General features: G+C 37.9%; 7 protein-coding genes, 1 long non-coding RNA gene and 1 pseudogene across 15 annotated transcripts in view, besides 5 other annotated features; 2 read left to right on the forward strand and 7 right to left on the reverse strand.

Moving 5' to 3' along the window:
• Nucleotides 1–918, forward strand: part of SPRR1B (small proline rich protein 1B) — a 1,698-nt gene extending 780 nt beyond the window's left edge. Inside the window, exon 2 of the mRNA NM_003125.3 lies at nucleotides 345–918. Coding sequence (NP_003116.2) covers nucleotides 364–633 — 270 coding nt within the window. The 5' untranslated portion in view covers nucleotides 345–363 and the 3' untranslated portion in view covers nucleotides 634–918. The remainder of the gene's footprint in view (nucleotides 1–344) is intronic.
• A 6,831-nt stretch (nucleotides 919–7,749) lies between these two features.
• On the reverse strand, nucleotides 7,750–9,138 carry SPRR2D (small proline rich protein 2D). 2 transcript variants are annotated; one of them, NM_006945.5, is made up of 2 exons: nucleotides 9,096–9,138; nucleotides 7,750–8,383 (listed from the first exon to the last, which is right to left on the reverse strand). In NM_006945.5, exon 2 carries the CDS (start codon nucleotides 8,362–8,364, stop codon nucleotides 8,146–8,148), a length of 219 nt encoding a protein of 72 aa, NP_008876.3. In that variant the 5' UTR covers nucleotides 8,365–8,383; nucleotides 9,096–9,138; the 3' UTR covers nucleotides 7,750–8,145. The 2 variants fall into 2 exon arrangements, with proteins under 2 accessions (NP_008876.3, NP_001369177.1); NM_001382248.1 differs by having other exon boundaries at nucleotides 9,090–9,138.
• A 14,999-nt stretch (nucleotides 9,139–24,137) lies between these two features.
• Nucleotides 24,138–25,530, reverse strand: SPRR2A (small proline rich protein 2A). The gene is made up of 2 exons (NM_005988.3): nucleotides 25,489–25,530; nucleotides 24,138–24,772 (listed from the first exon to the last, which is right to left on the reverse strand). Exon 2 carries the CDS (start codon nucleotides 24,751–24,753, stop codon nucleotides 24,535–24,537), a length of 219 nt encoding a protein of 72 aa, NP_005979.1. The 5' UTR covers nucleotides 24,754–24,772; nucleotides 25,489–25,530; the 3' UTR covers nucleotides 24,138–24,534.
• Nucleotides 25,531–38,243: 12,713 nt separating this feature from the next.
• Nucleotides 38,244–55,817, reverse strand: SPRR2B (small proline rich protein 2B). 3 transcript variants are annotated; one of them, XM_047428866.1, is made up of 2 exons: nucleotides 55,780–55,817; nucleotides 38,244–38,876 (listed from the first exon to the last, which is right to left on the reverse strand). In XM_047428866.1, the coding sequence occupies exon 2, from the start codon at nucleotides 38,855–38,857 to the stop codon at nucleotides 38,639–38,641; it is 219 nt and encodes a 72-aa protein (XP_047284822.1). In that variant the 5' UTR covers nucleotides 38,858–38,876; nucleotides 55,780–55,817; the 3' UTR covers nucleotides 38,244–38,638. The 3 variants fall into 3 exon arrangements, with proteins under 3 accessions (XP_047284822.1, NP_001375127.1, NP_001017418.1); NM_001388198.1 differs by lacking the exon at nucleotides 55,780–55,817 and adding an exon at nucleotides 39,587–39,629; NM_001017418.3 differs by lacking the exon at nucleotides 55,780–55,817 and adding an exon at nucleotides 39,583–39,629 and having other exon boundaries at nucleotides 38,246–38,876.
• Nucleotides 61,153–62,544, reverse strand: SPRR2E (small proline rich protein 2E). The gene is made up of 2 exons (NM_001024209.4): nucleotides 62,502–62,544; nucleotides 61,153–61,788 (listed from the first exon to the last, which is right to left on the reverse strand). Exon 2 carries the CDS (start codon nucleotides 61,767–61,769, stop codon nucleotides 61,551–61,553), a length of 219 nt encoding a protein of 72 aa, NP_001019380.2. The 5' UTR covers nucleotides 61,770–61,788; nucleotides 62,502–62,544; the 3' UTR covers nucleotides 61,153–61,550.
• Nucleotides 67,634–68,833: an enhancer, noted in NCBI's record as "MED14-independent group 3 enhancer chr1:153072092-153073291 (GRCh37/hg19 assembly coordinates)". NCBI's record gives its function as "activates an origin of replication core promoter dependent on BRD2, BRD4, P300/CBP and CDK7 cofactors, and independent of MED14, by STARR-seq in HCT116 cells {active_cell/tissue: HCT116}" and the evidence as "EXISTENCE:reporter gene assay evidence [ECO:0000049][PMID:35650434]".
• SPRR2F (small proline rich protein 2F) lies at nucleotides 80,139–87,486 on the reverse strand. Of its 2 annotated transcripts, none has more exons than NM_001382255.1 (2): nucleotides 87,371–87,486; nucleotides 80,139–80,770 (listed from the first exon to the last, which is right to left on the reverse strand). In NM_001382255.1, the coding sequence occupies exon 2, from the start codon at nucleotides 80,749–80,751 to the stop codon at nucleotides 80,533–80,535; it is 219 nt and encodes a 72-aa protein (NP_001369184.1). In that variant the 5' UTR covers nucleotides 80,752–80,770; nucleotides 87,371–87,486; the 3' UTR covers nucleotides 80,139–80,532. The 2 variants fall into 2 exon arrangements, with proteins under 2 accessions (NP_001369184.1, NP_001014450.1); NM_001014450.3 differs by lacking the exon at nucleotides 87,371–87,486 and adding an exon at nucleotides 81,492–81,534.
• Nucleotides 90,803–91,546: an enhancer, noted in NCBI's record as "OCT4-NANOG-H3K27ac hESC enhancer chr1:153095261-153096004 (GRCh37/hg19 assembly coordinates)". NCBI's record gives its function as "activates a minimal SCP1, AML or CMV promoter by ChIP-STARR-seq in naive and primed H9 embryonic stem cells {active_cell/tissue: H9 hESC(naive and primed)}" and the evidence as "EXISTENCE:reporter gene assay evidence [ECO:0000049][PMID:30033119]".
• Nucleotides 91,002–91,091: a silencer, noted in NCBI's record as "silent region_1337". NCBI's record gives its function as "represses an Ori minimal core promoter by ATAC-STARR-seq in GM12878 lymphoblastoid cells {active_cell/tissue: GM12878}" and the evidence as "EXISTENCE:reporter gene assay evidence [ECO:0000049][PMID:35858748]".
• Nucleotides 103,244–103,745: an enhancer, noted in NCBI's record as "NANOG hESC enhancer chr1:153107702-153108203 (GRCh37/hg19 assembly coordinates)". NCBI's record gives its function as "activates a minimal SCP1, AML or CMV promoter by ChIP-STARR-seq in primed H9 embryonic stem cells {active_cell/tissue: H9 hESC(primed)}" and the evidence as "EXISTENCE:reporter gene assay evidence [ECO:0000049][PMID:30033119]".
• On the reverse strand, nucleotides 108,134–109,550 carry SPRR2C (small proline rich protein 2C (pseudogene); annotated as a pseudogene). Its single transcript, NR_003062.2, has 2 exons — nucleotides 109,445–109,550; nucleotides 108,134–108,746 (listed from the first exon to the last, which is right to left on the reverse strand). The product of NR_003062.2 is annotated as a small proline rich protein 2C (pseudogene) (transcript).
• Nucleotides 108,183–109,382: an enhancer, noted in NCBI's record as "CDK7 strongly-dependent group 2 enhancer chr1:153112641-153113840 (GRCh37/hg19 assembly coordinates)". NCBI's record gives its function as "activates an origin of replication core promoter dependent on BRD2, BRD4, P300/CBP, MED14 and CDK7 cofactors, with strong dependence on CDK7, by STARR-seq in HCT116 cells {active_cell/tissue: HCT116}" and the evidence as "EXISTENCE:reporter gene assay evidence [ECO:0000049][PMID:35650434]".
• Nucleotides 109,551–117,599: 8,049 nt separating the features above from the next.
• SPRR2G (small proline rich protein 2G) overlaps nucleotides 117,600–144,179 on the reverse strand; it is a 53,697-nt gene continuing 27,117 nt past the window's right edge. The window contains exons 5-6 of one of the 3 annotated variants that reach the window (XM_017002177.2): nucleotides 132,363–132,462; nucleotides 117,600–118,149 (exon numbers count right to left, since the gene is read on the reverse strand). In XM_017002177.2, the coding sequence (XP_016857666.1) occupies nucleotides 117,907–118,128 (222 nt within the window). In that variant the 5' untranslated portion in view covers nucleotides 118,129–118,149; nucleotides 132,363–132,462 and the 3' untranslated portion in view covers nucleotides 117,600–117,906. Of the gene's footprint in view, nucleotides 118,150–118,869; nucleotides 118,909–131,689; nucleotides 131,714–132,362; nucleotides 132,463–144,179 lie in introns of those variants that run through there. The other 2 variants (XM_017002178.2, NM_001014291.4) reach the window with 2 other exon arrangements.
• The window catches only part of LOC101928009 (uncharacterized), a 17,159-nt gene continuing 15,515 nt past the window's right edge, over nucleotides 142,536–144,179 (forward strand). The window contains exons 1-2 of the long non-coding RNA NR_110685.1: nucleotides 142,536–142,663; nucleotides 144,131–144,179. The exon at nucleotides 144,131–144,179 is cut by the window's right edge and continues 479 nt beyond it. This is a non-coding gene — a long non-coding RNA (uncharacterized LOC101928009). The remainder of the gene's footprint in view (nucleotides 142,664–144,130) is intronic.

The following is a 144,179-nucleotide window of genomic DNA, read 5'->3' on the forward strand; positions in this document are numbered from 1 at the left end:
CATGCTATTTATCAGAAATGAGTGAGTAGATTTAATTTGTTAGGGTTTTTTTTTTCCAAAGAACCTCACATTTCCAATGGTCCAGTATTATGAGTCTCATATTCCTGCTAGAAGCCTGTTATTGTGCTGTGTAGGAAGAAAGAGAGCACCAGGAGAGGCCCTGCTCCAGTGGAGCAAGAGCAAATCATCTTTAGGTTCCTCTTCTTCAAAGGCTCAGAAATTAAATTAAGTATTCTTTGTGGTCAAGAAGGGGAAAGAACATAGCTTTTTAAGAGACCAGAAGTGGTATTCACCATGGCTTCTTCCCTATTATTCTCTGCTTAAATCATCTGTTCTGTGTCCAGGACCAGTCACTGTTGCAGCATGAGTTCCCAGCAGCAGAAGCAGCCTTGCACCCCACCCCCTCAGCTTCAGCAGCAGCAGGTGAAACAGCCTTGCCAGCCTCCACCTCAGGAACCATGCATCCCCAAAACCAAGGAGCCCTGCCACCCCAAGGTGCCTGAGCCCTGCCACCCCAAAGTGCCCGAGCCCTGCCAGCCCAAGGTTCCAGAGCCATGCCACCCCAAGGTGCCTGAGCCCTGCCCTTCAATAGTCACTCCAGCACCAGCCCAGCAGAAGACCAAGCAGAAGTAATGTGGTCCACAGCCATGCCCTTGAGGAGCCGGCCACCAGATGCTGAATCCCCTATCCCATTCTGCGTATGAGTCCCATTTGCCTTGCAATTAGCATTCTGTCTCCCCCAAAAAAGAATGTGCTATGAAGCTTTCTTTCCTACACACTCTGAGTCTCTGAATGAAGCTGAAGGTCTTAGTACCAGAGCTAGTTTTCAGCTGCTCAGAATTCATCTGAAGAGAGACTTAAGATGAAAGCAAATGATTCAGCTCCCTTATACCCCCATTAAATTCACTTTCAATTCCACTCTTGACTGTGTGTCATTGACTCTACAACTTCATTCCTTTCCCTCGTGAAGCGGGAGCTGTACACAGAGATGAGTTGGTGAAGAAGGGCTTTGTCCAGAAGGCATCTGATGCTCACATTAGGAGGGTGAAGGGCTGCCCCCACAAGCATTCCTGGGCTGCCTATGGGAGGTTGTGTAATGCCACCTAGAGGCTGTTGCTTTGGGCATCCAGGGCTGGAAAAGGGCTCTCCTCTTGCAACTCAGTGAGTCATGCTAGAGTTTAGTTAGCACTTGTCTAAGCTGACTCTGACTCACTAATCCTGATTGCCTTCTCTCCAAATCTGGCTTTTAGACTGCTAACTTACCAGCCAATTCCTGTTTATTTCAAGTAATGTTGTTCCTACATATGCTAACCTGCTCCTTCTCACTCATTTCTCTGATATCTACAACCTAGATTTCCAAACACCTCCAAAGATGCACAGACTCCGTTCTTTATCTCAGTTAGTCATTTCTAGTTTCTGAGTGCCAACTCTGGACCTGAAACAGAACAAAGGGGATTTAAGGTGCTTGCCAGGGGCATTTACAGTGCCCTGGAGGGATATACTTCACTCCCTACCCCACCCCTCATTCAAACACACATACACACATATACAACCACACACACAAGATCTGGAGTCCTCACAGAGTAATGCACAAAAGCTGATCCAGTTTGGAGACTGTTTCTTTCACATAGGTGGGAACCATGGAAGTGAGAACTGTAAAACCCACCCTCACCCCTCTCCCTGTAGTATCAACATGTTTCAAGTCAAATTAAACAAGATAGAGTTATCAACAGTGTATTCATATATATATGCATATATTTTTATATTGATGGAAAAATAGGTTGCTCTTGTATGTAACTGGGAGACAAAGCAAGTTGTTCTGCAGTAGCATAAAAGAGATTCTTTTTCTTAGGATGCAAAATGAAATAATAAAAAAATTACATGCCATTGGTATAACTCAAGAAATTGTGATATTTTTGATCACGGCATTTTTACTTGATTGCATTATTTAAAATTACAAAGCCTATATGAAAAATATTTGCCCTAAATGTTGTATTGCCCTAAGGGTTTTTTTGTTTAATTAGTAGGTAAAATCTACCATCATATCCAAATATAAGTGCCTCTAGCACCTAACCAATTAACCAAGCAGAAAAAAAAGTGTTGTAATCATGCGATTATTAGTCAGCATAGGTCAGCTGCTATAACAACACCCCCTATATTGTTGGGGCTCCATCAAGTAAAAGTTACTTTCCACTCATATAAAAGTCCAATATGGGTTTGTAAAGTCTTTGTTCCACATAGTCATGAAGACACACAGTCCTTCCTTCCTATGGTCTCACTATCTCTGAGTGCTGTGCTTTATGAATCCAAGCACAAGAACAGGGAAATAGACTGAATATAGAGAAGGTGTCCCTGCACTTATCCACTTGGAACAAGAAATGGCATGTATCCCCTCAGTTCTTATGGACTTGGCTAGAACTTGGTCACATAGCCCTGTCAACCTCACAAAGTTAAGAAATGTCGTTTACTGCTGTGCTTAGAAATAAGAGGAAGACAGAGATTTGGGTGAGCTCCTCAAGCTTCAGCCACAGAATAGCCTTCTTGTTCTCAAATATCCATCTGCTCCTTTGTCTCATAAGCAGAACACAATCCCGTAAGGAAAAAAAGCCTTATGGTCCCCATCAGCTCAAAATCTAGGATCTCTAGATGACATGAAATTCTCTCCATTACATTTTCCTATGGCTCCTTTTGTTCAGCAAATTATGAAACAAACAAATGGGCCATTTCTTCCTGTTACCCAGCATCCAATGGCAATGCAGGTACAGGAGAGCTAAATCAAAACTACCATGTTCAAAGGAAGATAATGGTGACACATGGCAGCCACTAGGCCTTAGTACTCTGAAATCCAACTGGGCAGGCATTGTGAAGCCACACTCTTCCCACTCCAATATACCAGAAGTGGTAGAAGTTCCTTTTAAGGTATTGATTCTGTTCTCTGAAAGGAACTCCTTTTAACTTTCCTATTCGTTGTTCTGCCACCCGTAGAATTGTCCTTTTCTTAGTACTATTCTCTATAATCAAACCTCAAGTGTGCATTGTGGATTGCGCCCTTCTTGGTTAGGTAAGCTTTGCAGCTCACTTTTCTTTTTTAAGTTTTTTATTTTTTTCTTTTCTATAATTTCAACTTTTATTTTAGATTCAGGAGTCGATATGGTTTGGTTCCGTGTCCCCATCCAAATCTCCTGTGGAATGATAATCCTCAATGTTGGAGGAGGGGCCTGGTGGGAGGAGATTGAATTATGGCAGCAGACTTTGCCCTTGCTGTTCTCATGATAGTGAGTGAGTTCTCACAAGATCTGGTTGTTTAAAAGTGTGTAGCACTTCCACCTTTGCTCTCTCTCCTGCTCTGCCATGTGAAGATGTGCCTGCTTCCTTTTTGCCTTCTGCCATAATCATAAGTTTCCAGAGGCCTTCCCAGACATGTTTCCTGTACAGCCTATGGAACTGTGAGTCATTGAAACCTGTTTTCTTTATAAATTACCCAGTCTCAGGTAGTTCTTTATAGTAATGCAAGAACGGACTAATACAAGGGTATACAATTGTAGGTTTGTTACATGGGTGTATTGTGTGATGCTGAGGCTTGGAATACAAATGAGTCCATTACCCAGATAGTGACCATAGTAACCAACAGGCAGTTTTTCAACCCTTAACCCCCTCTGTCTCTTCTCACTCTGTTACTCACCTGTGTCTATTGTTGCCATCTTTATGTCCATGAGTACCCAAGGTTCAGCTCCCATTTGTAAGTGAGAACATGTGGTATGTAGTTTTCTGTTCTCACATTAATTTGCTTAGGATAGCAGCCTCCAGCTCCATCCATGTTACTGCAAAGAATGTGATTTCATTCTTTTTTATGGCTATGTAGCATTCCATGGTGTATATGTACCACATTTTCTTTATCCAGTCCACTGTCGATGGGCACCTAGTTTGATTCCATGACTTTGCTATTGTGAATAGCACAGCAATGAACATACAAACGGATGTGTCTTTTTGGTAGAATAATCTATTTTCTTTTGTATATATACTCAGTAATGGGATTGCTGGGTGAAATGGTAGCTCCATTTTAAGTTCTTTGAGAAATCTCCAAATTGCTTTCCACGATGGCTGAACTAATTTACATTCCCATCAACTGTGTATAAATGTTCTGTTTTCTCCACAGCCTTGCCAGCAACTGCTGTTTTTTGACTTTTTAAATAATAGCCATTTTAACTGGTGAGAGAGGGTATCTCATTGCGGTTTTGATTTACATTTCTGTGGTGATTAGTGATGTTGAACATTTTTTCATGTTTTTTGGCCACTCCTATGTCTTCTTTTGAGAAGTGTCTGTTCATATCTTTTGCCCACTTTTCAATGTGATTATTTGGTTTTTGCTTGTTATGTTGTTTAAGTTCCTTTTAGATTCAGGATATTAGACCTTAGTCAGATGATTTACAGATATCTTCTCCCATTGAGTAAGTTGTCTGTTTGCTCTGTTGATAGTTCCTTTTGCTATGAAGAGGCTCTTTAGTTTAACTAAGTCCCACTTGTCAATTTTTACTTTTGTTGCTATTCTTGTTAAGAACTTGCTCATAAACTCTTTCCCAAGACCAATGTCCAGAATGGTGTTTCCTATGTTTTTTTCTAGGATTCTTATATTTGAGACATTATATTTAAATCTTTAATCCATCTTGAGTTAATTTTTGCAGGTGGTGAAAGATAGAGGTCCAGTTTCATTCTTCTGCACGTGGCTAGCCAGCTATCCCAGCAGCATTTATTTAATAGACAGCTCCTTACATGTTCGTCATTTTTGTTGACATTGTCAACAATTAGATGGCTGTAGGTGTACAGCTTTATTTCTGGGTTCTCTATACTGTTCCGTTGGTCTACGTGTCTGTTTTTGTATCAGTATCATGCTGTTTTGGTTACTGTAGCATTATAATATAGCTTAAAGGCAGGTAATGTGATGCCTCCAGCTTTGTTCTTTTTGTTTAGGATTGCTTTATCTATTTGAGCTCTCTTTTGGTTTTATATGAATTTTAGAATAGGTTTTTCTAATTCCGTGAGAAACTGCGTTCATAGTTTGAAAGGAATAGTGTTGAATCTGTAGATTGTTTTGGGCAGTATGGCAATTTAACAATGTACAAAATCAGTAGCATTTGTATACATCAATAAGGTTCAAGCTGAGAGTCAAATCAAAAATGGAATCCCATTTACAATAGCCACCGAAAAAAAAATAACTAGGAATACATATAATCAAGGAGGCGAAAGGGAGAATATACAACATCTCTACAGGGAGAACTATAAAGCACTTCTGAAAGAAATCATAGATAACACAAACAAATGAAAAATTCCATGTCTGTGGATTGGAAGAATCAGCTCACTTTCTAACCAAGTGTGGTTTAAGGCTCTTGGAAAGCTGTTTTGCTTCATTTCTTTTTGTTTTGTTTTAAGATCTAGCTTTTGATTACTTTGGGAATATGATTCCTCAAAAATTTAGTAGATTTCTAATCTATTTTCTTCTAGCCAGTTCTATATGCTAGTAACTATACCCACATTTCTTCATTTCCTTCGCAGATGAAATTCTTGTGCTTATTTATTCCTTCTTTTTTCCATGTCTGTCTTCCTCAACTGTGGCTTCTTTGACACTCTTTGGAAAAATAAACGTAGGTGGGATGACATTAAAACTTAATCTAATCTTAAGTGCAAACCTGAGTTTTAATGAACTTTTGTCTCTCAAAATTATTCTCGATTTTATCTCTTTCTATTTAAAAGTAATTGAGTTTCCCAACTCTGCAGATTTTTGGTTTCCCTCTATTCTCTTGCATTTATGTTTACAAAAGAGCCCATTTTCTTTGTTTTTAAAATACCTTTATTGACACAGAATTTACATACCATGAAATTCACCCTTTTGACGTGTACACTCAATAGTCCTTAGTAGGTTCACAGTTATACAATTATCACCACTAATTTCAGAATCTTTTAATCACTCCTCCAAACAACTCCATACTGACAAGTTGTTAATCCTCATTCCCCTGCCCCTAGACCCCTAGAAATCACTAGTCTACTTTCTGGTTCTATAAATTTGCCTATTCTGGACATTTCATATAAATAATATTATACAATATGTGGTCCTTTGTATCTGGCTTCTTTAACTTAGCATAATATTTTAAATACTGATTTTTGTTGTAGCGTGTATTAGTATTTCATTCCTTTTAATTGCCATATTTATGTCCATGAGTACCCAATGTTTAGCTTCCATTCATAAGTGAGAACATGTAGTATTTGGTTTTATGTTCTCACATTAATTTGTTTAGGATAATGGCCTCCAGCTTCATTCATGTTGCTGCAAAGGACATGATTTCTTTCTTTTTCATGGCTATGTAGCTTTCCATGATGTATATGTAATTGTATGTATTCAATTGTAACTTTTTAATTTACTTGTAACTTTGTACCCATTTAATTATTATTTAATCATAATTAAATTGTATTACTTGTATTGTATTATTATAATACAATTAATTGTATTATTTAATTATAAATAAAAATTATAATTCATTATATTTATTTAATTGTAACTTTATACCCGTTTAACTGTAACTTTGTACCCACTAACTAACCTCTCCCCATCCTTCCCTCCCTCCCCTACACACTCCCCAATCCCTGACAACCACTGTTCTACCCTCCACCTTCATGAAAGCAACTTTTTTAGCTCCAACATATGAAGGAGAACATACAATATTTGCCTTTCTGTGTCTTACTTATTTCATTTAACATAATGTTCTGTAGGTTCATCCATGTTGTCACAAATAAGATTTTATTCTTTTCATTGCTGAATAGTGTTCTACTGTGTATATAAACCATATTTTCCTTATCCATTCATCTGTTACTGAACACTTAGGTGGATTCCATTTCTTGGCTATTGTGCAAAGTGCTGTGATAAACAGGGGAGTGCAAATATCTTTTTGATATACTAATTTCGTCTCTTTTGGGTATACACCCTGTAGTGGGTTTGCAAGATCATATATTACTTCTATTTCTAACTTTTGAGGAAACTTCATACTGGTTTCCGCAATGGCTGTACAGGTGGTATTAGGTTTTCTGTTTCTGATTTTGTTGGCTTAGCATAATGGCCTCCAGTTTGATCCACTTTGCTACAAAAGACATGATCTAATTTTTTTATAGCTGTGTAGAATTCATGGCGTATATTTATCACATTTTTAAAATCCACTCTACTATTGATGGGCTTTTGGGTTGATTCTATGCCTTTGCTATAGTGAACACGGCTGCGATAAATATACACATGCATGTGTCTTTATGGTAGAATGATTTATATTCCTTTGGGTATATACCCAATAGTGAGACTGCTGGGTCAAATAATAGTTCTGTTTTAATGATGATGTACTGCTGCTAATAGACTACTATCAAATGAGTAGTAATGATATGTCAGAAATTGTGTCAACTGAATTCCTGATATTAATTCCATTTTATGCCTAAGATAAGTTAGTGATATAAATATTATTTTCCACATTTTAAAATGAAGAGATTAAAATTCTGATTGATTTGTTCTTCAAATCAATCAAACACTAATTAAGGAAAATAAAAGGGGTTTAAAATGATATAAAAATAATCATTGTTATGGCCCAAAATTCAGATAACAATAATTGTGAAATCCTGGTCCTGGGGATCAGAGAAAGGTAGAACAAAATCCAAATAATCATATAATATTACTAATAAAGCAGATTCTAAAAGAAACAAAAGATCCATTCACAAATATATATGCATAGATACTTTATTCAGGGAGTGAAAGATAAATGACAATTGCAAAGGTGGTAGAAGCTCATGACCAGGTGACAGACAGACACAGAACACATCAACAGAATTGTCTGATGGTTCCCAGGGAGAGAGCTGCTGCTCTTTCTTCCGAAGCTCTGGGAGCTGGCACAGCTGAGGACTTCCTTTTCTTAGCTCCACCTGGACAGTGGCAGTATGGCAGCCTCAGAAAGGGAATCTTTTGCTGTCACAGATCATCACAGGCAGGCCACAGGTTAAGGAGAAAGAAGCTCCCTGTGCATCCATGGAAGGCTTTGGTGAGAAGATGCAAGTGGAGCTGTGGAACGAGGTGAGCCAATTATCCTTATCCTCTCATGCTCCTGATGAATCCTGAAGCTGTTACTTGCTCTTGGGTGGACACTTTGGCTGGCAGGGTGGGGAAGGTGTCACAGGAGGATATTTCTGCTGGCACTGCTGAGGTGGGCAGGGCTGTGGACACTTTGGTGATGGGCAGGGCTCAGGGCACTTCGGGGGTGGACATGGCTCTGGGCACTTTGGCGTGGGGCACACAGGAGGTGGCTGGCAGGGCTGCTTGCACTGCTGCTGTTGATAAGACATCCTGCTGGAGTCTCAGGATCTGAAAGAAATGATACAACAGTGTTTGTGGGAAGGGACTCCTCCAGAGAGAGAAGCTAATGCTTATGTAATACCATGAAATATTATTTCCCCATCTCCAAGAAATTATTTAAACTCTTAACTGCCTTTTCAAGACTACTTCGTTTCTCCCTTCCACTTTAGCAAATTGCTTCATTGGCCCTGGGAAATCTTGTGTTTTCTCATACAATTTTTCCAAAGAAAATATCTCTGTAGTAATGAACCAAGCATGTTATTTCTGTGAAAATAACATCTTTAGGAAAGGCAGTGACAAGTTCAGATACCATGAGCAATCTCACAAGCCATTTCTCTTATCATTATCTGTAGTAAAGTCCCAGTGGGTTGACTTGAGCACAGAACAAAGGGCTGTTTGGGAAGGATTGCAGGCTCTTGGCACCTGTTAAGACACAAACCTTTGAAAAAGACACCAGGAAAACATGGGGAAAAAATACTTTGTTCTTTTTTCTTCTTCAATTCAAAGCTTTCCTATTAACTTCTCTGTCCGTATGGACACCTAACTGTATACAAGAAACAAGCTAAAATAGCATATCACTGTACTCTAAATCTAAATTTCCATCTACTAAGTAGAATCAAACCCATGGTTACAGAATTGTATCAACCAAACTTGCTGTTTTCAGATTAAATTCAATATTTCAGGTCACAAAGAACTGAGGAACTCAAGGACTCACACTCACCAGGTTCTCCAAAGCAGATCGGTGCTAGAGTACCAGGAGTTTAAGAGTTGTGCAGCAGGGAACCTCTTTATAGGACGTTCTGCCCCACCCAGTGGGAAGTGGAACTGCCTAAAACTGGGCTGGTCCAGCAATGTCCAAAGTAAAATGCAAATGTATCCATATCTGGCATGAGAGGCATTCTCAAACTAGGAAATATCCTGTTCTGGGATCTCCCCACTGGGTTAAGTGCTCATGAGTCACAGAGAACCTGCCTTAGATCTCAGTTTCAGTGACTTTCGTCAGAGAGATAATTGGAGGGATTCTCTAACCGGTTGTCAAGGGCTCTCTTTCTTGATTGGGAACAATGATCCCTTCCTATCTTACCTCCCCTGAGTCATAAAACTTCCTGTCCTGATCCACTCTAGCTGAATGCCATATTGTTGTACATGAACCCAACTCTACCTCTACTTTCCTCATACAGTTGGCCAATGTGCTAGAAGGAAGGAGAGACTTAACAAAGGCCTGAGCTAAGCTTTTTCTTTGCTAAGTTCCATGACAACAGGCATGTCACCTCTCCTCCCTGGGATTATAAACAGGGGACAATAATACTTACCTCTGGGTTTGCAGGCTGACCACATTGTGCTATCTGCTGACCCTGTTCAAGACTGAAATTTTCTTTGCCACCTTTTTCTCAGATAAAACCTCAGATTTTTACCTATATTCCTTTCCTCTTTGAAGCTGTCTTCTGCACCACATTTGTAGCTTCTGCACCACATTCGTAGAGGCACTTGCATCCCAGGACAGATTTGAGAGTGAGATCTAGTCTCCACAGCACGTTTGCTACTTGGTGCCATCAAGGATGTGTACTACAGCCTTTTTATTTATAAAAAGTAATGGAGAGAAGGAAACTAAAGTTACAAGTATTGACTCAAAATCTATGTATGGAACCATGCATATATGGTTCCCTGTGAACATCCTATAGAGAACAAGCTGCATAGACATTATCATATGTAAATAATTAGAAGTAGGTGTGCAGAGTGAGGAAGGTAAGAGCACTTAAAGTTTAACTCAAGGGGAAAATACAAACAAAGGGTAATCCAATATGTATTCTTCCTCTCTATTTCCAAACAGGTTTTAGATGTTTCTCAGTGTTTTTTAATTTGTTTGCATGTTCTTCCTTTGTCTTTTCCATAAACCTTCTAGTCCCACAAACTGCTAGATTATCAACTCATACCCAATGTATACCTGTCATCTGTCCATTTTGGTACATATTGTTCACTTAACACATATGTTGTCAATGCATTTAGTGATTGTCCTTTCACAACTTTTTTAAATGCTTCCTACAATCAGTGAGCCTTTCTAAGTACTGTATATTAAACATTTAAAGTGATGTTGCTACTGCTTCCTTATCTGGACCATTAATCGGGAAGCTTCCCAAGAACATGGTTTTATAAGTGAATAAGAAGAAAGGAGAATGAGGAAGAGGAAAGACTCAAAATCACTGGAGCAGTCACCAACTGTGCTCCAGGAAGGGCAGAGTGTTGAATCAAGCCAGCATCACATCCCTCAGTTAAGTAGGTTAGGTTCCCAGAACAGCTGTTGCTCCTGTCAGTAAGGAAGAGCTTTTAGCCAAGATCACCACTGGCCAGGACACTACAGAAATAGAGCCATCATGTCAGCACCCTGAGGCCAGGTGATTACAAATGGTGTTCTCACCAAATGCTTCCTATAGACTATTACACATGCCACGCACTTCACCAGCCAAAGTAAAAGTCCTTTACTCAATAAATCACCCACTACTCCCCAAGAGCCTCACATCACATCTAAAACATAAATCCATAGAGAAATGTCTAATTTCTGCCATGCAAAATTGAAGAATTCGCTGCCAAATGAGATCACTGTGTGAGATAACACAGTTTGGGTCACAACCTGAGACTCCCCTTCTTAGGACACCCCACTCAAACAGGCTGCTTATCACAGCAGTGCAGGCACCAGAGTGGCAGCAGACCTAGTGCCCCCAGCATCTCAGACAGGCTGACTTTACAAGTTGACGTGGAGAACTGGAAACTCAGAGTTCCTCACAGACCAGCTACATGAGGAATGGCCATAACATGAAGAGGGACAGCTAATAGTCACAGTTTCCCCAAGTTAGGACATCCAGGCCCTGAGACATAGAGCGAGGCATACTTCACACACACACACACACACACACACACACACACACACACCCCTCATGGGTCTTTATCATCTATCTTCATGTCTAAAGAGCTTAGCTTTATGTTCTTTAAGAGTCTGATAGCCTTAGGCTCATTCCTAATACTTCTACTTCCTGATTTTCTAGTAGATCATTAAGTATGAATTACTAGTACATAAAAATGACAGGAAAGAACAAAAAATTTATTTGGTCTAATATTTGATGCAACATTTTATCTCATATTTTACTATGATACATTCCACTAAACCAAATAGTGCTAGCAAATGAAGATTTAAAATTAAATATGTAAACAAATAAAGAAACAAGAATCATGGCAAAATATTCTTCTTATGCTCAGAGAAATGGTAACTGTAAGCCCCCATGCATATCTGCCTTCTGCTTTTATTTCTGAATGGAAGGCTTAGTCTCCATTGTCTTTCCATAATTCAATGTATCAGATAAAGATATAGTAGAATTCTGAAGATAATTAAGAAGGATGTTTTGAAAGATTACTTAATATTATTTAAAACATTAAATTTTACTAAAAACTTATGTAAAGGATGATAACATTTTCATTAACATGTATTTGTTAAAAGTTAGGAAATATGTAAAACAACATATTAAATGTGATTATATTTGGCTGGTATAATTACAGATGATGTTTATTTTCTTGTTTTACTTTTCAAAATATTCTCCGAATGTTACCTATTATTGAGTGAGGAATCCTAAAATTCTAATTTGAAAAGCTGACAAGAGACAACCCTGTCCATTGTCCAATTAGTGAGAAAACGGTCTTCCTTCTTTCCAGCATTTTTGGCCAGACACTAAAGGTGGGGCTGGATGTAAGTAGCAGTTGTTTTATTGTGATAGCTCTACATCTGATCACATCACTACTAAAATCTGTCTTGAAGAAAACCCCAATAATAATCCCCATCCTCATAGCATTCACACACACACACAGAAGCCACAGACACTCCATAGCCATATGTATCTATGAAACAGCTCACCAAAATTAGGAGATCATACTAGGTTAAAAAAATCGGAATGAGTTTGTCTACTATCCAGGAGCCACGTGGATAGAAAGCATAAATTGGCCATAATATGATGAAATTGGAAGAAATGGGCGATCAGTAGGACAGGTAGTAACTATAATAGAACATAGTGATAATAATAGTACCTACCACTAATTGTCATGAGAAAACAACTAAAGCAGAGACTGCATTTAAAGTACTTAGCACAGGCTACAGATAGTGCTCAAAATGCTAAAGTAACACATTGTTAACGAAAGAGATAGAGACAAGATATCGAGTTCGAGTTGTTTATGGTTGAGAAAGTTATTTGCTTCACCTTTAAGATCTTTTATATTATCTTATTGAAGTGTGTGCCAGAAGTTTTTAGGACAAAACAAATGCAAATATATGATTTAAATGAAGTGTGCAGAAACAATAAGATGGGATGATTTTGACACTTATCCTATGTGATGAAAATGAGAGTTAACCTAAGCAGAAATTTACAGCAAAGGACAGAAACCAGATGCTTTAATTGTTCCTTGATGTTTGGACTCTCTAAGACTTTCCTCTGAATTCAGTTAATATAAGAAAATAAATCTAAATACAAAAAATAGCAGTATGTGGATTTGTTCATGTGTAAAAACAAATAGCACTTATAAAGATTCAGCATTCTGTGTGAAAAAAATATACAATGTTACCTCCAATTTAGTTTGCTGTTACTGTAGTTAGCTGTTTAGGATAATAAAGAAATCACTCATTTAAATATCACATTCCTTCTGGTGGCAAATTACCTAAATTTTAGGCTAAATCATTATAAGAAACTGAATAGCTCATCAGTATTAACCTTCTCAAAGTGAATAGACCCTATATATTCTACTTTTATTTTCTCTATATGTTAGATCAGTATATTTAAGAGCATAATTTCAAGAGCTATTAGTAATATAAAGTAATCCCGTATGCTTAGTGTTAAAATGAGAATGAGAAGGATATGTGGTAAATAATGGAATGAATCAGACACCTCTTTTTGTAAGAATCTTTTCAAGACAGTGAATGTGCATAGGCCGTGGTTTCCCTCCAGAAAAGTTAAAAAGGAAAACGAAGAAACACGGACAAAATTGTGAAAACATTTGCAGAGAAAAAACTGTTTGAACTCTAACATATAAGACAAGAGACCTGAATTCTGCTGCAAGTGGGAGAAAGGCTAAATAAAATATAAACATTATGAGAAAAGTCGACACTAATTCACAATCTTAAAGAGATAAACATAATTTTGTTATATGAGTCAACAAAAGCACATTCAAAAATTGATCTAACAGATTTCAAAATATGTTGACAAAAAATAACCTGCATTCCAATGATTATAGCAGCTTTATTCATAATCTCCAAGATCTGTGATCTACCAAGATGCCCTTCAACAATTCAATTGATAAACTGTGGTGCATCACACCCAAGCAATGGAATACTATGCAGTGATAACATGGAATGACCTATCAAGACTCACGAAGACATGGCTGAATTTAAAATGCAAGCTGATAAGTAAAAAATAGTCAGTCTCAAAGGCTATATACTGTATGGTTCCATGTATACAAATTCTGAAAAATGCAAAATTACACATCCAAAAAGCACAAAAAACTTCCAGTTAAATTAATTCAATGACACCCACACTGAGACACTTTATAATTAAACTATCAAAAGAGATAATATCAAAAGCAGCAAGAGGCAAGTAAATCATCATATCTAAGGGATTATTAATAAATAGTTGACCAAATTCTTACCAAAAGCCTTTAGGATCAGGAGGCAGCAGGATGATATATTGAAAATAAAGAAAACCTAGAATTCTTTCAACCTAGAATTCTACAGCTGGCAAAATTATCCTTAAAAATGATGGCAAAATTATAACGTTTTTGGAAATCAAAACTTAAGGCAGTTCATTGCCCCTAGATTTTCTGTATGAGAAATGATAAAGAGAGCCTCTGAGGTTGAATAAAAATGCTGGAGAGAAATTTGAAACTGTATGAGAACACAAAAATCTCTGGTAAATGTACACAGATACATAAAAGCCAGCATTATTGTAATTTTAGCTTGTAACTCCACGTTTTATTTTCTACAAGATTTAAAATGCAAATGTGTACAAAATAATTGCAAATCTGTGTTAGTGAACACACAATGTATAAAGATATAATTTGTGAACTCAACATAAAAAGAGGATAGGATTGTGTGAGTCAACTTTTCTTTTTTTTATTTTTTATTAATTTTTTCATTTTTTGAGACAGAGCCTCACTCCATCACCCAGGCTGAAATGCTGTGGCATGATCTTGGCTCACTGCAACCCCCGCTTCCTGGTTTCAAGCGATTCTCGTGCCTCGGAAATTACAGGCAGACGCGTGCCACCACACCCAGCTAATTTTTGTATTTTTAGTAGAGACAGGGTTTCGGCATGTTGGCCAGCTGGGTATGAGTCAACTATTCTATGCTATTGCAGTTACATAGTGTTAATTCAAATTAAATTACTATAACTTTAAAATATTATACATAATCCCAATTGAAATCACATAATAATATTTTCAAGTACACACAAAAGAAAAAAGGCAATAAAATAGTTTTAGTAGAAAAAAATCATAAATCAGAAAGTGTTGAAAGACAAACAATATAGAGAAAAGAGTAAATGCAGAAAGAAGAACTCCCTTATCAGTAAGTACTTTAAATGTGATTGAATTAAACTCTCCCCAACCACACAAACTGGAGAATTGAATCAAAAAGAAAAAAAAAAGATTCAACTGTTTGCTGTTTAAAAGAGACTGACTTTAAAGCTAAAGACACAAAGGAGGTGAAAGTAATAGGAAAGAAAAAGATATTTCATGTAAATTGCCAAAAGAGACCAGACATGGCTACACTAACATTAGACATCATTAACTTTAAGTTGAGAACTGTTATAAAATACTACAAAGATAAAGAGATTTATTCACCAAGAAATTATAGGAGTTATAAACATACACTTACTGAACATCAGAACTCCAAAATATAAAAAGATACAGTGAGAGAAATTAAAAGAAGAAATTAATAGGTCTAAAACATGTTGAAAACTCGAATACTTCCCTCTCAAAAGTGGATAGAATGATAGAAGTTAAAAACAATAGAGGACTTAAATATATAAGCCAATTGGAACAAACAGACAAATATAGAATACTCCAACCAAAAGGAACAGGATACCCCTTACAGTTTTCTCAAGAGAACATGGAAGAACACTCTCCAGGATAGACCACATATTAGTCTAGAAAACAAGTTAATATATTTTAAAAGACTGAAATCATACAAAGTACTTTTCCAATCACAATAAAATGAAATTAAAAACTTATAGCCCAATTAAAACTGGAAATTTCACAAATTTGTAGAAATTAAACAACAAACTCTTAAATGACCAACAGGTCAAAAAAGAAATCACAAAGAAAATTAGAAATTGCTTGGGACTACTGACAACAAAACACATCAAACCAAAACTTATGGTTTTCAGCAAAAGCAGTGCTAACGGGGAAATTTACAGCCAGAACCACATTTTTTTTTTTGTTTTTTTGAGACAGAGTCTTTCTCTATCTCCCAGGCTGGAATGCAGTGGCGTGATCTTGGCTCACTGCAAGCTTTGCCTTCTGGGTTCACGCCATTCTCCTGCCGCAGCCTCCCGAGTAGCTGGGACTATAGGGGCCTGCCACTACGCCTGGCTAATTTTTTGTATTTTTAGCAGAGACGGGGTTTCACCATGTTAGCCAGGATGGTCTCAATTTCCTGACCTCGTGATCCACCCATCTCGGCCTCCCAAAGTGCTGGGATTACAGGCATGAGCCACCGTGCCTGGCCCACATACATTTTTAATGACAGAAAAATATCTCAGATCAATAACCTCATGTTACAGCTTAGGAAACTACAAAAATTAAAGTACACTAAACCCCAGAAAAGTAAATATAAGCCTAGAGTAGAGATACTAATAAAGTACAAGCAAACCATAGAGAAAAATCAATGAAATTAAGTTTTATTTCTTTGAAAAGGTCAATAAAATTGAAAAATCTTTAGACTAACTACAGGGAAAAAGTACGATATAACATTCAAATAGCTAAAATCTAAAAGAAAGTGAGGACGTTACTACTGATTTTACAAAAATAAAAAAATTTTAAGCAGAAACTATGAACAATTCTGTCAGCTTATCAGATAACCAGTTGAACAAACTCTTAGATATACACTATCCACCAAACCAAATCATGAAGAAATAGAAAATTTGAAAAGATATATAATAAGTAAAAAAAATTGAATCTTTAATCTAAAATCTCACAAGAAAGAAGTGTTGACCCAGAAGGATTTACTGGAGAAGTATATGCCAATCCTTTTCAAAATCTTTCAAAAAAGAAAGCTGAAAATAGGGACTACTTCCTGTCTTGTTCCATGAGGCACACGAATACCCGGATACAAAAGCCAGACAAAGACACTACAAGAAATGAAAACTACAGAACAATATTCCTCATGAATATTGATGCAAAAAAGCCTCAAAAACATTTAGCATACCAGATCATTCCTGTGGCCGTAGGTAAGATGGCCAACTGGATGCAGCCAGGTGGAACAGCTGCCACTAAGGGACCGAGATGGCAGGTGCACTTCTAACAGATATTCAGAGGGAAGGCACTGAGAGTGGATGAAGAGAAGATCCAGAAGCTAGGCTGAAAAGAGAGAAAGGTGGGAGCTCTACACAGGGACACTACACACCAAGATTGGTTCCTGGCCTCCAGTGACTCCAGGGGAACAGCTGAGTTGAACCGACAGGGAACAACCCACTCTCGCCATGGGCCTCTGGAATCCCGGCAGGGGGAGACCCCCTTAACCACCAGGGATGCTCCAGTTGGCAGGGAGAGCTGCTTAGGGAAGTGACAGAGGCAGCATGCCAGCTGATGTGGAGCCTAAAGGGTTTGGTAGGGGAGTGTCTGTAATGGAGCAGGGCCAGGGATGGCCATCTCCCTAGGCTCAACTTGCTTGCATAGGAGACTTCAGCCCCTGGGGAACTGTTGGACCTGAACTGTGCAGGGCAATCTTGCCCTTCAGATGGGGCCAGTCTGACCTGAGCACCCCCTGGTCAGCTGGTCTCTCCTGGGGTGCCAGCCTGGCTGTACCTGCTTGCAGGGCAAACTCGGGTGACCTTGGGACTCCATCATAGCCTCTGTGCTGGCAGATCACAGCTGACAAGTGGAGAACTCCAGCGGGGCAGCCACCCACAGTCACCTACCAGCCCATCTGCTCACTCCACACATTGCAGCTTCCCCTGGGCCCAGAGCAACACTCCATGTCACTTTGCTAGCATGTGTGTTCATGAATGGGTTTTGCTTTCCTCTCCTCACCAGTACATGTGAGTGTGTGCATCCTGCCCTGCCACTGCTGCAGTGAGAGTATGGTCAGCCCATTATCCCTGGCAATGACCATTGCAGTCACAGAGCCATGGCAAGCACAGAGCCAGGAAGCCCCACCCCTGCCAGTGCACCACCCATGCCAGTGTATACCCTTGTGCCAACACTGCCGTGGGAGTGAAACTAGGCACTGAAAACAGTGGAAACTCCTGCATCCCAAACAACCACCCCTGCCCATGGCACAGAGAGAAAGCACACAGACCTGCACCAGCCAGCACCCCATCCACACACCAACAACACTACAAGTGTCACCACACACACACAGTCACCAGCAGGGACCCTGTACCCTGCCAAGAAACATTGCCTCCACCACTGTGGTGAATGTCCCCACAGAGGCAAGTAGCCTAGCACCTGCAAGAACCCTGCTCCAGCCTAAAAGTATGCACCCTGCCATGCTGCCTCTGCTCCTGGCACATACAAACAAGAATGGACCCCGCTGCCACCACACTACAAAACACTTTGGCTGACACCACTCATCACAGTGTAGTGACCAGGGATCAGGGAGCACCTCAGCCTCCTAACCTGGGGGAGCCAAAGAACAAAGTCAAGCCTGATATAGTTCCCCCAGAGTTACAGCATGCAGTCCAGGAGTTGGGAGCTGAGTGTTGGGACCCCAAAATCTTTCACAAATGAAGCCAGTCATCTGAATTGACCTTACACCACAATCAAAACCTCAAGGTTATCAAATGAGATTAAAAAAATAAAACCCATCCAAACATCACCAACTTCAAAGATTGAAGGAATATAAGACACAAAGATAAGAAAGAAGCAACGCAAGAACTCTGAAAACTCAAAATGCCAGAGTGCCTTCTTTCCTCCAAATGACCACACGACCTCTCCAGCCAGGGCTCAGAACTGGGCTGAGATGGCCGAAATGCTAGAAATGGAATTCAAAATATGGATAGGAAGGAAGATCAATAAGATGCAGGAGTGTTCTGAAACCCAATCCAAGAAAGCTGAGAATCACCATAAACAACGCAGGAGCTGACAGACAAAATAGCCAGTATAGAAAAGAACATAACTGACCTGATAGAGCTAAGAAACACACTAGAAACTATACATTTTGTAGAGTGTTTCTCAGCTCTATCAGGTCGGTTATGTTCTAATGCAATCACGAGTATTAGTAATAGAGTAGACCAAGCAGAGAAAAGAATCCCAGAGTTTGAAGACTAACTTTTTGAAATAAGACAGTCAGCCAAGAATAGAGAAAAAAGAATTAAAAGAAATGAACAAAACCTAAAAAAATGGTATTTTCTAAAGAAACAAAATCTGTGACTCATTGGTGTCCCTGAAAGAGATAAGGAGAGTGTAACCAGCTTGAAAATATATTTCAGGATATCATCCATGAGAACTTCCCCAACCTAGCTAGACAGACAGACATAAAATTCAGAAAATGCAAAGAACCCTTGTAAGATACTACAGAAGAACATCATCCCCAAGATACATAATCATCAGATTTTTCAAGGTTGAATGAAAGAAAAAGTCTTAAAAGCAGCTAGAAAGAAAGGTCACGTCACCTACATAGGGAAACCCAGAAGACTAAGAGCAGACCTCTCTGCAGAAATCACACAAGCCAGAAGAGATTGGGAGCCAGTATTCAACACACTTAAAGAAAGGAAATTGCTACCTAGAATTTCAATTCTAGCCCAACTAAACTTCAAAAGTGAAGGAGAAATAAGATACTTTTCAGACAAGCAAATGCTGAAGGAATGTGTTACCATAAGACCTACCTTACTAGAGCTCCTGAAGGAAGAGCTAAATATAAAAAGGAAAGACTATTATCAGCCACTACAAAAACACACGTCAGTGCACAGAACAGTAACGCTATAAAGCAACCACATACATAAGTTTGCAAAATAACCAGCTAACTTCATGATGACAGGATCAAATCCACATATTTCATTAGACCATAATCAAGAAGATCTTTGAAACTAATGAGAATAAAGATACAACATACCAGAATCTCTGGAACACAGCTAAAGCAGTGTTAAGAGGGAAATTTATAGCACAAAATGCTCACATCAAAAAGTTAGAAAGGTCTCAATTTAACAACGTGACATCACAACTAAAAGAACTAGAGAATCAAGAGAAAACTAACCCCAAAGCAAGGAGAAAATAAGAAATACCTAAAATCAGAGCTGAACTGAAGGACACTGGGACATGAAAAATCATTCAAAAGATCAACAAATCCAGGAGGTGGGTTTTTTAAATTAATGAAATAAATAGACTGCTAACTAGACTAATAAAGAGGAAAAGAGAGAAAATCTAGGTAAACACATTTAGAAATGACAAAGGAGATATTACCACTGACCCCAGAGAAATACAAATAACCATAAGAGAATATTATGAACACCTCTATGCACATAAGCTAGAAAATCTAGAAGAAACAAATACGTTGTTGGACACATACACCCTCCCAAGCCTGAGCCAGAAAGAATTTGAATCCCTGAAAGGACCAGTAATGAGCTCCAATATTGAAACAGTAATAAATAGCCTACCAACAAAAATAAGCCCAGGACAAGACAAATGCACAGCTGAATTCGACCAGATATACAAACAAGAGCTAGTATCTGCTCTTGTTTTCTGCCAAACAAATATTCCTGCTAAAATTATTCCACAATATTGAGGAGGATGAACTCCTCCCCAACTCATTCTATGAGGCCAGCATTATCCTGATACCAAAACCTGACAGGGACACACACACACACACACACACACACACACACACACACACACACAAACCATCAGGTCAATATCCTTAATTAACATCAATGCAAAAATTCTCAACAAAATACTGGCAAACCAAATCCAGCAGCACATCAAAAAGCTTACCCACCACCATCAGGTTGGCTTTATCCCTGAGATGTAAGATTGGTTCAACAATAAACAAATCAATAAGTGCAATTCATCACATAAACAGAACTAAAGGCAAAAATCATATGATTGTCTCAATAGATGCAGAAAAGGCTATCCATAAAATTCAACATACTTTAATGTTAAAAACTCTCTATGAACTAGATACAAAAGAAACTTACCTCAAAATAATACAAGCCATCTATGAAAAACCCACAACCAATATCATACTGAATGGTGAAAAGCTGGAAGCATTGCCCTTGAATACCAAAACAAGACAATTATGCTCTCTTTCACCACTCTTATTCAATATAGTATGGGAAGTCCTGGACACAGCAATCAGGGAAGACAAAGAGAGAAAGGGCATCAAAATAGGAAGACAGAAAGTCAAACTACTGTGTTTACACACAACATGATTCTGTATCTAAAAAAACCCCCATAGTCTCAAAACAAAAGCTCTTTCAGCTGATAACTTCAGCAATGTTTCAGGATTCAAAATCAATGCACAAAAATTACTAGCACTCCTATACACCAACAAAAGACAAGCCAAGAGCCAATTAACAAACACAATCCCATTCACAATAGTGGCAAAAAGAATAAAATACCTAGGAATACAGCTAACCAGGGAGGTGAAAGATCTCTACATGGAAAGCTACGAAACATTGCTGAACAATATCAGAGATGACACAAATGTAGGGAGCACACTCCGTGCTCATAAATAGGAAGAATCAATATCATTAAGATGACCATATTGCCCAATTTACAGATTCAATGTGATTCCTATCAAACCACCAAAGACATTCTTCACAGAACTAGAAAAAAAACTATCCTAAAATTCATATAGAACCAAAACTGAGCCCAAATAGCCAAGGCAATCCCTAAGCAAAAAGAAAAAAACTAGAGGCATCACACTACCTGATTTCAAACTATACTACAAGTCTACAGTAACCAAAACAGCATGGCACTGGTACAAAAACAGACACACACTGATGCAACAGAATAGGGAAGCCAGAAATAAAGCATCACACCTGTAACTATCTGATCATCTAAAAAGGTGACAAAAACAAACAATGGGGAAAGGACTCCCTATTCAATAAATGGTGCTGGGATAACTGGCTAGCCATATGCAGAAGATTGAAACTGGATGCCTTCCTTACACCATATATAAAAATCAACTCAAGATGGATTAAAGACTAAAACGTAGAACCCATAACCATAAAAACTTTGAAAGACAACCTAGGCAATACCATTCTGGACATAGAGACAGGCAAAGATTTCATGAATAAGATGCCAAAAGCAATTGCAACAAAAACAAAAATTGGCAAGTAGGATCTAATTAAACTAAAGAGCTTCTACAAAGCAAAGGAAACCGTCAAAAGAGTAAACAGACAACCTATAGAATGGGAGAAAATTGTTGCAAACTATGCATATTATAAAGGTGTAATATCTAGCATCTATAAGGAATTTAAAGAAATCCACAAGAAAAAAAACAGCCCTATTAAAAAGTGGGAAAAGGACAGGAACAGACGCTTTAAAAAGAACACATATGTGTGGTACACAAGCATATTAAAAAAGCCCAATATCACTGATCATTACAGAAATGCAGATCAAAACCACAATGAGAGACAGTCTCACCCCAGTCAGATGGCTATTAAAAGGTCAAAAATAAAGGTGCTAGCAAGGTTGTATAGAAAAAGGAATGTTTATACACTGCTTGTAGGAATGTAAATTAGATCAACTATTGAAGAAAACAGTGTGGCAATTACTCAAAGAACTAAAAACAGAACCACCATTTCAACCAGCAATCCCATTACTTGGCATATACCCAAAGGATTATAAACCATTCTATATCATAAAGACACATGCGTGTGTTAAGTTCATTGCAGCACCATTCATAATAGTGAAGACATGGAATAAAACTAAGTGCCCATCAATGATAGACTAGATAAAGAAGATATGGTACATATACACCATGGAATACAGGTACATAGGTGGAGCTGGAGGCCATTATCCTTAGCAAACTAATGCAGGAACAGAAATTCAAATACTGCATGTTCTCACTTATAAGTGTGAGTTACATGATGAGAAAACATGGACACCTTAAAGAGAACAGCAGACACTGGCACCTACCACAGGGTATGGAGAAGGAGAGGATCAGGAAAAATAACTAATGGGTGCTACGATTAAACCCTGCGACATGAGCTTGCTTATATAACAAACCTGCACATGTGCCCCTGAACTTAAAATAAAAGATAAAAAAAGCTACGCTGAAGAGGGTGTAAAGAAAAAAGAAGCCTTGTGTACTCTTGGTGGGAATGTAAATTAGTACAATTGCTATGCAAAACAGTAAGAAGATTTCTCAAAAAACTAAAAGCAGAACTACTATTCAATCCAGCAATCCAGCTGCTGTGTATCTATCCAAAGGAAATCAGTACGCAAAAAGGATGCCTGAACTCCCACGGTTATTGCAGTACTGTTCACAACAGAAAAGATGTGTAAGCTAAGTGTCCATTAATGAATGAATGAATAAAGAAAATATGTATATACACACAATGAAATACTAGTCCATTGTAATAAAATGAATGAAATCCTGTCATTGGCAGCAACACAGATGGAACTGGAGGTCATTATGTTAAGTAAAATAAATCAAGCAGAGAAAGACAAATATTGCATGTTCTCACTCATATGTAGGAGCTACAAATGATGATCTATAAAGGTAGAGAGTAGAATGAGAGATACCAGAGGCAAGGAAGGGTGTTCAGGGGGATGGGGAATGAAGAAATACTGGTTAACGAGTAAAAACATATGGATACATAAAATGAGTAAGTTTTAATATTTGATAGCAGAGGAAGGTGACTACGGTATACAACAATGTACTGTGTTCTTCAAAATAGCTAGAATTAAAATGTTCCCAATAAAGAACAATGATAAATGCTGCAGGGGATGAATGCCCTAAATTTCCTGATATCCTGACTTGATCATTACACATTCTATTCATGTAAAAAATCACATGTATGCAGTAAATGTGTACAAGTATTATGAATCAATACAAATAACATTAGAGAGTCTTCTTATTTCCTATGTTAGTTACACCCAAGCCACTCTCTTGCTGGAACAAATATGGTAGTGGTTGTAGTGGGGAGTGATGATGATGAGGAGGAGGAGGAGGAGGATGGTGATGGTGAAAACAATGATAATATGTTGCTGCGAATACAACTCTATCAAATGACAGCTAATTACGTGTCAGGCATTGTGCCAACCAAATATCAGATAGTAATCAAATTTTATGCCTTAGACTAGTTTGTAATGTAAATGTTATTTTGCTCACTTTGCAGTAAAGAGAAGTTGTCAATTCAGAGAAGTTGAATAATATCCTCCTCAAATCAATCAAATGCTAATTAGGGAAAATAAAAGGGGTTTAAAATGATACAGAAATAATCTTTGGTATGACTCCAATTGTGAGATCCTGCTGTGAATCAAAGAAAGATTGAAATAAATCCAAAAGATTACATACTATTGCTAATAAAGCAGATTTGAAAATAAACAAAAGATCCATTCACAAATATATATGCATAGATACTTTATTCAGGGAGTGAAAGATAAGTGACAATTGCAAAGGTGGTAGAAGCTCGTGACCAGGTGACAGACAGACACAGAACACATCAACAGAATTCTCTGATGGTTCCCAGGGAGAGAGCTGCTGCTCTTTCTTCCGAAGCTCTGGGAGCTGGCACAGCCCAGGACTTCCTTTGCTCAGTCTCCACCTGGACAGTGGCAGTATGGCAGCCTCAGAAAAGAAACTTTTTGCTGTCAGGGATCATCATGGGCAGATTACTGGCTAAGGAGAAAGAAGCTCCCTGTGTATCCATGGTAGGCTTTGATGAGAAGATGAAGGTGGAGCTGTGGAACGAGGTGAGCCAAATATCCTTATCCTTTCTTGGTCCTGATGAATTCTGAAGCTGTTACTTGCTCTTCGGTGGATACTTTGACTGGCAGGGTGGGGAAGGTGTCACAGGAGGATATTTCTGCTGGCACTGCTGAGGTGGGCAGGGCTGTGGACACTTTGGTGGTGGGCAGGGCTCAGGGCACTTCGGGGGTGGACATGGCTCTGGGCACTTTGGCGTGGGGCACACAGGAGGTGGCTGGCAGGGCTGCTTGCACTGCTGCTGTTGATAAGACATCCTGCTGGAGTCTCAGGATCTGAAAGAAATGATACAACAGTGTTCGTGGGAAGGGAATCCTCCAGAGAGAGAAGCCAAAGCTTGTGTAATACCATGGCATATTATTTCTCCAATCTCCAAGAAATTATTTAAATTCTTAATTACCTTTTCAAGACTTTCTGGTTTCTCCCTTCCACTTTAACAAATTGCTTCATTGTCCCTAGGAAATCCTGTGTTTTCTCATACAATTTTTCCAAATAAATTATCTCTGTTATAAAGAATCAAGCATCTTATTTCCCTGAAAATAACCAATTCAAGAAAGGCAGTCACAAGTTCAGACACCCTGGGCAATCTAATATGCTATTCCTATCATCATTATCTGTTATAAAGTCCAAGTGGGCTGACTTGGGCATAGAGCAAAGGGCTGCTCAGGGAGAATTGTAGTCTTTCACACCTGCTAAGACACAAACCTTTGTAAAGGACACTAGAAAGACAGAGAATAAAGAAAAATACTTTGTTCTTTTTTCTTCTTCATATCAAAGGTTACCCCTTAACTTCTCTGTCCATATGGATACCTACCTGTATAACAAAAGAAAGCTAAAATAGCATATAATTGTGCTCTAATCTTAAATTTTCATCCACTAAGTAGCATCAAGTCAATTTTCATAGGATTGGATCCACCAAACTTGCCATATTCAGATTAAACTCAACATTTCAGGGCACAAAGAACAGAGGAACTCAAGGAAGCCGACTCACCAGGTTCTCCAAGGCAGATCAGTGCTCAGGTACCAGGGGTTTAAGAGTCGTGCAGCAGAGGATCTCTTTATAGAGCCTGCTACCCCACCCAGCAGGAAGTGAAACTACCCAAAACAATGCTGATCCAGTAATTTCTTAAGCCAGATGCAAATTTATCCATGACTGGCATGAGCAGGATACTCAAAATAGGAAATATCCTGTTCTGAAATCTCTCCTCTGGGTTAAGCTCTCCTGACTCACAGAAGCCATGCCTTGGATCTCAGTTTCAGTGACTTATGGCAAAGAGGGACTTGGGGGAATCTCTAACTGATGGTCAAGGGATCTCTTTCTTAATTGGGAACAAAGATATTTTCCTGTCTTACACCTTCCCTAAATCATAAAACTTCTGCCCTCATTCACTTTACCTGAATGCCTTATTGTTGTACATGAACTCAACTGTACCTCTACTTTCCTCATGCAATTTGCCAATGTGCTAGGAGGAAGGGGAGACCTAACAAAGGCCTGAGTTCTAGCTCAAGCCTTTTCTTTGCTCTGTTGTATGACCACAGGCAAGTCACTTCTCCTCCACGGAACTGTAAACAGGGAGAATAATACTTACCCCTGAGTTTGCAGGCATTGACCGCATTGTGCCACCTGATGACCCTGTTCGAGCTTGAAATTTTTTCTTCTACCTCTTTCTTTCTCTCATAAAACCCCAGATTTTACCTGTATTATCTTCCTCTTTAAAACTGTCTTCTCTAATCCATTTGTAGAGGCATTTGTCTCCCAGGATAGATTCCAAAGTGAGATCGAGTCTCCCTAGCACGTTTTCTACTTGCTGCCCTTAGGGATGTGTACTATAACTTTTTATTTATAAAAATGTACTCTTGGACACCACCTTAAGGAAGTAGAGAGAATGGAACCAAAGTTGCAAGCATTCACTCAAAATCTATGTATTGAAACTTGCCTATGTTCAATACATTTTACATACATTTTTAGTATAATTTGAATATTTTAAATATTACATAATCTCCCAAAACATTCTGTAGTGTCCTGTGAATATCCTATAGAGAACAAGCTGCATAGACTCATGTTATCATATGTAAATAATTAGAAGTAGGTTTGCAGAGTGCAGAAGTTCAGAGCACTTAAAGTCTGAAATCTAGAGGAAAATAAAAGCTAAGTGTAATCCAATATGTATTCTTGCTCTCTATTTCCAAACAGGTTTTAGGTGTTTGAAAGACAGTGTTTTAAAATTTGTTTGTATGTTCTTCCTTTGTTTTTTCCGTAGACCCTCTAGTCCCACAGTCTGCTGGATTATCAACTCACACCCCAATGTACACCTCTCATCTGTCCATTTTGGTACATATTGTTCACTTAACACATATGTTGTCAATGCATTTAGTGATTGTTCTTTCACATCTTTTTTAAGCTCTTTTACAATCATAAGGTTTTCTAAATATTGTATATTAAGCATTTAAAGTGATATTGCTAGAGCTTCCTTATCTGGACCATTAATCAGGAAGCTTTCCAAGAATGTGGTTTTGTAAGTAGATAAGAAGAAAGGGGAATGAGGAAGAGGAAAGACAAAATCATCAGAGCAGTCACCAGCTATGCTCCAGGAAGAACATGTGTTGAATGAACCCAGCATCACATCCCTCAGTTAAGCAGGTTAGGTACCCAGAACTGCTATTTCTCCTGTCAGTAAGGAAGGGCTTTTGGCTAAGATCATCACTGGCCAGGACACTACAGAAATAGAGCCAACATATCAGAACCTTGAGGCCAGGTGTTTACAAATGGTGTTCTCACCAAGTGTTTCCTATAGACTATTACACATGTCAAGCACTTCACTGGGCAAAGTAAAGGGCCTTTACTCAATAGGTCCCCTACTACTCCCCAACAGCCTCACATCACATCTAAAACACAAATCCTTAAAGAAATATCTGATTTGTGCCATGCAAAATTGAAGAATTTGCTGCCAGATGAGATCACTGTGTGAGATAACACAGTCTGAGTCACACCCTGCGACACCCCTTCTGAGAACACCGCATTCCAACAGGAGGCTTATCACACCAGTGCAGGCACTAGAATGGCAGCAGCCCTAGTGCCCCCCGCATCTCAGACAGGCTCACTTTACAAGTTGAGGTGGTGAACTTGAAACTCAGAGTTCCACACAGAGCAGCCACATGAGGAACGGCCACAATATGAAGAGGGGCAGCTAACAGTCACAGCTTCCCCAAGTTAGGACATCCAGGCCTTGATACATGGAGCGAGGCATACTTCACACATGCACACACACACACACATACACACGCACTCCATGGGTCTTTATTTATCTATCATCTATCTTCATGTCTAAAGAGCTTAGCTTTATGTTTCTTAACAGTCTGATAGCCTTAGATTCATTCCTATTATTTCTACTTCCTAATTTTGTAAGGGATCATTAAGTACGAATTATTAGTTCATAAAAATGACAGGAAAGAACAAAAACTTTTATTTGGTGTAATATTTGATTCAACATTTTATCTCACATTTTACTATGATACATTCTGCTATACAAAATAGTGCTGGCAAGTGAAGATTTAAAATAAAATATGAAAAAACAAAGAAACAGGAATTGTTGCAAAATATTCTTGATATGTTAAGAGAAATGGTAACTACCAGTCCCCATGCATATCTGCCTTCTGCTTTTATTTCTGAATAGCAGGCTTAGTCTCCATTGTCCTTCCATAATTCGATGAATTAGATAAACATATGGTAGAATTCTGAAAGTAATTAAGAAGAATGTTTTGGGAGATTATGTAATATTATTTAAAATATTCAAATTATACTAAAAAATGTATGTAAAGCATGATAACATTTTCATTAAAAGATGGGAAACATAAAACAACATACTAAATGTGATTATATATGGCTGGTATAATTACAGATGATGTTTATGTTCTTATTTAACTTTTCAAAGTATGCTTCAAATGTTACCTATTATTGAGTAAGGAATCTTAAAATTCTACTTTGAAAAGCTAACAAGAGACAAGCCTGTCCATTGCTCAGTTAGTGAGATAGTGGGTTTTTTGGGTTTTTTTTAAGCATTATTGGCTAGACACTAAAGGTGGGGCAGGATGTAAGTAGCAGTAGTTTTATTGTAATAGCTCTACATTTGATCACATCCCTTCTAAAATCTCTCTCGAAGAAAACTCCAATAATAATCCCCCTTCCTCAGAGTATTGACATATACACACAGATGTTTACAAATGGTGTTCTCTCCAAATGTGAGAATCGTAGTAACCACAGACACCCAATAGCTGTATGTGTCTGTGAAATCATTCACCAAAATTGGGAGATCATTCTAGGATAACAAAATCAGGAATGAGTTTGTCTACTATCCAAGAGCCAGGTGGATAGAAAGCATAAATTGGCCATAATATGATGAAATTGGAAGAGATGGATGATTAGCAGGACAGGTAGTAAGGATAGTAGAACGTGGTGATAATAATAGTAACTACCACTAAATTGTCATGAGAAAACAATTAAATCAGAGACTGCATATAAATACTTAGCACAGGCTACAGATAGTGCTCAAAATGCTAAAGTAACACATTGTTAATGAAAGAAATAGAGACAAAATATCAATTTCAAGTTGTTTATGGTTAAGAAAGATACTTGCTTTCTCTTTAAGATCTTTTATATTATCCTTATTTTAACTGTGTGCCAGAAGTTTTTAGGACAAAGCAAATGCAAATATATTATTTGAATGAAGTGGGCAGAAATAATAAGATGGGCTGATCCTGACGTTTATTCTTATGTGATAAAAATGAGAGTTAATCTAAGCAGAAATTTAGATCAGTTCCTAGTTGTTCGTACTCTCTAAGACTTTCCTCTGAATTCAGTTAATACAAGAAAATAAATCTAAATACAGTAAATAGCAATATGTGGATGTGTTCATTTGTAAAATATTAACATACATAGATATTTAGCATTCCATGTGAAAATATATATAATGTTACCTCCAATTTAGTTTACTGTTATGTGGTTAGCTGTTTAGGACATTAATAAAAAACACTCATTCAAATATCACATTTCTTCTGGTGGCAAATTACCTAAATTTTAGGCTAAATCCTTATAAGAAACTGAATAGCTCATTAGCACTAACCTTCCCAAAGTGAATAGACCTTATAGATTCTACTGTTATTTTCTCTATATGTTAGATCAGAATATTTAAGAGCATAATTTCAAGAGCTATTAGTAATGTAAAGTACTCCTGTTGCTTAATGTTAATGAGATTAAGAAGGACATATGGTAAATGATAGAATGAATCAGACACTTCTCCTCATAAGAATCTTTTCAAGATAGTGAATGTGCATAGGCTGTGGTTTCCTTCCAAAAAAAGTCAAAAAGGAAAATAAGGAAACACGAACAAAATTGTGAAAAATTTTGAAGAGGAAAAAAACTGTTTGAAATCTAATATGGGGAGAGCTGAAATTCTACTGTAAGTTAGAAATATATGAAATAAAACATAAACATTATTAGAACAATCAAAACTAACAGTCTTACAGAGATAAACACAATTTTACAATATGATCCAGCAAATTTTGATCTAGTACATTTCAAAATATTTCAACAAAAAATAACCTGCATTCAAATGATTGCAGCAGCTTTATTCATAAATTCCAAGAAGCGTGATCTACCAAGATGCCCTTCAATAAATGAATCGATAAACCACGGTGGATTATACCCATGCAGTGGAACACTATGCAGTGATAACATGGAATGATCTATCAAGAAATACAAAGATATGAATGAATTTTAAATGCAAACTGGTAAGTTTAAAAAAAGTCAGTCTCAAAGGCTACACACTGTTTCTAAAATGGTTCCATTTATATGATTTCTGTAAAATGCAAAATTACACATCCAAAAAGCACAACAAACTCCAAGTTCAATGAATTCAATGACACCCACACTGAGACACATTATAATTAAATTATCAAAAGAGAGAATCTTGAAAGCAGGAAGAAGGAAGTAAATCATCATATCTAAGGGATCCTTAATAAGTAGTTGACCAAATTCTTATCAGAAGTAGTTTTCTGAATAAGTAATTTTCAATATATCATCCTACTGCCTCCTGATCTCCAAGGCAGTGGAATTCTATGTTGATAGTGATTTCTTTCAACGCTGTAGAATTCTAGAAAGAAACCACTTTCAACCTAAAATTGTACAGCCGGCAAAATTTCCTTAAAAGTGAGGGCAAACTTATGACATTTCCAGAAATCAAAACTTGAGGCAGTTCATTGCTCCTAGATTTTCTGTATGAGAAATGATACAGAGAGCCTCTCAGGTTGAAATAAAAGGATGCTGGGCCAGGCGCGGTGGCTCACACCTGTAATCCCAGCACGTTGAGAGGTCGAGGTGGGCGGATCACAAGGTCAGGAGTTCGAGAGCAGCCTGACCAACATGGTGAAACCCCATCTGTACTAAAAATACAAAAATTAGCTGGGTGTGGTGGTGTGTGCCTATAATCCCAGCTACTTAGGAGGCTGAGGCAGGAGAATTGCTTGAACCCAGGAGGTGGAGGTTGCAGTGAGCCGAGATCGCACCACTGCACTCCAGCCTGGGCAACAGAGAGAGACACTGTCTCACAAAAAAAAAGGATGCTGGAGAGAAACTGTATGAAGATATAAAGGTATCTGATAGACATGCACAGGTACATAAAAGCCAGCATTATTGTAATTTTAGCTTGTAACTCCACTTTTTATTTTCTACAAGATTTAAAATGCAAATGTATACAATACAATTACAAATATATGTTAGTGAACATACAGTGTATAAAGATGTAATTTGTGAACTCAACATAAAAAGAAGATGGGGTGGTTGTATGAGTTAATTTTTCTATGCAGTTGGAATTGTTGGTGTTAATGCTAATTAGATTAGTATAACTTTAAGATATTATATACAGTCTTCACTGTAACCACAAAATAAATATTTTAGAATACACACGACAGAAAAAAGACAATTTAAAAAGTTTTACTATTAAAAAAAACTAAACACAAATCAGGCACTAATGAAAGATAACATAGAGAAAAGAGTAAATGCAAAAAGAGGACCTACCTCATGAGTTATTATTTTAACTGTAAGTGAATTAAACTTTCCCCAGCAACAGAAATTGAAAGCATGGATCTTAAATTAAAAAATTGATTCAACTATTTGCTGTTTACAAGAGACTAACTTTACAACTAAAGACACAAAGAGGTTGAAAGTAATGTATGGAAAAAGATATTTTATGTAAATAGTAGCCACAAGAGACCAGAGGTGGTTACAATAACATGAGACACAATTAAGTTGAGTACTGTTACATGAGACTATAAAGGACATATATATTGATAAAGAGATTTATTCACTCAGAAAACATAGAAGTTATAAACATACATTTCCTAACATCAGAACTCTAAAACATATGAAGATACATTGAGAGAAATTAAAAGAAATTGATAGTTCTATAATAAATATTGAAAACTTAAATACTTCACTTTCAAAAATGGCTAGAATAATAGAAGTTCAAAAAGAAAATAGATGACTTAAAAATATAAACCAATTAGTCCAAACAGAAAAATACACAACCCTGTACCCACCAACAGCAGGATATACCCTACAATTTTCTCAGGAGAACATGGAACACCCTCCAGGATAGACCACATATTAGGCTAGAAAATAAGTTAATATATTTTAAAAGACTAAAATCATACAAAGTACTTTTCCAATCACTTTGGAATAAGACTAAAAATCTATAACCAACTTAAAACTGGAAAATTCACACATTTGTGGAAACAAACAAACAAAAAAACACTCTTAAACAACCAACAGGTCAAATAAGAAATCACGGGAAAATTAGAAATAGCTTGAGACTACTGACAACAAAAACACATCATACCAAAACTTCAGGATTGCAGAAAAAGCAGTGCTAACAGGGAAATTTACAGCCATAACCACATATATTTTTAATTTAAAAAATTCTCAGATCAATAACTTCATGTTACACCTTAGGGAAATACAAAAAGAAAAGTAAACTAAACCCAAAAAAAGTAAATATGAGAGACTAGAATGGAGATAAATAAAATAAAAGACAAGAAAACAATAGAGAAAATCAGTAAAACCAACTTTTATTTCATTGAAAAGGCAACAAAACTGACAAATTGTTAGATTAACCACAGAAGAGAAAAATGATGTAACACTCAAATAGCTAAAATCTTAAAAGAAAGTGGGGAAGTTACTACTGATTTTACAGAAATGAAAAGAATTTTAAGGGAAAACATCGAAACAATTCTATGTCGGCTTATCAGATAACCCAGTTGAAATGAACAAATTCTTAGAAATATACTGTCTACCAAACCAAATCATAAAGAAATAGAAAATTTGAAGAGATGTATAAAAAGTAAGGAGATTGAATTATTAATCTAAAATCTCACAAGAAAGAAAAGTGTTGACCCAGAAGGATTTATTGGAGAAGTATATACCAATCCTTCTCAAACTCTATCAAAAAAGAAAACTTAAAATAGAGAATACTTCCTGCCTTATTCCATGAAGCCAGGATTACCCTGATAGAAAATCCAGACAAAGACACTGCAAGGAATGAAAACTACACACCAATATTCCTCATGAATATTGATGCAAAAAATGCTCAAAAACATTTAACATACCAGATAATTCCTGTGGCTCTGGGCAAGATGGCCAACTAGATGCAGCCAGGTAGAATAGCTGCCACTGAGGGACAGAGACGACTGGCCCACTTTTAACAGATTTTCAGAGGGGAGGCACTGAGAGTGAAGCAACCACAAAACAGAAAAAAGCAGGGATTGCAATCCCAATTTCAGACAAAGAGACTTTAAACCAACAAAAATCAATAAAGACCAAAAAAAGCATTACACAGTGGTAAAGGATTCAACAAGAATACCCAACTGTCTTAAATATAAATGCACCCAACACAGGAGCACTCACATTCATGAAGCAATTTCTCAGTGCCCTTCAAAGAGAATTAGACTCCCATACAGTAATAGTGGGAGACTTTAACACCCCACTGACAGTATTAGACAGATCATAGTGGCTGAAATTTAACACGTGTATTCAGGACTTGAAGTCAGCACAGAACCAAATGGACCTGATAGACATCTACAAAACTCTCTACCCAAAAACAGAGACTATACATTCTTCTTTTAGCCACATGGCACAAACTCTGAAATCAATCACATGGTGGGAAATAAAACACTCCTCAGCAAACACAAAAGAACTGAAATCATAACAACCAATCTCTCAGAAGACAGCACCATGAAATTTGAAATCACGACTGAGAAATTCACTCAAAACCATACAATTACATGGAAATTTAATAAGTTGCTCCTGAATGACTTTTGAGTAAATTATCAAATTAAGGCTGAAATCAAGAAGTTCATTGAAACTAATGAGAATGAACATACAACATACCAGAATCTGTGGACACAGCTAATGCAGTATTAAGAGGAAATTTATAGCACTAAATGCTCACATCAAAAAGTTAGAAAGATATCAATGTAACAACCTAACATCACAACTAAAAGAACGAGGAAACCAAGAAAAAACCAACCTCAAAGCAATCAGAAGACAAGAAATAACCAAAATCAGAGCTAAGCTAAAGGAGACTGAGATATAAAAAAAATCAAAATATCAACAAATCCAGGAATTACTTTTAAAAAATAATAAAACAAATTGACTGCTAACTAGACTATAAAGAAGAAAAGAGAAAATATTCAAATAAACACAGTTAGAAAAGACAAAAGGGATATTCACAAATGAATTCTACCTGATGTACAAATAAGAGCTGGTACCATTCCTGCTGAAACTATCCCAAAAAGTTGAAGAGGAGGACTTCTCCTAACTCATTCTATGAGGCCAGCATCATCTTGATACCAAAACCTTGCAGAGACACAAACACTAAAAAGTAAATTTCAGGCCAATATCCTCAATGAAAATCAATGCACAAATTCTCAGCAAAATACTGGCAAACCTAATCCAGCAGCACATCAAAAAGCCTATCCACCAGAATCAAGTTGGTTTTATCCCTGGGGTGCAAGAATGGTTAAACATACACAAATCAATAAATTTGATTCATCACATAAACAGAACTAAAGACAAAAATCACATGATTGTCTCAATAGATGCAGAAAAAGCTTTCCATACAATTCAACACTGCTTCATGTTAAAAACGCTCAGTAAACTAGATATTAACCAAATGAATATTCCTCAAAATAATAAGAGCCATCTGTAACAAATCCACAGCCAATATGATACTGAATAGGGAAAAGCTGGAAGCATTCCCCTTGAAAACTGGCACAATACAAGGATGCCCTCTCTCACTACTTCTATTCAACATACTATGGAAAGTCCTGGCCAGAGCAATCAAGAAAGATAAGGGTAGAAAGGCGACCAAAATAAGAAGCAGGAAGTCAAACTATCCCTGTTTGCACACGACATGATTCTATATCTAAAAAACCCTATAGTCTCGGAACGAAAGCTCTTTCAGCGGATAAACAACTTCAGCAATGTTTCAGGATTCAAAAACAACATACAAAAATCAGTCAATCAATCACTAGCACTCCTATATACCAGCAACAGCCAAGCCAACAGCCAAATCAGGAACACAATCCCATTCACGACAGTGGCAAAAAGAATAAAATACCTAGGAAAACAGCTAACCAGGGAGGTGAAAGATCTCTACACAGAGAACTACAAAGCTTGCTGAACATCAGAGATGACACTAATAAATGGAAAAACATTCCAAGCTCATGAACAGGAAGAATCAATACAGTTAAAATAGCCAAACTCCTCAAAGCAGTTAGCAATTTCAATGTGATTCCTCTCCTATCAAACTACCAATGACATTCTTCACAGAACCAAAAAAAAAAAACAACAATTATACAATTCTATGAAACCAAAAATTAGCTTCAATAGCCAAGGTAATCCTAAACAAAAAGAACAAAGCTGGAGTTATGATGCTACCTGACTGCAAACTATACTATAAGGCTGCAATAACCAAAATAGCATGGTACTAGTACAAAACAGACACAGAGACTAATGGAACAGAATAGGAAACCCAGAAATAAAGCAACACACCTGTAACTATCTGATCACTAAAAATGTGACAAAAACAAGCAATGTGGAAAGAACTCCCTATTCAATAAATGGTGCTGGGATAACTGTCTAGCCCTATGTATAAGACTGAAATTGGATGCCTTCCTTACACTATATACAAAAATCAACTCAAGATGAATTAAAGACTTAAACGTAGAGCGCTAGATTACAAATACCCTGGAAGACAACCTAGGCAATACCATTCTGGACATAGGGACAGGAAAATATTTTATGACAAAGACACCAAAAGTAATTGCAACAAAAGAAAAATTGATGAATAGGATAAACCAAAGAGCTTCTGCACAGCAAAGGAAACTATCAACAAAGTAAACAGACAACCTACAGAATGGGAGAAAAGTTTCGTAAAGCATGCATCTGATAAAGTTCTAATATTCAGCATCTATAAAGAATTTAAACAAATTTACAAGAAAAAAAAAACAGCCCCATTAAACAGTGGGCAAAGGACAGAAATAGACACATTTCACAGGAAACATACATGTAGCCAATAAGTATATGAAAAACAAGCTCAACATCACTGATCATTAGAGAAATGTAAATCAAAACCACAATGAGATACTAACTATTTCACACCAGTCATAATGGCTATTATTACAAAGTCAAAAAATAAAAAGTTCAGGAGAGGTTGCAGAGAAAAACGAATGCTTATACAGTGTTGGGGGAAGCGTCAATTAGATCAACCATTGTGGAAAACAGTGTGGCAATTACTCAAACAGCTAAAAACAGAACTACCATTCCGACCAGCAATCCCATTACTTGGTATATACCCAAAGGAATACAAACCATTCTGTGTCATAAAGATACATGCACATGTTATGTTCATTGCAGCACTATTCATAATAGCAGACATGGAATCAAACTAAGTGCCCATCAATGATAGACTAGATAAAGAAAATGTGATACATACACACCATGAAATACTATGCAGCCATAAAAAAAGTGATCAAGTCCTTTGCAGGAACATGGGTAGAGCTACAGGCCATTACCCTCAGAAAACTAATGCAGGAACAGAAAATCAAATACCACATGTTCTCACTTATAACTGGGAGCTAAATGCTGAGAAAACATGGACACATAGAGGGGAACAACAGACAATAGGGCCTATTGGAGGGTAAAGGTTTGGGGGACAGAGAGGATCAGGAGAAATAACTAATAGGTACTATGATTAATAACTGAGTGATGAAACAAGCTGTACAATAAACCCCGGTGACATGCATTAACCGATATAACAAACCTGCACATGTACCCCTGATTTTAAAATAAAAAATTTTTAAAAATAGCAGATACTGGACAGGATGCAAAGAAAAAAGAAGCCTATATACTTCTGGTGGGAATGTAAATTAGTACACCCGCAGTGGAAAACAATACAAAGATTTCTCCAAAAACTAAAAATAGAACTACCATTCAATCCTGCAATCCAACTACTGTGTATCTATCCAAAGGAAAAGAAATCAGTCCATCAAACGGATGCCTGAACTCCCATGGTTATTGCAGTACTATTCACAATAGCAAAGATATGTAACCTAAGTGTCCATTAACGAATAAATGGAAAAAGAAAATATTGTATAGACACACAATGAAATCCTATTTTGTTGTAAAAAAGAATAAAATCATGTCATGTGCAGCAACACGGATGGAACTGGAGGTCATTATGTTAAGTAAAATAAGTCAAGCAGGGGAAGACAAATACTGCATGTTCTCACTCATCTGTGGGAGCTACAAAAGTTGATCTATAAAGGTAGAGAGTAGAATGATAGTTACCAGAGGCAGGGAAAGATGTTCAGGGGGTGGAGAATGAAGAGATGCTAGTTAAATAGTACAAACATAGAGAGACGTAAAAGAGGTAACTTTAAATATTTGATAGCGGAGTACAGTGACTACAGTTTACAACAATGTATTGTATTTTTCAAAATAGCAAAAAGAGAGGAATTAAAATGTTCCCAGGAAAGAAAGAAATGATAAATGCTCAAGGTCATGGATTCCCTAAATTTCCTGATATCCTGACGTGATCATTACACATTTGATCCATGTAACAAAATATCACATGTACCCCAAAAATATGTACAAGTATTATGAATCAATTAAAAATAACAATAGGGAGTCTTCTTATTTCCTGTATTAGTTACATCCAAGCCACTCTCTTTCTGGAACAAATATCTTGGTGGTTGTAGCAGGGGGTGATGATGATTATGATGATGATGATGCTTCTGGGGGAAACGATGATATATTGCTGCTTCTTAGCAGCAAATTCAATAAAATGACTGCTATTATGTGTCAGGTATTGTGCCAACCAAATTTCAGATAGAAATTAGATTTTATGACTTAGATTATTTTATGATGTAAATATTGTTTGGTTCACATTGCAGTAAAAAGATAGACATTTGGAGAACTGGAATAATATGTTCTGCAAATCAATCAAACACTAAGAAAAATAAAAGGGGTATAAAATGATACAGAACTAATACTTGCTATGACCCAAAATTCATATAGCAACAATTGTAAGATCTTCCCTGAGGATCACAGAAAGATAGGAATAAATCTAAATGGTCATATCACATTGCTAATAAAGCAGATTTGAAAAGAAACAAAAGACCCATTCACAAATATATATGCATAGATACTTTATTCAGGGAGTGAAAGAAAAGTGACAATTGCACAGGTGGTAGAAGCTCATGCCCAGGTGAAAGACAGACACAGAACACATCAACAGAATTCTCTGATGGTTCCCAGGCACACAGCTGCAGCTCTTTCTGCTGAAGCTCTGGGAACTGACAAAGCCAAGGTTCCTTTGCTCAGTCTCCACCTGGACAGTGGCAGTATGGCAGCCTTAGAAAGGAAACCTTTTGCTATCAGGGAACATCATGGGCAGATCACAGGCTAAGGGGAAAGAAGCTCCCTATGAATCCATGATAAGCTTTGATGAGAAGATGAAGGTGGAGCTGTGGAACGAGGTGAGCCAATTATCCTTATCCTCTCATGCTCCTGATGAATCCTGAAGCTGTTACTTGCTCTTCGGTGGATACTTTGGCTGGCAGGGTGGGGAAGGTGTCACAGGAGGATATTTCTGCTGGCACTGCTGAGGTGGGCAGGGCTGTGGACACTTTGGTGGTGGGCAGGGCTCAGGGCACTTCGGGGGTGGACATGGCTCTGGGCACTTTGGCGTGGGGCACACAGGAGGTGGCTGGCAGGGCTGCTTGCACTGCTGCTGTTGATAAGACATCCTGCTGGAGTCTCAGGATCTGAAAGAAATGATACAACAGTGTTCGTGGGAAGGGAATCCTCCAGAGAGAGAAGCCAAAGCTTATGTAATACCATGGCATATTATTTCTCCAATCTCCAAAAATTTATTTAAACTCTTAGCTCTCTTTTCATGACTTCCTGTCTTCTCCTTTCCACTTTAGCAAGTGGCTTCATCAGCCCTAGGAATTCCTGCCTTTCCTCATACAATTTTTCCAAAGAAAACATCTCTGTAATAAAAAATCCAGCATGTTAATCCAAGAAATTAACATCTTCATGAAAGGCAGTCACAAGTTCAGACCCCCTGGGCAATCTCACAAGCTATTCCTATCATCATTATCTGTTGTAAAGTCCCAATGGCTTGACTTGGGCACAGAGCAAGGGCTGTTCAGGAAGAAGTGCTGGCTCTCACACCTGCTAAGACACAAACCTTTGAAAAGGATACCAGAAAAATATGGAAAAGAGAAAAATACTTTATCCTTTTCTTCCAACCAAAGCTTTCCTATTAACTTCTCTGTCCATATGAACATATAACTGTATATATTTTTTAAAGCTGTGTAAAACACTCTATCACATAGTCTAATCCTGTATTTCCATCCACTAAGTACCATCAAACCCATGATCATAGGTTTGAATACACCAAACTTGCTGGATTCAAATTAAATTCAACATTTCAGGGCAAAAAGAACAGAACTCAAGGAAGCAGACTAACCAGTTTCTCCAAAGCAGATCGGTGCTCGAGTACCAGGAGTTTAGGAGTTGGGCAGCAGAGAACCTCTTTATAGGGCCAGCTACCCCACCCAGCAGGAAGTGGAACTGCCTAAACTGAGCTGGTCCAGCAATGTCCCAACCAAAATGCAAATTTATCCATAACTGGCATGACAGGGATTCTCAAACTGGGAAACATCATGGAGGCCCTGCCTTAGATCTCAGTTTCAGTGACTTATGGCAAAGAGGGACTTGGGGGATTCTCTAACTGGTGGTCAAGGGCTCTCTTTCTTGATTGGGGGCAATGAATGCTTCCTGTCTTACACATTCCCTAAATCATAAAACTTCCTGCCCCGATCCACTTTAGCTGAATGCCATATTGTTGTACATGAACCCATCTCCACCCCTTCTTTCCTCGTACAATTTGCCAGTGTGCTAGAAGGACCTAACAAAGGCCTGAGTTCTGGCCACAGATTTTTTTGCTAAGTTGTATGCCAGGTCAACTCTCCTCTCTGGAATGGTAAACAGAGAAGCATCATATCTACCTCTGGTTTTGAAGGCAGTGACCACATTGTGCCATCTGTTGACCCTGTTCAAGCCTGAAATTTTCTACTTCACCTCTGTCTTTCTCTCACAGAACCCCAGATTTTACCTATATTCCTTTTCCCTTTGAAGTTGTCTTACACACCTCTTATAGAGGCACTTGTGTCCCAGGACAGACACCAGAGTGAGATCCAGTCTCCCCAGTATGTTTGCTACTGCTGCTATCAAGGATGTGTACTACAGCCTTTTTATTTATAGAAATGTACTTAGTCACCACATTAAGGAAATGGAGAGAAGGGAACCAAAGTTACAAGCATTCATTTTAAATCTATGTATTGAACCATGCCTATATCTTTCCCTGTGAACATCCTATAGAGAACAAAATGCATAGACTTACAGTATCTTATGTAAATAGAGAAGAGAAGGGGTCTTCTCAGAGTAGAGAAGGTCAGAGGACTTAAAGTCTGAAATCTAGGGGAAAATATCAACTCAGTGTGATCCTATATGTTTGCTTTCTCTACCTCTCTTTCCAAACAGGTTTTAGTCTTTGAAAGACAGTATTATTTTATTTGTTTGTATGTTCTTCCTTTGTCTTTTCCCAAAGCCCTCTAGCCCCACAACCTGCTAGATTATCAATTCACATCCCAATGTATACCTCTCATCTGTCCATTTTAGTACACATTGTTCACTCGATACGTATGTTGTCAATGTGAATGTCTTTCACATCTTTTTAAAACTCTTCCTGCAATCAATGGGGCTTACTAAGCATCATATATTAAACACTTAAAATACTGCTGCTGGAGCTTCCTTATCTGGGCCAATAATCAAGAACCTTTCCAAGAATGTGGTTTTATAATTGGAGAAGAAGAAGGACAAGGAAGATAAGAAAAAAAGAGGAAGAGGAGTGACTCAAATTCTTTGGAGCACTCACCAGCTACGCTCCAGATAGAGCAAGAGCGCTGAATCAACCCAGCATCACACCTCTCAGTTAAGCAAGTTAGGTTTCCAGATCTGCAATTGCTCCAGTCTCTAAGGAAGGGCTTTTGGCCAAGATCACCATGGCCAGACACTACAGAAATAGAACTATCATGTCAACACCTTGAGTCCAGGTGTTTACAAACAGTGTTCTCACCAAATGTGTCCACATGTCAAGTACAGTGGGTGCAGTAAAGGGATTTCACTCAATAGGTCCCCTACTCTTCCCCAGAGCCTCACATCACATCTACAACACAAATCCTTACAGAAATGTCTTTTTTCTGCCATGCAAAATTGGAGAATTGGCTGCTAAATGAGATCACTGTGTGAGATAATACAGTTTGGGTCATGCCCTGAGACTCCCCTTCTGAGAACACCCCACTCAAACAGGCTGTTTATCACAGCAGTGCAGGCACCAGAGCGGCAGCAGCCCTAGTGCCCCCAGCATCTCAGACAGGCTCACTTTACGAGTTGAGATGGTGAACTGGAAACTCAGAGTTCCTCACAGTTCAGCTACATGAAGAGTGGTCATAACATGAAGAGGAGCAGCTAACAGTCACACCTTCCCCAGGTTAGGACATCCAGGCCCTGAGACATAGAGCGAGGCATACTTCACACACACACACACACACACACACACACACACACACAACATGAGTCTTTATCTATCATCTATCTACATGTCTAAAGAGGTTAGCTTTATCTTCTTTAAGAGTCTGATAGCCTTAGGTTCATTCCTATTACTTCTACTCCATAATTTTCTAAGGGATCATTAAGTATGAATGATTAGTACTTAAAAATGACAGGAAAGAACAAATACTTTACTTTTTTGTGATTCACAAAGTATATTTGAATTTTATTAATTATATATTCACTCATTTGTGCGTGTGTGTGTTCATAATGCTATGAAATTTACATCACATATGTAGCTTTGGCTACTACTACAGTCAAGATAAATAACTGTTCCATTACCACAAGGCTCCTCTGCTCCCCACTTATAGCCACCCCTGCTTTCTCAAATACTTACCTCTAGTAAATATTACTCTTTTTTCTATCTCTATGATTTCATTATTTTAAGAATATTTTAGTGAATTTATACATCATGCAACCTTTTAATAATTGTTCTTTTTTTCATATAACAATTTCACGGAGATCCATTCACTTTGTCCACTTTTAATTTTGTGTAATATTTGATTCAACATTTTATCTCACATTTCAATACTATACATTCCACTAAACAAAATAGTGCTGGCAAATAAAGATTTAAAATTAAATATGAAAAAATAAAGAAACAAAATTATGGTAAAATATTCTTGATAAGCTCAGAGAAAGGGTAACTGCAATTCCCCATGCATATCTGTCTTCTGCTTTTATTTCTGAATGAAAGGCTAAGCATCCATTGTCCTTCCATGCTGAATCCAATAAATTACAGAACATTCATATGGTAGAATAGTGAAAATCATTAAGGTGGATGTTTTGGAAATTTGTTTAGTATAATTTAAAACACTGGAATTGTACTAAAAACATATAAAGCATGACATGATTCTCATCAACATTTATTAAAAGATAGGAAACATATGAAACAATATATTAAATGTGATTATATATGGCTGGTGAAATTACAGATGATACCTATTTTCTTGTTTTACTTTTCAAAGTATTCTCCAAATGTTACCTATTACTGAGTAAGGAATCTTAAAATTCTACTTTGAAAAGTTGACAAGAGACAAGCATGTCCATTGCTCAGTTAGTCAGATAATGGTCTTTTTTATTTTTTCAGCATTTTTGGGCAGACGCTAAAGGTGGAGCTGGATGGAAGCAGCAGTTGTTTTATTGTTATAGCTCTACATTTGATCACATCCCTTCTAAAATCTCTCTTGAAGAAAACCCTGATAATATTCCCCATCCTCATAGCACTGACATACATACACTGAAGCCACAGACATGCAATAACCATATGTATCTATAAAATAATTCACCAGGCCGGGAACGGTGGCTCATGCCTGAAATCCCAGCACTTCGGGAGACCAACGTGGGTTGATCACGAGGTCAGGAGTTCAAGACCAGCCTGGCCAAGATGGTGAAACCCAGTTCTACTAAAAATACAAAAATTAGCCAGGCGTGATTGCAGGGGCCTGTAATCCCAGCTACTCGGGAGGCTGAGGCACAGAATTGCTTTAACCCAGGAGGCGGAGGTTGCAGTGAGGTGGCGTCACACCTCTGCACTCCAGTTTTGGTGACAGAACAAGACTCTATCTCAAAAAAAATAAATAAATAAATTTCAAAAAATAAAAATAAAAAAAAACAGTTCACCAAAATTGGCAGATCATACTAGAGTAAAAAAAATCAGGAATGAGTTTGTCTACTATCTAAGAGCCAGACAGATAGAAATCATAACATTGGCCATAATATGATGAAATTGGAAGAAATGGATGATTAGTAACAGGTGATAAAGATAATAGAACAAAGTGATAATAATAGTACCTACTACTAAATTGTCATGAGAAAAAAATTAAATCAGAGACTGCATTTAAAGTATTTAGCACAGGCTACAGAGAGTACTCAAAATAGTAAAGAAACACATGGCTAATCAAAGAGATAGGGGCAAAATATTGAAGTCAAGTTGTTTATGGCTGAGAAAGACATTTGCTTCTCTTTAAGACCTTTTATATCACCATTATCTTAAGTGTGTGCCAGAAGTTTTTAGGACAAAGCAAATGCAAATGTATGATTTGAATGAAGTGTGCAGAAATAATAAGGTAGACTGATCTTGACATTTATTCTTATGTGATAAAAATGAGTTAACCTAAGCAGAAATTTAGAACAACGGATAATGTTTCTGTGTTATTTGGACTCTCTACAGCTTTCCTCTGAATTCAGATAATAAAAAAAAGTCTGAAAACAATAAATAGCAATATGTTGATTTGTTGATTTGAAAAATATTAACATGTATAGATATATGTATTCTATGTGAAAAATATATGTTTTATTCTTCTGAAAAAATATATAATGTTACCTCTAATTTAGTCTACTGTTACTGTGGTTAGCTGTTTAAGACAATTAAAAGATTGCTCATTTAAATATCACATTCCTTCTGCAGACAAATTACCTAAATTTTAGGCTAAATCCTTGTAAGCAACTGAATAGCTCATTAGCACTAATCTTTCCAAAGTGTATAAACCTTTTAAATTCTACTTTTATTTTCTCCATATGTTAGATCCAAATATTTAAGAGCAAAATTCAAGAGTTATTAGTAATATAAAGTACTCCTGTATGCTTAGTGTTAATGAGATTCAGAAGAATATATGGTAAATGATGGAATAATTCAGATACTTCTACTTGTAAGAATCTTTTCAAGATAGTGAATGTGCATAGGCTGTGGTCTTCCTCCAAAAAAGTCAAAAAGGAAAACAAAGAAACACAAACAAAATTGTGAAAACATTTGGAGAGAAAAGACTATTTGAACTCTTACATAGGATGAGAGTCCTGAAAATTCTACTGTAAGTTTGAGAAAGGTTAAATAAAGTATAAACACTAAGAAAAAAATCAAAACTAACTCACAATCTTAAAAGATAAACATAATTTTATGACACGATCCAGCTACAGCACATTCAAAAATTGATCTAGTACATTTTAAAATATGTCAACACAAAATAATGTGCATTCAAATAATTATAGCAGCTTTAGTCATAATATCCACTATCTGTGATCTACCAAGATGTCCTTCAATAATTAAATGGATAAACTGTGGTACATCACACCCATGCAATGGAATACCACACAATTATAACATGGAATGACCTATCAAGACTCACAAAGACATGGTTGAATTTGAAATGCAAACTGATAAGTTAGAAATGTCAGTCTTAAAGGCTGTAGGCCCATTTATATGATTTCCATAAGAGGCAAACTTATGCATCCAAAAATCGCAACAAACTCCAAGTTCGATGAGTTCAGTGACACCCACCATGACACACATTACAATCAAATTATCAAAAGAGAGAATCTTGAAAGCAGCAAGAGGGAAGTGAATGATCATATCTAAGAAATCCTTAAGAAGTAGTTGACCAAATGCTCATCAGAAACCTTGGAGATCAGGAGGTAGTGGGATGACGTATTTAAAGCCATAAAAGAACACACTTTCAACCTAGAATTCTATAGCTGGCAAAATTGTCCTTTAAAATGAGGGCAAAATTATGGCATTTCCAGAAATCAAAACTTGAGGCATTTCATTGTCTGTAGATTTTGTGTATGAGAAATGATAAAGAGAGACTCTCCGGTTGAAATAAAAGGATGCTGGAGAGAAACTATGTGAAGATACAAAAATCTCTGATAAATGTACACTGGTACATAAAAGCTGGCATTGTTGAAATTTTAGCTTGTAACTTCAATTTTTATTTTCTACAAGATTTAAAATGCAAATGAATGCAATATAATTACAAGTCTATGTTAGCAAACTCACGATGTATAGAGATGTAATTTGTGAACGCAAAAAAAAAAGGATAGAGTTGTATGAGTCAAATTTTCTTTTTTTTTCTTTTCTTTTTTTTTTTCGACACAGTCTCACTGCATCACCCAGGCTGGAATGCAGTGGCATGATCTTGGTTCACTGCAACCTCTGCCTCTGGGCTCAAGCTATTATCTTGCCTCAGCCTCCTTAGTAGTAGAAGTACAGGCATGTGCCACCACACCCAGCTAATTTTTGTATTTTTAATAGAGGCAGGGTTTCGCCATGTTGGCGAGGCTGGATATGAGTCAACTTTTTGATGCAATTGGAGTTAAACGGGTGTTAATTCAAATTAGATTACTATAACTTTAGGATATTATACATAATCCCCAATGAAAACACAAAAATGTTTTCGAGTATACACAAAAGATAAAGGCAATAAAATCATTTTACTACAAAAAAAATCTAATAAACATAAATCAGACAATATTGAAAAACAAACATTGTACAGAAAAGAGTAAATGCAGAAAGAAGACCTTTCTCATCAGTAATTACTTTAAATGTAAATGAATTAAATTCTCCCCAACAACACAAATTGGAAGAATGAATTAAAAAAAATAGTTCAACTATTTGTTGTTTACAATAGACGAACTTTACAGTTAAAGACACAAAGGAGGTGAAAGTAATAGGATAGAAAAAGATATTTCATGTAAATAGTAGCCAAAAGAGACCAGAGGTGGCTACACTAACATCAGACATAATTAACTTTAAGTTGAGAACTGTTATAAGAGACTACAAAAGACATGTATATATATTTCTTTTAAGGAGCTTACTTTCTGTTTTTTTATTATACTTTAAGTTTTAGGGTACATGTGCACAACGTGCAGGTTAGTTACATATGTATACATGTGCCATGTTGGTGTGCTGAACCCAGTAACCCGTCATTTAACATTAGGTATATCTCCAAATGCTATCCCTCCCCTCTACCCCCACCCCACAACCGGCCCCAGTGTGTGACGTTCCCCTTCCTGTGTCCATGTGTTCTCATTGTTCAATTCCCACCTATGAGTGAGAACATGCGGTGTTTGGTTTTTTGTTCTTGCGATAGTTTGCTGAGAATGATGGTTTCCAGCTTCATCCATGTCCCTACAAAGGACATGAACTCATCACTTTTTATGGCTGCATAGTATTCCATGGTGTATATGTGCCACATTTTCTTAATCCAGTCTATCATTGTTGGACATTTGGGCTGGTTCCAAGTCTTTGCTATTGTGAATAGTGCTGCAATAAACATATGTGTGCATTTGTCTTTATAGCAGCATGATTTATAATCCTTTGGGTATATACCCAGTAATGGGATGGCTGGTCAAATGGTATTTCTAGTTTTAGATCCCTGAGGAATCACCACACTGAATTCCACAATCGTTGAACTAGTTTACAGTCCCACCAACAGTGTAAAAGTGTTCCTATTTCTCCACATCCTCTCCAGCACCTGTTGTTTCCTGACTTTTCAATGATCACCATTCTAATTGGTGTGAGATGGTATCTCATTGTGGTTTTGATTTGCATTTCTCCGATGGCCAGTGATGGTGAGCATTTTTTCACGTGTCTTTTGGCTGCATAAATGTCTTCTTTTGAGAAGTGTCTGTTTATATCCTTCGCCCACTTTTTGATGGGGTTGTTTGTTTTTTTTTCTTCTAAATTGGTTTGAGTTCAGTGTGGATTCTGGATATTAGCCCTTTGTCAGATGAGTAGATTGCAAAAATTTTCTCCATTCTGTAGGTTGCCTATTCACTCTGATGGTAGATTCTTTTGCTGTGCAGAAGCTCTTTAGTTTAATTAGATACCATTTGTCAATTTTGGCTTTTGTTGACATTGCTTTTGGTGTTTTAGGCATGAAGTCCTTGCCCATGCCTATGTACTGAATGGTATTGCCTAGGTTTTCTACTAGAGTTTTTATGGTTTTAGGTCTAACATTTAAGTCTTTAATCCATCTTGAATTAATTTTTGTATAAGGTGTAAGGAAGGGATCCAGTTTCAGCTTTCTACATATGGTTAGCCAGTTTTCCCAGCACCATTTATTAAATAAGGAATCCTTTCCCCATTGCTTGTTTTTGTCAGGTTTGTCAAAGATCAGATGGTTGTAGATATGCAGCATTATTTCTGAGGGCTCTGTTCTGTTCCATTGGTCTATATCTCTGTTTTGGTACCAGTACCATGCTGTTTTGGTTACTGTAGCCTTGTAGTATAGTTTGAAGTCAGGTAGCATGATGCCTCCAGCTTTGTTCTTTTGGCTTAGGATTGACTTGGCAATGCGGGCTCTTTTTTGGTTCCATATGAACTTTAAAGTAGTTTTTTCCAATTCTGTGAAGAAAGTCGTTGGTAACTTGATGGGGATGGCATTGAATCTATAAATTACTTTGGGCAGTGTGGCCATTTTCACAATATTGATTCTTCCTATCCATGAGCATGGAATGTTCTTCCATTTATTTGTATCCTCTTTTATTTCATTGAGAAGTGGTTTGTAGTTCTCCTTGAAGAGGTCCTTCAAAGATGTGTGTATTGATAGAGATTTATTCACCAAGAAAACCTAGAAAATATAGAAAGCTATAAACCTACATTTACTAAACATCAAAACTACAAAATATGCGAAGATACAGTGAGAGAAATTAAAAGAAGTTCATAGGTCTATAATAAATGTTGAAAACTCAAATAATTCACTCTCAAAAATGGCTAGAATAATAAAAGTTTGAAAAAATAGAGGGCTTAAATATATAAGCCAATTGGACCAAATAGACAAATATAGAACACTCCACCCAACAGCAGCAGGATACACCTTACAGCTTTCTCAAGAGAACATGGAAGAACACTCTCCAGGATAAACCATATCCATTAGGCTACAGAACAAGTTAATATATTTTAAAAGGCTAAAATCATGCAATGAACTTTTCCAATCACAGTGGAATAAAACTAAAAACTTATAATCAAATTAAAATGGGAAATTTTACAAATTTGTGGAAATTAAACAACACACTCTTAAAAAGTCAAAAAGGAAAACAAAGAAACACAAAATTGTGAAAAAAATTTGTACAGTAAAGGCTGTTTGAACTGTAACATAGGATGAGAGTCCTGCAAATTCTACTGTAAGTTTGAGAAAGGTTAAATAAAATATAAACACTATAAAAAAATACAAACTAACTCACAATCTTAAAAGATAAACATAATTTTATGATACGATCCAGCAACACCACATTCAAAAATTGATCTAGTACATTTTAAAATATCTCGACAAAAAATAAGGTGCATTCAAATAATTATGGCAGCTTTAGTCATAACATCCACTATCTGTGATCTACCAACATGTCCTTCAATAATTGAATCGATAAACTGTGGTACACACTCATGCAATGGAATGCTGTGCAGTGATAACATGGAATGACCTGTCAAGACTCACAAAGACATGGTTGAATTTGAAATGCAAACTGATAAGTAAGAGAAGTCAGTCTCAAAGGCTGTAGGCCTATTTATATGATTTCTGTAAAAGGCAAACTTACACATTCAAAAAGCATAACAAACTCCAAGTTCAATGAATTCAAGACACCTACCGTGACACACCTTATAATCAAATTATCAAAAGAGAATCTCGAAAGCAGCAAGAGGGAAGTGAATCTTCATATCTAAGAAATCCTTAAGAATCCAATGAATTCAGTGACACCCAGCGTGACACAAATTATAATCAAATTATCAAAAGAGAGAATCTTGAAAGCAGCAAGAGGAAAATGAATCATGATATCTAAGAAATTCTTAAGAAGTAATTGACCAAATGCTCATCAGAAACCTTGGAGATCAAGAGGTAGTGGGATGACATACTTAAAGCCCTAAAATAAAACACTTTCAACCTAGAATCCTATAGCCAGCAAAATTGTCCTTTAAAATGAGGGCAAAATTATGGCATTTCCTGAAATCAAAACTTGAGGCAGTTCACTGCCTGTAGAGTTTCTGTATGAGAAACAACAAAGAGAGACTCTCAGGTTGAAATAAAAGGATGCTGGAGAAAAACTATGTGAAGATACAAAAATCTCTGATAAATGTACACTGGTATATAAAAGCCAGCATTATTGAAATTTTAGCTTGTAACTTCACTTTTTATTTTCTACAAGATTTAAAATGCAAATGAACACAATATAATTACAAATCTGTGTTGGCAAACACACAATATATAAAGATGTAATTTGTGAATTCAACATAAAAACAGGATAAGGTTGTATGAGTCAATTTTCCTTTTCTTTTCTTTTCTTTTTTTTTTTTTTTTTGACACAGACTCACTCCATCACCCAAGCTGGAATGCAGTGGCAGAATCTTGGCTCACTGCAACCTCCGCCTCTGGGCTCAAGCAATTATCTTGCCTTTTTAGTAGTGGAACTACAGGCATGTGCCACCACATCCAGCTAAGTTTTGTATTTTTAGTAGAGACAGTGCATCCTGCCCTGTCATTTCGCCATGTTGGGCAGGCTGGATATGAGTCAACTTTTTGATGCAATTGGGGTTAAACGGGTGTTAATTCAAATTAGATTTCTATAACTTTAGGATACTATACATAATCCCCGATGAAACCACAAAAATATTTTCAAGTATACACAAAAGATAAAAGGCAATAAAATAGCTTTACTACAGAAAATTAAATAAACATAAATCAGACGGTATTGAAACACAAACAGTGTACAGAAAATAGTAAATGCAGAAAGAAGACCTTCCTTATCAGTAATTACTTTAAATGCAAATGAATTAAATTCTCCCCAAAAACACAAATTGGAAGAAAGAATCAAAAAAATTTAAATATAGAACACTCCACCCAACTGCAGCAGGATACTCCTTACAGTTTTCTCAAGAGAACATGGAAGAACACTCTCCAGGATAGACAACATCCATTGGGTTACAGAACAATTTAATATATTTTAAAAGACTAAAATCATACAATGGACCTTTCCAATCACAAGGAAATAAAACTAAAATCTTATAATCAAATTAAAATGGCAAATTTTACAAATTTGTGGAAATTAAACAACGCACTCTTAAACAACCAACAAGTCAAATATGAAATCATAGGGAAAATTAGAAATCGCTTGAGACTACTCACAACAAAACACATCATACCAAACTTATGGGTTGCAGCAAAAAGCAGTGCTAACAGGGAAATTTATAGCCATAACCACATACATTTTTAATGAAAAAAAAAAGATCTCAGATAAATAACCTCATATTGCACTTGGGAAACTACAAAAAGTAAATTAAGCTAAACCCCCCAAAAAGAAAACATGAGCCTAGCATAGAGATACTAATAAAGGACAAGCAAACAGTAGAGAAAAATCAATAACATTGTTTTATTTCTTTGAAAAGTTCAACAAACTTCACAAATCTTTAGACAGAATAACTGCATGAATAAAAACGATGTAAGACTCAAATAGCTAAAATCTTAAAAGAAAGGAGGAACATTACACTGATTTTACAGAAATAAAAAAATTTGAAGAGAAAGCTATAAATAATTCTATGTCAGCTTATTGGATAACACAGTTGGAATGAACAAATTCTTAGAAATATACTGTCTACCAACTCGTGAAGAAATAGATAATTTGAATAGATGTATAATAAGTAAGGAAATTGAATCACTAATGTAAAATCTCACAAGAAAGAAAAATGTTGAACCAGAAGGATTTACTGGAGAAATGTAAAACAATCCTTCTCAAAATCTTTCAAAAAAGAAAGCTGAAAATAGGGACTACTTCCTGTCTTATTCCATGAGGCCCGCCAATACCCTGATACAAAAGCCAGACAAAGACAATACAACTAATGAAAACTACAGAACAATATTCCTCATGAATATGATGCACAAAAGACTCAAAAACATTTAGCATACCAGATCATTCCTGTGGCTCTGGGCAAGATGGCCAACTGGATGCAGCCAGGTGGAACAGCTGCCACTAAGGAACCGAGATTACAGGTGCACTTCTAACAGATATTCAGAGGGAAGGCACTGAGAGTGAACCAAGAGAAGACCCAGAAGTTAGGCTGAAAAGAGAGAAAGCTGGGAGCCCTGCACAGGGACACTACACACCAGAACTCGTTCCTGGCCTCCAGTGACTCCAGGGGAACAGCTGAGCTGAACCAGCAGGGAGGAACCCACTCCCGCCATGGGCCTCTGGAATTCCAGCAGGAGAAGACCCCCTCAACCACCAGGGACACTCCAGTTGGCAGGCAGAACTGCTTAGAGAGGTGACAGAGGCAGCATGCCAGCTGACGTGGAACCCAAGGGGTTTGGTAAGGGAGTGTCTGTAATGGAGCAGGGCTAGGGATGGCCATCTCTCTAGGCTCAACTTGCTCGCATAGGAGACTTTAACCCTTGGGGAGCTGTTGGACCTGAATTCTGCAGGGCAATCTTGCCTTTCAGATGGGGCCAGTCTGACCTGAGCACTCTCTGGTCAGCTGGTGTCTCCTGGGGTACCAGCCTGGATGCACTTCCTTGCAGAACAAACTCTGGTGACTTTGGGACCCACATTTTAGCCTTTGTGCTGGCAGATCACAGCTAACAAATGGAGAACTCCAGCGAGGCAGCTGCCCGTGGTCACCCACCAGCCCATCTGCTCGCTCCACAAACTACAGCTTCCCCTGGGCCCAGAGCAACACCCCATATCACTTTGCCAGCATGTGAGTGCATGAGTGGGTTTTGCTTTCCTCTCCCCACCAGTACATATGAGAGTGTGCATCCTGCCCTGTCACTGCTGCAGTGAGAGTACAGTCAGCTTCCTTCTCCCTGGTGATGGCCATTGCAGTCACATAGCCAGCCAGCCCCAACTTTCATGCCAATGTATACCCTTGTGCCAACACTGCCATGGGAGTGAAACTAGGCACTGGAAACAGTGGAAACTCCTGCACCCCAAACAAAAACCCCAAATTGTTGCACACAGAAAAAGCACACACACCTGCACCCATCAGCACCCTACCCACATACCAACAACACTACAAGTGTGACAACACACAGTCACCAGAAGGGACCTCCTATGCCCTCAAGCCACATTGCCTCTACCACTGTGGTGAATGTCCCCACAGAGGCAGGTACCCTAGCACCTGCAAGAACCCTGCCCCCAGCCCAATAGTATGCACCCTGCCATGCTGCCACTGCTCTTGACACATACAAACAAGAATGGACCCCACTGCCACCACACTGCAAAACACTTTGGCTGACACCACCCATCAGAGTGTAGTGAACAGGGGTCAGGGAGCACCTCAGCCTCCATAGCACAGTGGATTCCTAACCCGGGGGAGCCAAAGAACAAAGTCAAGCCTGACACACTTCCCTCAGAGTTATGGCATGCAGTCCAGGATTTGGGAGCTGAGTGTTGGGACCCTAAAATAGATGAAGCCAGTCATCTGAATTGATGTTATACCACAATCAAAACCTCAAGGTTATCAAATGAGATAAAGAAATTAAAACCCATCCAAATGTCAGCAACTTCAAAGATTGAAGGAATATAAGCACATGAAGATAAGAAAGAATCAGCACAAGAACTCTGACAACTCAAAAAGCCAAGGTGTCTTTGTTCCTCCAAACAACCACACAGCCTCTCTAGCAAGGGTTCTGTACTGAGCTAGGATGGCTGAAGTGGCAGAAATGGAATTTCAATATGGATAGGAAGGAAGATCACTGAGATGTAGGAGTATGTTGAAACCCAATCCAAGGAAGCTAAGAATCACAATAAAACAACACAGGAGCTGACTGACAAAATAGCCAGTAAAGAAAAGAACATAACTGACCTGAAAAAGCTGAAAAACACTACAAAATTCATTTTTTGTTATGTCATAATGCAATCACAAGCATTAACATCTGAATAGACCAGGCAGAGAAAAGAATCCCAGAGTTCAAACACTGAAATAAGACAGCCAGACAAGAAAAGATAGAAATGAATGAAAAGGAATGAATGAAGCCTCAGAAAAATATGGTATTTCATAAAGAAATCAAGTTAGTGATACATTGGTGTTGCTGAAAGAGAAGGGAAGTGTGTAACCAACTTGAAATGTATTTCCAGATATTATCATCCATGAGATCTTCCCCAGCCCAGCTAGAGAGGTAGACATTCAAATTCAGAAAATGCAGAGAACCCAAGTAAGATACTACAGAAGAACATCATCTGCAAGACACATAATCATCAGATTCTTCAAGGTCAAATGAAAGAATAAATGCTAAAGGCAGCTAGAGAGAAAGATCAGGTCACCTACATAGGGAAGCCATTTAGACTAAAAACAGACCTCTCAGCAGAAACCGTACAAGCAAGAAGAGATTGGGAGCCAATATACAACATTCTTAGAGAAAAGAAATACCAACCCAGAATTTCATATCTAGTCAAACTCAGCTTCATAAGTTAAAGAGAAAAAAGATCCTTTTCGGACAAGCAAAGGCTAAGGGAATTTGTTACCCCCAGACCTACCTTACTAGAGCTCCTAAATGGAGCACTAAATATAGAAAGGAAAAACAATTATCAGCAACTACAGAAACACACTTTAGTACACAGACCAGTGACACTATAAGGCAACCACATAAACAAGTTTTTAGAATAACCAGCTAATATCATGCCACAATCAAATCCACATGTATCAATACTAACCTTGAATGTAAATGGGCTATATGCCCCAATTAAAACGCAGAGTGGCAAACTGAAAAAAGAACAAAGACCCATTGGTATGCTGTCTTCAAGGGACCAATCTCACATACAATGACCCACATAGGCTCAAAGTAAAGGGATGGAGAAAAATCCACCAAACAAATGAAAAACAGAAAAAAGCAGGGGTTGCCATCCTAATTTCAGTCAAAAGAGACATTAAACCAGCAAACGTCCAAAAAAAGACCAAAAACAGCATTACATAATGGTAAAAGATTCAAAGCAACAAGACAACCTAACTATCTTAAATATATGTGGACCCAGCACAGGAGAACTCAGATTTATCAATCAAGTTCTTAGGGACCTTCAAAGAGATTTAGACTCCCCAGTAATTATAGTGGGAGACTGAAAAGTAAGATACAACAGAAGAACATCATCTGCAAGACACATAGTCATAAGATTCATCACAAGGACTGTATTAGACACATCATAGAGACAGAAAACTAACAGTGTTATTCACTACCAAAACTTAGCACTGGATCAAATGTACTTGCTAATAATCTACAACTGTTCACCTAAAAACAACAGAATATATATTCTTCTCATTGCCACATGGCTCATAGTCTAAAATCCATCACAAGATAGGAAATAAAATACTCCTAAGTAAATACAAAAGAACTGAAATAATAACAACCAATTTCTCAAACCACATTGGAATAACATTAGAAATTAAGACTAAAAAATTCACTCCAAAACATACAATTACTTAGAAATTCAGTAGCCTGCTTCTGAATATCTTTTGGATAAATAATCAAATTAAGGAAAAAAATCAAGAAGTTCTTAAGCTACAACATACCAGAATCTCTGGGACACAGCTAAGTCAGTGTTAAGAGGGAAATTTATAGCACTATAACACAAAGAAACCCCATCTCTACTAAAAATACAAAAAATTAGCCAAACGTGGTAGTGGGCACCTGTAGTCACAGCTACTCGAGAGGCTAAGGCAGGAGAATTGCTTGAAACAGGGAGGTGGAGGTTGCAGTGAGTCGAGATCACGCTACTGCAATCCAGCCTGGGCAACAGAGAGTGACTCCATCTCAAAAAGAAAAAAAAAATCTGGAAAGATCTCAATGCAAAAACATAACATCACAAATAAAAGAATTAGAGAACCAAGAGAAAACTAACTGCAAAGCAAGAAGATTATAAGAAATAACTGAAATCAGAGGCATACTGAAGGACATTGAGACACAAAAAACCATTCAAAAGATCAACAAATCCAGGAGGTGGTTCTTGAGAAAAATGATGAACTAAGTAGACTACTAGTTAGACTAATAAAGAAGAAAAAGATCCAAATAAACACAATTAGAAAAAACAAAGGGGATATTACCACTGACTCCACAGAAATACAAATAAACATCAGAGAATATTACAAACATCTCTATGTACATAAGCTAGAAAATATAGAAAAAACAAATGCATTCTTGGACACATACACCCTCCAAACCCTGAGCCAGGAAGAATTTGCATTTGTGAAAGGACCAATAATGAGCTCCAAAATTGAATCAGTAATAAATAGCCTACCAGCCGAAATAAGCCCAGGACAAAACAAATTCATAGCTGAATTCTACCAGATGTGCAAACAAGAGCTTATATCATTTCTGCTGGAACTATTCCAAAATATTGAGGAGGAACTCCTCCCTAACTCATTCTGTGAGGCCAGCATCATCCTGATAACAAAACCTGACACAGACCCAACAAAAAAAGAAAACTTCAGGCCAATATCCTTGATGAATGTCAATGCAAAAATCCTCAAAAAAATACTGGCAAACTGAATCCAGCAACACATCAAAAAGCTTATCTACCACAATCAAGTTGGCTTTACCCTTGGGATGCAAGGTTGGTTCAACATAGGCAAACCAAAAACTGTGATTCATTACGTAAACAGAACTAAAGACAAAAAATCACAAGATTATCTCAATAGATGGAGAAAAGGCTATCCATAAAATTCAACACCCTTTCATGTTAAAAACTCTCAAACTAGGTATTAAAGAAACAGACCACAAAATAATAACAGCCATCTATGACAGACCCACAGCCAACATCATACAGAATGAGAGACAAGAGACTGAGAAAAGAAATAAGACACAGAGACAAAGTATAGGGAAACAACAGTGAGCCCAGGAGACCGGCACTCAGCACACCAAGGACCTGCACCAGCACCAGTCTCTGAGTTCCCTCAGTTTTTATTTATTATTATTTTCATTATTTCAGCAAAAAGGAATGTAGTAGGAGAGCAGGGCGATAATAAGGAGAAGGTCAGCAAAAAACATGTGAGCAAAAGAATCTATGTCATAATTAAGTTCAAGGGAATGTACTATGCCTGGATGTGCATGTAGGCCAGATTTATGTTTCTCTCCACCCAAACATCTCAGTGGAGTAAAGAATAACAAGGCAGCATTGCTGCAAACATGTCTCATCTCCCACCATGGGGTGGTTTTTCTCTGATCTCAGAATTGAACAAATGTAAAATCGGGTTTTATACCGAGACATTCAGTTCCCAGGGGCAGGCAGGAGACAGCGGCCTTCCTCTATCTCAACTGCAAGAGGCTTTCCTCTTTTACTAATCCGCCTCAGCACAGACCCTTTATGGGTGTCAGGCTGGGGGACGGTCAGATGCTTCTCATCCCACTAGGCCATATTTCAGACTATCACATGGGGAGAAACCTTGGACAATACCCCGTTTTCAAGGGCAGAGGTCCCTGCAGCTTTCTGCAGTGCATTGTGCCCCTGGTTTACTGAGACTAGAGAATGGCAATGACTTTTACCAGGTATACTGCTTGTAAACATTTTGTTAACAAGGCACATCCTGCACAGCCCAAGATCCCTTAAACCTTGATTTCATACAACACATGTTTTTGTGAGCTCCAGGCTGGGGCAAAGTGGCTGGGGCAAAGTGGCTGGGGCAAAGCTACAAATTAACAACATCTCAGCAAAGCAATTGTTCAAAGTACAGGTCTTTTTCAAAATGGAATCCTTATGTCTTCCCTTTCTATATAGACACAGTAACAGTCTGATCTCTCTTTCTTTTCCCTACGCACAAGAGAAGAATGCCCTCTCTCACCACTCCTATTCAACATAGTATGGGAAGTCCTGGCCAGAGCAATCATGGAAGGTGAGGAAAGAAAGGGCATCGAAATAGGAAGAGGATAAGTCAAACTATTTCTGTTTATACACGACATGATACTATATCTAGAAAACCCTATGTTCAAAGACCAAAAGGGTTTTTCAGCTGATAAAAAACTTCAGCAAAACTTCAGGATTCAAAATCAATGTACAAAAATTACTAGTACTCCCGTACACCAACAACCAAGACAAGAGTCAAATTAGGAACACAATCCCATTCACAATTGCTACAAAAATAATAAAGTACCTAGGAATATAGCTAACCAGGGAGGTGAAAGATCTCTACAAGGAGAATTCTAAAACACTGCTCAAATAAATCAGTGGTAACACAAACAAATGGAAAAGCATTCCATACTCATGAATGGGAAGAATCAATATCCTTAAAAGGGCCATATTGGCTGTGCACAATGGCTCACACCTGTAATCCCAGTACTTTGGGAGACCGAGGCAGGCAGATCACGACGTCAGGAGATTGAGACCATCCTGGCTAACACAGTGAAACCCTATCTCTACTAAAAATACAAAAAATTAGCTGGGCCTGGTGGTGGACACCTATAGTCCCAGCTACTCAGGAGGCTGAGGCAGGAGAATGGCGTGAACCCAGGAGGCAGAGCTTGCAGTGAGCCAAGATTGGGCCACTGTACTCCAGCATGGGCAACAGAGTGAGACTCCATCTCAAAAAAAAAAAAGAAAACAAAACAAAACAAAAGAAAAAAGGCCATATTGTCCAATTTACAGATTCAATGTGACTCCTATCACACTACCAATGACATTCTTCACAGAACCAGAAAAAAATTTTTTTTAATTCATATGGAATCAAAAATCAGCCCAAATAGCCAAGGTAATTCTAAGCAAAAAGTACAAAGCTGGAGACATCATGCTACCCAACTATAAACTATACTGCAAGGCTACCATAAATGAAACAGCGTGATACTAGTGGAAAAACAGACACATACACTAATGAAACAGAATAGGGAACCCAGAAATAAGACAACACACCTGTATCTACCTGATCTTCTAAAAACTTTTTAAAAACAAGCATGGGAAAAGGACTTCCTGTTCAGTAAATGGTGCTAGGATAACTGACTAACATATGCAGAAGATTGAAACTGGATACCTTCTTTACATCATATACAAAAATCAACTCAAGATGAATTAAAGACTTAAATATAGAACCCAAATCTATAAAAACCCTGGAAGACAACCCAGGCGATACGTTTCTGAACATAGGAACTAGCAAAGATTTCATGACGAAGATGCCAAAAGCAATTGCAAAGAAAAGAAAATTGACAAATGAGATCTAATTAAACTAAAGAACTTCTGCATAGCAAAGGAAACTATCAAGAAAGTTAACAGACAACCTAAAGAATGGGAGAAAAATTTTGCAAGATACACATCTTATAAGGGTCTGATATCCAGCATCTATAAGGAATTTGAACAAATTTACAAGAAAAAAAACAGCGCCATTGAAAAGTGCATGAAAGACAGGAACAGACACTTTCAAAAAGAGACATACATGCCATATGAATAAAAGCTCAATGTCAAGGATCGTTGGAGAAATGCAAATCAAAACCACAATGAGATACAGTCTCACACCAGTCAGATGGCTATTATGAAAAGTAAAAAAAAAAAAAAAGAGGTGCTAGAGAGGTTGAAGACAAAAATAAATGCTTATACACTGTTGGTGGGAGTGTAAATCTATTCAAATATTGTGGAATACACTGTGGCAATTACTCAAAGAACTAAAATTAAATAACTACCATCAAAAGCAGCAATCCCATTACTTGGTATATACCCAAAGGAATGTAAACCATTCTACCATAAAGACATGTTAACGTGTTATGTTCATTGCAGCCCTATTCATAATAGCAAAGACATGGAACCAAACTAAGTGCCCACTGATGATAGACTAGATAAAGAAAAAGTGGTACATATACACCATGAAATACTATGCAGCCATAAGAAGAAATGAGACTGTGTCCTTTACAGGTACATGGATGGAGCTGGAGGCAATTATGCTTAGCAAACTAATGCAGAAACAGAAAACCAAATACGACATGTTCTTACTTAAAACAGCAAGTTAAATGATGAGAACACATGGACACATAGAAGGAGACAGCAGACCATGGGGCCTACCACAGGGTGGCAGTTATGGGGAAGGAAAAGATCACAAAAAATAACTAATGAGTACCAGAATTAATACCTGGGTGATGAAATAGCTGTATGATAAGCGCCTATGACACAAGTTTAAGTATATAACAAACCTGCATATGTACCCCTGAACTTAAAATAAAAACTTAAAAAAAGCAGATGCCAAAGAAGATGCAAAGAAAAATGTCTTATATGCTCTTGGTAAGGATGTAAATTAGAACAGCTGCTGTGGAAAACAGTAAGATTTATCCAAAAAACTAAAAATAGAATTATCATTCAATCCAGCAATCCAACTACAGTGTATCTATCCAAAGGAAAAGAAATCAGATTATGAAAGGGTTGCCTAAACTCCCATGGTTATTGCAGCACTATTCACAATAGCAAAGATGTATAACCTAAGCATCCATTAATGAATGAATGGACAAAGAAAAGATAGAATATACATGCAAAGAAATACTATTTCATTGTAATAAAAAGAATGAATTCCCATCATTGGAAGCAACATATATTCAAATGGAGGTCATTATGTTAAGTAAAATAAATCAAGCAGAGATAGACAAATATTGTGTGTTTTCACTCATATGTAGGAGCTGCAAAATTTGATCTATAAATGTAGAGAGTAGAATGATAGATACCAGAAGCAGGGAAGGGAGTTCAGGGGATGGAGAATGATAAAACACTGGCTAATGAGTACAAACATAGAGATATATAAAAGGAGTAAGTTTTAATATTTGATAGCAGAGTAGGGTGACTACAGTTTACAACAACATATTGTATTTTTCAAAATAGCTAGAAGAGAGGAATTAAAATGTTTCCAACAAAGACAGAAATGATAAATGCTCAAGGTGATGAATGCCCTAAATTTCCTAATATCCCGGCTTTATCATTACACATTTGATCCATGTAACAATATATCACACGTATCCCAAAAATGTGTATAAGTATTAGGAACCAATAAAAACAGAGTCTTCGATAGCATTAGGAGTTATACCTAATGCTAAATGACGAGTTAATGGGTGCAGCATACCAATATGGCACATGTATACATATGTAACAACCCTGCATATTGTGCACACGTACCCTAAAACTTAAAGTATAATAATAATAAAATTTAAAAAAAAACAGAGTCTTCTTATTTTTTATATTAGTTACATCCAAGCCACTCTATTGCTGGAACAAATATGGTAGTGGTTGTCATGGGGAGTGATGATGATGATGATGATGATGGTGGTGGTGGTGGTAATGGTGGAAACAATGATGATATGTTACTGCCAATAAACTTCTAAAATGACAGCTAATTATGTGTCAGGCATTGCGACAACAAAATTTCAGATAGTAATTAGATTTATCCCAAGACTAGTTTGTTAAGTAAATGTTATTTTGGTCGCTTTGCAATAAAGAGATTGACATTCACAGAAGTTGAATAATATGTTCCTCAAATCAATCAAACACTAATTAAGGAAAATAAAAGTGGTTTAAATAATACAGACATAATCTTTGATATGACCCAAATTTTAAGATTCTGACTGTGGTTGAAAGAAAGGTGGAAATAAACCCAAATGATTATATAATTTTACTAATAAAGCAGATTTGAAAAGAAACAAAAGATCCATTCACAAATACGTATGCAAAGATATTTTATTCAGGGAGTGAAAGAAAAGTGACAATTGCACAGGTGTTAGAAGCCCATGCCCAGGTGACAGACAGACACAGAAAACATCAACAGCATTTTTTGATGGTTCCCAGGGACAGAGCTGCTGGTCCTTCTTCCAAAGCTCTGGGAACTGACACTGCTGAGGACTTCCTTTCTCAGTCTCCACCTGGACAGTGGCAATATGGCAGCCTCAGAAAGGAAACCTTTTGCTATCAGGGATCATCATGGGCAGATCACTGGCTAAGAGGAAAGAAGCTAACTGTGTATCCATGGTAGGCTTTGATGAGAAGATGCAGGTGAAGCTGTGGAACAAGGTGAGCCAATTATCCTTATCCTTTCATGCTCCTGATGAATTCTGAAGCTGTTACTTGCTCTTGGGTGGACACTTTGGCTGGCAGGGTGGGGAAGGTGTCACAGGAGGACATTTTTGCTGGCACTGCTGAGGTGGGCAGGGCTGTGGACACTTTGGTGGTGGGCAGGGCTCAGGGCACTTCGGGGGTGGACATGGCTCTGGGCACTTTGGCGTGGGGCACACAGGAGGTGGCTGGCAGGGCTGCTTGCACTGCTGCTGTTGATAAGACATCCTGCTGGAGTCTCAGAATCTGAAAGAAATGATATGACAGTGTTCACAGGAATGGACTCCTCCAGAGAGAGAAGCCAAAGCTTATGTAATACCATGGCATATTATTTCTCCAATCTCCAAAAATTTATTTAAACTCTTAGCTCTCTTTTCATGACTTCCTGTCTTCTCCTTTCCACTTTAGCAAGTTGTTTCATCAGCCCTAGGAATTCCTGCCTTTCCTCATACAATTTTTCCAAAGAAAACATCTCTATAATAAAGAAGCAAGCATGTTATTCCATGAAAATGACATCTTCAGGAAAGGCAGTCACAAGTTCAGACCTCCTGGGCAATCTCACAAGCTATTCCTATCATCATTATCTGTTGTAAAGCACCAGTGGGTTGACTTGGGCACAGAGCAAGGGCTGTTCAGGAAGAAGTACTGGCTCTCACACCTGCTAAGACACAAACCTTTGAAAAGGATACCAGGAAAATATGGAAAAGAGAAAAATACTTCATCCCTTTCTTCAAACCAAAACTTTCCTATTAACTTCTCTGTCCATATGGACATATAATTGTACATTTTTTAAAAATCTGTGTAAAACACTGTATCATGTAATCTAATCCTGTAGTTCCATCAACTAAGTACCATCAAACCTATGATCACAGGTTTGGATCCACCAAACTTGCTGGATTCAGGTTAAATTCAACACTTCAGGGCACAAAGAACAGAGGAACTCAAGGAAGCAGACTCACCAGGTTCTCCAAAGCAGATCAGTGCTCAAGTACCAGGAGTTTAGGAGTTGTAGAGCAGAGAACCTCTTTATAGGGCCTGCTACCCCACCCAGCAGGAAGTGGAACTACCCAAAACTGGGCTGGCCCAGCAATGTCCCAACTAAAATGCAAATCTATCCATAACTGGCATGACAGGGATTCTCAAACTGGGAAATATCCTGTTCTGGGATCTTTCCACTGGATTAAGTGCCCTGACTCACTGAGGCCCTGCCTTAGATCTCAGTTTCAGTGACAGCAAAGAGGGACTTGGGGGATTCTCTAACTGGTGGTCAAGGGCTCTCTTTCTTGATTGGGGGCAATGAATGCTTCCTGTCTTACACATTCCCTAAATCATAAAACTTCCTGCCCTGATCCACTTTAGCTGAATGCCATATTGTTTGTACATGAACCCATCTCCACCTCTACTTTCCTTGTACAATTTGCCAATGTGCTAGAAGGAAGGAGAGACCTAACAAAGGCCTGAGTTCTGGCCCCAGATTTTTTTGCTAAGCTGTATGACCACAGCCAGGTCAACTCTCCTCCCTGGAACTGTAAACAGAAGAGCATCTTATTTACCTCTGGGTTTGGAGGCACTGACCACATTGTGCCATCTGTTGATCCTGTTCAAGCCTGAAATTTTCTGCTCCACCTCTTTCTCTTGCAGAAACCCAGATTTTACCTATATTCCTTTCCTCTTTGAGGGTTGTCTTCTACAACCCTCAAAGAGGCACTTGTGTCCCAAGATAGATACCAGAGTGAGATCCAGTCTCTCCAGTACATTTGCCACTGCTACCATCAAGGGAGTGTACTACAGGCTTTTCATTTGTAAAACTGTACTCTTATTCACCACATTAAGAAAATGGAGAAAAGGGAACCAAAGTTACAAGCATTCATTTTAAATCTATGTATTGAACCATGCCTGTATGTTTCCCTGTGAACATCATATAGAGAACAAGATGCATAGACTCACAGTATCTTATGTAAATAATTAGAAGTTTTCCAGAATAGAGGTCAGAGCACTTAAAGTCTGAAATCTAGGGGAAAATATAAACTCAGTGTGATCCTATGTGTTTGCTTTCTCTACCTCTCTTTCCAAACAGGTTTTAGTCTTTGAAAAATGGTATTTTTTAATTTGTTTGTATGTTCTTCCATTGTCTTTTCCAAAAGCTCTCTAGCCCCACAACCTGCTAGATTATCAACTCACACCCCAATGTATACCTCTCATCTGTTCATTTTAGTACACATTGTTCACTCGATACGTATGTTGTCAATGTGAATGTCTTTCACATCTTTTTAAAACTCTTCCTGCAATCAATGGGGCTTACTAAACATTGTATATTAAACATTTAAAACAGTGCTGCTGGAGCTTTCTTATCTGGGCTAATGATCAGGAAGCTTTCCAAGAATGTGATTTTATAATTGGAGAAGAAGAAGGAAGAGGAAGATAAGGAAAAAGAGGAAGAGGAGTGACTCAAATTCTTTGGAGCACTCACCAGCTATGCTCCAGATAGAGCAAGAACACTGAATCAACCCAGCATCACATCTCTCAGTTAAGCAGGTTAGGTTTCCAGATCTGCAATTGCTCCAGTCTTTAAGGAAGAGCTTTTGGCCAAGATCACTGTGGCCAGATGCTGCAGAAATACAACTATCATGTCAGCACCTTTGCGCCAGGTGTTTACAAATAGTGTTCTCACCAAATGCTTCCTATAGACTATTACACATGCCAAGCACAGTGGGTAAAGTAAACAGACTTCACTCAATAGGTCACCTACTCCTCCCCAGAGTCTCACATCACATCTACAACACAGATCCTTAGAGAAATGTCTGATTTCTAACATGCAAAATTGGAGAATTGGCTGCCAAATGAGATCACTGTGTGAGATAATACAGTTTGGGTCATGCCCTGAGACTCCCCTTCTGAGAACACCCCACTCAAACAGGCTGTTTATCACAGCAGTGCAGGCACCAGAGCAGCAGCAGCCCTAGTGCCCCCAGCATCTCAGACAGGCTCACTTTACAAGTTGAGGTGATGAACTTGAAGCTAAGAGTTCCTCACAGTCCAGGTACATGAAGAGCAGCCACAACATGAAGAGGGGCAGCTACTAGTCACAGCTTCCCCAAGTTATGACATCCAGGCCCTGAAACATAGAGTGAGGCATACTTCACACACACACATACACACACTCACACTCACATACCATGAGTCTTTATCTGTCATCTATCTACATGTCTAAAGAGGTTAGCTTTATCTTCTTTAAGAGTCTGATAGCCTTAGTTAGGTTCATTCCTATTACTTCTACTCCATAATTTTCTAGGGGATCATTAAGTATGAATTATTAGTACTTAAAAATGACAGGAAAGAACAGATACCTTTAACATTTTGCGATTCAGAAAGTATATTTGAATTTTATTAATTATATATTCACTCATGTGTGTTTGTGTTTATAATGCTATGAAATTTACATCACGTACGTAGCATTGGCTACTACTACAGTCAAGATACATAACTGTTCCATTACCACAAGGCTCCTCTGCTCCCCACTTATAGCCATAACCACCCCTCCTTTCCCAAATATTTACCTCTAGTAAATATTACTCTTTTATCCATCTCTATGATTTCATTATTTTAAGAATATTTGAGTGAATTTATACATCATGTAACCTTTTGAGAATTGCTCTTTTTTTCACATAACATAATTTCATAGAAGTCCATTCACTTTGTGCAAACACTTTTAATTTTGTCTAATGCTTGATTCAACATTTTATCTCACATTTTAATACTATACATTCCACTAAACAAAATAGTACTGGCAAATAAAGTTTTAAAATTAAATAGAAAAAAATTAAAAAACAGGAATTATGGTAAAATATTCTTGGTATGTTCAGAGATATGGTAACTGCAACTACCCATGCATATCTGCCTTCTGCTTTTATTTCTGAATGAAAGGCTAAGCCTAGCATTTGTCCTTCCTTGCTGAATCCGATAAATTACAGAACATACATAAGGTAGAATAGCGAAGATCATTAAGGTGGATGTTTTGGAAGATTATTTAATATAATTTAAAATATTCTAATTGTACTAAAACATACATAAAGCATGACAACATTTTTGTCAACATTTATTAAAAGATAGGAAACATATGAAACAATATATGAAATGTGATTTTATATGGCTGGTGAAATTACAGATGATGTTTATTTTCTTGTTTTACTTTTCAAAATATTCTCCAAATGTTACCTATTATTGAGGTAAGAATCTTAAAATTCTACTTTGAAAAACTGACAACAGACAAGCCTGTCCATTTTTCAATTAGTGAGATAATGGTCTTTTTTCTTTTCAGCATTTTTGGCCAGAGACCAAGGGTGGGGCTGGATGTAAGTAGCAGTTGCTTTATTGTTATAGCTCTACATTGGATCACATCGCTTCTAAAATCTCTCTTGAAGAAAACCCCGATAATATTCCCCATCCTCATAGCAGTGACATATGTACACAGAAGCCACAGACACCCAATATCCATATGTATCTATAAAACAGTTCACCAAAATTGGCAGATCTTCCTAGGGTAAAAAACAATCAGGAATGGGTTTGTCTACTATCCAAGACCCAGACAGATACAAATCATAAAATTGGCCATAATATGATGAAATTGGAAGTAATGGATGATGAGTAGACAGGTAATAAATATAATAGAACATAGTGATAACAATAGTACCTACCACTAAATTGTCATGAGAAAAAAAATTAAATCAGAGACTTCATATAAAGTACTTAGCACAGGCTACAGATAATACTCAAAATAGTAAAGAAACACATGGTTAATCAAAGAGATAGAGGCAAAACATCGATTTCAAGTTGTTTATGGTTAAGAAAGGTATCAGCTTTCTCTTTAAGATTGTTTATATAATCCTTGTTTTAAGTGTGTGCCAGAAGTTTTTAGGAAAAAGCAAATGCAAATGTATGATTTGAATGAAGTGTGCAGAAATAAGATAGACTGTTCTGCACTTTTGTTCTTATGTGTTACAAATGAGAGTTAACCTAAGCAGAAACTTAGAACAAAGGATACAAAAAAAGTTTTAATTTGTCCATGTTATTTGAACTGTCTACGGACTTCTTCTCAATTCAGTTAGTACAAGAAAAAATAAATCTAAAAACAATAAATAGCAGTATGTTGATTTATTGATTTGCAAAATATTAACATGTATAGATATTTTTATTCTGTGTGAAAATATATATAATGGTTTATTCTGTGTCAAAAAAATATATAATGTTACCTCCCATTTAGTCTACTGTTACTGTGGTTAGCTGTTTAGCACAATAAAAATATTGCTCATTTAAATATCACAAACTTCAGCTGGCAAACTACCTAAATTTTAGGCTAAATCCTTATAAAAAACTGAATACCTCATTAGCACTAATCTTTCCAAAGTGTATAAACCTTATAAATTCTACTTTTATTTTCTCCTTATGTTAGACCCGAATATTTAAGAGCAAAATTCAAGAGCTATTAGTAATATAAAGTACTCCTATATGCTTAGTGTTAATGAGATTAAGAAGGCTATGTGGTCAATGATGGAATGAATCAGACACTTCTCCTTGTAAGAATCTTTTGAAGAAAGTGAACGTGCATAGGCTGTGGTCTCCCTCAAAAAAAAAACTCAAAAGGAAAACAAAGAAACACAAATAAAATTGTGAAAAAATTTGGAGAGAAAAGACTGTCTGAACTCTAACATAGGATGAGAGACCTGAAAATTCTACTGTAAGTTTGAGAAAGGTTAAATAAAATATAAACACTATGAAAAAAATCCAAACTAACTTACAATCTTAAAAGATAAGCATAACTTTATGATATGATCCCGCAATAACACGTTCAAAAATTGATCTAGTACATTTTAAAATATCTTGACAAAAAATAATGTGCATTCTGTATACATATGTAACTAACCTGCACATTATGCATTTGTACCCTAAAACTTAAAGTATAATAATAATAATAATAAAATAAAAAATAATGTGCATTCAAATAATTATAGCAGCTTTAGTCATAAAATCCACTATCTGTGATCTACCAAGATATCCTTCAATAATTGAATCGATAAACTGTGGTACATCACACCCATGCAATGGAATGCTGCACAGTGATAACATGGAATGACGTGTCGAGACTCACAAAGACATGGTTGAATTTGAAATGCAAACTGATACGTAAGAAAAGTCAGTCTCAAAGGCTATAGGCCCATTTATATGATTTCTGTAAAAGACAAAATTACACATCCAAAAAGTGCAACAAACTCCGAGTTCAATGAATTCGGTGACACCCACCGTGACACACATTACAATCAAATTATCAAAAGAGAATCTTGAAAGCAGTAAGAGGGAAGTGAATCATCATATCGAAGAAATCCTTAAGAAGTAGGTGACCAAATGCTCATCAGAAACTTTAGAGATCAGCAGGTAGTGGGATGACATATTTAAAGCCCTAAAATAAAACACTTTCAACCTAGAATTCTACACACGGCAAAATTGTCCTTTAAAATGAAGGCAAAATTATGGCATTTCCAGAAATTAAAACTTGAGGCACTTCATTGGCCCTAGATTTTGTGTATGAAAAATTATAAAGAGAGACTCTCAGGTTGAATTTCAGGATGCTGGAGATAAACTATATGAAGATATAAAAATCTCTGATAAATGTACACTGGTACATAAAAGCCAGCATTATTGAAATTTTAGCTTGTAACTCCACTTTTTATTTTCTACAAGATTTAAAATGCAAATAAATACAATATAATTACAAGTCTGTGTTAGTGAACACACAATGTATAAAGACGTAATTTGTGACTCAACATAAAAACAGGATAGGTTTGTATGAGTCAACTTTTTTTTCTTTTTGACAATCTCAATGCATCACCCAGTGTGGAATGCAGTGGCATGATGTTGGCTCACTGCAACCTCCACCTCTGGGCTCAAGCAATTCTTTCCTCAGCCTCCTTAGTAGTGAAATTACAGGCATGCGCCACCACACCCAGGTAATTTTTGTATTTTTAGTAGAGACAGGGTTTCGCCATGTTGGCCAGGCTGGGTATGAGTCAACATTTCGATGCAATTGAAGTTAAACGAGTGTTAATTCAAGTAGATTACTATAACTTTAGGATATAATATATTATCCCCATTGAAACCACAATAATATTTTCAAGTATACACAAAAGATAAAAGGCAATAAAATAGTTTCACTACAAAAAAATCAAATAAACATAAATCAGACAGTATTGAAAAACAAACATTATACAGAAAAGACTAAATGCAGAAAGAAGACCTTCTTTATCAGTAATTACTTTAAATGTGAATGAATTAAATTCTTCCCAACAATACAAATTGGAAGAATGAATCAAAAAGAAAAAAATTCAACTATTTATTGTTTAAAAGAGACTAACTTTACAGCTAAAGACACAAAGAAGGTGAAAGTAATAGGATGGAAAAAGATACTTCATGTAAATGGTAGCCAAAAGAGACCAGAGGTGGCTACGCTAACATCAGACACAATTAACTTTAAGTTGAGAACTGTTATAAGACTCAACAAAAGACACATGTATTGATAGAGATTTGTTCACCAAGAAAATAGAGAAGTTATAAACATACATTTACTAAACATCAGAACTACAAAATATATGAAGATACAGTGAGAGAAATTAAAAGAAGTTGATAGGTCTATAATAAATGTTGAAAACTCAAATAATTCACTGTCAGTGAATATTTAGTGAATTCTCATTAGTGAATTCTCATGGCTAGAATAATAGAGGTTCGAAACAATAGAGGACTTAAATATATAAGCCAATCGGACCAAACAGACAAATATAGAACACTCTACCCAACAGCAGCAGGATACTCCTTACAGTTTCCTCAAGAGAACATGGAAGAACACTCTCCAGGATAGACCACATATTAGGCTACAAAACAAGTTAATATATTTTAAAAGACTAAAATCATGCAATGGACTTTTCCAATCACAAGGAAATAAAACTAAAAACATAATCAAATTAAAACAGCAAATTTCACAAATTTGTGGAAATTAAACAACACACTTAACCAACAAGTCAAATATGAAATCATAGGGAAAATTAGAAATCACTTGAGACTACTGACAACAAAACACATCATGCCAAAACTTATGGGTTGCAGCAAAAAGCAGTGCTAACAGGAAAATTTATAGCCATAACCACATACATTTTTAATGTAAAAAAAAATATCAGATCAATAATCTCATGTTACACTTAAGAAACTACAAAAAGTAAAGTAAGATGAACCCCAAAAAAGAAAATATGAGCCTAGCGTAGAGATACTAATAAAGGACAAGCAAACAGTAGAGAAAAATCAATAACATTAAGTTTTATTTCTTTGTAAAGATCAACAGACTTGACAAATCTTTAGACAGATTAACTACAGGAATAAAAAATGATGTAAGACTCAAATACCTAAATTCTTAAAAGAAAGGAGGAAGGCTACTACTGATTTTACAGAAATGAAAACAATTTGAAGAGGAAACTATAAATAATTCTATGTCAGCTTATTAAATAACCCAGTTAAAATGAACAAATTCTTAGAAATATACTGTATACCAAATCAAATCATGAAGAAATAGATAATTTGAATAGATATACAATAAGCAAGGTGATTGAATCACTAATCTAAAATCTCACTAGAAAGAAAGGTGTTGAACCAGAAAGATTTACTGGATAAATGTAAAAAAATCCTTCTCAAAATCTTCAAAAAAGAAAACTGAAAATAGAGACTACTTCCTGTCTTGTTCCATGAGGCCCGCCACTACCCTGATACAAAAACCAGACAAAGACCCTACAAGAAATGAAAACTACAGAACAATATTTCTCATGAATATTGAAGTAAAAAACACTCAAAAACATTTAACATCCCAGATAATTCCTTTGTCTCTGGGCAAGATGGCCAACTGGATGCAGCCAGGTGGAACAGCTGCCACTAAGGGACCGAGGTAACAAGTGCACTTCTAACAGATATTCAGAGGGAAGGCACTGAGAGTGAACCAAGGGAAGACCCAGAAATGAGGCTGAAAAGAGAGAAAGTTAGGAGCCCTGCACAGGGACACTATACACCAGGACTGGTTCCTGGCCTCCAGTGACTCCAGGGGAACAGCTGAGTTGAACCGACAGGGAACAACCCACTCTCGCCATGGGCCTCTGGAATCCCAGCAGGGGGAGACACCCTTAACCACCAGGGATGCTCCAGTTGGCAGGGAGAGCTGCTTAGGGAAGTGACAGGGGCAGCATGCCAGCTGATGTGGAGCCTAAAGGGTTTGGTAGGGGAGTGTCTGTAATGGAGCAGGGCCAGGGATGGCCATCTCCCTAGGCTCAACTTACTCACATAGCAGACTTTAGCCCTTGGGGAGCTGTTGGACCTGAACTCTGCATGGCAATCTTACCCTTCAGATGGGGACAGTCTGACCTGAGCACCTCCTGGTCAGCTGGTCTCTCCTGGGGTGCCAGCTTGGATGCACTTCCTTGCAGGGCAAACTCGGGCGACCTTGGGACCCACATTTTAGCGTCTGTGCTGGGAGAACACAACTAACAAATGGAGAACTCCAGTGGGGCAGCCACCCAGGGTCACCCACAAGCCCACCTGCTCACTCCTAACACTGCAGCCTCCCTGGGGCCCAGAGCAACACCCCATATCACTTTGCCAGCATGTGAGTGCATGAGTGGGTTTTGCTTTCCTCTTCTCATCAGTAGATGTGAGAGTGTGCATCCTGCCCTGTCACTGCTGCAGTGACAGTACAGTCAGTCCATTCTCCCTGGTGATAGCCATTGCAGTCACATAGCCAGCCAACCCCATCCCTGCCAATGCACCGCCCATGCCAGTGTATACCCCATGCCAACAATGGGAGTGAAACCAGGCAATGAAAACAATGGAAACTCCTGCACCCCAAACAACCACCCTTAACTGCAGCACACAGAAAAAAGACACAGACCCGCACCCACCAGCACCCTACCCATATACCAACAACACTACAAGTGTGACAGCACACACAGTAACCAGCAGGGACCCCCTACAGCCCCAAGCCACAATGCCTTCACCACTGTCGTGAACATCCCCACAGAGGCAGGTACCCTAGCACCTGCAAGAACCCTGCCCCCAGCCCAATAGTATGCACCCTGCCATGCTGACACTGCTCTTGACACATACAAACAAGAATGGACCCCACTGCCACCACACTGCAAAACACTTTGACTGACACCACCCATCAGAGTGTAGTGAACAGGGGTCAGGGAGCACCTCAGCCTCCATAGCACAGTGGATTCCTAACCTGGAGGAGCCAAAGAACAAAGTCAAGCCTGACACACTTCACTCAGAGTTATGGCATGCAGTCCAGGAATTGGGAGCTGAATGTTGGGACCCTAAAATCTTTCAGAGATGAAGCCAGTCATCTGAATTGACATTATACCACAATCAAAACCTCAAGGTTATCAAATGAGATAAAAGAAATTAAAACCCATCCAAATGTCAGCAACTTCAAAGATTGAAGGAATATAAGCACATGAAGATAAGAAAGAATCAGCACAAGAACTCTGACAACTCAAGAAGCCAGGGTGTCTTTGTTCCTCCAAACAACCACACAATCTCTCTAGCAAGGGTTTTGAACTGAGCCAGGATGGCTGAAGTGGCAGAAATGGAATTTCGATATGGATAGGAAGGAAGATCATTGATGTGGAAGACTATGTTGAAACCCAATCCAAGGAAGCTAAGAATCACAATAAAACGACGCAGGAGCTGACAGACAAAATAGCCAGTATAGAAAAGAACATAACCTACCAGATAGAGCTGAAAAACACTACAAAATTTATTATTTGTTATGTTCTAATGCAATCATGAGCATTAATTTCTGAATGGACCAAGCAGAGAAAAGAATCCCAGAGCTCAAACACTGACTTTCTGAAATAAGACAGTCAGACAAGAGAGAGAGAAACGAATGAAAAGAAATGAACAAAGCCTCAGATAAATATGGTATTTTGTAAAGAAATCAAATTAGTGGTTCATTGGTGTTGCTGAAAGAGATGGGAAGAGTGTAACCAACTTGAAAATGTGTTTCAAGATATCATCCGTGAGAACTTACCCAACCCAGCTAGAGAGGCAGACATTCAAATTCAGAAAATGCAGAGAACTCTAGTAAGATACTACAGAAGAACATCATCTGCAAGACAAATAATCATCAGATTCTTCAAGGTCAAATGAAAGAATAAATGCTAAAGGCAGCTAGAGAGAAAGGTCAAGTCACCTACATAGGGAAGCCCATCAGACTAACAGCAGACCTCTCAGCAGAACCTATATAGTCCAGAAGAGACTGGGAGCCAATATACAACATTCTTAGAGAAAAGAAATACCAACCCAGAATTTCATAACTACTCAAACTCAGTTTCATAACTTAAAGAGAAAAAAGATCCTTTTCAGACAAGCAAAGGCTAAGGGAATTTGTTACCACCAGACCTACCTTACTAGAGGGGGCAGTAAATATAGAAAGACAATTACCAGCAACTACAGAAACACACTGTAGTATACAACCAGTGACACTATAAAGCAACCACATAAACAAGTTTTCAGAATAACCAGCTAACATCATGACACAATCAAATCCACATGTATCAATACTAACCTTGAATGTAAATGGACTAAATGCCCCAATTAAAACCCAGAGTGGCAAGCTAATAAAAGAACCAAAATCCATTGGTGTGCTGTGTTCAAGAGACCAAACTCACATATAATGACCCACATAGGCTCAAAGTAAGGGGATGGAGAAAAATCTACCAAGCAAACAAACAAACAAAAAACAGAAAAAAGCAGGTGTTGCCATCCTAATTTCAGTCAAAGGAGACTTTAAACCAACAAACATCAGAAAAGGACTAAAACATTTCATAATGGTAAAGGAATCAAATCAACAAGAAGACCTAACTATCTTAAATATATGTGCACCCAACACAGGAGAACTCAGATTTATAAATCAAGTTCTTAGAGACCTTCAAAGATACTTAGACTCCCACATAATAATAGTGGGAGACTGAAACATCACAGAGACAGTATTAGACACATCAAAGAGACAGAAAATTAACAATGCTACTCACTACCAAAACACAGCACTGGATCAAATTTACCTGCTAATAATCCACAACTGTCCACCTAAAAACAACAGAATACATATTGTTCTTATTGCCACGTGGCACATAGTCTAAAATCCATCACATGATAGGATATAAAATTCTCCTCAGCAAATACAAAAGGACTGAAATCATAACAACCAATTTCTCAAACCACAGTGCAATGAAATTACCAATAAAGACTAAGAAATTCACTCAAAAACATACAATTACTTAGAAATTCAACAACATGCTTCTGAATGTCTTTTGGGTAAATAATCAAATTAAGGAAAAAAATCAATAAGTTCTTAAGCTACAAAATACCAAAATCTCTGGGACACAGCTAAAGCAGTGTTAAGAGGGAAATTTATAGCACTATAACATGGTGAAACCCCATCTCTACTGAAAATACTGCAAGCTACACATCTTATAAACGTCTAATATCCAGCATCTATAAGGAATTTGAACAAACTTACATGAAAAATAAACAGCCCCTTTGAAAAGTGAACAAAAGACAAGAACAGACACTTTCAAAAGGAGACATACATATGGCCAAGAAGCATGTGAAAAAAAGTTCAATGTCACGGATCACTGGAGAAATGCAAATCAAAACTGCAATGAGATAGAGTCTCACACCAGTCAGATGGCTATTAAAATGTCAAAAAAAATAAAAGGTGCTAGAGAGGTTGTAGAGAAAATAAATGCTTATACACTGTTGGTGGAAGTGTAAATTAGTTCAAACATTGTGGAATACAGGGTAGCAATTACTCAAGGAATTAAAATTGAAGAACTACCATTAAAACCAGCAATCCCATTACTTGGTATATACCTAGAGGAATATAAACCATTCTATCATAAAGACACATGAATGTGTTATGTTCATTGCAGCACTATTCATAATAGCAAAGACATAGAATCAAACTAAGTGCCCATTGATAAAAGAATAGATAAAGGAAAAGTGGTACATATACACCATGAAATTCTATGCAGCCATAAGAAGAAATGAGACTGTGTCCTTTACAGGTACATGGATGGAGCTGGAGGCCATTATGCTTAGCAAACTAATGCAGAAAGAGAAAACCAAATACAACATGTTTCACTTATAACAGCAAGTTAAATGAGGAGAACACATGGACACATAGAGGGGAACTGCAGACAATGGAGCCTACCACAGGGTGATGGTTATGGGGAAGGAAAGGATCACAAAAAATAACTAATGAGTACCAGAATTAATACCTAGGTGATGAAATTGCTGTATGCTAAACCCCTATGACACAAGTTTAAGTATATAACAAACCTGCACATTTACCCCTGAACTTAAAATAAAAGTTTAAAACAAAATAGCAGGTGCTGAAGAGGATGTAAAGAAAAAGTCTTACATGCTCTTGGGGGGAATATAGGTTAGTACAGCCACCATGGAAAACAGTAAGAAGATTTCTCCAAAAAAACTAAAAATAGAACTATCATTCAATCCAACAATCCAGCTGCTGTGTATCTATCCAAAGGAAAAAGAAATCAGATTATGAAAAGGATGCCTAAACTCCCACGGTTATTGCAGCACTATTCACAATAGCAAAGATGTGTAACCTAAGCATGCATTAACAAATAAATGGATAAAGAAAATATTGTGTATACATGCAAAGAAATAGTATTCCATTGTAATAAAAAGAATAGAATCCTGTCATTGGAAGCAACATGGATTCAACTGGAGGTCATTATGATAAGTAAAATAAATCAAGCAGAGAAAGACAAATATTGTATGTTTTCACTTATATGTGGGAGCTACAAAAGCTGATCTATAAAGGTAGAGAGTAGCATGATAGATACCAGAAGCAGGGAAGGGTGTTCAGGGGATGGAGAATGAAAAAACACTGGTTAATGAGTACAAACATAGAGATACATAAAAGGAGTAAGTTTTGTTTGTCAAAGATCAGATGGTTATAGATGTGTTATTTCTGAGGCCTCCGTTCTGTTCCATTGGTCTATATATCAGTTTTGATACCAGTACCATGCTGTTTTGGTTACTGTAGCCTTGTAGTATAGTTTGAAGTCAGGTAGCGTGATGCCCCCAGGTTTGTTCTTTTTGCTTAGGATTGTCTTGGCTATGTAGGCTCTTTTTTTAGTTCCATATGAAATTTAAAGTAGTTTTTTCCACTTGATGGGGATAGCATTCAATCTCTTAATTACTTTGGGCAGTATGACCATTTTCATGATACTAATTCTTGTATCCATGAACATGGAATGTTTTAACATTTGTTTGTGTCCTCTCTTATTTCCTTGAGCAGTGGTTTGTAGTTCTACTTGAAGAGGTCCTTCACATCCCTTGTAAGTTGTATTTCTAGGTATTTTATTCTTTTTGTAGCAATTGTGAATGAGAGTTCACTCAAGATTTTTCTGTCTATTATTGGTGTATAGGAATGCTTATGATTTTTGCACATTGATTTTGTAGGCAGTACCATTCAGGACATAGGCATGGGCAAAGACTTCATGACTAAAACACCAAAAGCAATGGCAACAAAAGCCAAAATTGACAAATGGGATCTAATTAAACTAAAGAGCTTCTGCACAGCAAAAGAAACTATCATCAGAGTGAACAGGCAACCTACAGAATGAGAGAAAATTTTTGCAATCTACCCATCTGACAAAGGGCTAATATCCAGAATCTACAAAGAACTTAAACAAGTTTACAAGAAAAAAAAAACCATCAAAAAGTGGGAGAAGGATATGAACAGACACTTCTCAAAAGAAGACATTTATGCAGCCAACAAACATATGAAGAAAAGCTCATCATCACTGGTCATTAGAGGAATGCAAATCAAAACCACAGTGAGATACCATCTCAGGCCAGTTAGAAGGGTGATTATTAAAAAGTCAGGAAAACAACAGATGCTGGAGAGGATGTGGAGAAGTAGGAATGCTTTTACACTGTTGGTGGGAGTGTAAATTTGTTCAACCATTGTGGAAGACGTGTGGCGATTCCTCAAGGATCTAGAAACAGAAATTCCCTTTGAAAACTGGCACAAGACAGGGATGCCCTCTCTCACCACACCTATTCAACATAGTGTTGGAAGTTCTGGCCAGGGCGGTTAGGCAGGAGAAGGAAATAAAGGGTATTCAATTAGGAAAAGAGGAAGTCAAATTGTCCCTGTTTGCAGACGACATGATTGTACATCTAGAAAACCCCATTGTCTCAGCCCAAAATCTCCTTAAGCTGATAAGCAACTTCAGCAAAGTCTCAGGATACAAAATCAAAGTACAAAAATCACAAGCATTCTTATACACCAATAACAGACAAACAGAGAGCCAAATCATGAGTGAACTCCCATTCACAATTGCTTCAAAGAGAATAAAATACCTAAGAATCCAACTTACAAGGGATGTGAAGGACCTCTTCAAGGAAAACTACAAACCACTGCTCAAGGAAATAAAAGAGGATACAAATAAATGGAAGAGCATTCCATGCTCATGGGTAGGAAGAATCAATATTGTGAAAATGGCCATACTGCCCAAGGTAATTTACAGATTCAATGCCATCCCCTTTAAGCTACCAATGACTTTCTTCACAGAATTGGAAAAAACTACTTTAAAGTTCATATGGAACCAAAAAAGAGCCCACATCACCAAGTCAATCCTGAGCCAAAAGAACAAAGCTGGAGGCATCACACTACCTGACTTCAAACTATACTACAAGGCTACAGTAACCAAAACAGCATGGTACTGGTACCAAAACAGAGATATAGATCAATGGAACAGAACAGAGCCCTCAGAAATAACGCCACATATCTACAACTATCTGATCTTTGACAAACCTGAGAAAAACAAGCAATGGGGAAAGGATTCCCTATTTAATAAATGGTGCTGGGAAAACTGGCTAGCCATATGTAGAAAGCTGAAACTGGATCCCTTCCTTAAACCTTATACAAAAATCAATTCAAGATGGATTAAAGACTTAAACGTTAGACCTAAACCATAAAAACCCTAGAAGAAAACCTAGGCAATACCATTCAGGACATACGCATGGGCAAGGACTTCATGTCTAAATCACCAAAAGCAATGGCAACAAAAGCCGAAATTGACAAATGGGATCTAATTAAACTAAAGAGCTTCTGCACAGGAAAAGAAACTACCATCAGAGTGAACAGGCAACCTACAAAATGGGAGAAAATTTTCACAACCTACTCATCTGACAAAGGACTAATTTCCAGAATCTACAATGAACTCAAACAAATTTACAAGAAAAAAAAAAAACAACCCCATCAAAAAGTGGGCAAAGGACATGAACAGACACTTCTCAAAAGAAGACATTTATGCAGCCAAAAAACACATGAAAAAATGCTCACCATCACTGGCCATCAGAGAAATGCAAATCAAAACCACTATGAGATACCATCTCACACCTGTTAGAATGGCAATCATTAAAAAGTCAGGAAACAACAGGTGCTGGAGAGGACGTGGAGAAATAGGAACACTTTTACACTGTTGGTGGGACTGTAAACTAGTTCAACCATTGTGGAAGTCAGTGTGGCGATTCCTCAGGGATCTAGAACTAGTAATACCATTTGACCCAGCCATCCCATTACTGGGTATATACCCAAAGGACTATAAATCATGCTGCTATAAAGACACATGCACACGTATGTTTATTGCGGCATTATTCACAATAGCAAAGACTTGGAACCAACCCAAATGTCCAACAACGATAGACTGGATTAAGAAAATGTGGCACATATACACCATGGAATCCTATGCAGCCATAAAAAATGATGAGTTCATGTCCTTTGTAGGGACATGGATGAAATTGGAAATCATCATTCTCAGTAAACTATCGCAAGAACAAAAAACCAAACACCGCATATTCTCTCTCATAGGTGGGAATTGAACAATGAGAGCACATAGACACAGGAAGGGGAATATCACACTCTGGGGACTGTTGTGGGGTGGGGGAGGGGGGAGGGATAGCATTGGGAGATATACCTAATGCTAGATGACAAGTTAGTGGGTGCAGCACACCAGCATGGCACATGTATACATATGTAACTAACCTGCACATTGTGCACATGTGCCCTGAAACTTAAAATATAATAATAATAAATAAATAAATAAATAATTAAAAAAATTTAAAAAAAACCCTCTTTAAAAAAAAAAAAAAGAAATACCATTTGATCCAGCAATACCATTACTGGGTATATACCCAAAGGATTATAAATCACTCTACTGTAAAGACACATGCACACGTATGTTTATTGTGGCACTATTCACAATAGCAAAGACTTGGAACCAACCCAAATGCCCATCAATGATAGACTGGATAAAGAAAATGTGGCACATATACACCATGGAATACTATGCAGCCATAAAAGAGGATGAGTTCGTGTCCTTTGCAGGGAGATGGATGAAGGTGGAAACCATCGTTCTCAGCAAACTAACACAAGAACAGAAAACCAAACACCGCATGTTCTCACTCATAAGTGGGAGTTGAACAATGAGAACCCATGGACACAGGGAGGGGAATATCACACACTGGGGCCTGTTGGGGAGTGAGGGGCTATGGGAGGGATAGCATTAAGAGAAATACCTAATATAGATAATGGGTTAATGTGTTCGGCAAACAACCATGGCACATGTATACCTATGTAACAAACCTACACGTTCTGCACATGTACCCCAGAACTTAAAGTATAATAAAAAATTTTTAAAAAGGAGTAAGTTTTAATATTTGATAGCAGAGTAGGGTGACTACAGTTTACAACAACATATTGTATTTTTCAAAATAGCTAGAAGAGAGGAATTAAAATGTTTCCAACAAAGAAAGAAATGATAAATGCTCAAGGTAATGAATGCCCTAAATTTCCTAATATCATGACTTTATCATTATACATTTGATCCATGTAACAAAATATCACATGTACCCCAAAATGTGTATAGGTATTAAGAATCAATAAAAAATAGCAAAGAGAGTCTTCTTATTTTCTATATTAGTTACAACCAAGCCATTCTATTGCTGGAACAAATATGGTAGTGGTTGTCGTGGGGAGTGATGATGATGATGATCTTGATGATCATGATGATGATGATGATGATAATCATAATGGTGGAAACGATGATGATATGTTGCTGCGAATAAACCTCTATCAAATGACAGCTAATCATGTGTTAGGCATTGTGCCATTAAAATTTCAGATAGTAATTCAATTTTATGCCTTAGACAAGTTTGTTAAGTAAATGTTATTTTGCTCACTTTGCAGTAAAGAGATTGACATTCAGAGAAGTTGAATAATATGTTCCTCAAATCAATCAAACACTAATTAAGGAAAATAAAAATAAAAAAATACAGAAATAATCTTTGATATGTCCCAAATTGTGAGATCCTGTCTGTGGATGAAAGAAAAGTGGAAATATACCCAAATGATTATAAAATATTGCTAATAAAGCATATTTGAAAAGAAACAAAAGATCCATTCACAAATATATATGCATAGATTCTTTATTCAGGGAGTGAAAGGAAAGTGACAACTGCACAGGTGGTGGAAGCTCATGCCCAGGGGACAGACAGACACAGAAAACATCAACAGAATTCTCTAATGGTTCCCAGGGAGAGAGCTGCTCTTTCTTCTGAAGCTCTGGGAGCTGGCACAGCCCAGGACTTCCTTTGCTCAGTCTCCACCTGGACAGTGGCAGTATGGCAGCCTCAAAAAGAAAACCTTTTGCTATCAGAGATCATCACAGGCCGATCACAGGCTAAGAGGAAAGAAGCTCCCTGTGTATCCCTGGATGGCTTTGATGAGAAGATGCAGGTGGAGCTGTGGAACGAGGTGAGCCAATTATCCTTATCCTTTCATGCTCCTGATGAATCCTGAAGCTGTTACTTGCTCTTGGGTGGACACTTTGGCTGGCAGGGTGGGGAAGGTGTCACAGGAGGACATTTCTGCTGGCACTGCTGAGGTGGGCAGGACTGTGGACACTTTGATGGTGGGCAGGGCTCAGGGCACTTCGGGGGTGGACATGGCTCTGGGCACTTTGGCGCGGGGCACACAGGAGGTGGCTGGCAGGGCTGCTTGCACTGCTGCTGTTGATAAGACATCCTGCTGGAGTCTCAGAATCTGAAAGAAATTATATGACAGTGTTCACGGGAAGGGAATCCTCCAGAGAGAGAAGCCAAAGCTTATGTAATACCATGGCATATTATTTCTCCAATCTCCAAGAAATTATTTAAACTCTTAATTCCCTTTTCAAGAGTCCCTGGCTTCTCACTTCCACTTCAGCGAATTACTTCATTGTCCCTGGGAACTCTTGTGTTTTCTCATATAATTTTTCCAAAGAAAATATCTCTGTAGTAAACAACCAAGCATGTTATTTCTATGAAAATAACATCTTCAAGAAAGGCAGTCACAAGTTCAGATACCCAGGGCTATCTCACAAGCTATTCCTGTTATCATTATCTGTTGTAAAATCCCAGTGGGTTGACATAGGCACACAGAAAACGACTGTTTGGGAAGAATTGCATGCTCTCACACCTGCTACGACATAAACCTTTGAAAAGGACACCAGAAAAGCAGAGAAAAAAAGAAAAATACTTTGTTATTTTTTCTTCTTCAAATCAAAGCTTTCCCCTTAACTAACTTCTCTGTCCATATGAACACCTAACTCTGTACTAAAAGAAAGCTAAAATAGCATATCATTGTGCTCTAATCCTAAATTTCCATCCACTAAGTAGCATCAAATCAACATTCATAGGATTGGATCAACCAAACTTGCTGTATTCAGATTAAATTCAACATTTCAGGGCACAAAGAACAGAGGAACTCCAGGAAGCCGACTCACCAGGTTCTCCAAGGCAGATCGGTGCTTAGGTACCAGGAGTTTAGGAGTCGTGCAGCAGAAAACCTCTTTATAGGGCCTGCTACCCCTCCCAGCAGAAAGTGTAACTGCCAAAAGCTACACTTATCCAGTAATTTCTTAAGCCAAATGCAAATTTATCCACAACTGGCCTGACAGTGATTATCAAACTAGGAAATATCCTGTTCTGGGATCTCCCCACTGGGTTAAGTGCTCCTGACTCACAGAGGCCCTGCCTTAGATCTCAGTTTCAGTGACCTATGGCAAAGAGGGACTTGGGGGATTCTCTAACTGGTGGTCAAGGGCTCTCTTTTTTGACTGGGGGCAATGATCCTTTCCTGTCTTACACCTTCCCTAAATCATAAAACTTCCTGTCCTGATCCACTTTACTGAATGCCATATTGTTGTACATGAACCCATCTCCACCTCTACTTTCCTTGTACAATTTGCCAATGCGCTAAAAGGAAGGAGAGACCTAACAAAGGCCTGGGTTCTGGTCCCAGATTTTTTTTTTTTTTTTTTTTTTTTTTTTTTGTTGCTAAGTTGTGTGACCACAGGCAGGTCACCTCTCCTCCCTGTGATTATAAGCAGGGGAGAATCATACTTACCTCTGGAGATGGGAGCTGACCGCATTGTGCCATCTGCTGACCCTGTTCAAGCCAGAAACTTTCTCCTCCACTTCTATCTTTCTCTCTCATAGAACCCTGGATTTTACGATTTTCCTTTCCTCTTTGAAGCTGTCTTCTCCACCCAATTTGTACAGGCAATTGTCACCTGGGACAGATTCCAGAGTGACAGCCAGTCTCCCCAGCACATTTGCTACTTGCTGCCATTAAGGATGTATACTAGCGCCTTTTTATTTATAAAAATGTATTCTTTGCTACCACATTAAGGAAACGGAGAGACATGAAACAAAATTACAAGCATTCATTCAAAATCTATGTATTGAACCATGCCTATATGATTCCCTGAAACCACCCTATAGAGCACAATCTGCATAGACTCACATTATCATATGTGAATAATTAGAAGTAGGTTTGCAGAGTGGAGATGGTCAGCGCACCTAAAGTCTGAAATCTGGGGGAAAATACAAATTAAGTATAATCTAATATGTATTCTTCCCCTCTGTTTCTAAACAGGTTTTAGGTGTTTCTCAGTGTTTTTTAATTTGTTTGCATGTTCTTTCTCTGTCTTTTCCATAAGCCCCCTAGTCTCATGACCTGCTAGATTATCAAGTCACACCCCAATGTACACCTCTCATCTATTCATTTTGGTACATATTGTTCACTCAACATATATATTGTCAATGCATATAGTGACTCCTCTTTCATATCTTTTGTAAACTCTTCCAGCAATTAGTGAGGCTTACTAAACATGGTATATTAAATATTTAAGTTGATGTTGCTAGAGCTTCCTTAGACCAGTAGTCAGAAAGCTTTCCAAGAATGTGGTTTATAGTTGGAGAAGAAGAAAGGAAAATGAGGAAGAGGAAGAGGAAAGACTCAAAATCATTGGAGCAGTCACCAGCTATGCTCCAGGAAGGGTAGGAGTGCTGAATCAACCCAGCATCACATCCCTCAGTTAAGCAGGTTAGGTTCCCAGAGCTGCCATTGCTCCCGTCAATAAGGAAGGGCTTTGGGGCAAGATCACTACTGGCCAGGACAGTACAGAAATAAAGACATCACGTCAGCACCTTAAGGCCAGGTATTTACAAATGGTGTTCTCACCAAATTACCCCTACAGACTATTACGCATGCTAAGCACATCAGGGGACAAAGTAAAGGGCCTTTATTCAATAGGTCACTTACTACTCCCCAACAGCCTCACATCACATCTAAAACACAAATCCTTAGAGAAATGTCTGATTTCTAACATGCAAAATTGGAGAATTGGCTGCCAAATGAGATCACTGTGTAAGATAATACAGTTTGAGTCATGCCCTGAGACTCCCCTTCTGAGAACACCCCACTCAAACAGGCTGTTTATCACAGCAGTGCAGGCACCAGAGTGGCAGCAGCCCTAGTGCCCCCAGCATCTCAGACAGGCTCACTTTACAAGTGAACTTGAAATTCAGAGTTTCTCACAGACCAGCTACATGAGGAATGGCCACAACATGAAGAGGGGCAGCTAACAGTCACAGCTTCCCCAAGTTAGGACATCCAGGCCCTGAGACATGCAGCAAGGCATACTTTACACACACACACATACCCACCATGGGTGTGTGTCTATCTATCTATCTATCTATCTTCTATCTATCTAATGTGTCATCTATCTATCCATCTACCTTTCTATTATCTCTCCACATATATAAAGAAGTTAGCTTTATGTTCTTTAACAGTCTGATAGCCTTAGGTCCATTTCTCCTACTTTTACTCCATAATTTTTGAAGGGATTATTAAGTTTAAATCATTACTACATAAAAATGACAAGAAAGAACAAAAGCTTTTGAACTTTTGTGTTATTCTTGATTCAACTTCTATCTCACATTTTACTACTATGCATTTTACACCATTAAACAAAATAGTCCTGGCAAATTAATATTCTGCCATCAAACATGCAAGAAGAAACAGGAATTGTGGGAAGATTTTCCTAGCCTTAAATAAATCACTCTAAGTCTCTGTGAATTTCTGCTTCTGTTTTATTCCTGAATATAGGCTTACATTCCATCATTATTCCATAATTTTGCTTAATCAGATAAATTATGGGACATTAATGTTGCAGAATTCTTAAGATCATTAGGGAGGATGTTTTAGAAGACTATTTAATATTATTTAAAACATTCAAATTATAGTAAAAGCATATATAAAGCATGACAACATTTTAACATTTATGTATGAAAAGATAAGAAATACCTAAAACATTTTATTAAATGTGATTCTGTTTGGTTGGTGTAATTACAGATGATTTTTATTTTCTTATTTTCCTTTTCAAAATATTCTCCAAATGTTACCTATTATTTTGTAAAGACTTAAAATTCTGCTTTGAAAAGCTAACAAGAGACAAGTCTGTCCATAGCTCAATTAGTGAGATAATGATCTTTTTCCTTTTAAGCATCTCTGGCCAAACACCAAAGGTGGGGCTGGACGTGAGTAGGAATTGTTTTATTATTATACCCCAACATTTAATTACCTCCCTATTATAATCTTTCTTGAAGAAAATTCCTAATAATAATCACCATTCCTCCTACCAGTGACATAAACACAGAGAAGCCATAGGCACCCAATAGCCATACATGTCTATGAAACAGTTCACCAAAATTGAGAGATCATACCAGGGTAAAAACATCAGGAATGAGTTTGTCTACTATCTGAGAGCCAGAAAGACAGTAATCATAAAATTTGTCCGATTATGATGAAATTGGAAGAAATTGATAGTTATTAAGACAGGTGGTAAGGATAAAAGACCAAGTGATAATAATAGTACCTACCATTAAATTGTCAAAAGAAAAAAATTAAATCAGAAATTGCACATAAAGTACTTAGTACATTATGTACTTAGACTTATGACTACAGATAGTACTCATAATAGTAATGTAATACATTGTTAATCAAAGAAATAGAGCCAAAACTTCAAGTTTGAGATGTGTTTGATGGTAAGTTATTTGCTTTATCTTTAAGATATTTTATATCATATTTCTTTTAGGTCAGAGCCAGAAGATTTTAGGGGGAAGCAAATGAAAATATTTTATTTGAATGAGGTGTGGTGAAATAATAAGATGGGCTAACCGTGACACTTACTCTTATGTGGTGAAAATGGGAGTTAATCAAAGAAGAAATGTAGAATAAAGTACAGAAACAAGATAATTTAATTGTTCTTAGTTATTTGGACTAAGATTGTCTTCTGACTACTGTTAAGTACAAAAATAACTAAATACAATAAATGCAATATGTTAACTGTGTTAGTTTGCAGAAAATTGACATTGTAAATATTTAGCATTCTGTATAAAAATATATAATGTAATCTCTAATCTAGTTTACTATTACTATGATTAGCTGTTCAGGACAATAAAAAATTCTCTCACTTAAATATCATATTTATTCTGGTGGCAGATTACTTAAATTTCAGTCTAAGTCCTTATAAGGAACTGAATCATTCATTAGCATTAACCTTCCCAAAGAAAATAAGGCCTGTAAATTCTAGTTCTATTTTCTCTAAATGTTAGATCAGACTAGTTAAAAGAATAATTTCAAGAGCTATCAGAAATACAGATGATTTTGTATGCTTTGTGTTAGGGAGATTAAAAACATGGGCTAAGAAATAGAATAAATCTGACACTTCTCCTCTTAAGAATCTTTTTAAGACAGTGAATGTGCATGGATTTAAAGTTGCCTCCCTTCACACACACAAAAATAAATAAAGGAAAGCAAGTAAACCGGACAAAATTGTGAAAAACTCTGGAGTGGAAAAGCAGTTTAAACTCTAACATAGAAGAGGGCTGACAGCATTGTACCATAAGTTAAAGAGAAGTTAAATAAAATATAAACAGAAAAATCAAAACTGACTCATGATCTCACAGAACTAAACATAATTTTACCATAGCATCCATCATCATGACTCCTAGAAATTCATGTAACAGATTTCAAAATATGCCCACAAAAAATAACCTGGATTCAAATGTTTATAGTAGCTTTATTCATAATTTCCAAGAATTATGATCCACCAAGGTGTCCTTCAGTAGATAAATAGATAAATAAACTGTAGTATATCACACCCATAGAGTGGAATACTGTACAGTGACAAAATGGAATGACCTATCAAGACTCACAAAGACATGGTTGAATTTTAAATGCAAATTGATAAGTAACAGAAGGCCGTCTTAAAGACTACATACTTTAAGGTTCCATATATGTGACTTCAGTAAAAGATAAATTTACACATCCAAAGAGTTCAACAAACTCCTAGTAAAATAAATTCAAAGAGAGCCACACGGAGGCACATTATAATCAAACTATCAAAGAGAGAATATTCAAAGCATCAAGAGATAAGTGAATCTTCATATATAAGTGATCCTTAATAAGACTGTTGACCAATTTATCATCAGATGTCTTGGAGATCAGGAGGCAGTGGGATGATATAATGAGAGTGCTGAAAGGAAAAAATGGCAACCTAGAATTTCGCTTCTGGCAAAATTGTACTTAAAAAATGAGGGCGAAATTATAACATTCTCTAATAATCAAAACCTGAGGCGGTTCATTGCTCCTAGATTTCCTGTGTGAGAAATGATAAAGAGAGCCTTTTGATTTGAAGTAAAAGGATGCTAGAGAGAAATTTGAAACTGTATGTAGATATAAAGGTCTCTGGTAAAAGTACATGGGCAAACGTAAAAGCCAGCATTATTGTAATTTTAGCTTGTAACTCCACTTTTTATTTTCTACAGGATTTAAAATGCAAATTCATAAAATATAATTATAAGCCAAAGTTAGTGGACATGCCACGTAGAAAGATGTAATTGGTGAAATCAATAACATAAAAAGGGGATAGACTTTTGTCAGAGTTGAATTTTTTATGCATTTACAGTTAAGTTGGTGTTAATTCAAACTAGATAACTGTAACTTTAGGATGTTATATATAATCCCCATTGTAACCCCAAAATAAATATCTATAGAACATATACAAAAGGAAAAATAAACACAATCAAAAAGTTTTTCTACAAGGATCAACTGAACACAAAATCAAGCAATCATGGAAGAAATGAAGGACAAACAATATACAGTAAATGCGGAAGGAAGACCTTCGTCATCAATGATTACTTTAAATGGAATTCCTTGAATGGAGAATTAAACTTTCTAATCAACAAACAGAGATTGGTGGAATGGATAAAAAAGAAAAAAGATCCAACTCTATGCTATTTAAGAGAGACTCACTTTACATGGAAGACACAACGGTTGCAGAATCAGGAGAACCAGAAAGACCACGGGGTAAAAGGAGGAGGATTTATTGAATGCACTCAGACCCAGAAGATTAACGTCAGAAGATGTGCCAAGAACAAAGACAGCACTTAACTTTTATACACACTTTTAAAAGGGGATGGGCTAGCTTGAAGCAGGCTTACAGTGGCGTGAAAGTGAGGATACAGAGGCAGAACAAAGACAGTTAATCAAATTTTAACAGGTTCATAACTCAGGATTACACATGACTGTTGCTATGTAACCAAGATGGCCGTTATCTAGGTTTGCCCTAGTGCCTAGCACAGCTTATTCCATGACCTTCACTACAGCGCCCAGGTGGCCATAATTCAGGCCTGCTCAGACAGCTCATGTCCTTCACTGTTCCACTTAGACAAAACAGAATACTTGAAGTTACTAGATACAGAGAACAGGAATCTATAAACTTATACCATAAAAGAAAGGAAAATTTGTTTTTCTCCTCCCTGTGTTGAAAGAGTGCTGGGAGGGTCTCCAGAGTAGATTTCTTTGTGTACTAGCTTCTTAGATAATGTTTATCAAGGCTTTTCCTGGGTCTGGGCTGTGCCTGTTGCTGCCTCTGAGATAAGTCAGCCTAATACAGGAAAGCTTATTTCTTTTTCTTTTTAATTTTATTTTTCTTTCCTTCCTTAATTTCCCACCTCACAAACAGGGTGAAAGTAATAGGATGGAAAAGTAAATTCTATGCAAATAGAAGCCAAAAGAGAGCTGAGGTGGCTAAACTAATATTTTGTAAAGCCATACTTCAAGTTAAATACCATTATCAGAGACAAAAAAAGACATCATATATTGATAAAAGGATCAATTTACCAAGAAGATATAGCTATTATAATCATACATTCACTAAATATCAGAACTCCAATTAATATATGAAGCTACACTGAAATAAATTTTTTAAATAATTGACAGATCTATAATAAAAGTTGAAAACTTCAATATTTCACTTTCAATAATGACTAGAATGACAGAAGTTTGAAAAAAAAAAAGATGATTTGCGAAAAAGTATAGACCAATTAGACCTAAGAGGCAAATAGAGAATACTCCACCCACCAACAGCAGAATCCACATTACAGTTTTCTCAAGAGAACATGGAACACTCCCCAGGATAGATCATATATTATATTATGCTGCAAAACAAGTTAATATATTTTAAAAGACTAAAATCATACAAAGTACTTTTCCAGTCATGATGGAATGAAACTAGAAATCTATAATCAAAGAAAAACTGGAAAATTCACAAATTTGTAGAAATTAAACAACACACTCTTTAACAATCAATGGGTCAGAGAAGAATTCACAGGGAAAATTAAATACTTTGAGACTACTAAAAACAAAAGCATGTCATACCAAAACTTATGGGTTGCAGCAAAACAGTGCTAACGGAAATTTGTAGCCATAACCACATGCATATTTTAATGAAAACAAACACCTCAAATCATTAACCTCATATTATATCTTAGGAACTTTAAAAAGTAAAGCATAATAAACCCAAAGCAAGTAAATAAGAGGGAAGAGAGTGAAGATACATAAAACAAAGGACAAGCAATCAATAGGGAAAATCAACAAAACTAAATGCTATTTATTTGAAAATGTCAACAAAACTGACAAATCTTTAGGTAAATTAAGAGAAAAACAGATGTAAGACTCAAATAAATAAAAATTTTGCAAGTGTGAAATTTACAACTGATTTTACAGAAATGAAAAGGATTTTAAGAGAAGACTGAAAAATTCTATGTCAGCATATTGGATAACCCAGTTGAAATGAACAAATTCTTAGAAATACACTATTTATCAAACCAAATCATGAAGAAATAGAAAATCTGAATAGACTTATAACATGTAAGAAGATTGAATCTCTAATCAAAAACCTCACAGGAAAAAAGATCTAAAGCAGAAAGATTTACTGGTGAATTATGTATCAATTGTAACTCAAAGCAGGGAATATTTCCTGACTTGTTCTGAGACCAGCCTTCCCTGGATACAAAAAGACACTATAAGAAATGAAAACTACAGATCAATGTTTCTCATAACATTAATGCAAAAAATCCTCAAATAAATTTCATGCACCAAATTTAGCAACATAATTAAAAAGGATTATACAACATGACCAACTGTGATTCACTCCCCAATCCAGGAATTGCTCAGCATAAGAAAATCAATTAAGGTGATATACCAAATTATCAGCAGAAGAAAAAAAAAAGATGATCCTCTCAATCAGTGCAGGAAGAGCATTTCATAAAATTCAACCTTGTTTCATAATTAAAAAAAAAAACTGCCAGGCACAATGGCTCACGTCTTAATCCCAGCCCTTTGGGAGACTGAGGTGGGTGGATTGTTTGAGGCCAGGACTTTGAGACCATCCTGGGCAACATAGTGAAACCTCATCTTTACCAAAAATACAAAAATTAGCCAGGGGGTGGTGGCATACACTTGTAGTCTCTGCTACTCAGGAGGCTGAGGTGGGAGGATTGCTTGAGCCCAGGAGGTCAAGACTTCAGTGAGTTGAGATAGTGCCACTGCACTCCAGCCTGGGCAATAGAACAAGACCCTGTCTTAAAACAAACAAAAAAGGCCGGGCGCGGTGGCTCAAGCCTGTAATCCCAGCACTTTGGGAGGCCGAGGCGGGTGGATCACGAGGTCAGGAGATCAAGACCATCCCGTCTAAAACGGTGAAACCCCGTCTCTACTAAAAATACAAAAAATTAGCCAGGCGTAGTGGCGGGCACCTGTAGTCCCAGCTGCTTGGGAGGCTGAGGCAGGAGAATGGCGTGAACCCGGGAGGCGGAGCTTGCAGTGAGCCGAGATCCCACCACTGCACTCCAGCCTGTGCGACAGAGCGAGACTCCGTCTCAAAAAAAAAAAAAAAAAAAAAAAAATAGTCAATAAACTAGAGATAGAAAGAAACTTCTTCAAACTGATAAAGGCCATATATGAAAAAGCCCTGCTAACATCAAACTTATTGGTGAAAGATCAAAAGCTTTTCCTTTAAGATCAAAAACAAGATGGGGATGCCCACTTTCTCAACTTCTAGTCAACATACTATTGAAAGTTCTAGTCAGTGCAATTAAGTAAGAAAAAATAAAAGGCATCCAAGTTGGAAAAGAAGAAATAAAATATTTCTGTTGACAGATAATATAATCTTGCATGTAAAAAAACTCTAAAATATTATCCCAAAATCCCCATTAGAGCTAATAAACATATTAAGAAAAATGAAGATTTGCTTCAATAAAGTTTTCTTCTATACTACCAACTCCTACACATAAATAAGAAAAAAAATCCTAATAAAAATTATGTAAAAGGCATGGGAAATTTTTTACAAATAAAGAAACAGTCAAGTGAAATACAGGGGAGAGGAAGCAGCAGAAAGAGCCCTGTGGACACTCTCAGTCCCCAAGGAAGACATTTCTGACTTTGTCTCACAGGAGTCCTTGAGGAGGGCTGCCAGTGGAAGTGGGGAAAGACCACAGACAGAAGGAAACTTCCAGCTGAACTTTGTAACAATTTCAACTGAACATGAAGTTTCCTGGACGGAACCCGGGGGAGGGGGTGAATGTGAGCACAGCAGCTGCAGCAGACAGGGAGGTGTGAAACCTGAGAGCCCTGCTTACTTTCTCAGCAGGAAGGCTTGTAGCCAGAGGCAAATTCTCAGCCCTGCTCACCTGCTGCCTGGAAGTAAACCCAGTGCTATTAGGGAGGCACAGTGGGAGTGAGTGAGACCAGTTTTTCAGGCTGCATGGGAGCTGAATGAGGCCTGTAACTGCTGGCTTTCCCCCACTTCCCTGGTGACCTGTACAACACAGCAGAGGCAGCCATAATACCCCTGGGAACATAACTCCATTGGCCTGAGAACCACACCTCATCCCCACACAGCAGCTGCAGCAAGCCTCACCCAAGAAGAGTGTGAGCTAAGACATGACTAATCCTACCCTAACCTGATGGTCTTTCCCTACCCACACTGGTAGCCGAAGACAAAGGACATAATCTCTTGGAAGTTCTCTGGCCCTGCCCACTGCCTGAGAAAACGAAATACTTATCTGGTATCGGGGGAAATTCACCCCAGATATTTCACATAGGTTCTTTTCTATTTTCCCTAAGTGTCAGCTTGTCTGAGAAATAAAGGGACAGAGTACAAAAGAGGGAAATTTTAAAGCTGGGTATCTGGGGGAGACATCACATGTCAGCAGGTTCCGTGATGCCCCCTGAGCTGTAAAACCAGCCAGTTTTTATTAGGGATTTTCAAAAGGGGAGGGAGTATACGAATAGGGTGTGGGTCACAGAGATCACATGCTTCACAAGGTAATAAAATATCACAAGGCAAATGGAGGTAGGGTGAGATCACAGGACCCCCAGGACCAGGGCAAAATTAAAATTGCTAATGAAGTTTTGGGCATGCATTGTCATTGATAACATCTTATCAGGAGACAGGGTTTGAGAGCAGACAACCAGTCTGACCAAAATTTATTAGGCAGGAATTTCCTTGTCCTGATAAGCCTGGGAGCGCTATGGGAGACCGGGGCTTATTTCACCCCTTAACGACAACCATAAAAGACAGCCATCCCAAAGCGTCCATTACAGAGGCCTCCCCTTAGGGACGCATTCTCTTTCTCAGGGATGTTCCTTGCTGAGAAAAAGAATTCAGCGATGTTTCTCCTATTTGCGTTTGAAAGGAGAGAAATATGGCTCTGTTCCGCCTGGCTCACAGGCAGCCAGAGTTTAAGGTTATCTCCCTTGTTCCCTGAACATTGCTGTTATCCTGTTCTTTTTTCAAGGTGCCCAGATTTCATATTGTTCAAACACACATGCTCTACAAAACATTTGTGCAGTTAACGCAATCATCACAGGGTCCTGAGGCAACATACATCCTCCTCAGTTTACAAAGATGACAGGATTAAGAGATTAAACTAAAGACAGGCATAGGAAATCATAAGGGTATTGATTGGGGAAGTGATAAGTGTCCACAAAATCTTCACAATTTATGTTCAGAGATTGCAGTAAAGACAGGTGTAAGAAATTATAAAAGTATTAATTTGGGGAACTAATAAATGTCCATGAAATCTTCACAATTTATGTTATTCTGCCATGGCTTCAGTCGGTCCCTCCATTCGGGGTCCCTGACTTCCTGTAACAATCCAGGCAACCCTGGGGCAAGCTTGTATCTCCCCTATACTACTGCAGCTGATGCTGTCTGGAAAGTGCCACCTCCTGTTTGGAGGCCAACAAAACACAAAACCAGCATGCTAAACAAAACTACAAGTAAGGACCCTCACAGAGTCTACTTCACTCCTCTGCTACCTCCACTAGAGCAAGTGCTGGTATCCATGGCTGAGAGACCTGAAGGTGGATCACATTACGGGACCCTGCAGACACTCCCCAGTACCAGGCTGGAGCCCAGTAGGTCTGCTGGGTGGCTAGATCTAGAAGAGAGATAACAATCACTGCAGTTTGGCTCTCAGGAAGCCACATCTCTAGTGGAAGTAGGAGAGCACCAAATCAAGGCAGCACCCCATGGGACAAAAGAATCTGAACAGCAGCCCTTGAGCTCCAGATCTTCCCTCTGACATGATCTACCCAAGTGAGAAGTAATCAAAACAATTCTGGTAACATATCAAAACAAGGTTCTTTAACACCCCCAAAAGATCACACTAGCTCACCAACAATGGATACAAACCAAGAAAAAAATCTCTGAATTGCCAGAAAAAGAATTCAGAAGCTTGATTATTAAGCTACTCAAGGAGGCACCAGAGACAGGTGAATACCAACTTAAAGAAATTTGTAAAGCGTTACAGGATATGGATTAAAAAATCTCCAGAGAAACATATAGCATAATTAAAAAACAATCACAACTTCTGGAAATGAAGGACACATTAAGAGAAATGTAAAATACAATGGAAATTCCCAGCAATAGAATTGAACAAGTAGAAGCAAGAACTTCAGAGCTCAAAGACAGGGCTTTTGAATTAACCCAATCCAACAAACAGAAAGAAAAAAGAATTTTAAAAAATGAGCACAGCCTTCAAGAAGTTTGGGATTATGTTAAATTACCAAACCTAAGAATAATTTGTGCTCCCAAGGAAAAAGAGGAATCTAAAAATTTGGAAAACATATTTGAGGGAATAATCCAGGAAAACCCCCCTGGCCTTACTAGAGATCTAGACATGCAAATACAAGAAGCTCAAAGAACACCTGAGAAGTTGATTGCCAAAAGATCATCACCTAGACACATAGCCATCAGGTTATCTAAAGTCAAAACAAGAAAGAATCTTAAGAGCTGTGAGGCAAGAGCATCGGGTAACCTACAAAGGAAAACCTATCAGGTTAACAGCAGATTTCTCAGTAGAAACACTACAAGCTAGAAGGGATTGGGGTTCTATCTTTAGCCTCCTTAAACAAAATAATTATCAGCCAAGAATTTTGTATCCAGCAAAACTAATCTTCATAAGTGAAGTCTTTTGCAGACAAATGCTGAGAAAATTCACCACTACCAAGCCAGCACTACAAGAACTGCTAAAAGGAGCTCTCAATCTTGAAACAAATCCTCAAAATATACCAAAATAGAATCTAATCTCCTTAAAGCACAAATCTCACAGGACATATAAAACAACACAATGAAGAAAAAAAAGGTATTCAGGCAACAAATAGCATGATGAATAGAATAGTATCTCACATCTCGATACTAACATAGAATGTAAATGGCCTAAATGCTCCACTTAAAAGATACAGAATGGCAGATTTTAGACCAAATCTATGTAGGTTACAAATGGGAGCAGTTTTATCAGCAGTCAGGTAGACAGGCTGCTGATAAAACTGCTCCCATTTGTAACCTACATAGATTTGGCTTCTTTAAAGGTCACAAATGGTTTTAGCTGGGGATGAAATGCCTTCCCTTAGCCTTCTTCACATTAGTAAACATAAGAGCACCCTGCCTTACAGTCATAACCAGGACCCTTGGAGCTTTGATAAAAACTGCACTGTCTTATACCACCAAGAATCTTCCAGAATCTCAAGAAATTCTCCATCTAATTAGGTCTGCAAGGGGCTTGGTCTTTGGCTGGTAAGATGGAGGTTTTCTGTTCGTATCTGCTGAAGTATGGTACAGTATTAAGTCTTACAGGTCTTCCACAAGCTGACTTATCTTGATTGCTCCAAACATTAAAGGGCAAATAGAGTTTGGCTTATTACTTCCCATCTTTTCTCATGCTATCTTCAAAAAGTTCTATCCATTAACCTCATCATTTAGTATGCCAATGAGCAATTATATTTATGTACTTTTATTAACTATTTTTTGAATATATTTTGGTTATTTTGGTTAAATATATTTTGGTTATTAATAATGGTGAGATGTTCTTCATTAGGTTGTGATTAACTTTGCATTATTATTAACTACCTTTCATTTAAGAAGTTCACTATGAATTATCATTGCTTCAAAATGTTATTGATGTTCATATTTGTTAACATTGTTCCCAGTTAGCACACAATTTGAAGGGATTAAGTGTCATCTGTGTAATTTTTATTTTCTCCATAAAATAGAGCAGCAGATAGAACAGAGAAAATATCAGGCAGGTCCTCAAGAGACCTTAGTTCTGGCCCCAGGTCAATCATTGAGAAGCAGGGTCTCCTTGGCCAGTCTTGCCCAGGATCTTTTTCTGAGCAATGGAGATGAGGTGTAGGTGAGGATGACACAGGAGTTTTCACTGACCCTGCTCCAGTCTCAATGACTCTACACATTTTCTTCCTCTCACAGAGCCTTCTCTATAGTCTATGATCCCTTTTCTTTAAATGCTCATTTCTTGCCTAAACCTTGAGAGCATCTCTCATTAGGATTCATTACAGAATGGGATTCTGGCTTTTCAGCACTCTTCTACTTTGCTGCCCTCAGAATGAAGACTAGAGTTCTTTTTTTTTCAAGATTTAACTATTTTTCATTCTTGTATAGAAAAATAAAATGTAAACCAAAATCCCAAGCATTCCTTCATTGACAAATTGATAAGCCACATGTGCTCTACAACAAAGATCATGACTATATCCCTGCCTTTTCACATACTTGCAGGCTAGTGAGAGAGACAGACCACAACAGCACAGGTTATAACAAGTATTTCCTGAGATGGCTGCTAGGGACCTCTGCTCTCTGCTTCCGTTCTGGAGAATGTGATCTTCCTGCTTTCAGCTAATAACTCCTGATCAATCCTTCTTTTGTCATGGGCTTTCTCCCAACACCTAACACTGCGGTTGCAACTATTCCAAAACAATAGGTTCCAACTAATTTCCCCTCAGGCACCTATTATAACTTGTATTTCTCAGCTTTTTTATTTTCTTATAGTTTCCAACACTTAACGAGACACTTAATGGAGTTGATTTAGAATAGTATGAAAATGCTTTTGGAATGGGCAAATCACCTGACCATCCAGGGGAAGCTGATCTAAGGGTAGACCTGTGTCAGCTAGAAATCAAGCACAGAATAAAATATATTAACTATAAGGAAACATTTTGACTCAATCTTGACCTTTTCCCATTTTCACACATATTTTTAAATCAGTTTATTTAGTTGGGTTTTTAATTAGGATTTGGTTTAAATCCAGACATCAACGTGGGAGAAAGTTGATGCTTCCACAATTTTGAGTCATGAATTCACACACATGGTTGTCACTCTATTTCTACACAAGAAAATGTTGCACAAATTTTGTTAGATTTATTTCTATGTCCTTCACATATTTTTACACATTGATTCATATTATACAATTTTATTTTCTAAGTGTTTGCTCTAACATGCAGGAACAGAGTTGTTTTGGTTCCTGATTTTGAATCCAGCACTTTTTTAAACCCTCATATTAATTATAATAGTTTATTTGTAATTCTTTTACATTTTAATCTACAGATTATCTTTTACAAATAGTAATAATTATTTTTATTTTGTTGTTTTTGGTTGCTATTATTGTTTACCTTTCTAATCCCTATTCTTTGCATTTCTTTTCTCTTACCTTAACTGCATTGTTGAGCACCTTCAGCACAATTTTGAGTAGACACAGGGAGAACACCCATGTGGATAAAGCTTTCACTAGATGACCAATAAGAATAATATTTGTGATAGGCTTTTTGTAGGTGTCTCTTGTTTAGATTAAATAAAATCTTTTCCAGTGCTAGTTTACTAAGCACTTTTTTCTTTTTTCTTTTTTTTTTTTTTTTTTTTTGGCTAAACCATGAATAGAGGTTGATTTTTATCAATCATTTCATTCTTTTTTTTTTTTTGAGACAGAGTCTCACGCTGTTGTGGTGCAATCTCAGCTCACTGCAACCTCCGCCTCCTGGGTTCAAACAATTCTCCTACCTCAGCCTCCTGAGTAGCTGGGACTACAGGCACCTGCCACCAGGCCCAGCTGATTTTTGTATTTTTTGCATTTTTAGTAGAGACAGGGTTTCACCATGTTGGCCAGGCTGGTCTAGAACTCCTGGCCTCAAGTTATCTGCCCGCCTCAGCCTCCCAAAGCGCTGAGATTACAGGCATGAGTCACTGCACCTAGCCAATCATTTTATTCTACTGCATGAAAGGATCATCTGATTTTTTTTCTTTCATCTTTTATGTTCTGAAAAACATCCTGGTCAGGCATGGAATCGCAGTTTTGTTAGCCCCATATCAGGAATTGTTGAATATGCTTTTTTTACTTTTACATAACAATTTATAATTAATTGAAAGTTTGAAATTATTTCTTCTTTTAATATATGTGGTAGATCAATGGTAAAACCTTCTGGTCCAGAATTTTCCATACAAAAGTATGTTTTAGTACTACTTCAATTATATTTAGTTACTGGGTAGTTCAGTATTTTGTTTCTTTCTGAGTTCATTTTTTTAAGTTAGCTGTTTAATTAAATTGTCTATTTTATATAAATTTTCTAATCTATTATCATAAAATTGTTCTTAATATCTTCCTGTTATCTTTATAATTTCTGCTCCCTTTATATGTTCCTTTTTCATTCCTGATGGTGACCTTCAATCTAATCAGATATATGACACTTTGATTTATTTATTTTCTCCAAAGTGTGCTTTGTACTTCTTTCCTTTCTATTTTCATCTTTATTATTTTTTACCTTAGCATTTACTTTCCTTTGCCTTCTCTAAAATTATAAGATGAGAACTTTACTTAATATTGTACCTTTTACTTTTCTGACATAAGTATTTAATGGTATTCAATTTTTCTAGAAGTAACTTTAGCTACTTTCCACACGTTTGATAAATAACTTAAGATGCCATTTTCATTAAAATACCCCGGTGTTTTCGGTATCTGTCTGTCATCATAACTCTTATGATTTCTAGTCTGTTTTAAAATTGCATTCCCAAGAAGAGAAAGCCTATTTCTCCACACACAGTAATAAAGTGAGAAATTTTCAAAATACAAAGTAGTGTTTTAGTCGTGAGCAAAACAAACTAATGACTAACAGAGAGTTTAGAGAGCTGAACCAAGACTTGAACTCTGTAGATCTAAATTCTGTAAAGGAATGTGGGTTTTGTCTTAAATGAGCTTTGTGAACGCTGAATATAAGGGGCTTCCCCTTTAACTTGCCTCTCATTCTTCTCCTTCCTGCCACCATATGAAGAAGGACATGTTTGCTTTTTCCTTCCACCACGATTGTAAGTTTTCTAAGGCCTCCCCAGTCCTGCAGAACTGTGAGTCGGTTAAGTCTTTTATAATTTCTCTTTCCTTTATAAATTATCCAGTCTCAGCTCTTTCTTCATGGAAGCATGAGAACGGACTAATACAAGACCCAATTAATACAAATTAATTAAGCATTTATATAATCTATTTTCCCTAATTCTGACCAACTCTCCTCTTATTCAGTGGTGCCTTCAGTTGTTAAAAAAAAAAAAATCCAATTGATCCTGCTAGAGCATCTTGGCCCACCCAGATTATCAGGGCTCACCCCTGGAATGCAGTTTTCTAAGAGGAGAAGGAAGAATAGGAGGATAAAGGGACTTGGAGGAGGTATTGCTGGGAATGTGACTCTTGGATTCCAGCTGAGCTCCAGGCACAGCTTCAGGTAGGGCTACCTCCTCCATCAGGACAGCAGGTCCCAGGATTCTCCAGGGCTCATAGTGTTGCCTTAGAGGAGATTTTATATGAAATTATTGACCATGGTTACTGAGAGACAAAGTCACCACACTCAACAGCTTGAAAATAGTTATCTATTAATAATTTTATTACTACCTGGTCCTCAAATGCCATGCCATTTACTGCTATATAATCCAAGTGGCTTCAGAGAACAAAAGCAACAGTTTTATATGATACCTAAAGCATACTCCTTTTGTTTTTTTAGGATATTTTTTAAAATTTAGTTTTGTAGTCTAAAATTTGAGTGGCAGCTATTCACTCAAATTTTGAGTGAATAGCTGAAATAATTTGATTGCTGAAATAATCAAGCCAGTTGTGGTCTCATCTAGGAGACTATAATCCGTGTGGACAGCCACCTAGAAGCAAACTTCTGGCCATGGTAGCACAGACTGTGTCATCATTCCAGGTTCTGTGGCCAAGCCCCCCAAACAGGAATCACGTAGTGAAGTTCAAAGAAACTTCCAAAAGGTGCAGCAAAAGAAAGAAAAGAAAAACATAAGAGAAAACATCAAGATAATAGAGACCCAATGCAGAAGATCTAACTTCCAGTCAATAGAAATTTCAGAAATAGAGAAAGAAAAAAATAGATGCTATGAAATCAATTTTAAAAAATCCTAGGTAATTACCTGGATCTAAAAGACACAAGGATTCCAGATGAGAAGCCCAATTGACTGCCAGTGCATGTTTTAAAAATGACTCATTAAATGTGAAATTTTGAAGCAACATGTAAAGAAACAATTCCAAATCTTCTGAGGAAGCTTCTTTAAAAATAAAAACTGGCAGTGTTCAATACCTAAGTATAATGGAACAGAAATCTTCAAAGATTAGACACAAAAAGGATTTCAATCCAAAATTCAAATGTTACAGTAGAATAGAGCCACTCTCCGATATGAAAGGACTCAAAAACATGTTTCAGCTGTCCTTTCTTAAGTAATACAGGAAAATCAGGAGATAAACCAAGAAGGAAGAAAATACAAGAACCAACAAAAAGTGGCTTCAACCCATATTAAAGAAAAAACAAATATTCCAGGTTGACAGTTATGCAGGAGGTCAAGGAGCAACCAGTCTGGATTTATCTAGGGGGAAGCTGTCCTTCAGTAGGGAAGAGTCCAGGAAAAATGAGTCAATCAAAATATTTAATATCATTTTAAATACATTTTTAACAATTCAGAGCAATTTAAGGAAGAAATATAAAATAAGGCAAGAGAAAAGGAGAAAGAAAGTGATAGAGAAAAGGAAATATAGTCACTAACTGGCCTGTCAGTGAATAATATTTAGAAGCCATAATAATTAAAAAACTGTATTGATCCTCAACTTTACAATGAACCTATAGACTAAGCATGATAATAGAATACAATATTTGTATTTTAAGCTAGACTACTATAGCTGAACAATACTGAAATACCAAAAAGAAAAAACTTCTCAGTGGCTTACAGTAACAAAGACTGATTTCTCATTCACGTATGTCTTTTGTGAATTCATTGCAATTCTTTTACAGATTGTCTCTATTCAGAATCTAATCAAAGGAGCTGGGTCTATCTGATACATGCTATTCTCACGGCAGAGGAGACAGAGAGCACTTTCCCAACCCCTTGAATCAGAGCTGGCCTGTGACTTTCTGTGGCCAAGAGAAGGTGGTGGATATGATGTGTGCCAGTAGAAGCCCAAGCCCTTGCAAACTTCTGCCCTCTCTCCAAATCTCACCACCATGGAAACATGTGGAGACTAAAGTGTGGAATTAGGAGAAGCCACATGGAGAAGAGCTTTAACACCTGGAGGCCATCCAGGACCAGCTGATCACAAGTGCATGAGGGGGTTGGGCTGAGATCAGCTACTGAGGCCAGACTGGTACAGCAGACCTTCCAGCTAACACTAAGACCTGTGAGCAAAAATAAATGCTTATTGATAAATGCTGCTGTGATTTGTTGGTTATTTGTAATGCGGTATTAATATGGTGATAGATATCTGATACTTGTGATAGCAAGAATTAAAGATATTCTAAAATTAATAAATCAAAACCAGAAATAGATATGTTATTTAGCTGTATGGAACTAATAATCAAAATAACTAAATGTAAAACAAAAACGAAAAAATTAGGAGTATTTCCTACTGGGAAGCAGAACTGAATATGAGAAAAACTATTGCTGTTTTTCTCTGTGGGCACGTCTGAATAATTTTTTTTCTGACTTTTCAAGGTCTAGACTTTTATTTATTTTAGACTGTTTTTCAAAATATCTTTAATTTGTATAACAACTTTACAATTAAAACCCAAGACAAACGGAGTGACATCATTTACGTGGTGGATTAGATTATTCTGGCCTTCATAACTCCACAGAAACACCAATTTTGATCGCCTTCCATAGACATAAATATTTCTTTGAGAATCCAGGAGTCCAGTGGAGAGATTCCAGCATCACACTGAAAAAAAAATTTGAGAATAGTGAATAATTTTGTTAATATAACCATCTAATACCTTTTAAAAATTCAGAGATTTGGAGGGCTTCAAGCGATTTGGCTGACTAGTGGCAGCTGGTACTCACCTCTCCCATGAAGAAGAACCAAAATAGCTAGTATATAATCACACTTCAAATAGATCATCTAAGACAGAACATTGGAATTCAAATAGAGAAGTGACAAGAAACCTTTAAAGCAGGAAAGAGAGAGAAGTGCGGTAACCTGCTCAGTCAGGATGGCTGGGAGCCTGAAGAGAATTCTCAACCCAAAAAAAGGGTAATGGAGAGATCCCCAGGGATTCACATCCCTTCTGCAGACTCCTGCAATCCTAGCCATGGGAGAACCTCTCAATGCCCTCAGGCCCTGAGACTAACGTAGGGAGCTGCCTGGAGACCATGAAACAGCACCACTCCAGAGATGAATCTCACACTGTATCCCACACACCCCCAAGTCATAAGCAGCTAAGCAAGGCACCATAGTGAGAGTCTAGTCCCCCCTAGACTACCTCCTACCCTCAGGCCCAACCACCCCTGCATCTCCACCTCCCTGGAGTCCCATTGACATGCTTCATCTAGAGCCATGACTGCAGTTGCCTGCAGCCACCATAGCTGAAACACAAGCCATTGGCAATGACACACTGCCCCAGCAGCAGCACTGCCATGCATTTTTACATGCCCCAAAGTCAGACTCCCCTGCCTGCAGTGACCACCACTGCTGGCTGCCTCCACTGAAGCATGGGCCACTGGCCGTGACTCCACTGCCTCCAGTACTGGAATTGCCATGCATTCAAAAGTGTCTTGAGGAAAGAATCTCTCACCCACAACTACCATCTGGGGCAAAAGTGCACACTTTTGAGCCAGCTACCTACAGTTGTTGCCACAGAAAGCAGCCCAGCCCTCCCCAGTAGCAGGGCTATAGCACATTCCACCAGGGACCTGAGAATCACCTCGCCCCTGTGCACCACAGCTAGCATGTACATGGACTACCAGGGAGCCTGAGGACATGTCCTTCTCACCTAGCTCCACCCTGTCCCCCGTGTGGCTAAGCATGCCTTCCAGGAACCTGGAGGTCACCCAGCCCTATGTACCACTGTTGCCTCCTGAATACTCCTCCCAGGGGCCTGAGAATGGGGCAGCCAAACCTGCCATTACCACCACAGCTGACACATACCTGCACACACCAACTACAGGCATTGGAACTGGGCCACCAGGGCCATCACAGCCACCACCAAGAGTAGACCAGTTGGGAACCAGAGGGTGGTTCTGCCACTGCTACTGGCATTGCCCATGCCACACTGGTTACCTAGAGCCCCAACGATCTGCCCAACCTCCTGGCCTACTGCTGCCACTATTAGCACCGGAGAAAGTTGCCTGGAGACCCAAAAATTGGCCCCCCTGTACCTACTACCATGGGTGCCATCATATGCTACCCTGGGGCCCAAGGACAGGTATGCTCAGCCCCCCACTGCCACCACTAGAAACCAAGAACTGGCTCACCTGGCATCCCTTTACCTGCAAAACTTCTCCACAGATTACACTAACACCCTTAGCCACTGAGGAAATCACAGACACCAATGACACTGTTCACAGCTTAAGAATCACAAGGAGACAACATTTCTGTATGTACCCAGAATCAAAGCCAAAATCTCTACCCAACCAATATCATACATCTTCAGAAAAAAAGTTGTTTCCTACCAAAGCAAATTCAAAAATTTAGGAGAAGCAACTGTTAGATCAGATGAACAGATATCAATGTAAGGACATAAGAAATAAGAAATAGCAATGATATATTATACCTCCAAAAAAATGATAATTCTCCAGCAGCAGATTCCATTGGGGAAAAATTATGAAATATTATAAAATAAAACAAAATAATGATATTAAAGAAGCTCAGTGAAGCCAGTGTGGTTGCACATTCCTGTAGTCCCAGCTATGCCAGAGGTTGAGAAGCAGGGATTACTTGAGCCCAAGAGGTCAAGTCTACCTTGGGCAACATAGTGAGACACGGTATCTAAAATAATAATAAAAGTTCAGTGAGATACGAGAGAACACAGATAAACAACACAAAGAAATCAAAAAAGAAATTCAGAATATAAATGTGAAATTTACCAAAGAAATTGGTATAATAATATAGAACAAAAAAGAAATTCTACAACTAAAGAATTCATTGAATGAAAGAAAGTAAATATTGTTGAAAGTTTTGACAATAGACTAGGCCAAGTAGAATAAAGAATTTCAGGAATTTAATGTAGGTCTTTTGAAATAACCCAGTCAGATAAACATTTTTTTAAGAATTTTTTTTAAAAAGAGAACAAAACCTATGTGGCATATAGGAAACATAAAGCAACCAAATATTCAGGTTTTCAATGTCTCAGAAGGTGAAGAGGAAACAAAAGTGGTAGAAAACCTATTTAACAGAACAATAACCGAAAATGTCTGGAATGTAGCAAAAGATGCAGACATCCAGTTACAGGAAACTCAGAAATAAATAGATACAATTTCAAAAGATCTTCTTCACAATGAATTATCATTAAATTATCAAAGGACAAAGATAAAGAGAGAATTCTAAAAACAGCAAGAGAAAAGGATCTAGTCACTTATAAGGCAATCCCCATGAAAGTAACAGTGGATTGCTCAGCAGAAACCTTACAGGCAAGAAGACAGAGGATGATATATTCAAAGTGCTGGGGAAAAGAAACAAGGATACTATACCCCCTAAAGTTATCCTTTATAAATGAAGGAGAAATAAAGTCTTTCTCAGACAATCAAAAACTGAGGGACTTCATCATCACTAGCCCAGTCCTACAAGAAATATTAAAGGGAGTCATGCCTGGAAGAAAAAAAAATGGTATCCATGACGATGACAACACACGGGAGTATAAAACCCACTGGTAGAGCAAACACAGAAGAGAAAGAACTGAAATGTTACCACTATAGAAAATCACCAAATTACAATGATAAACAATAAGAGACAAAGATAGGACCAAAGATACACAAAATAACCAAAAACTAATTAATAAAATGACACTAATAAGCCCTCACATCTCAATAATGACCTTGAATGTAAATGGATTAAACTTTCCACTTAAAATACATAGACTGGCTGAATGGATAAAAAGCATGACACAACTATATGCATCCAAAAAGAAACTTATCTAATCTGTAAAGACACATATAGACTGAAATTATAAAAGCATAGAAAAAGATATAACAATTATAAATCCAGGCACACCCAATACTACAGCACCTAGATATTCAAGACAATTATTATTAGATCTAAGGGAGAGAGAGAATCCAATATAATAATAATTAGAAACTTGAATGATCCACTCTCAGTATTAGAGAGATCATCTAGACAGAAAATTAAGAAAGAAACTTTAAACTGCACATTTAACAAAATGGACCTAACAGATATTTGCAGAATATTTCATCCAACAACCACAGAATGTACATTCTTCTCATCAGCACATGAAAACTTCTCCAGGACAGAACATACGTTAGGATGCCAAACAAGTCTAAAAAAAGTTTTAAATATTGAAATCATATCAAGTATCTTCTTGGAATAAAACCAGAAACTGATCACAATGGGATAAAACTATAAATCAATAATGAGGAATTTTGGAAACCGTACAAATACATGGAAATAGAACAACATGCTCATGAATGACCGTTAGGTCATGAAAAAAAATAAAAGAAGGAAATAAAAAAATTTCTTAAAACAAATGACTATTGAAGCTATGGATTACATAAAAACAGTGCTAAGTGAGAATTTTACAGCATTAAATGCTTACATCAAAAAAGCAGAAAGATTTTAAATAAACAATGTCACCCAAGAAACTAGGAAAGCAAGAGCAAACCAAACCCAAAATTGGAGAAGAAAAGAAATAATGAAGACCAGAGCAAAACTAAACAAATTAGATACTAAAAAAAAAAAAACAACAACAACAACAAAAAAAAAACCACACACACAAAGAAATAATGAACAAAAAGTGAAATAATGAACAAAAAGTTGGTTTGTTAGGAGATAAATAAAACTGCTAGCTAAAATAACCAAGGCGGGGGGAAGAAAAGACACAAATGAACAAAAACAAAGAAAAAAGAAAAAAATCACAATTGAAACCACAGAAATACAAAAGATCTTACTATAATAAACAATGATATACTAAAAAACTGGAAAATGTAGAGGAAATAGATAAATTCCTGAATACATACAACCTACCACAATTGAATCAGGAAGAAATAGAACACTTGTACGGTGTAATGAGATTGGCCAGTAATGAAAAGTCTCCCAACAAAGAAAAGTCCAGGAACAGATGCCTTCATTGCTCAATTCTGCCGAACTTTCAAAGAAAAACTAACATAAATTCTTCCTCAAAGTATTCAAAAAAATTGAAGAGAAGGGAATTCTTCCTAAATCATTCAATGAGGTAAGCATTACTCTGACACCAACATCAGACAAGGACACACACACACAAAAAGAAAACTATAGACCAATTTCCCTGATGAACATACATACAAAAATCTTCAGAAAATTACTATCAAACTGAAATCAACAAAACATCCAAAGATTATATACCATGATTAAGGGGGATTTATCCCAGGGACACAAGGATGGTTTAATACACAGAAACCTATAAACATAAATCACCACATCAATACCATAAAGGAAAAAACATACAATTATTTTGATAGATGAAGAAAAAGCATTTGATAAAATTCAACATCTCTTCATGATACAAACACTCAACAAACTAAGCACAGAAGAAACATACTTCAATGTGATAAAGTCCATGTATGGGAAACACACAGTCAACATCATTCTAAATGAGGAAAACCTGAAAACCTTTCCTCTAAGAACTGAAACAAGACAAGGATGCCCACGTTCATCACTCCTGTTCAATAAGGTACTAGAAGTTCTAGTCAGGACATTCAGACAAGAGAAAACCATCCAAATTGGAAAAGAAGAGGTCAGATTTTTACTCTTTGCAGATGACATGATCTTGTATCTAGAAAAGCAGAAAGACACCACCAAAAAACTCTTAGATTTTATAAATAAATTCAGTAGTTACAAGATACAACATCAAAATAAACATCAATAGCATTTCTATACACCAATAATGCATTAGCTAAGGAAGAAATTATAAAGGCAATCCCATTTACAACACCTACAAAAAAGAAGAATACCCAAGAATAAATTTAACTAAGGAGATGAAAAGTTTTAGAAGGAAAACTACAAAACACTGATGAAAAAAATTAAAGAACACTAAAACAAATTGAAAGATATTCCATACTCATGAAGCAGAAGAACTACTATTGTTAAAATGACCATACTGCCCAAAGCAATCTACAGATTAAATGAATCCATATCAAAATACCAGTGTCATTCTTCACAGAAATAGAAAAAAAAAATTCTAAAATTCATTTGGAACCAAAAAACACCCTGAATAGCCAGAGCAATCCTGAGCAAAAAGAGCAAAGCTGGAGGCATCACACTACCTGACTTCAAAATATGTTACAAGGCTATGGTCAACAAAATAACATGCTATTATATAAAAGCAGATACATAAACCAAAGGAAAACAATAAAGAACCCAAAAATAAACCTCCATATTTACAACCAACTGAATTTGACAAAGATGCCAAGAATATACATTGGGGAAAGGACAAATTTATCAATAAATTGTTCAGAAAAAAATGGAATTCATACGCAGAAGAATGAAACATGGGCTTATATCTCTCATCATATACAAGAGCCAACTCAATATGGATTAAAGACTTAAATGTAAGACCTGAAACTATAGAACTACTAGAAGAACACACAGGAAACATACTCTATGATGTAAGAGTATGCAAGGGGTTTTCGGGTAAGACTTCAAAAGCACAGGTAATAATAGCAATTTCACAAAAAATACTAAAAATAGAACTACCATTCAATTCAGCAATCTAACTACTGTGTGTGTATACAAAGGAAAATAAATCAGTATATCAAAGGGATGCCTGAACTTCCATGGTTATTTCAGCACTATTCACAATAGCAAAGATGTGTAATCAACCTAAGTGCCCATCAACCTAAGTGTCCATCAACGAATGAATGGAAAAAGAAAATATAGTATATATATACAATGAAATACTACTTGGTTGCAAAAAAGAATGAAATCATGTCGTTTGCAACAACATAGATGAAACTGGAGGTCATTATCTTAAGTGAAATAAGTCAAGCACAGGAAGGCAAACATCTCATGTTCTCACTCATATAAAGCTAGAAAAGTCAATATCATGGAGATAGATATCATGGAGAATAGAATGATAAGATACCTGAGGCAGGGAAAGGTATTTGTGGGGGATGGGGGGGATGTTGGTTAATGGGTACAAACAAAAAGATACAAGGAATAAGTTTTAATATTCAACAGTAGAGTAGGGTGACTAGTTTACAACAATGTATTCTATATTTCACAATAGCTAGGAGAGAAAAATTAAAATGTTCCTAACAAAGAAAAATGATAAATACCCCAGGCGATGGATAGTCTAAATTTCCTGATATCCTGACTTGATCATTACACATTCTATTCATGTAACAAGATATCATATGTACCCCGTAATTGTATACAAGTATTATGAATTCTTAAAAAATAGCAATAGAGACTCTTCTTATTTCCTGTATTAGTTATATCCAAGCTACTCTCTTGCTGGAGCAACTATGGTGGTGGTTGTAGTGGTGTAGTGATGCTGGTGATGATGATAATGATGATGATGATGAAGACAAGGATGATATATTCCTGCTAATAAACCTCAATTAAATGACTGCTAATTATGTGTCAAGCATTCTGCCAACCAAATTTCAGATAGTAATTCAATTTTATGCCTTAGACTAGCTTTGTTATGTAAATGTTATTTTGCTCACTTTGCAGTAAAGAGACTGACATTTGGGGAAGTTGAATAATATGTTCCTTGAATCAATCAAAACACTAACTAAGGAAAATAAAACGGGTTTAAAATCACACAGAAATAATCTTTAGTATGACCCAAAATTCCTACAATAATCATGAGAGCCTGGTCCTGGGGACCAACGAAAGATAGAAATAAATCCAAATGATCATATGATATTGTTAATAAAGTAGGTTTAAACAGAAATGAAATATCCATTCACAAAAATATAGGCATAGCTACTTTATTCAGGGAGTGAAAGAAAAGTGACAATTGCACAGATAGTAGAAGCTCATGCCAGGTGACAGACAGAGACAGAAGACATCAAAATAATTCTTTGATGGCACCCAAAGAGAAGCTCTGAAAGGCCGGTACAGCTGAGGACTTCCTTTGCTCAGTCTCCACCTGGACAGTGGCAGCATGGCAGCCTCAGAAAGGAAACATTTTGCTGTCGGGGATCATCATGGGCAGATCACAGGCTAAGGGGAAAGAAGCTCCCTGTGTATCCCTGGATGGCTTTGATGAGAAGATGCAGGTGGAGCTGTGGAACGAGGTGAGCCAATTATCCCTATCCTTTCGTGGTCCTGATGAATTCCGAAGCTGTTACTTGCTCTTGGGTGGACACTTTGGCTGGCAGGGTGGGGAAGGTGTCACCAGAGGATATTTCTGCTGGCACTGCTGAGGTGGGCAGGGCTGTGGACACTTTGGTGGTGGGCAGGGCTCAGGGCACTTCAGGGGTGGACATGGCTCTGGACGCTTTGGCAGGCGGCACACAGGAGGTGGCTGGCAGGGCTGCTTACATTGCTACTGTTGATAAGACATCCTGCTGGAGTCTCAGAATCTGAAAGAAATTATATAACAGGGTTCACAGGAAGGGACTCCTACAAAGAAAAGCCAACGTTTATGTAATACCATGGGCTATTTCTCCAGTCTCCAAAAAATTATTTAAACTCCTAATTCCCTTTTCATGACTCTCTGGTTTCTCCTTTCCACTTTAGCAAATTGCTTTATCAACCCTGGGAAATCCTGTGTTTTCTCATGCAATTTTTCTAAAGAAAATATCTCTGTTATAAAGAATCAAGCATGAAAATAACCACTTCATGAAAGGCAGTCACAAGTTCAGATACTCTGGGCAATCTCAGAAGCTATTCCTATCATCATTATCTGTTGTAAAGCCCCAGTGGGCTGATGGGCAAAGAGCAAAGGGCTGTTTGGGAAGAATTGCAGGCTCTCACACCTGCTAAAACACAAATGTTTGAAAAGGACACCAGAAAGATATAGAAAAAAGGAAAAACACTTTGCTTTTACCTCTTCCTCAAATCAAAGCCTTCCTATTAACTTCGCTGTTCATATGAACACCAAGCTACTTACAAAAAAAAGCTAAAACAATGTGTCATTATGATCTAATCCTAAGGTTCCATCCACTAAGTAGTGTCAAAACTGTCATCAGAGGTTTGGATCAACCATACTTTCTGTCTTCAGATTAAATTCAACTTTTGAGGGCCCAAAGAACAGAGAAATTCAAGTAAGCAGACTCACCAGGTTCTCCAAAGCAGATCGGTGCTCAAGTACCAGGAGTTTAGGAGTCATGAGGCTGAGAACCTCTTCACAGGGCCTGCTGCCCCACCCAGGGGGAAACGGAACTGCCTAAAATGGGCTGGTCCAGTAATGTCCCATCCAAAATGCAAATTTATCCATAACTGGTATGACAGGGAATCTCAAAAAAGGAAATATCCTGTTCTGAGGTCTCCCGCTGGATTAAGTGCTCATGACTCACAGAGGCCCTGCCTTAGCTCTCAGTTTCAGTGACTTATGGCAGAGAGAAAATTGGGGGATTCTCTAACTGGTGGTCCAAGGCTGTCTTTCTTGATTGGGGGAAAGGATCCCTTTCTATCTTAACCTTTCCCTGAATTGTAAAACTTCCTGCTCTGATCCACTTTAGCTGATTTCTATATTGTTGTACATGAACTCAACTCTACCTCTACTCCCTTAGTATAATTTGCCAATTTGCTAGAAGTAATGAGAAACTGAACATAGTTCTATCATTGGCAAGTCCTGTGATCACAGGTAGGTCACTTCTCCTCCCTGGGTTTGAGTCTTTCTGTGTTCACAGGAGAGAATAATACCTGGCTCTGGGTTGGAGACTGTCCACATTGTGCTATTTGTAGACTCTTCTTCAAGCCTGAAATTTTTTCCTCTCTTTTTTTTTTCCTATATAATCCTGGGTTTGACCTATATTCTTTGTGTTTTTAGAGCTGTCTTTTCCACCCAATCCATAGAGGCATTTCTCTGCTAGGACAGATTCCACAGTGGAATCAAGTCCCCTCGGTGTTTTTCCTCCTTGCTGCCCTCAAAGATGTGTACTACAGACCTTTTAAGGAATTAAAAAATGTACTCTTAATCGCCAAATTAAAGAAAGGAGAGAAGTGAACAAAAACCACAAGGAGTCACCTAAAACCTATTTATTGAACCATGCCTGAGACAATGGGGTTTTCTAGATATACAATCATGTCATCTGCAAACCGGGACAATTTGACTTCCTCTTTTCCTAACTGAATACCCTTTATTTCCTTCTCCTGCCTAATTGCCCTAGCCAGAACTTCCAACACTCTGTTGAATAGGAGTGGTGAGAGAGGGCATCCCTGTCTTGTGCCAGTTTTCAAAGGGAATGCTTCCAGTTTTTGCCCATTCACTATGATATTGGCTGTGGGTTTGTCAGAGATAGCTCTTATTATTTTGAGATATGTCCCATCAATACCTAATTTATTGAGAGTTTTTAGCATGAAGGTTGTTGAATTTTGTCAAAGGTCTTTTCTGCATCTATTGAGATAATCATATGGTTTTTGTCTTTGGTTCTGTTTATATGCTGGATTACATTTATTGATTTGCTTATATTGAACCAGCCTTGCATCCCAGGGATTAAGCCCACTTGATCGTGGTGGATAAGCCTTTTCATGTGCTGCTGGATTCGGTTTGCCAGTATTTTATTGAGGATTTTTGCATCAATGTTCACCAAGGATATTGGTCTAAAATTCTCCTTTTTGGTTGTGTCTCTGCCCGGCTTTGGTATCAGGATGATGCTGGCCTCATAAAATGAGTTAGGGAGGATTCCCTCTTTTCTATTGATTGGAATAGTTTCAGAAGGAATGGTACCAGTTCCTCCTTGTACCTCTGGTAGAATTCGGCTGTGAATCCATCTGGTCCTGGACTCTTTTTGGTTGGTAAGCTATTGATTATTGCCACAATTTCAGAGCCTGTTATTGGTCTATTCAGAGATTCAACTTCTTCCTGGTTTAGTCTTGGGAGGGTGTATGTGTCGAGGAATTTATCCATTTCTTCTAGATTTTCTAGTTTATTTGCATAGAGGTGTTTGTAGTATTCTCTGATGGTAGTTTGTATTTCTGTGGGATCGGTGGTGATATCCCCTTTATCATTTTTTATTGCGTCTATTTGATTCTTCTCTCTTTTCTTCTTTATTAGTCTTGCTAGCGGTCTATCAATTTTGTTGATCCTTTCAAAAAACCAGCTCCTGGATTCATTAATTTTTTGAAGGGTTTTTTGTGTCTCTATTTCCTTCAGTTCTGCTTTGAACCATGCCTATGTGGTTCCTCACAGCAGAGAACAAGATGCGTAGACTCACACCATCACATGTAAATTCTGGAGACTGGAGATACACACAAGGCTCTTCCCACTGCTGCTTCTACTTTTATATTCCTCACTGCTCCATAAATCATTTCCAGTGCTGGGGAGGGTTAAGGCCTTCCCCCATGGCCTGGATTGCCAGGTTACCTGGTGGTGTATATCCTGGAGGCAGTCCATCCCCCCTCATACTCTGAAAAACTCTGTTTTCTGCCTGGCTCACAGTGTAGGTTGCAGCCTGCAGCTTCTTTCAAAGGATGTATGGGGTTTTGTTTTTTTGTGTGTGGGGTCTTTTTTTTTTTTTCAGTTTTCCTGTTAAGTTCCTGCATTACTTCCTGGGAAAAAGTTCACAGTGTGGATCTCTACACACTATTTTGTCTTTCCAAGTGAGAGAGGCATGCTAACAATGTCTCCAATCCACTATCTTGGAAAAATAAAAACAAACTTCACTCAGAATTTTAAGGCCTTTATCCGTTGACTCCTAGCAGCCTGTATTGCTGATAAAGTGATGCTAAGGATTACCTGGAAAAGGAATTTCTTTATAAATCTGGAGGTGGACTTGAAGATCCAACTAAAGAGGATCTTTTAACTTCAGGGGACAAAGGAGCCAAAAGTCCTCTTGATTGGGTATGAGAGTTGATTAGGAAAGAAAGAGAAACAGAGTAGAATGATGAGGGAAACCTCAATGTGTTTTTTTTCTCTTAGCTGCACAAATTGTGGAAGGTAGCTGAATCCTGCATCTGCTTTGAGACACTTATTTCTCCCACACATTCTTTATTAGGGAATTACATAAGGATATTCTTCAATGAGTAGTGGCATAAGCTCAAGAAACAGAAAGGTAGAGAAATGGTGGGTTTAATCCAGGAAATTATTTAAGAAGGGGAGAGGACAAGGGGTGTACAGGAGACCTGGAGAGCTGTCAGCACAGACTGGAAAAAACAAACAAACAAACAGAGGCCTCCAGAAATGAAAATCTGAAAAACAAGAAGGAGAACAGACTCTATATCATCTTTTAAATTTTCAAACAATCCAACAAGAAAATAAAGGCTATTGAAGCTTTAAAATATAGATATGGAAGAAGCTAATAAATGCAGCCCCTGCAGTAAATTCTTATAAAACTGCTTTGTCAAATACAACCATCCAAGAGATATAATCTACTAAACATCTCATAGATGGGAAGCTATGGTAAGAGAAATAGTAGTTAGCAATGTATCATTTTAAATAATGAAATAAGCATAGTCATCTGTAGGAACTGAGGTCATAAAACAGAGCATCGGTATTTATAAACCCTAACAATGTGAAAATTTCTATATAACTAGCAAAAATGTTGAAGTAAAAATGGGTTGGGAAGATACAAATTTACTCAACATTTATATTGGTAATTCTATAATTAATATCTGATATTGAAATGTGGAGATAAGAAAATAATGACTCCAAATGCTTTTCATTTTAAGACCTGCTTATTCAGACTGTTGCAGAAATCTGAGCACGGGAGAAAATTTTGCCTGAAGTTTGACAATTCTTAATTATATCTTGCTTTCCTTTTCTTCTGTTAAATTAAATTAATGCATTAAAAATTCCAGCTACGGCACTTCTCTATTCTTTCTATCTCTTTTTCTACTTACTATGCATGGAAAGGTATCTATAATGATGGCTGTTCATGTTAATGATGGTTACTTTGGAAATAAACTGTGATTATCTTTGGGCAAAAAGAAAGAGCATAGACTCAGATAGAGAGGATCATAGCTTTTCTGTGCTGTTGAAGTTTTTTAACTTTATAGCAGTATCATTGTAAATAAGACAGAAATGGTAGCTATTTTGGTAGATAACCACAAGAAGGTTCACAACTGGACTGTGTGTGCTCTAACACAACTTTACATAACACCTACCATTGCACCATTTACTCCAGACCTACTGAACGACAAAGCAGTCTCTGGAACATTGCAGGTGTCTGTGTGTGTTCTCTGATGTTGCCCCCTGCATCTGGAATACTTTACCTTTCAGCTCTCCCTGATGATCACCTGCATATGCTTCTACAATCTGCTCAGTCATCTGGAGGTTTTCCTTGCTCCACCCCTATCTTCTCAAGTAGAATCAAATGACCCCAACTGTTCCTTATAGAACATAATTTTAACACAGTATGCATACCAGAATTGCAATTATTTTATTTTACATATGATTCTAAGGTTTTTGAGGGCAAGCAAAATGGCTTATCATTTATCGCTTGAGCTTAGTGCCTGGAAAATATATACTCAAAACTTATGAAGGCAAGAAGGAAGGAAAAATCAGATAAATAGGGTGGGCATGTCAGAGGGAAGAAGGAAGAAATGAAAGAGAGTAAGATGAAAACAAAAGAAGAGCTAAAATAATCTGTCTCAAATCAAACAATTACAGGCTTTCCGCCTTTTTGAAAAAAAGAAGATGCTTGCATGTGTATTTTAAGTATTAGTCTTAGTAACTTTCCCAAGTTTTTCTGCCTCAACCACATAAATACTAACAAAAGATAAAGAAATACAGGATAAACATATGGTAAACACATATCAAAGAAAACACTTGACAAAACAAATCATTTCATTCAGTACCCTACTATTTCAGTGGACTAGCTTGAACATTTTAATTGTATTTTTAGTTGTAGTTATGACATATGTGTTATATAATAATAAAATGGTACACAAAATTTTACAGAGAAAAAAAATGCTGCCTCTCACCTCATCATTTGACCATGCAATTTCCTATCCTACTTAAGCTTTTCTGAGAGAAGGAAGGAAGAATAAATACAGATGAGGCAGATTTCAGAGGTGAGTTTCAGTTCATGTTGGGCTTTGTAGATCACTGTAGAGACTGTGTCTCATATTCTGATTTAGAAGGGAAGTATCTGGCTAGAGAAGTGACATTATCTTTAAGAGGTTAATTCTGACTACTGTGTTGAGCATTTGTCATATAGAGCAAGGATGAAAGCGGGGAGAGAGTAAGGAGGCTATAGAAATAATGCAGATATTCAGGTGGCTTGAAGCAGGGTCATAGCAATATCTGCAGCAACAGACAATTCAAAAATAAAATGTTAAAATCCACTTATAATAACATTTGAAATAAATACCAAAAAACTTTAAGAAAAGATGTGCAAGACCTTTCACTGAACACTGTGTACTTCTCTGCTTAGAGAAAGTAAATATATGGACAGATATTGCTTGTTCATGGATCAAAAAGTCAGTACTGCTAAGTTTTGTCAATACTGTCAGTTCTTCTCAAATTGAGCCATAGATTTAATATAATTTCAGTCAAACCCCCTCAGTGTCTTTTAAAGAATTCGCAAGCTAATTATAAAATGTATGTGGAAATATATAGTACTTGGAGCAGGACAAATGAATATTTATTCTAGAACCAAACTAATCAGATGTAGTATTAGCATAAAAATAGACATAGAGATCAATAGAATAGAATAAAGTCCAAAAATAGACCCACATGGATATGTATCTATATCTATATAGTTAGTTGGTTTTCAATGAAGGTGTCAGGGTAATTTAATGGGCAAAAAAAAGAAACTTGTCAGCAAATGGTACTCAAGCAATTGGATATTAATATGGGAAATAGTGAATCTTGATTCTTACTTCACATATACAAAAATTAATTCAAAATATATCACTAAGATAAAAAATAAAACATTCTGCAATTCTGGAGGAAAACAGGAGAAAATCTTAGTTACAGTGGGTTAGGCAAATTACCATTAAAGCTAAGTATCCAAAATATACTAAAAATTCATAAAAAGTAGTCAGAAAAAAACAGCTCAATAGAAATGGGTAAAAGCCTTTAGCAGGCACTTCACAAGAATGTATGTCAAAATGATTAATAAACATATTTTTTAAAACTTCTAAAAGACATTAATATTTAATAAAATGCATATTCAAAGTACAATAAAAGATAATTATGCCCATACCAGATAGGTAAACTATGAAGGGTGACATTGATTGATTAGCTGAAGGAGGGAAAGGAAGCATAAAATCTACTACACAGCTCTAGGCATTTAAATTGGGACAGCATTTTAGAAAACAGTTTGGCATCACCTACCAAAGTTGAAGATGCACATACTTCTGGGTGTATATCCTAGAGAAATGTGTGAGCTTGTGCACCCACAGGCAGGAAGAAAACATCATGATGGCACTATTCATAACAATACCAAATAGGGAACAACCCGATGTCAACCAAGAGTAGAATAAATAAGGATACAAAAGTGTTGTGTATTTATACAATGATATGCTAAAATGCAATCATGAATAAGCAAAAATTACACAATGATGGTTGAAAGGAGACAGGCAAAAAAATGACATACTGTATGGTTCCATTTATATGCAATTCAAAAACTGGAAAACTTAACTATATCTATTAATATAGATCCCTCTATATTAATGGTTAAAAAATAAAATAAAAAGCAAGAAAGTAATTATGTTAAATGTCAGCAGAGTGTTTACTTCCAGTGATGAAAGTATAGAGTGTTATTGAATAAGGCAATGTGGAGTCTTTAGAAAGTTTGGTAATGTCATTTTTCTTCAATTTGGCATTGGTTGCATGAGTGCTCAGCTTGTAATTATTCGCCCTGTACAGCTAAAGTTTATGAACTTTCCGAATGTGTTGATTATATTTCGCCTAAAATAAAGGATTTTTTATTTTTGTTTTTCTTAAAGACAAAATGTGGCCTGGGGGTTAGGAGGAACTGTCAACAACATTAAGCCAGAGCTTTATTCAACAGCTTACTGTTAAGACAATAACTTGGAGTTATTCTGTATTGCCTTGTGTAAACTTTACCTTCTAACATTCCTGTTGGGGCTTGGAGCACAGCAAGAACAAAATTCCCTAAGCATTCTGCTAGCTGCAATTTGATGAAACTAATCAAATATATTTCCCTTTAAGATGTGAAAACAGGTAGACCTACTTTTCATTTGGGCAGTCCCTCTTAGCAAAAGAGTTTTAATTAATTCCTCAGTTCTTTTCAACTTTTAAAAAAATATGTTTGAAATACCCTATGTACTTCTGGTTGAAATGCTATGCAAAAGTAATTATATACAATTGTTGAGTTATGTACAATAAAATTTCAAGACTTTGACCATCCTAAGATGGCTGTCAAACTTCAAGTATATATCGAAATCATGACTGTATCCTAGAGATCCAACCTCTCTGACCTCATTTGCAGACATTTCTCCTTGACCACCATTTTCCTTTTTGTTATTTTGTATTTCTTTTTTTTTTTTTTTTTTTTTTTTTTTTGAGACAGAGTCTCGCTCTGTCGCCCATGCTGGAGTCCAGTGGCACGATCTCGGCTCACTGCAAGCCCGCCTCTCGGATTCACGCCATTCTCCTGCCTCAGCCTCCCGAGTAGCTGGGACTACAGGCGCCCACCACCACGCCCGGCTAATGTTATTTTGTATTTCTTTAGCACTGGCCATTTCTTCCAACAGGAACAATCTACCCCTGATATACCCATGGCTCCCTCTTCTATTCATTCATGTCTTTGAGCCAAAAGTCACTTCAAAGGGTCTTTCTAAATAATTTTCTTTAAATATAGCCCATGTATTACTATAATTTGTCCTGTGTGTGGGAGGTGTGTGGGGGTCGGGGGGTGGGGGTGATATGTAACTCTCTTAAGACTGTAGACTCTATAAGAGCAAGGACTTTGTTTGGTCATCATTATCCCTATCAGCAGTGCATAGAAGACTGGCTGGCACATGATAGACAATTAGGAAACATTTGTGAATAAATCAATTGCTATGAGTACACTCAGCTGAATACATGCTCTCTTACTTTTTACAGATGATGAAACTGAAGCTAAGAGAGTTTAGGTAATTTTTTCAGCCATACAAGCTAGAAGGGGTAAAAATGAGTTTTAAACCAATAAAAGAGAATTATTTGTTGTACCGAATCCAAAACACACATTGCACGCAACACTGAATTCAGTGATGGAAAAGCCTAATAATTCTAATAATTCAATAGGAATGAAAAGGAACATTCACTTGGTGTAGTTAACAGAAGAGGTTAAAGACACGAAATGCAAACAAAAGCAATGTGGGCTTGACCATGAAACATGTGCTTTATTGGGGAGAAGCAAAAGAATAAACACACTTGCTCTCAGGATAGGAACCACCATCTACATCACAGACAGCAAAGCGAGATTAGGCAGTGATCTGGCTGCTCATCTTCCAACAACATATCGGTTTTCAGAACTAAGCCTTTTCTCTGTCAACGCTCAAGCCAGACAGAGGTTAGGGAAGATGCAGCCTCCCACTACAGCTGAAGGGAAGATGATGGAGTCCTGGGAGTAAGAAGAGCCACTGGATCTTGTTGTTTCATGGTCCTGATGAATTCTAGTGATGTTACTTGCTCTTGGGTGGATACTTCTGCTGGCAGGGTGGGTATGGTTGCACAGGAGGGCATTTATCCTGGCATGGTGGAGGTGGGCAATGCTCAGGTGGACAAGGAGGAGGCAGGTAAGGCTCAGGGCACTTCGGGGGTGGACATGGCTCTGGGCACTTTGGCGTGGGGCACACAGGAGGTGGCTGGCAGGGCTGCTTGCACTGCTGCTGCTGGTAAGACATCTCTCCTCAGTCTCAGAGAATCTGAAAGATACATACGAAACAGTGCTCATAAGAGAGACAGTCCTGTTGGTGGAGCAATTAGCTAGGACATCAAATCTCCAGTATCTAGGGACCAACTTTGATCCCTAATACAGTCTTTATGACTTTGTGAACCTTCTTCACACTTCACTTTTAGGACCTCTTACCCTCAGTTCTTCCGTCTTTCTGGCTGTTCTCTCATTCTACCATTTTCTGAAAATAAAATTGCCTATGAGACAGCAACAAATGTTGTCTGAATACAAACACTATCTGAAGAAGAAAAACTCAGATATTAAAAGTCTAGCCAATACCAAACAAATCTGTGCTCTTATCTTCCATGAGGCCCTAGTTACCAGTTTTAATGAGCTGGCTGTGGTGCTGAGCCATGAGTTTTTTAAGAGAATTGCAAAAACTTGCACCCATCACCCAAGGAGATTGCACTCCAAGAGAGATGTATTTGGAACAGATGTGAAGCAGGAGACAGAACAGCATCTTGTGTCTCTCACTCTCCTTCAGTTTAAGATTTTATATATTTGACTCCAGGTTCCTCATCACCTTCATGTTTATCTACCAAATACCAGCTAAAATTTACCTTCAAGACCTCATTATCTTCTTTTTCCTATCCATGAGGATAAATTGGTTAAAATAAACAGGCATTTCTGTACCCAGGTTAGACCCTAACACCATCCAAGTGCAAGAAAAGCTTCTAATATTTGTACTCACCAGAGTCTTCAAAGATCTACAACTGAATGGCAAGAAGATAGCATCAGTGTGGTGGAGAGTCCTTTTATAAGGGGCAGGCAGCCCTACACAGGGAACAGCCCAGGACTAGCATGATGTGCTTATTTCCCAACCAAAATACCACTTGCATGTAATCCATGCTGGTATCACAAAATTCCTAGTCCATGATCCTCCCCAGCAGGATAAGTGCACAGTGATTCACTTGGGACATTATCTCAGGTTCCTCATGCCAGTGGCAATTGTAGAACGTGACAAATTGTCTGACAATTGTGGTGCTTCCCTATAATTAGAGATGGTGCTTCTCCTACTTCCCAGCTTCCAAAGTATCCTGTATGTAAAACTACTCCCATTCAGTTGCACATGCCCAGTATCTAGCTGTGTTCTCTTTAGTAGAGACCAGTATGTGCTGATCCTGCAGCCTGGCTATATCCTAACCCTCAACTGCAGTTTTTCTTTACAACTAACTTCCCCTTTTATCATGGCCTATTGATCCTTAGGCTTTTCTTGACAATTAATTGACTTGAACAGGGTGACAAAATCATATATCAGCTTCCTAGATGCTGACAGCCCCAACCTGGGTGTGTTCTGACATGGTATTAATGGGCTTGAACAAGGCAACATCATCTCTCAGTTTTCTAGGCCATTAGAGTCATGTTGGGGCCCCTTCTTAAAGCTTCACATTTGCAGATTTACACACTAACCTCATCTCTGTGGCCCTTGTAACTATGAGTGACTTGTGGTCTACTAGAAATCCAAACTCATCTTCTCCCATTTTCTTCCAAACTGCCTTAATGTATGTGCTGCATCCATTTTGAAGCTTTTCTCCTACATGCTAATTCAATTTACTCCTTCACAATTTCTCTCTTTTGAAATGACATTTAGTAGGATTTCAGGCTTTCTTTGCACATTCGAGGAGTGAAGTTCTGTAAAGCTATTTATCCTGCTGTTTACTTCATGGATGTTTTTACCTAAATAAGTAAAGTATAGCTGGCACAGATCCCACGGATAATTTCTTAGTATAGCTTATTTAACCATATTAACACTTCAGCTAGTATTACTCACTGTCCCAACTTGGAAAAAACTTGAGTACCTTGGTTATGCATACATCTACAGCCACCACTACTGTGTGGAACTAAATATTTCCTAACCTCCTTGAAACACAGTTTACACAGCTGTAAAACAGAAATAAAAAATACACCTACCACAAAAGTCTCCTACAAAAACTCAAAGAGTGGCCTAAAATTATGCACATTACATAGTGGGTCTTCTAAGAAATATAAACTCTAAAATGTAGAAGAAATAAGAATAATAACTAATCATAACTAACCAATAATTTCAAACATGTCAAAAACAGATAATAAAGAATGGCATTGTTTAGAGTGAGGCCTATCTAGTGAAGATCCTTTCCCTGCATCCCCCATTCTTCTAGCTGTAGTCACTACTAATTAGACGGCATGGGTACCATAGCACCTACAGGGTCGGCACCTTGTTTTCCTGAGAAAGCCCCTCTCAGGGAAGATTTTTGCCTTGTGCTCTTTACCCAGAAGAATGCTGTGTTGTATCTGCAATGTTTCAAACTTGATTGGGTTGGTACAGTAGAGAAACAAAAAAAACTGAGGACCTAACATGGGAATTTGAAGAGGTAGGAACGTCTTTGAGTTGAGCCCTACTATTAAATTCTTTCTCAGCATCTCAGAGGAACAACATGAGGCTAGTTATCCCTCCCTAGTACTCTGAAACTAAACAATTTAGTCATCTAAGTTACTATCAGGAAACTGACACACTTCAGGGATGCCAGAAGGAACAGGGATGCTCCTGGGATGGGTGAGGCACTTTCACAGCGTTCTTTCTCATGTTGAAATCCTAGGAACCATAGCTGATGCATGCTGAAGAATTAGCTAAGGATTACGTGACTTAAAACAGTTCTATCAACACAATTTTAGACCTACTTTTCTTTGCCTCATGAATTACTAATAGATTCCAAAGTTATTTTTACCAATAAATTATTTGGTTTATCATTTATGCTTGATAAACTGAAGGAGGATTGGGCTTTTCAGAAAAGAATGCTTAATGAGGTTTGCCAGCTTCACAAAGGACAGTTTTTTTATAGAGAGAGAAAATAGCTAAAGGACAGATGATCCTCATTTTTCACAAATAATGGGCACTTGAAGCACTCTGTGCAAATTAAACCTCTGAAACTCACATAGTATCTACATGAGGGTTTGCTGGAGTTTACTTATAAACTAGTAACCGTGGTTATCTCAGGAGAATAGTTAAGTATCTAGGGAATAGGAGTGGGGGAGAGACTAACTTTTCACTGCATGACCATTTTCTTCTCTTTTGAATTTTGGTATCATGTATATTTTTTGCTTATTCAAAGTGTTTAAATATTTAAATGTTCAAAGATATTTTAAAATTGAAATAAATAAATCTGTGAGTAAATACTATGTTAGCAAACTGGCACTGTATAAACACAATGATTGAGTTAAGTCCTAATTAGGTGTGTAAATTTGAGCAATTTTCTTAACATTTCTGCAATTTTCAGTTTCTTCATTGAGAAATGGTAATAATAATACTTCTCTGACGGACATTTTTGTAAGGTGCAAATAAAATAAATAGTAAGCCTAGTAAAACAACCGTGTAAAGCTGGGAATTATGAGGCTGAATTACCTGGTCCCAAAGTTCCTGATTTGCCTAAAGATTTTGAAAAGAAGGACAAAGCTATTTTATGGGAGTCCCAGAAATGAAGAAACGAAGGAAGGTAGAGAGGGTAGAAGACAGGCGAGTGGAAAGAAGAGGAAAGGGGAAAGAGAGAGAGGATGACATTTCCCAAGGGCCATTTGATTTTACTTGATTTAACATTTATAGCCTAGTTCTTTAAGCTCCCAATAAAATTATTTCTATTTTAATAAATAAAGATATGCTGCTACTACATAATATGCCTTTAAGTTTTTGAGAATATAGAATTTAAAAATAATAGAATTAGAAATGAACAGAGATGGCAAGAGTGAGTGTCCTTGCTTTGCTCCTGATCTTAGAGGAAAAGCTTTTAATTTTTCACCCTCGAATATATTAGCTGTGGGTTACTCACATATGGCCTTTATTATGTTGAGATACATTTCTTCTATACCTAATTCGTTGAGTGTTTTAATCATGAAAAGATGTTGTATTTTGTGGAAAGCTTTATCTGCCTCTATTTAGATTATCATACAATTTGTATCCTTTATTCTGTTTATGTAGTGTATCACATTTATTGATTTGCCTACACTGAACCATCTTTTTTTTTTTTTAGAAAAGAAAGAAATTTATTGAACCATCCATCCTTGCATCTCAGGGATAAATCCCACTTGATCATGTTGCATTATTCTTTTAATGGACTACTAGGTATGCTAGTATTTTGTTGAATCTTTTTGCTTCTATATTCATCAGGGATGTTGGCCTGTAATTTTTTTATAATGTTCTTATCTGGCTTTGGTATCAGGGTAATGCCATCCTCATACAATGAATTTGGAAGTGGTCTCTCCTCAATTTTTGGAAAAGTTTAATAATAATTTATTAATACATTAGTTATTTAAATGTTTGGTAGAGTTTACTACTGTAGCCATGTGGTCCTGGATTTTTCTTTGATCACAGTATTTATATTGCTGATTTAATCTCCTTACTCGTTATTGGTCTGTCCAGATTTTCTATTTCTTCATGATTCAGTCTCAGTAGGTTGCATGTTTCTAGTAATTTATCAATTTCTTCTAGGTTATCCAATTTATTGCTATATAGTTGTTCATAAGCAGTCTCTTAGGATCTTTTTTATATCCATGGCATCAGTTTTCATATCTCCTCTTTCATATTTGATTTTATTAATTTGAATCTTCTCTCCTTTTTTCTTTATTAGTCTAGCTAGAGGTTTGTCAAATGAGTCATCTACAACTGCTGTCTCTTCTGTCCCACATCTCACTAACCCCTCAACCCATGGCAGTCTGGATTTAGCCCACCATCTACTGAAATTATTCCAAGCTTTCTGTCAGATAAACTGAGTCATTCTCCGTTTTTATCTTCCTAGACTTCTCTGCTACATGTCACAGTGCCAATCATTCCATCTTTCTCTAGAGTCTCTACTTACTGGTTTTCATAATATCCACTTAATATTCTCCTACTCCTGTGCTTAATCTTTCTCCTCCTTGATCTGAACCTCTTCTTCTAAATGCCAAATGGAGTCCTCTGGTGCTCATTCCATGGATCTTACCATCCTATGCATTCTCTAGTTACAATATCAATGATTCCTATGGTTTCAGTCATCACAAATCTACTAACTCACTCATCTACATTTGCACTCCAGAACTCACTTCAAACTTAAATATCCCCTTGCCCTCTAGATATCTCTGTCCAAATATCCTCAAGTACCAACAAGCTGATCATCTTTCCCACAAACCACTTGAACCTCCAGTATTCTCTATCCTGTACACCAATAATCACCCAGCTACTTGAGTTACCTTGACATTTTCGCCTCTACTACATGCTACTTATCTAAACTCCTCATTCTGACAGTTCAACAGCATAAGTATCTCTGGAATCCATCTCTCTCCTTCTATGCTGACTGCCATGCCCTAGTTCAGAGCCTCCTCATCTCTTGCTCGATTATTACCATAGCTTCCTAATATAGCTGTCTTCCTCTATCTTGTTTGATTTAAATCCATCTTTCCATTGCCATAAGAGTGATACATTAAAAAGTAAAATCTGACTACATCACTTGCATGCTTAAAATACTTTAAGTTCTAGGTCCATTACATAGCCCTTCCTTCGCCTCTAGCCTCATTCCTTATTACTCCACTTTTTGAACTGTGTGCTGTCATGTATCAAACTCTGTAATTTTGCTGACATACCAGTTTTTTCTATCCTCAGTGAATTTATTTACTAACCTGTAATATGCCATATTATTATTGTTTTACCGGGTTAATGTCTACACAATTCTCTAAAAGCCATCACTTCAATGAAAAGCCTTCCTGGATCCCTCCTATTAGGGCAGGTGACCCTACCTAAGAGTCCCATAAAACACTCTGAGCTTTGCATTAAGTGTTAAGTGCAACCCATCTGCATTAAGTGGATTCCCCACCCATATCCTTTTCCCTTGAGCTTGCGAGCACTTTGAGTAGTCAGACTGCAACTTCACCTACACTCAGGACATGATCCAATACCTGAAACAGAGTACGTGCTAGATAAATAGTTGTTAAAAAAATAATGATTTTAGTTTCTAAATTGTGTTGCCTTACATGAGTGTCACAACAATCTTGTGAGTTCTGAGGGAAAGAATATGCTATTACCTCTGTGACTAGAAAAAAATAACATTTAATATTCTACTGAATTACTCTGTGATTTCATGATTTTCCAGACATCTCATCTTTCCACTACATTAGCCCTGCCAAAATCCACACACCTACCTATAGCAATTGGAATTACAGATAATAGAGCCTTGACTATTTAGATTTGGGGCTCCTATATTTGGATACTCCATGACAATTTGTTCCAATGCATGTGATTGCTGAATAACTTTGTAAACACCATGTATCTTGCCAATGGATTACAAAAGGAATTGTCTAAAGAATTTTAAGACGCTGACATTGCAGAGTTTCTTTAGTTCATGTCTCCTGTGACAGAGGTAGTAGAATATTAAATATTATTTTTATAACATTTGGTAAGAGCAGTACATTTAAATACGCGCTGTTTTCCCTATCCTCCCTCACCCTCACCATTCACTGCCCACTGCTGATTGGTAGAGAAGTTTGTTTTGTTGTGTTGAACCAGATAATGGATAAAGAAGAGGACTAAAATAATACCAGAAAGCCTAGACAGAGTCATACTAAAAAGGACAGAAAAGGCAAAAGAGAAGGTAAAGGCAGCTACCATGCAAAAATTAGTACAAATTTGGGGAGAGAGGTAAAGAGGATTTTAAGTTATTTTGTGGCAATATAATTCCAGTTTGCCATTTGTTAAGTAAACGTCAGTATTTAAATTGATTTCCAATTGTGTTTCCTTTTTAGAACTCAGACTAATATTTCTTCTGAATGTCACCCTGTGCATAAGGTCAGAACAAGATTGTTCGGCTTTATTCAAAATATACAGAGCTCCTCAATTTACAGGGTAAACCACATGGTAAATTGAGGAGCTGGGGCTTACTGCCACTGCCCAGCATCACCCAAGAATATCACACCACTTTCTACTGAATGCATAGTACTTTGGCACCATCATAAAATCAAAAATATTGTAAGGAAAACTAGCATAAGTTGGGGATTATCTGTATTTTGTGAATTATTGCTCAGCTTTTAGAACTTAAGGTATAAGTTTCATATATATCTTTTTTGGATTACATGTAGAATAATCATTAATTTTGTTAAGTGTGATGATCATCTTGTGGCTATTTTAAGATATCTGTTAAAAACACATACTGACAAATTTATAGGTGAAAGGATATGATATTTGGAACTGTAAAATAGTTCAGTGATAAAAAGAACAAACAAAGTGTGGGAGAGTAGATGAAGTCAAGAATAACAAATTGTTGATAATTTTTGAAGCTAGGTGATGGGTCCAAGGGAGATTATAATACTCTTTTTTATTGCTTTTATTGAGGTATAATTGATATATAAAAACTCATGCACATTTAATATACACATCTGGATGAATCTAGACATATGCATATACCCATGATATCATCACCACAATCAAGACACTAAGCATATCCATCACCTCTAAAAATTTCCCTGTGGGTTTTTTTTTGTTGTGTTATTATGGGTTGGTTTGTTTTGGTTTGGTTTGGTTTGGGTTGGGTTTGGGTAAGAATGCTTAATGTGAAATCTATCCTCTTATATTTTAAAGTGCACAGTACCATTAGTCCGTTCTCACACTGCTTACAAGGATACTACCTGGGACTGGGTAATTAATAAAGAAAACAGGTTTAACTGACTCACAGTTCCCCATGGCTGGAGGGGGGCCACACTTACAATCATGGAAGAGGGTGAAGAGGAAGCAAAGCATGTCTTACATGGTGGCAGGAGACAGAGAGGGGGGTGGGAGGGGGGCTGCCAAGCACTTTTAAACAATCAGATCTCATGAGACGGCCCCATGATTCAATTACCTCCCAACAGGTCCCTCCCTCAACATGTGGGATTGTAATTCGAGATGAGATTTGGGTGGGTACACAGAGATAAGCCATATTATTCTGCTCCTGGACCCTCCCAAATCTCATGTCCTTTTCACATTTCAAAAACAGTCACACCTTCCCAACAGTCCCCCAAAGTCTTAACTCATTTCAGCATTAACTCAAAAGTCCAAGTCCAAAGTCTCATCTGAGACAAGGCAAATTTCTTCCACCTATGAGCCCGTAAAATCAAAAACAAGTTAGTTGCTTCCAAGATACAATGAGGGTACAGGCATTTGGTAAATGTTCCCATTCCAAATGGGAGAAATTGGCCAAAACAAAGGAGCCACAGGTCCCATGCAAGTCTGAAACCTAGCTGGACAGTCATTAAATCTTAAAGCTTCAAAATCCCCTTTTGACTCCATGTCTCACATCCAAGGCATGCTGATGCAAGGGGTAAGTTTCCATGGTCTTTGGCAGCTCTGCCCCTGTGGCTCTGCACAGTACAGCCCCTGCAGCTGCTTTCTTGAGCTGGCATTGAGTGCCTGCAGCTTTTCTAGGTGCACGGTGCAAGCTGTCAGTGGATCTACCTTTCTGAAGTCTGAAGGACAGTGGCCCTCTTCTTACAGCTCCACTAGGCAGTGCCCCAGTTGGGACACTGTGTGGGGGCTCCAACCCCACTTTTCCATTCTGCATTGCCCTAGAAGAGGTTCTCCATGAGGGCTCCATCCCTGCAGCAGACTTCTGCCTGGACACTCAGGCATTTCCATACATCCTCTGACATCTAGGCAGAGGTTCCCAAAGCTTGACTCTTGTCTTCTGCATGCCCGCAGACCCAACACCATATGGAAGCTGCCAAGGTTTCAGACTTGCACCCTTTGCAGGAAGCCATGGCCAGGGCTGTACTTTGGCCTGTTTTGGCCATGGCTCAATCTGGATGGCTGGGATGCAGGGTACCAAGTCCCAAGGCTGCACTGAGCAGTGGGGCCCTGGGCCTGGCCCACTAAACAATTTTTTCCCTTCTAGGCCTCTGTGCCTATGATGGGAGGGGCTGCCACGAAGATCTCTGAAATACTCTGGAGACATTTACCCATTGTCTTGGTGATTAACATTCCTTTCCTGCTTACTTATGCAAAACCTAAGTTTGAATTTCAAATCATATCTTTGTGAATGTATGTGACGGTATGCTTTCAGAAACAACCAGGTCACCTCTTGAATTCTTTGCTGCTCAGAAATCTCTTCTGCCAAATACCCTAAATCATCTCTTTCAAGTTCAGAGCACCACACATCTCCAGGGCAGAGGCAAAATGTCACCAGTCTTTTTGCTAAAGCATAGCAGCAGTGACCTTTACTCCAGTTCCCAATAAATTCCTCACCTCCATCTGAGAACAACTCAGCCTGGACTTCATTGTCCATATCTCTATCAGCATTTTGGTTAAAACCGTTCAGCAAGTATCTAGGAAGTTCCAAATTTTCCCACATCTTCCTGTCTTCTTCTGAGCCCTCCAAACTGTTACAATATCTGCCCATTACCCACTTCTAAAGTCACTTTCACATTTTTAGTTATCTTTATAGCAGTACCCATTCTGCTGGTACCAATTCTCTGTATTAGTTTGTTCTCACACTGCTATAAAGATACTACCTGAAACTGGGTAAAAAGAAAGCAGGTTTAATTGACTCACAGTTTTGCATGGCTAGGGAGGCCTCAGGAAACTTACAATCATGGCAGAAGGCAAAGGGGAAGCAAGGCGTGTCTTACATAGTGGCAGGAGAGACAGAGAGGTTGAGGGGAACTGCCAAACACTTTTAAGCCATTAGATCTCATAAGAACTCGCACACTATCACAAGAACAGCTTGGGGGAAATTGCCTCCGTGATCCAATCACCTCCCAGCAGGTCCCTCCCTTGAAATGTGGCAATTACAGTTTGAAATGAGATTTGGGTGGGTACACAGAGCCAAACCATATCAACCAGATTGTTAACCATAGGTATTATATTGCACAGCAGGTCTCTAGAATTTATCTTATATAACTGAAACTTTATACCCACTGAAAAACAAATTTTCTATTTCCTTCTACCCCAGACCCTGGCAACCACCATTCTTTTCTCTGCTTCCATAGGTCTGGATATTTTAGAAACTTCACATAATAGAATCATGCAGTATTTTTCCTTCTACATGACTGGCTTATTTCACTTAGCATAATATCATCAAGGATCAAACATGTTTTTGCAAATGACAGGGTTTCCTTCTTTTCTAAGGTTCAATAATATTACATTGTATATATATGCCACAATTTTTCAATTCATTCATCTGCTCATAGACATTTAGATTGTTTCCATATCTTGGGTATTGTGAATAATGCTGCAATGAACATGAGAATGCAGCTATCTCTTAGAGATCTTGATTTCCATTATTTTAGATATATCCCCATAAAAGGAATTACTGAATTATTTTTAATTTTTTGAGGAAACTGCATACTGTTTTCCATAGTAGCTGCACCATTCTTCATTCATGCCAACAGTATGTAAGTGCTCCAATTTCTCCACATCCTCATCAACACTTGTTATCCTTTGTTTTTTGGGAAGTCAGGAAACAACAGGTGCTGGAGAGGATGTGGAGAAATAGGAACACTTTTACACTGTTGGTGGGACTGTAAACTAGTTCAACCATTGTGGAAGTCAGTGTGGTGATTCCTCAGGGATCTAGAACTAGAAATACCATTTCACCCAGCCATCCCATTACTGGGTATATACCCAAAGGATTATAAAACATGCTGCTATAAAGACATATGCACATGTATGTTTATTGTGGCACTATTCACAATAGCAAAGGCTTGGAACCAACCCAAATGTCCAACAATGATAGACTGGATTAAGAAAATGTGGCACATATACACCATGGAATACTATGCAGCCATAAAAAATGATGAGTCCATGTCCTTTGTAGGGACATGGATGAAGCTGGAAACCATCATTCTCAGCAAACTATCACAAGGACAAAAAACCAAACACCACATGTTCTCACTCATAGGTGGGAATTGAACAACGAGAACACATGGACACAGGAAGTGGAACATCACACACCCGGGCCTGTTGTGGGGTGGGGGGAGGGATAGCATTAGGAGATATACCTAATGTTAAATGAAGAGTTAATGGGTGCCGCACACCAACATGGCACATGTATACATATGTAACAAAACTGCACGTTGTGCACATGTACCCTAAAACTTAAAGTATAATAAAAAATAATAACAATAATAGTAGTCATCCTAACACATATGAAGTCACATCTCATTGTGGTTTTTGCTCTTCATTTTCCTGGTGATTAGTGATATTGAGCATTTTTTCATATACATGTTGGCCATTTGTATTTCTTCATTGGAGAAATGTCTATTCAGGCACTTTGCCCAGTTTTTAATTAGGTTATTTGTTTTCTTGCCTTTGAGTTGTTTGAGTTCCTTGTATATTTTGGATATCAACCCCCTATCACATGTATGGTTTGCAAATATTTTCTCTCATTCTGTATGATGACTTTTCACTCTGTTGATTCTTTCATTTGCTGTCAAGAGGTTTTTAATTTGATGCAGCCCCACTTGTCTACTTTTTTATTTCATTGCCTGTGATTTTCATGTAAGTTTCATCTATAACTTGCATTAAATCATTACCCTAGGACTCACCTAAGAGACCCAGGCTGCCATTAGCTGGTCTGTTGGAACTCTGGAGCAAAGAAATGAGAATGACCATATATAAACTGTGAATAATCTTAGAAATCAGATGGACAGAAATTACAAAGACTACTCTAGAATTAGAAATATAACCTCAGGTAATATGCAGACTTTGAGAATCTTCACATCAAAAAGAAAATAGGTTTCAAATAATGGTAATTGACCTTTCTAAATTGACAATGTCTAAAATCTCCTTCATAAAATTAGAAGACAGAAAACTGCATTTCAACAGTCTCCATGATACCAATAGGGGGTTTTTGGTGGTGGTGGTGGTTGTTGTTGTTGTTGTTTAACTTTTATTTTAAGTTCAAGGGTACATGTGCAGGTTTGTTATATAGGTAAACTCGTGTCATGGGGGTTTGTTGTACAGATTATTTCATCACCCAGATATTAAGCCTAGTACCCATTAGTTATTTTTCCTGATCCTCTCTCTCCTCCCCACCTCCTCCCTCGGATAGGCCCCAGTGTGTGTTGTTCCCCTCTATGTGTCCATGTGTTCTCATCATTTAGCTGTCACTTATAAGTGAGAACACGTGGTATTTGGTTTTCTGTTCCTGCATTACTCTGCTAAAGATAATGGCCCATAGCTCCATCCATGTTCCGGCAAAGCACATGACCTCATTCTGTTTTATGGCTGCATAATATTCCATGGTGAATACCAATTGTTTTCAGGAATGCATGTCCTCTGTTGAATGGAGCAGGGAGCTACCCAGAATAACCCAAACACTCTGCCCTTCTGCTGTGCCTGAGCCAGGACATCCTGGAGGCTCCATTACTGCTATGCGTCCCACAATTAAACAGCAAGTTAGTGTGTCAGGGCTGGGGAAACAGACAGAATCACAGTTAAATTAGCCCACTGAAATGGTGCAGGCCCAAGACCCTGGCCTTAGAATTGCTTGGTGACCAGAGAGAAAGTGAGGGGCCGCAGGGTCCTAAAGCAGGACACATCATGGACTGGGAACCTCAAACTCCATGGCCTGACCACCTCAGACTTCCAGCTCATATCAGATGTTATGTCTTCCAGGAATCCTCTCCCAACTACATCTTTATCATTGCACTTGCCAATATATTTTAATTTTCTATGTGTCTTTATATTTTATACAAGATAGTATGAGCCCCTTAGGGCAGAGATAGTGCCTTACTCAATCTTGGGTCCCCAGTGCCTGTGACAGGGCATGGTACATAATTTGGGTCAAAGAAATATTATCAAACAAGTAAATAAACATCAGTTCTAATGCCTAAAATGACAATAAAGAATCTTCTGTCATGATTAGCAGGTCCAGTGATAATAATGGTAGAAACAAAACTGGCTTTTAACCGTCCATTCAATCAATAGTTTTACTACATAGCAGACACCATTAAAAATGCACAAGATAAAGATTTGAGCTGTTCATGACCCTAATCTTGAAGAATATACAGTGTATTGTGACAGACAAGACTTGCTTCCAGATGATCACAACATGGAAAAAGTGGCACTCGAAAAGAAGCATTATTTTTAGAACTGTGCATGGATTGTGTGTGATTTTGTGTGCACATGTGATTGATAAAAATGGAGCTGAGGGATCAGCAGACAAATTATCTCATAGGTGAGGTTAAAAATATGGTTGTCTACACATTCCAAAAAGAAGGCCATCTTGCCAAAGGCACATGAATTTCTAAACATCTCATCTTTCCACTATATTAGCCCTGCCAAACATCACACGCCTACCTATAGCAATTGGAATTATGGGTGATAGAGACTTGACTATTTGTATTTGGGGCTCCTATATTTGGGGACACATAAGAAAAGGGTAAGAGGTCTTCAAAATGTTAGCTGGGGAGCAGTGCATACCAATTCCAAAGCAAGTTTCAAAGCAAGAGGGGTGTCCCATCCTCTTTTTGGAGCCTAAAAATGCAGCTCTCAATCCTCTTAACCTTGGCATTCTGTTCTCAGCTCAGTCCTTCCTACTCACTTTGTCCCTCTGACTGCTCTCTTCCTTTCCCGAGTCTTCACCCCATCCATGTAACTTCTGTGCACGGCATCTGTGTCTCAGCCCTGTTGGGAGGCCATAGGAATGATATTCCTAAACAGCCAGTTAACATTTCGACCTAGATTATCACAGCTCTTGAGCACAGTGTATCCAAAACAAAACCCATCCCATTCTTCATAACCTTGCTGCTCTTCTGGAGGACCAAAACTCTATATCAACATCACCTATTCTGTCTTCCAAAGTCTAAGATTTTGAGTCATCTAAAATACCCTCATATTTCTCAGTCCTCACCAAATGGTATCAATACCGTTTCATACTAATATATAGTAATATCAATAATAACAATACAATTAGAAAGAGAACTTCCTTTTATATAATTTATCTCACACTAAGTTATGAAATATTTTCGTTCTCAACTGCGTTTTTCAAGTAACAGGTTTTACATGATTTTAAAATAACAGAAAATGTTATTTGGTAAACAAAACTTAATGGACAAAATCATTCACAACCCAAAGAACAATGATGGAGATTATCTAAGTGCCCTTGGGCATGGAGAGGCACAGGTCTCTAACTGACTGATAGGCTGGCTCAGCAATGAATGGCAGGACCATGAGGCCAGGAAGAGAGGTACAAGAAAGGTGAAAAGTGGGTGTACCTGGAAGTTTTGTCCACCAGCAACTATTCCTGGAGAAAGTCATTTAGTCCAGAATCTCTAATCCAATGCTGATGGGTGGTCAGAAGCTCAAAAGAGTAGTCTGAAGAGGAGAGGGGAGAAGGAAGTAAGTGGCTCTGTTATTTTAAAATAATTTGAGTACCAAATACAGTCATCCCTCAGTATCCATGGGAGATTTGTTCCAGGACCCTCCCATAGATACCAAAATCCACAGATGCTCAAGTCCCTTATATAAAATCACATAGTGTTTGTATATAACCTATATACATCCTCTGGTATAATTTAAATCATCTTTAGATTACTTATAATACCTAATACGATTCCTAAACATCACTTCATTGTGTGGGGTGGGTTCAGCATAGAACTCTGCACACTGCAAATTCAAGTTTCGCTTTTTGCAACTTTGTGGAATTTTTTTTCTGAATACATTTGACCCACAGTTGGTTGAATCCACAAATGTGGAACCCACAGACATGGAGTAACAGCTGTATGTTTAAGGAACCTATAAACTCTCCTCAGGCTAGAGATGGAAACTAGCAGGATAACAGGATAACTTCTACACACTTCTCTCTTCTCCCTACACACTTCTCACCTCTCCCTGGTGCAAACTTTTGGGAAATTATTTTTGTTTCCATCCATCAAGTTGATCAAAGATAAAAGTAACTTAGGTCCTCTGAGAAAAGGAGCAACTAGAAGAGGATGATGAATGAGATGGTTCTACCTGGCAGGAGCTGAAAATCAGATCCAGAATATTTGCACCCAGGCAGCTTTCAGGATGGGATTTAGAAAGCAAACATGGATGGATGGATGGATGGATGGATGGATGGATGGATGGATGGACGGACGGATGGATGGATCAGTTAATTGATCAAAATATAGGTGATTCTAAATATTGATAGATATTGAACTAATACAATAAATAGGATATTCTAAGTTAAAAAAATCAAAGAGAATTCATTGATTCAAGAACAGAGGAAGCCTACTACAGAGCATAAAACTGAACCTGGAGTAGATAACAGACTTCACAACAACTTTCCCACAGCTAGATTATGACAGACAGAACTTCCCAGGTTCCAGAACTTGAATCCTTTTTCTGCCCTTTCTGACTTCATTTTCCTAATTTATAATGTAAGTCTGGCTCCTCAGAGGCATCAAATAGAGACTCAGGGACCATTGTTCTAACACAAAACTGCAAGAGGATGAGGCTGGGATACAAATCTAGTGTTATGTTATCTCCTCTCCCAGAACTCCTTTGGTCCAGAGGTTAAGAAAACATATATAAAATGGGTTGAGAACACAGCATGTATTCTGGTGGGGAAGTGGCAGAAATAATGAAAAGTCTAAGACAAAATAATATATAATAAAGTCCTGGAAGTGTGGCTTTGGAGGGAAATCAGAGTTCCACAGGTGATAAGCAACGCCTTATTTCAGTCCTTCTGGTGTGTCAGTGATAGTGTATAAAACCTTCTTTGAAGATGAAAAACTAAACTCTTACTTTGGGGGCCTCTGTGACTGTGAGGCACAGGCTTCATGGCCCCACCAATAGCAGTGACAGCCTTGGGGTCAACTCAGAAGTGTCTTTCTTGTCCTGTGTTGGAATCAGGCTGAACCTCTGACCGTAAACTCCACAGGTGCCAATTTTGCTTTCTATTCAAGGCTCAGCTGTTTGGATGGTGCAGCTAATGCTCTTACTCACCCAAGCCTTCTCTTTCCCATAAGCCATCCCTAGTGCCTCACATGACACAATTCCTAGCTCCTTCTCTGCCCAGTCTCTTTCCTTGTACCTATATACTGGGTGGGTTGATAGGGCAGGTCCAGAGAATCATTCCTAATCTGTGTCTGGGCAGAGATTTTCCAAGGACAGTCTCAGGGAGAACTAGATTTCTGCCCTGCCTTGTACCAAGGAGGGTTCTGCATTTGTAGTTTTAGTTCTGATTATAGTAGAGGGGAATGAAAGGTTTTTAATCATTGAGGATGAAGAAGATTTGAGTGTTTATGAGCCTCTCCTACATGGGCATTTAACTTAGTTACTTAGGTTTTGTTGTTTGAGAAAGAACCCCATGTGAAAATCTGGTTTCTACAAGCCTTTTTGTTGTTGTTGTTGTTGTTCTCTTGGTCCCAAGGAAGTGTTCCTAATATCAGCAGCAACAAAAAAATTACTACCCCTTCTTCTCTCTTCCTTGATACCTAAGCTCTGATGCTGCACCCTCAAATAAGCAGAATTGGGCCTCTGGACAGCAGAGGACCACCCAACCAGGTAGAAGCAACACATTTCACAGTCTCCAGATCATGGGGATGAAGATCTCCAAGAATAGATATGTCATTTCATTCATCACTCACTCCCATATTAGCCCACATTATCAAGATCTGGAAGACCAAAGATGGATTTTGAATCTAAGAAAAGAACAGTCCTACTCAAAACTCTCTTGGGACAACTGATACCATCCACACAGAGACAGAAAATATCTTGATGTGCTTGGCACTTTAGGAAGTTGAGTATCACAGAATTTGAGGGCAGTTAAAAGAACTGTAAAAATCCACTTGATCTCTTCATAAAAGTGTTTAGGAAAAAAAAATCCACTTGAAAATTGACAAAGGTCTATAAAGGGAACATAAGTTGGAATGGAGAAGAGGGGCCGAGATCCAGAACCATGGCATAATCAGAATGGACCCTGATGCAATCTACTTTGATTCCACCACCACCATCACAGAAGGCTCAAAATATATATGAGATATTTGGATCCTAATAACCTTGGCATGCCATACTGCAGTTAATGATCTGAAGAAATAAATAAGAGACCCTTTGTTTTGGAAAAAAAATAAAATCTCTGGCCAGGCGTGGTGGCTCATGCCTGTAATCCCAGCATTTTGGGAGGCCAAGGCAGGCGGATCACCTGAGGTCAGGAGTTCTCAACCAGCCTGACCAACATGGAGAAATCCCATCTCTACTAAAAATACAAAATTAGCCAGGCGTGGTGGCTCATGCCTGTAATCCCAGCTACTCGGGAGGCTGAAGCAGGAGAATCGCTTGAACCTGGGAGGCAGAGGCTGTGGTGAGCCAAGATCACTCCATTGCACCCAGTCTGGGCAACAAGATTGAAACTCTGTCTCAAAAAAAAACAAAAAAGAAAAAGAAAAAGAAATCTCTAAACTAGGTAGGGTAAATTTGGCAATTACAGTAAGTTATTTTGATATGTTTACTGTATTGGTACCATATAAATTTGTTTTACATCTGTTTAATGATTAGAGATTAGGAAGGTGGAACTTAACTATTACTCTGCTAGATGCTGAATGTACAATGGAGGATAACTCAGAAAACATTTAAGTTCTCTGACCTTATCTTCTTATAGAAGATATAAGCCAAAATATGTAAACTTACAAGTAAATAATTTTAAATGATAATAAAGGTTTTTGGATCTTACCTGCTTCATTGTCATTTGGACCAAAAGTCATGTTTGCCCTCCACCACAATAATATAGTAATGTTTTTAAGAAGATTCAACAAAAAATACATTTTATTTAATCATGTAATACTTGCTAATAATATGGCAATTATCTTAATACATTAGCCTAATATTTGCTACCCCATGTCTTATAAAATATTAGAACCTGAGTATAAATGGTTCCATGATCCCATGAGCAGGAGAAATGCCATATTCTAAATCACCTTCTTGGTGCTCTGAGTAGTGTCTCCATCAAAGAAGAATCTGTTTTACTTTAACATCTCAAAAATAATATCACTAGGAGAGAAGAATGCTTTATATAACATAGTTATCAACACCAACCAAAAAGAATAGACTCTTCCACCAACTGTTGAAGCACCATCAGTTCTGGAAACACTCAGTTCCATAGAAGAACCTCCTAGACCAAAGGCTCAATGCAATGCCCATAGCTTTATCTATTTTCAACAAGCAGTCTGGGAATTGGTCTCTCAAAGTTCCACTTCAGTTGTGTCTTGATAGAACTTTCACTGAATCTTACATCACATAGAAGTATATCAGGAGCTCAACTCAGCACAGAGCTTCAGTTTTACAGCAAGAAAGACATGCATGTGAATGCCACAGAAATTGATTTCCCTCACAGTCTCATTAATTCTGTACCTATATTTTGGCATTTATAACAATCTGGTTTTGACTGTTATTATTTTTATCATAATAGCAGAATCATAATAGTTGCCAATTATTAAGTGCTTATTATCTGCTTGGGACATTACTAGATGCTATTTTATATTATCCGAAATTCTTAAATTTCAAAGAAGTTTTGAAGGAATTACATAAGCATATGAATGATCCTATGGAAAGGCATTGATACATTCTTAGAACTATTGAAGAGAACATAAAAGTATGCTAAAATACCCCCAGCAATGAAAAATCCAAATAAGTACCAAACGAAATCAGATAAAACCTGAGAAGGAAGATGCAGATTTGGACAACAGGGAATTCTTGGTCAATGTGCAATTTGAATCAGAAGAGCATAGGCTATGAGAGCACCCTATCTGGATGCCAATCCCAACTGTCATCTTGACTGTGTACTCATGAGTGTATGTGTGTGTGTGTGTGTGTGTGTGTGTAAGATGTAAAATTTGGCATGTTAGATCATCAAATAAATCAGCCTTGAGAAACAAAAATAAAATCCTAAGCCTCCCAACTGACTAAGTGGACCCGCTCTTGGCCAAGGGGGCCCCAGAGAAACCTCAAAACTGAGTTCCTAGCATTACAGAATGAGAGGTTGGAAGTGCCTTGTTATACTCCCTCCCTCACTAACCACCTTTAGGCTTTCTTCCCTCAGGGTTAAACAGAAACCAGCCCTTTTGAAAGACTTGCTCTCCAATGATTTCAACCAACCTTGTGACTACTCCTCCCTTTTGCCTTTGAACACAACAGTAGACCGACGTTCCTTCCTGATAAAAGGCCACCTACCAGCCGGGGTCGCGGTGGCTCATGCCAGTAATCCCAGCATTTTGAGAGGCTGAGGTGGGTGGATCACGAGGTCAGGAGATCAAGATCATCTTGGCCAACATGGTGAAATCCCATCTCTACTAAAAATACAAAAAAATTAGTTGGGCATGGTGGTGCACACCTGTAGTCCCAGCCACTCGGGAGACTGAGGCAAGAGAATTGCTTGAACCCGGGAGGCAGAGGTTGCAGTGTGCTGAGATCATGCCACTGCACTCCAGTCTGGCAACAGACCCAGACTCCATCTCAAAAAAAAAAAAAGCCACCAACCACAAAGTGGTTCTGGCCAGTCAACAGAGGATGCACAGTGATGACTTTCATGTCCTCCACTTCACCTTTTAATGTCAGAAGGCTGAAAACTTCAGCCTTCCATCATGTTAACACTGCCATTTTTTGAACAACCCAGGGCATGAAGCTCAATTGTGTATGTGCACATTTCTCCTTTCACAAATATTCATGACTCCTCCTATAGCTTATTCAACATGTATATTCAGCCACGCCATTCAGCATAAATTCCTGCCTTATTCTTCTCACCCTCCAAATATCTGTATTTCTGGCTTCTGGCTGGAGACTGTGTTTCCAAGTATGTCAGAATGGCTGCCTTGCAGACTGAACCGCTTTATGGAAAGAAAGCTCTCCTTTCCAAATATATGAATTTCATCATTCTTCAGTTCACAGTCTTACAGTTTATATTAACTAATATAACTAATTAATTTATTTAGACATGATTTTAAGTTACAAAGTGTAATGGAATTTGGTTAGGTTTCTAAACAGCATTGAAATGCTTAAGAAAACATAAGAATCAAAAGATGTATAAATTTTCTTCGAGTATGTATTTGGAATTGTATTAGTCAGTGGGAGACTTAAAGTACTCTAAAATTGAGGATATCAACTTGGTAACCTCAGTTTAAGTTGTTAAGAGAGTTTAACCGAAGTTGTTAACTGGATCAATTATTACTCCAAAGCTCCTTGAAAAAATTACACAAATTTCTAGAATTTTAATTAAATTAATAACATTAGTTATCTAACTTATGGCTCACAAAAAGCTGTATAATTGGTAACTTTAATAAAGTAAATATAAATTTTGTAAACCAAAGTGTGCCTTAAATCATCTTTGTGATACACAAAAGCCAACTTCAAGGACACAAAAACAGCGTATGGCAATGAAAAATGAACAGAAAACAAAAGCTTTATGAGTTGCAAAGAGCAGGCAGAAAAGGTAGACCTGGGTTTAGGAATCAACTCCAGAAGACTACTGGGCAAGAGGACAAGAGAGAGGAAAGGAGGGAAGAAGAAAAGGTGGAAGAAGGGCTTGATAGAGAGATAAGAGAGGTATTCCATGGCTTCAAAAGAAAATACTTTTGATTTTAAAAATTAACCAGCATATGGTAAATCAGCTCAGGATCCCACAGACCCACATACCAGGCCCCTCACTTGCTTTTCTCCCACTCAAAGGTCCTACCTCCCTGCACCTCCCCACGGCTGCCCACCACCCTCTGAGAGCCACCTCTGCATATGGTGATTCAGGCCAGGACCCCACAAATCCACCTAAGTAAATCAGCACTGGCTGGTCAGTGACTCAGAGAGGTGGCCAACAAGTGAGGAAGAACAGGGTATCATGGGCAACTGACACAGAAATTCTCAAAGACCTAGAAGATCCAGGATCCACGATCAGCTCATTCCACCCTCTTTGGCCTTGGCAGTGACATCACATGGGAGGGTCAATCCTCCCTCTTTTCACGGAAGAGTACTTTGCTTGGCAAGGCTGTTCTTGTCACTAGTGTTTATTTGTTCACACCTGCCTTAAATGCCAGTATGACTGAAATGTTGAAACTCTCTCATCTTCATTGGTTTAGCCTAAATTTTCCCAGGCAATTAGTTTCTCTGAATATGAGCAGGTAAACACCCTTCCTTCCTCCACCCTTTTCCCGGCCGTCCTGGGACTACTTGAAACACAGGTGTGTCTTACCACACACAAACACTAAAACTCAAAAAGAGAGTAAATAACAATTACAGCTACTATTGAGCTAATGGATTGCATATAAACATTCAAGATTCTTGGACTACAGGAGCCTTTACACCCACTCGCCTCCCCAGGAATGCTTCCCTGTATTCATTCATCAGACTGACATTTGAGAATTTGGGTTATACGGACTTGTGTGATCACACCATATACCCTTTCAGTACCTGAATCTCCACTGCACATGCCACCGCTTTTCCTCCACCCAGCCTACCACCACTCACCACTACGGACATTTCTTCAGCAGATAATTGCTCACTTTTTCCACTGGCTAGGGCTTGGGTATCATGCACCAAAATGCTGAAAGTTGACTGGAAACCCTGTGTATTCATCTCTGGTGAACAGCCACCTCTCAACTTCACAGCTGCCAACAGATGGTGGTCCCATCTCCCTGGCACAGATAGTGAAGTCTCTTTTTTTGCCCAGGTATGGTTCCATAAGCACAGTTTTCCCTACCAAATAATACAACAAAGCAAACACATCAACCAGTGAAATTAGTGGATGTCTAACATTACCCAAAGACCACAATTCCCCTCTTGAGCTCTGCCCAATGCTTCTGCCCTCCCCTCCCATGCCCCCCGAATCCCCAGCCCTGTACTCCAGCTATCAGTATCTACGTCTGTCCTTTGGCCATGTACTAAGGACTTGTTCAGACCTTCTTCTTTGGTTTACCAATTTCCTTTTACACTCAACTTTAATCCTCCATTGAAATTGGAGCGACCTACAGCTTCAGGTATCCAGCATCCTCCTGAATACATGAGACAAGTGACAGTCAAGCCATGTCCCATGAGAGGACCAGGAATTGGCTTCCACTCTACTTCACCTCTCACCTTCCAGGGTCTATCAACACTCCCTGACTGAAAAAACTATCCTTAAATTATAACTCTCATGCTCAGAAGACCAGGTCTACTTCTCCAGACTGTCCCATTTAGTTTTTTCTAATGAACCTTTTTATCTATCAATTCCACAGAGTTCTTTCCTGGTGGCACCTATCACAATACGTGGTCTGGTCTCATGCGGTTGACTTTTGCTGTAGCATTACAACATAAGTTCAAGTCTTCTATCACTAACCTACCACCTACCAGTCCTTGCACACATCCTTCCCCCACTCAAGAGTCCTGCCCCCAATGCACCTCATTGCACCTTTCCTTTGGCTGCCCCCACAGAGACCCCAGAGATACTGTGGGAAAGGGCTTCTGTGTCCTCTTTCTCCCAGGCTACCCTTCCTCAGGAGATGGAAACCTTGCTAGTCACTCAATACCTGCAAAACTGGAGTTTCCGGTACAAAAAAAGAGTTAGACACATCACATTAGTAACTGGAATGAGGCACCCAAAAAACGGAAAACTGGGGCAAACCCTTTTGTTTTCCAAAAGTTTGACTGTGCTTGGGATCAAAGGTACAAGATTACTTTTTATGCCACCTTAATCCTCTGAAGCAGGAAGTTGAAGAAGAGACAGCTACTGGGATTATCCCTAAAAGGAGAGAAGAGTTCCATTAGGGCTTGGGCTAGCCTTCATCTGGGCCGGAAGAAGATTGTATGGTTGGACTGACAGTGACCACTTTTTTCAAGGTGGGGTTTTAAAGAATTAGGATAGTTAAGTGCATAAATAGACAGGCGGACAAACATAATATAATTCTAGAATTAACTTTGGAACTCTTACAAGTCTTCAATATTAGAGATGAAGAAATAAAGTCATGGAGATACTGAGGAACTTCACTCAGACAGCACAGCTGGTTAATGTCAGTAAAGCTAGCATCCACATGTTCACATCCTATCTCACGTTCTTTCTACAACCCCAAGAGGGCTTACTTCACTTAAATTGAAGTCAAATCCCAGCTATTCAGAAACCACAAAGAACAGTCTTCAAATGAGGACACAGACCTGAGAATTTGAGTGAAGGCCTTGGGACAGAACATGGCTAACACTTCCAGAACCCCCAGGCTTGTGATATTCGATTACTCCCTGGCTGCTCTTTCAGAGCCTGTGGTTTGGACAATAAGAAAGAGTGAAGTTGTCCTACAGACAGAGGGAAATAAATATGGAGGTTGTCCTACAGAGAGAGGGAAATAAATAGAGGGAAATGATGGAGGCTCTAAAGGGAAGTCAAACAGAAAAAAAAATCTCAGATAAGAAAAGGAATCATGGGATCAGAAGCACATATTGAATGGAAATCTGCTCTAAAATACCTCCTGATGGTCTTTCAGCCTCTGCTTGAAGTCTGTCCACAATAGAGTGCTCTGTACAAGGGAGGCAACCAGATTTATTATTAATGAACTTACTTAGAAACTATTTCCTTGGTTGGACTGAAATGTGCTTCCCAGTGACTTCTGTTACTTTAGGAGAATTTTGCTCTGAACTACAGAGCGGTTCCCTCCTTGTCACTGGAGGTGTCAGAGCAGAGGCTAGAAGTCCTGAGTCAGTGATGCTCCAGGGAGTTCCTTCCATGGGGTTGGAGGTGGCAAGACTCAAGTCTCTCACTGGCTTCAAGAATCATTTATGCCTTGGTTCTTCCCCACCTAGGCCACTCTTCCACCTGCTCATGGACTCCTCGGGAAATTTTACAGATTCTTTCACACCATAAAGGATGGGGCAGGAAAGATTCACTCAGTAATTCAGAGGCATTCACATTTTTTACTTTGTTATAGTTTAATTTTTAGCAGATGGGCTCAGAAATTCATCTATGAGAAGGCCCTATGAAAGAGTCTATTTGAAATGTTATAGGGACATACATTTCTCTTATATGTTGACAAATGTTTGGCATAACCCATATGTAAGCCAACTATGAACAAAAGCTTTGATCAGACCTATTTCTTCCTCTTTGGTCACTCTTCCAAGAACTCCAATTTCATGATGTTGCTTTAGTAGAATTTAAAGAGCAGGCTAATACTGTGTAATTAATAGCATTTAGTTTTGTACCATCTCAGGATATTAATTACAAACAACAAAAGCTCACTCTGACTGATTAAACAGAAAAAGGGTTTATTAAAATATTATTGGGTAGATTATAGAACTCTTGGAAAAGCCGCAGAACCAGGCTTGAGGCTAAGCATATAGGGGAAATGTCCAAAAACCACACCACAAAACTAGCCTGGTGAGGAAGTTCTACTGCCACAGCGACTGCTCCACCATTGCTACATCATGCCAGGAACACATCTTTGCCTCCTCAGCCAGCCGCAAAAGGGAGCCACCACCCCTGCCAGCAAAATGTCTTCTGCAAGGAGACCCTCTTCCAATTGTTCCTTTCCAGAGCATAGCTCTGACTGGTAGAGCCTCCGTCACAGTGCGCACCCTGACTGCAAAACAGACTGTGAGATTTACTTTCTGGGTTCTACCTTGGGGAGAAGGAATACAAGTCTGTAAAATAGTCCATACATAGTGACAGTGTGCAAAGAGTACTGGAAAGCAAGGGAAAGGATTACATATATTTGCTACAGGCCCAAATTATCACTGGTTTTAGATCCAGGCAAGTTGAGACAACACCTGCACTGTCAGCCACATATTTGAAGCATCTGTCAGGAAATCCAGTTTTGCTAGCTGAAAATGACCTGGATGGATGCTGGGCTTTAAAAAAAAGAAAGAAACAAAAGAAAAGAAAGAAGAAACACTTAATACCTCAGGCAGCAGGCTGTACCCTAGAGTAAGGTAGACCTAACTGTATTTATTAATTGTGCTATGATGTTGACTGCTAAGATGTTATCATGGGTCCCAGACCCAGGGAATTGTTAGAATGATCAGAGCTAATATTGTGAGCTTAACAATTCCACCTGATATCTCCTCTATATCTTCCATTTACTTTTCTCCATTTCATTCTTTCTACCTTCATCCAGGTACCATCATCTCTCACTTGGACTAATCGTAAGAACCTCTTAACTGGTCTTCAACTCCCAATCCCCTATAAGCTAAACACCACTCTGCCAAAATGATCTTTCAAAAATACAAAGGCAGTTGTGTTATCCTGCCTGCTGTCCTTCCTTCAATGGCTTCCTGTTACACTTAGAAAAAATAGTTGAACGCCTTAACATTGACCCGTAAGGTTCTAATTGTTTGGCTGTTCCCGTAAGTCCAGTCCATGCAACGCTCCTCTCCCTGGGTTTGGCTTAACAGGCCCTGGTCTCTCTATTCCCGATATGTGCCAGGTTCGTTCTTCCCTCCCAGCCTTCACACATGCTGCTCTCTCAGCCAGGAACTCTCCCTGATGGACTTTCATGTTCCATACAAGGTTCAGGCAAACTCTCATGGATTCTTTCAGATGAGGTTAGTTCCCTGTTTTATGCTTTTATAAATCTGAACAACTCCTTCATGACACATGTAACCATTATACTTAAGTAATTATCAAGGTAACCATTTGTTTTGTTTAATGTCTGTTATCCTTGCTGAATTTAAATTCCATGTGTTATTCACCACTGCTATATGCCCAGCACCTCACAGTTCCTAAGACATATGAGGCCTCAATAAATATTTCTTGGCCAGATGTGGTGGCTCACGCCTGTAATCCCAACACTTTGGGAGGCCAAGGCAGGTGGATCACCTGAGGGCGGTGAAACTCCGTCTCTACTAAAAATACAAAAATTAGCCAGATGTGGTGGTGCATGCCTATAATCCCAGCTACCCAGGAGGCTGAGACTGGAGAATTGCTGGAACCCCGGAGACAGAGGCTGCAGTGAGCCGAGATCATGCCACTGCACTCCAGCCTGGGTGACAGATCAAAACTCCATCTCAAAAAAAAAAATGTTGAATGGTTTTTACAGTCCGGTTCATTTCTCTTTCCTCCTAGAAATGAAGACTTGGCCATGCAAGCAAGGGGAGGTGAGACCTGATACTGC

This window comes from Homo sapiens, chromosome 1 (genome assembly GCF_000001405.40).
Source record: "Homo sapiens chromosome 1, GRCh38.p14 Primary Assembly".
Classification (NCBI taxonomy): domain Eukaryota; kingdom Metazoa; phylum Chordata; class Mammalia; order Primates; family Hominidae; genus Homo; species Homo sapiens.

Bases quoted from the DNA above. Each gene is read 5' to 3' on its own strand.
- SPRR2F (NM_001382255.1), bottom strand. From the start codon at position 80,751: ATGTCTTATCAACAGCAGCAGTGCAAGCAGCCCTGCCAGCCACCTCCT.
- SPRR2E (NM_001024209.4), bottom strand. From the start codon at position 61,769: ATGTCTTATCAACAGCAGCAGTGCAAGCAGCCCTGCCAGCCACCTCCT.
- SPRR2B (XM_047428866.1), bottom strand. From the start codon at position 38,857: ATGTCTTATCAACAGCAGCAGTGCAAGCAGCCCTGCCAGCCACCTCCT.
- SPRR2D (NM_006945.5), bottom strand. From the start codon at position 8,364: ATGTCTTATCAACAGCAGCAGTGCAAGCAGCCCTGCCAGCCACCTCCT.
- SPRR2A (NM_005988.3), bottom strand. From the start codon at position 24,753: ATGTCTTATCAACAGCAGCAGTGCAAGCAGCCCTGCCAGCCACCTCCT.